We start from the raw sequence: 144,179 nt of genomic DNA, 5'->3' as shown, positions 1-144,179 counted from the left end.
GGAAGTTTGCTTTATACAGATGTTATGCATTCATTATTTAAATGCATCACCATCCACCCTGGGAAGAAAGTGTGTGTGCGTGTGTGTGTGCGTGCGTGTGTAGAGGTTTGCTCTGTGTGTGGACATGGGTGAAGAGGTGCAGATCTTCAACCTTACCACCACCACCACCACCACCTGTATTACTGAGTACTCATTGTGTATAGTCAGTGGGCATTGATCTTGAGTCTGGTGCTGGTCATAAGGGCCAATTATATTTGTCATCTACAGCATAAGACTTTTCAAAGTCTGCAGTGGTGTGTTGGAGCCATCTTGTACTAACTTACAAGATGATGCAACCTGATGTCAGCTTGAAATCAGCCATGGTAGGAATATTTATGCCATAGGAATTGGCAAATGTTGCAAACCAGGCTTCTCCCTGCTCTCCACCTCCACATACAGAGCTGATTGGTAAACATTTACTAGCATATTACTGGGTCTCTGCCATTTAGATGAAGAGGAAATAGTGAAGGGAAACAACTCCCTTCAGAGAAGAGAAGAGCTACTTGCCAACTCTTTATCTGTTCTTCAACATTAACCTTTTGGCCAAGGGCAGCCTGTGTTAATAGCAGAAAGAATATGAGCATTGACATTGAACAAACCTAGAATGGAATCCCCACTCAGCCAAACACTTTGTGTTACTCTCTCAGCTAAACTATTCAACCTCTCTGAGGCTCAGTTTTCTCATCTATAAAATGGGGATATAGTATTCACCTTGCAAGGGTGTTGTCAGATTTACAAACAATATCTGTATAACAAGCAGATGTTAAATGTTTGCAATTTACTTTCACATGCATTAAAGAGATGGCTTGATGTGGCTAGAAGGGTAGACATGTGAAAAATCAAGTCTAGTAAAATGGTAGAATTCAGGTAGTGAGTATATGGCTGTTCACTGTAAAGTCTTTCAACTTTTCTATACTTTTCATGATAAAATGTGGATACCAAAGAAATTTATTGTGTGACAGTACTGACAATAACAACAATAAACAATAATAATAGCAGAGATGACTCATCTTCTCTCATCTTGTCCTTTCCTGACTCTGCTCCAGTAGCCCTGCTGGTTCTGGAACATTCTAGGCTTGGTCCCCTCTGCACCTGTTTCCTCATGCCTAGGCTGACACTTTTCCTCCCTAGCTTGCTCCTCACTCCCTTCGGGTCTTTGTTTACATTTTACCCTCTTGTTTAGCCCTTCACTGCGCACCTATTACATTGCACATCTCAACTGCTGGCATTCCCTCTCACGGTCCTTATCTTTATGTTCCTCCATACCACTCATCATACTCTGCCTTACAGGATATTTTTATTTATTTTGTTTATTATTTCCCACCCCCCAAGAATGTAAACTCCACGAAGACAGAGATTTTTATTTCATCACTGCTGAATGCCCAAAGGTAAGAACAATGCTGGGAACATAATAGGTGCACAATGAATATTCGCTGAAGAAGGAAATAATAATAATAATAAATAATTCATTAGACCTACAGCTAAGCCCCCAATAAAGGCAGCTGTCTTGGTTTGGGTTTCCCCAGAAGAGCAGATCCTAATATAAGGTTTCAAATGCAAATAGGTTACTTGGGAGGTGATCCCAGGAAACACTGGTTATGTATGGAGTGGAGAATTAAGATAGGAAAAGGATGGCAGGTAATAAATAATGCGTTGTCAGGCAAGTTGTCCCTGGAGCTTCAGTGGCCACACTAGGAACCATGTATGACATTGCACCCAGAGTTATCTTACGGAGTGAGGGAGTGGGATATTTATAGATCAGTCCCCAGTAGTTGAGAGTTGTTCCCAGGGGTACATATTTCCTGACTCTTGCCTGTGTGCTTGGACAGAAGAGGCTCAGGAGGCCAAAGAAACTTCTCAGGCAGAGGATGCAGATGCCAGCTTTTAGAAAGCAGGCTGGCGTGTAGGAAGTGGTATGACTTGGAGAGATGTGGGCAGGGCACCCACAGAATCTGCTTTGCTTCCCACATGACGAAGTCTCCAAATTGGTATTGAGAGCTGTGAGGTTAACATTAACGTCACTGATCCTATAAAAATTATTAAAAAAAAAATCAGTGAGGGTTTTTATCTATAAAATATTCTAATTTAATTTTACCACCTAGGTCCTAGATAATTTACATTTTTTTAAGTCAGAACCCATTTAGTTTATGGAAGAGAAGTTATTTCTTCACATATTATACTAAATTTAAGATGGTCTATTCTTTTAGCAATGACCTAACTAAAATTAATCTCACTCATAAAACAGGAGCTTCCAGAACAAAATCATATTCACAGATCCAAAAGCAAATATGCTGACATTAAAAAAATTTCCAAAATACCAGAGTCCCACACTAGATTTAACTATCTCATAAAAAAACCTCATGTTTCACTGATTGCTGTTTATGACTAAAGCTAATAAGTTGGGCAAGAGGGAGACATACAGTTCCTCACAGTGAAAATAAACAAACCAAAACACCATTCCCAGAAGCAAGATGTGATTTGGAACTTAATAATGAAGTCACAAAGCTTAAAGGAAACTTAAAGACTTATGATCTCATCCTTCATTTTACCCAGGGCCACACTTAATTTTTATGTATATAAGTTAAAACACTGCTCAATTTGGTGGCATTAATCTAAATAGTTGGTTTTGTAGAAATCCAAAAAAGAGTGGGGCAAGAGGTTGGGTGAACAGGTAGCTTTTTAACTGGTTGCGCTGCATTAGGAGAAGCAATAATGCAAAGAGGTTAAGATCTCCCTTTAGTAGGCGGACAGACTTGCGTTCAGTCTTCTCCCTCTCCCTCATTCATTCTTCTGCTTATTAGAATGACCTTGGTGACTTATTAACCTTCTGGTTTTCAGTTTTCTTCAGCTATGGAATGGGAATTATAATGACTCACCTCCCCTTCCTGCCCTTCCTGTTTTACCTACCACTGATGGAAGGGATAAATGAGATAATGTAGGTAAAGTACTTAGTTTAGTGCTTATAAGGAGACAATGCTTAGTAAATTACTTTTATTATGTCCATAATCTTATTATGTCATTCATGCATTTGTTCAGCAAATATTTATTGGGCATCTGCTATATACCAGGTACTTGGGATACGTCGGTGAGCAAAAGAAAGATTCCTGCCTGATGTGATGTTTACATTCCAGTGGGGAGGGGGATATAGACAACAAGAAACTGATACAGCAGATAAGCAAATTATGCAGCAGATCAGAAAATAGTAAGTGCCATGAAGAAAGAAAACGGATAGAAAGGAAAATGGGATTAGAAGGGCCAGGGAGATGGCACTTTGCAACTTTATATACAGCGGTCAAAAGAGGCCTTATTAAGAGGTGGCTGGCATTTGAACCAAGATTTGAAGGAGGTGAGGGAGTAAGCATATGAGTATCTAAGGAAGAGTGTTCTAGGCAGAGGGAGTAGCCAGTGCAAAGTCCTCGAGGGTTCTGCGTGATTGAGGAATAGAGAGAAAGTCAGGCTAAACGGAGTGCATGAAGATCAGAGGGGGGGGTGCAGTAGAGGGATGTGAAGACAGAGAGGCAATGAGTGGGTGGGTTAAGTTGAGCAGGTAGGGCCTTGTACACCGATGTGAGGACTTTAGCTTTTATGCTGAATAAAATGGGAAGTCACTATAAGGTGTTGACATCAAGCAGAGACTTGATCTGAAGTACATTAGAAAAGATCACTTTGCAGGGGTATTGAGGAGGGCACCTGTTGGGATGAGCACTGGGTGTTGTATGGAAACCAATTTGACAATAAATTTCATATTAAAAAAATAATAAAAATTAAAAAAAAGAAAGAAAAAAAAAGAAAAGATCGCTTTGGCTGCCGTGTCCACAGCAGACTTTCTGGGGAAAAGACAGAGGCGGGAGACGTGCTAGGAGGCGGTTGCAATCATTCAGGTGAGATATGGTGGTATCTTGAATCAGGGTGGTAGCATGGGAGGTGGTGGTGGTCAGATTCTGGTCATAGTTTGAAAGGAGTCCAAAAAGGTTTCCCGATAGGTCGGGTGTGGAGTATCAACAGTACAGCATGAAGACTTTACAACATCAGAACGTTTGGCAGCTCATTCTGTTTTAGGGGCTGCACCATACACCATTAGGCAGGTATACCAATTCATTTAAGCATTCTTCTTTTAATGGAATTTTAGGTTTTTAAAAATAGTTTTGTACATGGTTGATACTAGGGAAAATGCTGTAATGAAGTCTTTGGTGCCCATGGATAAACATGTTTATAGACTGGGGTGCTAGAAGTAGAATTTTGAGTAGAAAGGGAAGGGCATTTGAAGTCTTGATGGCTTTGGCCTGTTGACACCTTCCATGCTGATACCAATGTACCTACGCGCCAGAGGGTACGGCAGCAAGCACGTCTCCCAGCTGACACAATGTATATTACGGTTCTGTGAGGTTTTGACTCTACCTAATCTCTGTCATATGGTAAATTATAATAGGATTATCTTAAAAATTGCTACTGACAAAGTTGCCTGGTGCTTCTGGGTGTTGTTACCAGATATTAAACATCAGCAAAGTTTGGAAACAGTTTGAAAATGAAGCATTTAGGTATCATTTCTTCTAGAGAGAAGGCTGATGACATTCTAATGACAAAGCGGTGAAGTGTTACAACATTACTTAAAGGTCACCAGATGTGGGATTAAATTGTCACTAATCTATTTTTTATGCCAATGTGAAATTGATAATTCAAGGGAAGCAGGAATCTTTATCAGTTAATGTCACAGTGTTCAATAATTATTGTATTTATTATTTCCCCATCCAAAATTAAAAATCCTGATTGGCGAGGAAGCACTTTATGAGTCTGGGGAGCTCTTCTGACATTTAATATAATCTTCCAATAAGTCAGATGGGTAGTTGTTTTGATGAAAGCTGTGGACAAAGTGCTATTAAACCAAATGCAAGGAAGACATTATTTTGTAAATAACTATGGTGATTAAAGCTTTGTTTCACATCATTAAAAACGTGTTACTTGATCCAGCATTGCCTCTCCCTAACACCGTTCAGCAGGAGATGCTTCAGTTTGAAGAAGCACAGAGAAAGAAAAGATGCCCATTTAGAGAAAGACCTAAATAGAACCAGAAATCTGCTAAACACATTAGAGGAGGCTGAGCTATGGGCCCCTCTCCCTGCAGATCCTTTAGGGGTGCAATTGTGCACTTAGCTATCACCGTGCTTCCGGAACTTTCTCACGGAATCTGCCGTATGGGCTGAAGATTTATGGAAATGCCGTTCCAGCATCACCTCTGTCTTGGGACTCTGTCTTATTGATCAAGTGAAAAGTTTAAAAACTCAGGGCAGTCTCACTTAGGCAACATTCGACTTGTGCCAAACCTCCAGTCCCCTGCAGTGTCAGCTTTATTGCTCATACAATTAGAGATGGCTGCCTGCGAGAGGCTCCCCACCGCTGCCACTCTCCCCAGTCCGTCCGCTTCCCCTTGCCCAGCACGCTGGCTCCTGGCTCATTTCAACTTTCATTAGCCTCTCCGGCTCCTGGGTGTGAAGGTGCAGCTCACCTAATCTCTGCCATCCTGGAGCACAAAATAAAACATCCCAGTGTTTGAATCCCTGCTCTTACCACTCAAGTGTTTAACTAGAGGCTAAAAAACTTTTTATTGTTTTATTTTTTATTTTTTTTTTTTAATGTGCTGGTCAGTCCCATCAAGAGGGAATCATCAAAAACCTGATATTTTCTGAGCTGATGTCTCTCTCTCTCTCTGAAAGGGGACAGGATGTACTCCATCCCACCCTGACATATGTGGGGATGATGAATGAGGAGATATGCAGTAGCCTGTTTGGGGGTCAATCTGGACAGATCACTTGACTGCATGCATGACAGATCTGATTGTGAAGGCAGTGAGCAGTAACTGGTCTGGGCCAAGTTGTTGCATTATTATGGAAGTCACTACTCTCCAATTGATTTGAATCGTTGCTTTAGTGACTATTGTGGATGAGTGTCTCATATATCACGTACTGGCTTTAGTGAAAACAAATTGGTTTACATAATGTTAAGTTCCAACATCTTGTATAAATGGTTCCAGAAGGGCACACAAGTTGTTCAGGAATCTTTCTCCCCCACCTCCAGGTCTACTTTCTGCAGGCAGTGTCTTCCTATGTGAAGACAAAGTAGCTGCTCAGTAATTCCCAGCTTATAGCCATCCTGGGCAGAAAAGTCTCTTCTGTAATTCCAGCTAGTGGCCTGGGTCTGCATTTCATCATTCAGGCTTCAACTGCCTGCCCACAGGGGCTGAGAAAACAAGGCACCATTCTGATGGGCCAGACCTGAAATCCATACCCATTCTCTGAAACCACTGAAGGGTCAGTCCCACCCAGTGCACATGGTCTGTGAGAGGAGGAGAGGTGGTTTCCAAAAGAAAATTGGGGCAGTGTTTCCAGAAACAGGGGTATGGATGCTGAGTAGGAAAAAAGTGGCTGATGTTCATTCCAGTGTGCAACTAACTCAGGCCCTGGGCTCCTGGGAGCACCAGTAACCTGAGTAGCACCGCCATGGATGCCTTTAAATCTGAAGATGATAACATAAAAGCAGTTCACATAGCACATTTTGTAGGAGGGGGATCTGAGTTAATTAGTAGCAGGATAAAATGAAATAAGGTTTGGCACATAGTAAATGCACAACAAACGACTGAGATTTGAGTGGTTTATCATCCTCTACCTACTTTTTCATATATGCATACTTTATCACATGCATTATATGTATGATAAAATTTTGAAAATTTTTAATACATGGTCTTACTCCATAAGCAAATTTCGTGGTTGCGGTTTGGTGCCCAAGAATAGATAAGCTCACTAAAATGGGAAGTGCAAGGGATGGATTGGGTTCCTAATGGCTCCAAGGAAAGACAGCTCTTGAAGTTGAAGGCAGAGGCTAGAATTGAATGAGGGGTTACGGTCAAGGGGAAATAAAGTTTTTTTCCTTCAGAAACGTGTCTGTTGTGCAAGAAATGGTCCTGGGGGACAGAAAATAAAATCCCACAGGAATGTAGACCTGCCTGACTCTACATGGAAATCATTTGAGGGAGCAGGAGGAAGCAGGCTTTGTAAATTAATAAATGGGGAGCTGAGCGCTGAGACCTATATTCTTTCAGTTCCCTGGTTAGCCTTTTACTTAATGGCAGCAGATATTTCTGGCTGGACTTGAGTTTTGCAATTAATTCTCAAGACCAGTAACTCCATGAAGCTTAGAGTAGGAACTCTGGGCAAGAGAGATAAACCTGGAACTGCTGTTTCGATTTTAAGAAATGGGCATTTTTGCATTTATCGTTGGTAAGGTAGATTCCTAAAATCTTTCTTGCCTAAAATCTTCCCTTCCTGTGTGTATCCAGGTCGGCAAAGGAGCATCTGGGGGCCTGAGGATGGGGAGTTTGCACAAGAGAACAGTTGGGGGATCCTTTTCTTCATTTATTTATTCATGTCATCTTGATGAAGCAGCTCTTCTAAGCAAAGCCAGAAGCCAGGTGGCACAAGTGAGGCTCATAGAGCACAAAATTTTAGGAGGTGCTCCCTCTTGGGTTGGTGGAAGTGTAGAGTTGGTGCCCAAGAGCGATCACCACCTTAGGTTTTAGGCAGCAGGACCCTCCTTTGCCTCATGTGTGTTCTGGTCCAGTTCTGCATAAGATGTCAGAGATCCAAAGATAAGTGAGATGAATTTCTGATTCCAGTAAGTTCCTTCCCCAGGAAGTCCATGAAAGGTGATGTTAAGCCTGGGAAGTATTAGGTCTGCCTGAAGCTCATGGGGAAGACAGTGTAAAAAAAAAGAGAAACTTGAAGTTCCTGGACTTTTGAAGCCTCTGGATTGGAACTGGAGTCCACAGAGGGAAGCACAGGCCTGGGGGCTTCTTTCAGATGCTTGCGTTGGAGTTGTGCTGGCCAGTTTTTAAAGTAAAAAATTCGGTGTCATACTCTTATTGTTAGTAGTAGTAGTATTACTATTGTCTGACAGGACAGACCATATCATAATAATGGTAATAATTAACATATAATAATAATAAGACTGAAAATAGAGCTCGTATTTGCTAAATGTATAATAAATGCATTTTTCCATTTAGTCCTCACAACAACCCTTTGAGGTAGGTATTATTTTTATTTTATAGAAGAACAGATTGAAGTTCAGTGATGTCAAATCATTTCTCTAAGTTCAGATAGTGCAAACTGCCAAGGTCAGGATTCAAACCCAGGCTTGTCTGCCATGCTGCCTCAAAGGGTAAATCTAAGCCAGTGGTGGTGGGAGGTGTCATGGATGACTCCTCCAAATTCCTAACCCTGAATGGACTTTAAAACATTGCTTATTTTAAAAAACTAGACTAAGGGCAAACCAAATTTCTTTAAAAAGATTCTCAGCTTTCCGAGGAAGACTGAGCAGGAAAACACAGCCATCTGTGCTCTCAAACCCCTGTCTCCTTCCCACAGCCCACCCCTCACCTTTCACTCTCCTCCACTGCTGCGTAGCAGAACTGACCTGGGAGAGAAAATAGAAAGACAGTGGAAATTGCTGTCACTCTCATACTGCCCTCAGGGAACAGGAGAACACTTATTGCCACACTGGGGCAGCCAGACAGGCCCTGGATTTCTGTTCTTCTATGTTAATTAGAAAGCAGAATCTTAAGAGCCAATTTTGACTAAGAACTCTGAGTCCAATTTTCTCCTGGCCCTGATTGTGAACGGCCTGATCAATATTAAATCTAATTTACAATGATGGCCCCTGTGAAGCTGGCAAATGTTATGTCAACATACCGTAATGACTTCGGCTTCCTAAGCACACTTGTTAGCGTGGCCGCATCTGCTGCTACCACTCTCTTAACCGCTCCCACCTCTAATGCCACATCTGTGATAATGTCTCCCAAGTTCTCTCGCCTTCTTTCCATCAACAGAGGCCCCAGGCCTGTCAATCCTTGTTGCCTCATTTCTATGTGATGAACTCGAGAAAAGAAGGAGAACACAATAAATTTTCCTCCCACAACTGATGAACCAAAGAAAGAAATAATTGCTACTCAGTTTTAATAATGGCAAATTTTATGAAATTTCCATAAAGACAATTCGGAAAGGAGCACAGGGATCATTTCTCCACGGGGGGCCCAACTGGTTTGCATTGTTCATAATGTTTATGTTATTACAATTCCATGTTGTCTGCATTTGCATCCCCGTTGTCTCCAGGGCAAGTTCTTGCAACTCATTTGTGAGGCGCTGAATAAAAGAGCTGTGACAGGAGCAAGGCTCCCATTCCAGAGGTTTCTCGTCTTTCCTCATCTCAGGGGAGACTGGGGTGACTCTGCTGGACAGAGGCGCTGAGGTGCTGGGGATGTTTCTGAAAACCAGTAGGCAGATACCATTCATGTTGCCTTCCTGCCCAAAACACGTCTTGGACTTGCATTGTTTGTTAAAAAAAAAAAAAAAGTACAACTCTTCAGCTCTCACCTCTCAGGGTGCTTCAGACAACACATTCCCATTGTCTGCTCCACCCAGCAGGCCACCCCCAGTCTCTAATATTTGCTATACTTCCTCCCACCACAGGGACTTGGCATTTGCTCTTCCCTGTGCCTGAAGATTGTTCCCACTCCACCTTCCCGAGGAGAGGCTTTCTCACCCTCCAGATAGCAGCCCTCCCTGTATCTTTTTATCACGGCTCCTCCACCAGGTCAAACTTGTCCTTTGTTGGTTCTGATTGCCAACACTCTTTTGTCCCACTTGCAACTTGATATTTGTTGGTGCAATTATGTGATTAATGTCTTCCTCTTCATTCAAATGTAAAGTCCTTGAGGATAGGGGCCTCATCTGTCTTAGCTCACTCATTTACCCTTTTGGAAGAGTATTACCTGGAGGTGGAACATGATGCCATAGTGGGGCATCATCGCATCTCTGTTGAAGGAGAGAATTACCATCTCTGTATTAACTGAGTATTGGTTTGGCCATCATAACAAAGGAGAAGGTAATAGTAAACTTAAAACAGTGGTTTACTTCTGTCTGAGCTTAAGGTGATACAGCCACTCCACAGTGTCAGGGATTTGGACCCCTTCTATCCCTTTCATTCATTCAATGCAGAATTCAATTATGCACCTGCTATATTCCAGGCATTGTTCCAGGCATTGAGGAACCAGTAGTGAACACAACAGAAGGAGTCCCTGTCCTCACAGAGTTTATATTCTAGTGGGATTGACAAGTACATGAGCATGATGAAAAGTAACACGTATAGCATGCTATATAGGACTATAGGGAAAAATAAAGCAAGGGCAGGAGGAAGAGTTGGGGGTGGGGAGTGGATGCTATTGAAATTCTAGACAAGATGGTCAAAGAATTTCTCTCTAGAAAGGTGGTATTTGAGTAAAGACCAAGAGAGAGTGAGGGAGCAAGCCATGAGTATACTTGGGGAGAATGTTCAGCAAATAAAAAGGTTCTGTGGCAAGGGAGTCTCTGGTTTTTTGGGAATAGCAAAGAGGGCAGTGTGGCTACAGGGGAGTGATCAGTGGAGAGCAGTGGGAGCTGAGGCCAGAGAGATTATGCAAGGCTGGATAACACAGGGCCTTGTAGGTCATTGCAGGGACTTTGGCTTGTTGCTGTGTCCTCCTCACTCGGACTTGTATCTTGTAGTCCAGGATGGTTGCATGAGCTCCTGGCATTCTAGCCAGTGGCAAGAGGAGAAGCAGAACAGGTGGATATGACCTTTTCCTTTAATGAACAAGCTGAAAGTTGAACACCTTGTTTCCCTTCACATTTCATTGGACAGAATTAGTCACATGGTCATACCTAGCTATAAGGAATGCTAGGAAGTAAGCCTTGGCTGCCAAGGATCCAGATAAAGCTCAGGGATTCTAGTACTTATGAAAGAAGGGATGAAGTATCTCTGAAGACAGTAACCACTTCTGCCACAAACTCTTTCTTTGAAAATAGAAAATAAGAAATTAGAAATCTGATTATCCCTTTAAAAATGAAATCAGCTTTCCATTAATAGAAAATACAATGTAAATATTTTAACCAAAAAAGTACTTTATTTTTGGGTAATGTGCCAAAAATTCTTTCTTGTTTTGTTTTGGAAGCTCTATTTATGACCTAGTGCACTAAACAAAAGCCTTGTCGGGTTGACCAGTTAACTAAGGAGAAATACCCACATAGGATTAAGTTGAACTATTTTTCTCCTCTATCACAAGTGACAATTTTCTTTTTTATATTTCCTGCTACACAATGTAAAAATATATGAATTCCACTGTTAAGCTGTTTTACTAAAGAATCTGTCTTTACCCAGCTAAGGATGTGTATAGACACCAAGTTTTGTAAAGCACGTCTGACTTTGATAATGATGGAGATTCATAGAACAAAGCTAATATAGAAAATAGTTGTAGTTCATAAATTAAACTTATTGCCAGTCACTGCAGAAATAAATAAATTAACAGTGAACTTGCTAGATTTTAATTTTTTGGCTATCCAGAGAAAAGCTCCTTTGTTCTCTAAAACCATACAAATCATAGTTTAATTTCTGGTGCTTGAGATAGAAACTCTCCCCATGGTTTCTCTCCTACAGTGGTTAAAAGAATGCTTTTGACGTCTCCAAACCAAACTAAAACTTGGAATCATGATATTCTTTGATAGTTAATGTTGAATGAGTGCATGAACCCTAAGAAGCTACTTTGTTTCCTAATCGTTAGCATCTCAGGGTTGGAAAGAAGATTAAAGAACAGGCAGTCAGTTCTAAACTCTATACAACATCTATCCTAGCTTGAATCCCTTCAGTGATAGGGGCCATGTCCTTTTATGCAGTGGTCTGGTTCATTGTCACATAGTACAGATGATTAGACATTTTTATTTCCCTAATTCACTTTATGTTTTTTCCCCAATAGATCCAAGTTTTCCTCAGTGTGACCAATACAAGATAAATTTAATTATTCTTTGCTGTGTTTTGATTTATTCTTTAAAAGATCCCTTAGTTATTGGAACAACTGCTCAAATTTGAATAAAGTATGTAGAAATTTGAATAAAATATGTAGACTGTTAATGTAAGAGAAAGTTCTTGTTTTTAGGAAATATACCTGGGAATATTTAGGGGTAAAAGGGTAGGTATCTCAAATGTTCCAGAAAAAGGTGTGTGTGGATAGAAAAAAAGAGAATGATAAATGTGATAAATGTTAACTTCTTAGGAATTTGGGGGAAGGGTACACAGAGATACTTTGTTCTATTCCTGTTCTAGTCTTGCAACTTTTTTGTAAGATGGAAATGATTGCAAAATAAAAAGGAAAAAAAATTAATTATTCTTTCCCATGACAGTTTTTCTCCCCAGAAAGGGGAGGGAGACCCAGAGTTGGCTCTTCCAAAGTCCCTTTTGTGCACTTTCAGTGATCAGGGAGCTTCAGAACAGAGAACTTCCTACTTTGGATGACATATCTACACCATTAGGTCACCTCTCAGAATAAAACAGGGAAAGTTAGTGGCTCAGAATTTTGTTACCAACTTGTTCTCTGTCTTTGAGCAAGTCATCTAATAATAATAATAGTTAATAACTGCTACTGATTATAGAATACTTCATATGATGGAAACTGTTCAGATATTTATGTATATTTTCTTATTTAATCCTCATATAACAGTAAGGGTAGTTTCTACTACTATCCTCATTTTATGATAAAACTGAAGTTCAGAGATATAAAATACCCTACCCAAGGTCCCTATGACATTACGTTTGTACTTTTTTTTTTTTTTTTTGGTACAGACAACTTCCCAGGCGCCCCTACATCTGTATTTTTAACTTCTCCACTGAACTCCCTCCCTCAGCCTAGTCATGAAACAATAACAAAGGCTGCCCCAGGTAAGATGGCCATTGTGGGTCCTGAAATTCCGACAGACACCCAAGACTGAAGCAAAGGATGGGAAAATGGTCATCAGCAGGAAATAGAAGAAAGCCTGAACCAAGGTCAATGAGGGCTGTTGTGGCCAAGATATAGGTAATAGTGAGTGCTCCAAGAGGCCAGTAGCTTGGGATGCCGCGAAGATCTGGTAATAGGCAAAAGACTTATGTTTGTTAAGAGGACATAAATGCTGAAGAGATTATAAGACCCTCTGTCATATCAATTCAAAATAAAAGTAAGAGAAACATTAAAAATAAATGTAAAAAAGTTCTCTTTTTCCTTCCTGTGCCTGAAGACACCTAATACCTGGTGGATACTCAGTAAAGGTGAGGTACATTTATTGACTTACAGGAACTACAGAACAAGCAGGTGATGGTGGGAGAATGTTGTCAAAGGAAACAAGACAAATAAGAGCTCAGTTACCATAATTGAGTGTAAGTAAGGATGGCTTGTATTTGCTGAGATTTGGGGGAATAAGAGGAATTGGAGTGGCCACAGAGTCCAAAAGTGAGACTGAATTTACAGACTGGTTGAGTGTCTTCATCTAGGGAGCATGGAGGGCTTAAAAATCCTGGGAGACTTTTGGGTGTTGATCCATATCACTCTGAAGTTAACCAGAGGAAGGATTTTAAGATGGCACAGATTGTAAGACACCTGTTGACTTAATGGCAACATTGTAGAAAAGAAAGAAATATGACTATCAATGTACATGGCGGATACGGTGGAGGATTTCGTCTTGGGCATGAAGATTAATGGTCCCAGGTCATCTGAATAAAATCTGAACCAAGTTAGTCTTGATGTGTCAAGTTCAGAGGTCTTATAGAACAGGACAGGCCCACACAATTCTGGGCTTTATTCAGAAGTGAGGTTATCTCCACAGTTCCAGTCAGACAACTGGAGGGTGTAATCACCGTAGGCTCTGGTGGCAAAACTGAGCTAATGCTTGGAGGGTCTCTGGGTTTTTGACCCAGTGTTGTAATGCTTTTCAAAATGCTTGTAGCTTACTGAGTGGGAATTATGGGCATGGATGCTCCATTTCTGAAGGTTCCAGAGGGGAGAGGGAGATGAGAACAGGAGACCAAAATGAGAAAGTAAAACTTTACCAAGAGGGCATGGCAGTTACCACCACTTCCGTTTTATCTCACACCAGAGATAAACATTCCAATCAAAATGCCAAGTATGTCAGTGGAAATACCACTCTGACACTGTCCTGTTGCTAAGGTTACTCCAGAGATAGAAAAGTTTCAGGCAGATTATTGGTATGTGGCCCCAAGGACCTTAAACTACAAACAGAAGACTTAACCATTAGGATAATATTGTATTAGATTTTAATTTCACATGCTTCAGTTTTCTTAATATCAATAATATAAATTTCAATTACCATAAAATTAGTGTCTGAGTGGGCAGGAAACACATCTCTTTGCAAGAAAATGTTAATGCAATAATTGTTAACAGAAAGGGGAGTTTCAAGCTCTTCTGTGTAACTAAAAGTTCCCTTCCCTTCAGTGACATAAATGCAAAGCTGATTTCCTTCTTCTTTAATGAGAGAAATTGAAGCCTTAATTAAAATAGTGAAACTAAACTTGGGCTTGTGTCACGGTTGAGACACTGGGCGTGTATGAGGGCTATCATGGATGGGGGCAGGCTGCTTTTTTACTGTAGAGGAATCAGAGACTTGCTTGGTGACGTTGAGTGTGTTAGTCTATTTTTAGTGTTTTGATAAACATTCTCATCAAAAAGACCTCCAAGTATCTGAGGCAAAGATTACCTCAAAACTAGGCTACCGAGGTAAGACATGGGTTTATGGAGAAGGTACTTTGAGGTCCGGGTATTACAGTCATCACAAAAGAACAAGCAAGCCTTTCAGTAACAAACCAAAAACCTTCTGGAACCTTGAACTTTTTAATTAAGAGAAATAAAGGAGCAAAAGTTTCCGAGGGAAGAAGAGAGAAAGAAGAGGGAATATATGCATGAGTTGAAAACAGTACAGATAAAGCACAGTTATTAGGTTTTCTTACTTTTAAGTTAGGAACAAATCTATAAAACCACAAAATCTCTCTCTTGTTCTTTTTGAAAGTGCAATCAGATGTCTGTTTTTGCTGATTAACATCACAAGCATCTTACATTTCACAAGGTCCCTAAAAGTCTTCCTTAATTCAAGGTAAGATGTGAAAGACACACAAGCTATTCTCGGCAGGGATTCAAAGAACCTGTGCACCCATTCAAAGTACAATGAGCTTAGGCAGAACGCTGTGCTACAATATCAATTATCCTTACTGAATAGCATTTCTGCCCCCTTTTTGTGTGTCTTTTTGGAATAAGAATGTATGTTGCCCTTATTAAACCTACGGAATTACTTTTTTTCCTCCTCCTTAGGAAATCTAGCAAATGCAGACAGTTTCAGCGACTTAACAAAAAAAAATCTAATTTCCACTTGAGCAGCTCTGAGGTTAGGTCAGCAGAAAAAAAACTGCAGTAGCTTGTGTTGATGAATATTTTATAAGCTCTACCATCTAATAAAAGATGTATTTAAAAATGGGCAGGATGCTGGTTAAGAAAATGTCCTATTATTTAATTATCATGAAGATAAAAGTTGAGTTTTGAGTGTGACGAAAGAATGAGCCAGCCCACAGACAAGCTCAATTTTGGGTCTTTAGACTCTTTTCCTTCTGTCCACCATAGATCTTCCATCATGGCTCCAACTGCTGACTTGTATAATCAATGAGGCAACGGGGTGATTGCAGAGCTTGACCCATGTGGCAATTATTTAGTGGCCTCAATGGACAAGAGAAATCTTTAAAAAGCTTCTAATTAGCACACCCAGTCAATGAAACTGCAAACCTCATTATCTGAGTCAGGGCCAGAAAAGTACAGGCTAATATAACCCCCAAATGACATCTTGGCAGTATTTGGATCTTCTTACCCACTCACCATGATCTATAATGATGATGATGATGAAGATGATGATGATGATGATGGTGACAATACCAACAACTCTAAAAATAGCAGCAACCATTTGTTGAGCACTTACTATGTGCCAGACATGATACTAAGTGCTTTACATGCATCATTTCTTCCAATCCTTAAAGTAAAACTCCATGAGAAAGGTCCTATTATCATACTTATTTTATAGATAAAGAAAATGAGGTTTATGGATGCTTAGCTAGCAAGTGATTGAGCTGACTACAAAGCCAGCAGGCTTTGCTAGAATGGATACCCACAATCCTACTCCTTGTATCTTTTCTAGCAAAACCATAGTTTTTTTTTTATGTGTCTAATGGAAAAATGACAAATGCTTATGATAGAAATGCTTATAACACTGGTTTTGATACCAGCTGCATACCTCTTAGGCCTTTAGTAGAAGATCTTAGCCAGGAGAATAAAGGAAGTGTGGTAGAAGAAATAGCAGATTAGACGCCCTGAGTTTTAGCACCAGCTCCATCCATTACAAGCTATGAGACTTGTCAAATCCCTTTACCTCTTGCATTCTTGGTGGCTTATTCTTGAAAGTGATGATTGTAATATTTGCTCTCTCTCATTGCAGGGTTGTGCTGAGAAAACAATGTGATAATGTACCTGAAAGCTCTTGGAAAAGTTTCAAGTGTTATGTAAATGAAAGGTGGTAATTAAAAACCTCCAGAGAAGGGCAGCCTATCTCAGTCATCAATTATCATGTTTTCTTCCTTGTCAGAAAACCTGTATTTTTTCAGCTTCTTGGGGGGTATCAATAGCTCTGTGCAACATTTTTGTTTGAGAAATGTGTGAAGAAAAGGATCATCCTGACAGCTCAGAACCTATTTGTGATAGGAAATAACCGCACATAAATTGATGAAACCAAAGGCAGATGCATTCTCATGTGAAATTGTGAAAATTCATACTTCCATTTATTGGTTTTTATACTTAGTTATAAGAAGATGGAATATTTAACTGTCATAACACACATAAAGCCCAGATCTTTAAATAAGAGAGTGGTATAAGAATTGACTTATTATCTAGAAAAATGGAAAAAGATTTTGGAGGAAAAAACATGAAAAATGTGAATACCAAAAAGCTTAGTGTGTTTCCAAGCTTTGGGAGCCTGGGTGTGGGGATACACCTGAGAAGTTTGAAACCATTTTTTGCACATATTATATATATATATTTTATTTCTTTTAACATTTTTTCATTTTTTGAGAGACAGAGACAGAGCATGAGCAGGGGAGGGGCAGAGAGAGGGAGACACAGACTCTGAAGCAAGCCCCAGGCTCTGAACTGAGCACACAGAGCTCGATGCAGGGCTCGAACCCACAAACCACGAGATCATGACCTGAGCCGAAGTTGGACACTTAACCGACTGAGCCACCAAGGTGCCCTACATATTATATTTTTGATGAAATTCAGTTATATTCCTGAATGAAAGCCAAAACTGGATTAGGAAGAAGCATTACTTCCAAGATGGTGTAATGGCATAAGGGAACGTCTCAGGCTTTAGCTTCAGGAAGACCTGGACAATAATTCTGACTTTGCTGCTTATAAGGTGCTAATTAGCTGCTCTGAGATTCTGTTTCTATACAGCTACTGCATGTAAACCACCCAGTGTCTTAGGCATTATGTTACTAGACAGACCAACAATATAACCTGAGTAATGAAGACCTAGCCAAAGTAACATCCATGTCTAAGTGCCATGGAGGTTCTAAATTCTTCCTTGTCTGACTTTCGTTCAGCATAGATAAATAGGGACATGTACTAATCTGAGCTTTATCTTCTTATGTTTTTCCTTGATTTTTCTTGCCTAAAGTGCTCAAAGAAAGCAAATTTGGACTGATTGGGTTGTTGAGAAGTTGAGATCAGGTAAAGGCGAGACAAACCTGGATAATCAGGGTTTGGCAGGGAAGGAAATCCAAGATTCACCATTTTAAGTGTGTTTAGGCACACTGAATTACAGTCTGAAATGACTGGGAAGCTTATATCTATCATAGATAGCATGGCACTGAAGTTAGAGCATGTGTAGGTCCTTACTCAGCTACAAGGGAACTGTGTGTGCCAGGACGGTGTCAGGGAGTATAACCTTTGATTCACAGTGGTCCAAAATTTATCAAAAACTTGAGTTAAGAAATAGTTTATGAGAATTGGTGGAAAGTCTAAATTCTACAACTTATTCTCAGGTTTAAGTTAGACCTTAACTTAAACATTAAACATTAATGTTCTTAAACATTAGAGAGCCTTAACTTGGACAAGTTGGCCCCCTCATAATGTTTGCTTTTAATGATCTAGGGATAGCGTCTTGCCATAGACCTTTAGTGGGGAATGTTAAAAGACATGGCCCAGGAAGTGCATCACTACCTTTGTGGTAGGGGTCCTGTTCTTCCCAGAGGTCTGCCTGACTATATTCTTGGAATTCTTAAATCTTTCCTCTGTATTATGAATAGAGATATTTTTCTAATAATTAGCTATAATCATGCTATTTCCCTACACAGTAATCTTCACTGGCTCTAGACCAACTGCAGAACCAAATCCAGGTTTCTTTGCAAAGCCTTCATGTCCAGATTCTGGAAGTGGCCTCATGTTACTTACCTCACCTCTTCCCCCTAGTCTCTTGAACCTCTGCTCTGGTAATACTGAATATCCAGACAGTATTCCTTTAGCCTTCCATGTCCTTCCCACAATTGTCTACTGAATTAGTCATTCTTGAAGCCTCATTGCAAATGCTAATCCTCTGAAGATGTTGACTTCACCAGGCTGACTTTAGGGCTTCTTTGCTTGCTTTAGTCCCGATTCAAGCAACACTTTTACTGTTTATAATTGCTTTTTTGTTTTGTTTCATTTTATTGATCTGTCTCCCCTCTAATCTGCAGGCCTCTGGAAGGCAAGATTGGTTTTCCCTTCACATCTGTAGCTCCAGTGCCTGCCATAGTGCCTACTGCCTCTTTTCTGTCTGTTGCATGCAAGCTGCTGCTTTTCCCTCTTTCTTTTTTCTTCTGGTCCTCATCTTAAAAATGGCTTGTTAATAATTTCTGTTGAGTGCCGGGAAGAGTTGGAAAACCAGCTCTGACACATTCTACACTCTTTTTTTTTCGGAAGAGGGTGCAGTCCTCTGATGGAAGTACTGGTCCAAAAACTCACCTCCGTTCTGATTTTGTGTGACATTTCCCATCATGTAGAACATGATTAGCTGTCTTTTTAAGTGCTTCTTTAGGCCAAGTCTATTAATGAGATTTTGTTTAGTCCAGTGTGAGTCAGAGCCAAGCATATTTGCTCACAGATGCGCATTAAAGGAACAGGGTCTGACTGGTAAGTGGCAGCCCAATCTTTGGGGCTGAGGTAATTTTCCAAAGCTGATTTTCTTAGTGTTCAGCAAAGTGGAATGTAATTTTAATTTTCAAGGAGAACTTTGGCTTCCACAAAACATAACTATCAGCTTTTTCTCAAAGCATTTCTCCACAATGATGCCAGCGAGGTCAGAATGGAATAGTAAGAGATACAAACAAATTTAATAAAAAGGAGGCCCCAAACAAATTAAAAAGTATGTCCTGAAATTTTATGTTACAAAAGGGGGAGCAAAAAAGTTCAGCAAGTATTCTTGTTTAATGATGTCCAAATACTCGTTTAGTACAAATGTAAGAGCAAAACAAACATCACAGGAATGTATACCTAAAGATATTACAAAGCCAATTTGAATAAAGTTTTAGCTCACCAAGCAGTCAAAGGCATCAAAGACATTTATTTCCTTGCAGAAGATACTTTATGTGGAGGATTCAAATTGGCAAAACTTTTTAATTGGTTCACTTCTACAGTGCAACGTATAAAAAGTTTATAGAGGCAACAATTCATTAGATGCTGTAGCATCAGACCAGAGCACCAACTATTTATAATTCAGCCCGCCATTCAGACATGCAGCCATATCAGAATGAGATATGAAAGTTCACCAAGTGGGTGGATTTTCATTAACCATTCATTTCCTTTTGTAAAGTTGAGGGCCACACAAATAATTCTTTCACCTCAATCTTCCTACATAGGAATAATATACATAAATAAGTATAGTATTCAGGAACTAGATATAATAGAAAAATGATGGACTCCAATGCAAGTAAATGTATAATATTATAAAATCATAGGTGATGTGATTCTTAATTCCCTGCTCTCTTTCTCTCCTTCCCCCAATCCTATGTTTTCTCTGAAATGTCAGGAGTAAGGCTCACAGGGATAAAAGATGACATATTGCTCTCATTTCTGATTCTTCCCTGGGACATTTATTTGTAAGTACACAGTTGGGAGGAATAGTTTAGGGATATTCAGTCATGTATCCAAAGAGGAGAAAGGGTCATATCTCCCGCTGGTCTATGGAGATGAGGGCTTTACTGACGTTGCAAAAGGCAACAGAACCCAGATCCAGGGAGACATTGTTTTGCGAGAGTAACCTTGGGAGCATGAGCTTGTTGGTTTTTCCTACTATTCTTTTTTTTTAATAGCGGAAACAAAGTAAGTACGACTAAAATATGAAAAAGTAGGCATTGTACAACACCAACAGACATTTGCTAGAACTTAAGAGCCCTATTTATTTTGTTTAACGAATTAAGACTACCTGATGACAGCTACTGTTATGTCTCTTTCACCTTGTAGGAACGACAGTCTAGGGGTTGGGACGAAGATGACTGGTGTAATTCTGTCTGGTGAGACCATTGACTCAAGAGGATCAGAACTTTGCTTGAGGGATAGAGGCAAGAGTAGTTCTCAGTGTTAAAGTTGATAGAAATGAGAGTTAGCATCTCCCTCAAATAACATGGATATCTGAAGTCCACAGACTTGGTGGCATGATTTTTTTTCTTTCAAGTGTGACAAGTTATTCTGGTGAGTTTAGATGAGAAGGTTAGTGAGAACTCATTTCTCTGTTGTACACCCTGTTCTGCAGATGGGATTTCTTAGAGAATTGCTTGCCTCTGTTTGGCATACAATGCCATGAAATGTGTTATGTCCAACAGATGTGCTAAGAAGTGATACAGTGGCACACTAAGACAGTCCTGCAGGTTCCTGTCCTAGTCTACCCAGCGTGGGGGCGAGGTGGAGCATGGGCAGGACCAGCCCACTGTGCAAGGAAGCGCAGCTGTTTGGAAGGTATTTATCATGCTTCATAATTAATAAAGCTTATTATCATCACAATCAAAATAATTAGTGTTTATTGAGCACCTACTGTGTACTGGGTTCTGTGCTGGGAGTTTACATAAAGTATCTCATCATTATACTGAATCCTTTGTATCACCCTGAGACATCAGCATCAGAAACCTCATTTTGTAGAAAAATGAGCCTCAGAAATCTTGAGTAGTGTGTCTACATCAGACTGTGAGTAGAGGGAAGCAGGGATTCAAACCCCTGCAAGACTGCCATTGACCTACTTCAGAGTATGATAACCTTTGCTGGCAGTCCCTGTCCATATTCCCTTGCCTCTCTTGGAGGTCACCAGAAGTTCTTTTACCTACAGGTGGCTTCCTGCATATCTCTGCTCTAGGGTGTTGTCTGGCTACTGAAGTGTGTTTAGTTAGAACACAGGGCAGGCTGGAAGTACTAAGGAGTTAATGCCCTTGGGAGCAGCCCTCAGTTCTCAACCACTGAGGTTTAGAAAGGTTAATATCCTGTCTCTTGCCCTTCAGCAATTCTGAGGTGTTTTCTACACAGTCTCTCAGAGAGTCCCCGATGGGACAGAGTCCCAGTTGCCCACGGAGTTATCCCTCTTTTTTTTTTTTTTTTAAATTTTTTTTTTCAACGTTTTTATTTATTGTTGGGACAGAGAGAGACAGAGCATGAACGGGGGAGGGGCAGAGAGAGAGGGAGACACAGAATCGGAAACAGGCTCCAGGCTCCGAGCCATCAGCCCAGAGCCTGATGCGGGGCTCGAACTCACGGACCGCGAGATCGTGACCTGGCTGAAGTCGGACGCTTAACCGACTGCGCCACCCAGGCGCCCCGAGTTATCCCTCTTTAACTCACCTTTTACTGGTCTTCCTTCCTTCCTTTCCTCTCTTGCTCCCCTCATTTGCTCATAATTTTTTTCTGAGATCACCTCCCAAATACCACCTCTACCCAAGATCTAAGTTAAGACAACTATATGTCCCGTGGGAGGTCTTCCACCTGCTGGTTAATGACAGAATTATGCATTATTTAGAATGGAAAATTAAGACAGATGAGAAAGACTCATTGCATATGTCTAAAGACACCAGGAACTCTGAAACCTAGCTGTCAGTTTTGTGCACAGACAGAACAGGGAGTTTTTAGAACAGCACAGACGTTTCTCCCATTTTGGCACAGTGGTTGTGTGGAAAAAAGTATATTTTCCTAAGTGTTTACATATGTCTCTAAGCTAACAGATTTCAGAATTAGTCCTTCAAGTTCACTAATAATGTGGGAGTAGCTTAGGAGTAATAAAATAAAGTTTAAACAGGACTGTGTACCACATAAATGGTCCCCTAAACCAACAAGACTGAAGTAGAAATGATATAAAGAAAAATGAGCTCACTGTATCTCATTAGGGGTGTACTGCTAGATTTGCATTTTTGTTTAATACTCAAATGCTGCCACGTTATAGCTGACTCATGACTTCAACTTCCTTTAACAAATTAAAATGAGATTGGGTAAACAGACATCTAGAACACCAGGCAAGCATTTACGACAGTCTGAAAATGGTACAGGTGATCAGCTAGTCCTTACCTAGGGAGCAGTGAGTACCCAATTTCCTTCTGATTCTTTGGATTTGTTGTATTTGTTAAATAGAGTAAATTCAAGTGGTATTTCATTAGTTGGGATAAATGGGTATATCTGTTGGGAAGAAAAATTGGTTTAAAAAAAAAAGAAAGACCACAGGTATATAGAAATGACACCAGGGTCCTGCTGATAATGAAAAAAAGAAATAACTTCTTCTGGAATTTCTAGTTTCCTTTCATTATCAGGAAGGGAATATTGCCATATTCCAAATACGACTTATCCTCTACTGATAATAGTTCATTTACACCAAAGATTGTAACATGGTTTAGAATTATCCTTTCCCTTTCAATTTGCTTCCCTCTTCCAATATCCTCAGATTCACAGTTAGTAAAAAAGATTTATGGTTTTAAAACATCATCTTCCTTTTTGCTAATGAGTTGTATAAAATAAGTATGATTTTCCTAATATTCATTTTGAGTGTAAAAATATACAGTTTAGCAAAGAGCATCAAAACACTATTAATGCTGCAATTTAGTGACAGAACACCTCTCAGTTTTCAAGTACCTCTTGCTATATTTCTTCATTTCAAAGGATTTATTGTATTATTTCCTTGGCTGTAATGGTTGGGTCCTAGCGTAATAGGCTTATTTTGATATTTTCTCCACAGTTTAAGTTATTTCAATAATGACTAACTCTACCTTTGAATGATGCTCAGCAAACAGGAAAACAGTGGGTGTTCCATTTTGCCTTTTTCATCTCCACACCTTCAAGGGATCATGTTATCATTGGCAAGTGTGAGCGGCATCTGAATACTGGCTTGGAAGAGAGTCCTTCCTCCCTCCGTTTGAGGAAAACTGTGGCTCCTGGGCCATCCACTCTAGTTTTAAAAAAAATTTTCAAACAACCCCTACCACAAGAGCCTCAGCTCCTAAGCTGTGAATATAAGTAATGACATAGATCAGAAACTAGTTGTAGACAAATTAGCCTACTCCTCTGGCTTGGACAATTAAGCAGAATCCAAGCATGGAGTGCTTGGTTCTAACTACTGGTTAAATCAGAATTTGGCCCGTGAATCTTTTTGGATTTTACTAGTATGTGATAACAACCATAGGCAGAGAGACAATCAACTCTATTCAGCCATTTGTAACTGAAAAATAAATGTAGTGTGTCCATGCAGGAATGTGTTTTCTGGGCTTACGTGAGGACTGGGACAGAGAGATTTAAACTGAAGCGTTAAAGGTGGTTTTTCCTCCCAGCTGGCTATATGGGCATCATGCTAATACCTTAGGGAGTTTCGGTGGTAGACGTGAACTGTGGATGTTTATCTCAAGAAGGTCAACTGTAAATCTCTCAGTCCCTGTTGCAGTTGGCAGGCCTCTAAGGAATATTTATATTTTTATGCATCCCAAATTTAGAGAAATCACAATTCTACAGGCAGAATATTAGGTATTTAAGGACCCCAAAAGTGGATTGTGTATCTGTGGAATTTCTTTTTAATGTAAATATGATGTTAAGGCAATATGAAAAAACAATTTTAACAAAGAAAGAATTTGAATACTGTGATACATGTTCTTTATCCATATTCAATTTTGTTTTGAACTTAGTCATTGGTTGGAAACAATAGTGTTCTCAGAACCGATGGTAATAACTTTGTCTGGCCTGGTGGCTCAGAAACATTCCTCAGGAGAACCAAGCATCATTGGGCTGTAGGCGGAGAGCTTCATCCAAATAATTCACTCTTTGTGGTCCGTGGAAATAGCCTCCTGACTGTCTTGCTCCTATCCTTGACTCCCCTGTCTGTTTTCAAAACAGCAGCCGGAGCGATCCATCTACTAAGGTCAGATCTGTTACTCAAAACCTCCAATGACAGCTTGTTTCATCCGGAGTGAAAGCCAGTAGGCATGTGAGCTGCCTTCCAAGTTACTGCAGGGACAATTTTACCAAATGTTTTGTGGATACACATCACATGATCTCTAGCTTTGCAACCAGAGTTTTTTTTTTTTTCTCTTCTATCCAAAACCCAACTGTAAATCAATAACATACATTTTAGGATTTTGATGATAGCATTCAACTTCTATATTTTATTAGTTAATTTGATATTAGTTGATTTAATTAGTCGATTAGTTTTATTATTAGTTTATTAGTTAATTAGATTAGATTATAGTTTATTAGTTAATTTAATTAGTTAGTTGATTAGTTAGTTATTAGTTGCTAGATGAGATCAATTTGAAATCTCCATGGCTTAAAAAAGTACAAGTTTACCTCTTGCTGCCACAATCCTTTGGGTCTTTTCCTGGTTGGGCAGCCTTCCACATGGCCAATCAGGAACCCAGTCTTCTTTACTCTTTGGGCTCTTCTCTCTTCTGGGTTCTTGAAGGCTCTCCATTTAGCCAGTGAGAAAAGAGGTATGATGGTGCTACAAGACTTTCTGCCATAGTCCACAGGCCAAAACTCAGTCACTTGGTGACACTTGACTACAAAGGTTGCTGAGAAATGCAGTGTGTGTCTGGAAAGAGTAGGAAATGGGCTTGTCAATTAGCTAGTAGTCTCTGCCATATCTATCTGCCATTCCTGCCCTTAGTTAGTAGACCATGTGGCCTATTACATTATTTCTCATTTCTTAGTTGTTTAGTTATTGCCCTAAATAGACATTATGGTTGGATGTTGTGATATATTCTTGGAAGCAAAAGGGAAGGATCAAGTCTCTGGAGTCAGACACTCCTGAGTTTACATCATAATTGGGGCACTTAACTAACTGTGTGCCTTTGGGTAAATTATTTAACGTCTGGTCATTAGCTTCTTCATCTATCTAAACAGGTGTAAAATACCTCCTTCATGAGATGACTGGATAATAAATACATCAGAGAACAGAATAGCAGAGGTTAGGAGCACAGATCCTGGCACCTGCCTGTGTGTTTGAATCCTGTCTGTATCCCTTAGTTGCTAGAGGATCTTGGATAAGCTTCAGTTTCCTCATCTGCAAAATATAAATCACGACACTATCTACCCCACTGAGGTTTGGAGAATTAAATGAGTTAATATATGTAAGACACTTAGAATGGTGGCCTCAAACATAGAGTAAGTAGTATGTGACCGTTAGCTCTAATCTGAGTATCTGGTGCATCTTATAGGCTTTTGATAAGTGGTATTCTCTGCAGGTTGTTGCTGGACATAGCTTATTCTTTTCAGCATCTATCAAAGACTGAAAAAACCCCCAAAGATCCCCCAAAAGCGCTCTTCAAGCATAGGATTTCTGACATACTAATGGCATGTCAAGGAGGTTTGTGTAGAGAGCCCTGCCAAATGACCACCTGCTCTGATTATTGCAGTGTTGGTTCTGGGTCCTGGAGGAAATTGCTCAAGAGAGAATATTTACCCAGGGCTCTTTGGAGTGATTGTTTTTTTAAAAAAATGTGTGATGTGAGGTTAAATAGCACAGAACTCATTATCAGTTTGGGTGCACAATGGAGAGGGGAGGTTATTCAGGGTATCAGGCTCATTTAAGTAGAATATTACGGTCTGAAAAATTGTTTAAAGAGAAATATAATTGGAATAATGGGACAACATAATGGGAAATCAATGCTATTAATGTAACTGCTAATTACTACATTAGAACATTTATCCAAATCTCTTCTCCTTAAAACTAAAAACATGAAATTAAGTCACCACAGTAGACAATTTGTGTAGAGGGACTCAGGGATCTTGGATTACTCTGGAAAATCTGCCCAAAACAATTTGTCATTGTACCAAACATCAAGCTGGATCTTCTCAGCTTCAAGGAGAGAATGTGCTTGGGAGGACTCATATTTTCACTCTATTCATATTGCTAGTTTTGGGTCTCCTGGGTTCTGAGCATTGAGAGCGCTCTAATGTTTAAAATGGACTTTTTGTTTCCTGCCCTTAGGAGTGTTATTTTATTGAATGTGGGTCTTTTTGATAGTGTCATAAAAGCTTGGGTTCTGAATGTTCTGAGTAGCCTCTAAGAAGGTGGAATGGGGTGGAATGAAGAGCTTTATTGGACCAATTTGGGATTGTTTGGGGTAGAATGCACAGTGCAGCCTGCCAGGCAGAGAGAGTGGTGGTCCCACAACAAATGGAAGGGAATGTGACCACCCAAGTTTCTGGGCCCAGGGCTAAAGGCCAGCTGTCCTGATTTGAGATATGGTACAATAAGACCCTGTCTCTTTGATGTTAGTGTAGCTTGAGGTTTGAGACCAGAGAGTTTCCCATTTAGGGGGTTAGGAACAGTCCAGAAGTAAGGTGTAGAGCTAGACACCAGGAGTAGGAGGCTCAGACCCCTCAGGTAAAAGGTATGGATGGGATGGAGTTTGTCTTCTTTTTAATCGTGGGAAAAAAATATCTAACATAAAATTTGCCATTTTAACCATTTTAAGTGTATAATTCAGTGTGATTAATCATATTTACAATGTTATGCAACCATCACCACTATTTCCAAAACTTTTCCATTGCCCTAACCAGAAACTATAACTCCCCATTCTCTCCTCCTTTAGCCCTTGATAACCTCTAATCTGCTTTCTGTCTCTACGGGTTTGCCTATTTTAGGTATTTCATATAGGTGGAATCATACAATATTTGCCTCTTTGTGTCTGGATTATTTTACACAGCATAATGTTTTCAAGGTTCATCCATGTTTATAGCATGTATCAGAATTTCTTTTTTTTTTAACTTAATTTTTGAGAGAGAGAGAGAGAGAGAGAGAGAGAGAGAGAGAACAAGTGGGAGAGGGGCAGAGAGAGAGGGAGACAGAATCCGAAGCAGGCTCCAGGCTCTAAGCTGTCAGCACAGAGCCTGACATGGGGCTTGAACCCACAAACCGTGATATAATGACCTGAGCCAAAGTCAGATGCTTAACCGCCTGAGCCACCCAGGCACCCCAGAATTTCTTTGCTTTTTAAGGCTAAATAATATTCCATTGTATGTTTTTTTGTTTTTGTTTTTGTTTTTTAGGTTTTAAATATCTCTTTGAGGCAGATAATCTTATTTACATTGATATAGAACCATTTCACATTTGTAGATCAGACACTAATAAATGCCTTATTTTAGTAAATTATCAAGAAAAACGGAAAGGAAACTAGTCAGAAGTGTTCTCCATTAGCCTGTCTTACCACAGCAGGAGGATCTGGAACATGGAGCCCGTACAGCTGAGGCTGGGCAAACTGTGTTTTTCTCTGGCTGGACAGTAGGGAACTTCAACTGGTTAGACTATGCTTTCCTTTTCTGAGCAAACATTTATACAAGAAAAAAGGTTGGTTCCTAGCACTGAATAATTCAAACACACTTCTGAAAACAGTGTGAACAGTGTGAGTGGGGAGAACCAAGCCCCTGGCAGGCAGGGTGGACAAGGCTCCAGGTTAACGAGGACCTTAGTCGGCTGCCTGTAGTGTGAGCCCCACTCACACACATGCATATCTATATTTCACACGTGGATCTGTCAATAGACATTTGGGTTGTTTCTACCTTTTGCCTGTTGTGAAGAATGCTGCAAGAACATCAGCATACAAGTGTATGAGTCCCTTCTTTTCACTCTTTTGGGTGTATACCTAGGAGTGCGATTGGTGGGTCCCATGGTAATTTTATGTTTAGTTTTTTTGAGGAACAGCCAAACTGTTTTCCTGGAGTTGTTCTTGAGATCCGTGAAGCTGGTGACAGGTGTGCAGAGGTGGGGGGTGGGGTCTAATACTAGGAAGTGGAGTGAAGGGGAGGAAGATGGACCACAGGAACACAGCAGAAGCCCTAGTGAGTGGCTCGACCATGCACAGAGTTGGCTCTGCTAATATGTTCTCAAGTGTGGTCTGTGGACTGGGGTGGCTTTACCTGGGTGCTGGTCAGAACTGCAGCATCTTAGGGCCTGCCGCAGAAGCACCTGTTTCTGTCTCTCTAACTTCTATGTGCATGGGCACATCGCCTGGGCATCTTGTGTGTGTATTTTGAGTGGAGTGGTCAGAGAATCTGCATTTCCAACATGACCCCATGTGATACTGGGCTTGCTGGTTCCTAGACTACATCTTGAAGAAGGGAGTGTCAGGACCGTTTGCATTTTGGAATTACCTGGTAAGCTTTTCAAGCATCCCAGTGCCTGGGTGCCACCACGGAGGTTCTGACTTAATTGGTTTGGAGTAAACCTGGCTTTCAGTATTTTCATGAAGTTGGCAGGAGATTCTACCACGCAGCCAGGGTTGAAAGTTTCTACTCTGGGTTTGGACACTGTCTTATCTGCCCTCCTTCCTGTTTTCTTTCTAACCCTTCTGCTTAAAACTGAGTCACATTCTCAATGGATTGATGTTTCTTGCATTCATCATTTACACTGCCTGCAGATTAATCTTTCTAAATCAGTGGCGGACAGACCGCTCTCTCGCAAAAACTTTCAGTGGCTCCCTCCTGTCCTCCATGAATCAAAAATACCTTGTGTTTATCTATCTTTTAGGGCCGTCCTTGGGATAGCTCCAATCTTCTTTTCCCCCCATGTCTCCCTCTTGACTGAGCCCTATATACTAATTTCCCTGAATATACAGTGTTCCTATCTCTATGATTTTGCTTTGGTTAACTCCCCATCCGTTTCATCTTTTCTATATTTGTGTCATTCAAAGACCACCCTATTTTTACTTGCCCCCATGAAAACTTTCCCTAATCTTTGCAACTGACGAAATCCTTTTTCCTCTAGCATTTTTATTGGTTTTCTTACGGCATTTACTTTTTTCCCTTATATTTCTGGAATTTGAATTCTTCTCTGACCCTCCTTGCTGGATTATAAACTCTTTGGGGGCCAGAACCTCTTTTTGTTCATGTTCGTATCCCCTGCTGGGCCTACCACAGTGCCTCACACATAGTAGGCATTTCCAAAGATTGGTTAAATTGTATTGAATTGAGTAATTTGTCTCCATGTTATTAATTCTATTTTGGCCTCTCTGCCGTGTATTGATATTTTAACCACACTGTCTGACATTTAGTAAATCTTTAGGGATTTTATTTAAATAAATGCTTTCCCAAAAGCTCCAAATGTTCTTTATGAACACTTGATACAGTTTCCTCACTGTCTTCCAAAGTTTGCAATGTGTTAATTGTTCACTCTTTGTACTCGTTTGTTTGTATTTTGGCTTCCCTGTGTCCTGAGACAGTGTGGGATCTAGTAGGAGGTCAGAGGCTACATTCATTTCACTTTCAAAGACTCATTATATTCCTAAAATCTTTGGGGCGCACTGGTAATGAGCCATGATTCTGGAAAGCCCATTCGGCTCTGATTCCACCTCATGTTCGGGTGGGAACTTCTGGGGTGCTTAAGTGGGTGATGGGACTTGGAAGGTAATGACGTTTCCTGCAATTAAATCATGTCCATAACAAGTCGCTTGCAATCCTGTAGGAACAATTATAAGGAATCCCCTCTCATTTGGCACAATGAGATATGAATATTTTCTAACGGGCTAATTAGTGCAGTTATCATTTTTTTTAGCCAAAAATGTCAATGTGTGGGATTTAATTAGTCTGCCCTAGGATTACGAGATAACTTCTTAGCTTAGTCAGTCTGTCAGCATTTTCAGGATTTGGAAGGATGCCAGGAACTATCACCTACACACTTGCAGAAACTTTTAAGACTTCTAGAGAAATTACTATGAGGAGCAGGTAAAGTTTCCAGAAATAAAATCTAAATTATATGGGTGGAGGCATTGTGACCAAAGGAATATTTAGTTAGTGGAAAGTGTAAAAAACAGGCCTTGACATCCCATTGTTCTTATTTCTATATTGCAGGATGTAGGTGGTTTAGAAGTTGCAGTCTCTGATTTATCTCCTTTGGTTTCTGGTAGTGGAACTTGATTCTACCTGGCTAAGCTACATGGGAATTGACTGGTAGGATATTGGGTAATGCGCAGAATGAAGGAGACTTTGAATAGTTCGGCCATGCAACATGGGGGATTAGGGAAGTTTCTGGGATGTCGGTAGCAGGCACTAGTAGGGGGATCTCTTCAGGATTCTGTTGGTGGGATGAATGTGTTGCAAATAGTTTCGAATCTTTTGACTTTCCAGGGAAAGAGAGTTGTGTTCACTTATCTTATGTTGTGGAATGGGTTCTGTAATATCCCTTCGAAGTTCATATCCATCCAGAACCTCAGAATGTGTGACCTTATTTGGAATAAGGGTCTTTGCAGATGTAACTTAGGTAGGATAGAGATGAGGCCATACTGGATTGAGGTGAGCTATGCATCTAATGAGAGTGTTCTTATATGAGGCAGAAAATGAGGAGACACAGACACACAGAGAGGGAGGTGATGTGCCATGGAGACAGATATGGCAGTGATGTGTCCACAAGCTCAGGAACACCAAGGATTGCCAGCAACCACCATAAGTTGGAAGGGAGGCATGGGACAGTTTCTCTTCCAGAGTCCCCAGAAAGAACCAACCCTGCTGAAAGCTTGATTTTGGACTTAGGTCTGCCTAAACTATGAAAGAATAAGTTTTTCTTTTTTTAGCCACCAAGTTTGTGGTAATTTGTTTCAGTACCTTTAGGAAACTAGCACAGGTTATATGTCCTGTGGTAGGCACCTTGATTGACAACCTCCCTGTAACTGTATGCATTGGGCTTAGAAGGACTTCCCAAAAGGAAATCCAGTAGTTGTCTTCAAGGAAAAGAGCATGGATAAGTGGAAAGAAACCATAGGAATGTCTATTATGTACCATAAACCTGAATTTCTATTTTACCTGGGGAAGCTGGGGAACAAGGATGGGAAATGTGCTGTCTAGCACCTGACTCAAGTAAAATGTGAAGCTCACCCTCAGATTTTGCCAAGTTACAAGTGGCAACTAGTCTTTTGGGGGAGAATTGGTGGTGTTGTGGATGACAAAAAATAAAGGCAATGTTAGGACAAAGGCCTTGTTTATATGGTCAGGGTATGGTATGATATGGGTCTGGAAGATAATCTCTGAAATAAATGAAAATTTACTACTGTATGGATTAAAAGGAACCCACAATAATGATCTTGCCTTATTCCTGGACTGGGACACTGTGATACATGTGAGTTGAGCATAGTCAACAGAATAAATTCTAGCATGTGTGCAGAGAAATCATAATGGGCTACATGGAAATTATTGATCTTGTTTGGGTGATTCTGTATTCCATTCCCTTTATGTTATTAGGTATTTGGTGGCCAGAGAGACATCTTTGTGTTTATTTCCTTTGCAGCTCTGACAACAACAACAACAACAACAACAACAAATATTTATCGAGGGCTTCCTATGAGCCAAGAACTCAATGTGTTACACAGGCATCAATGTTGTTCATATTGTTAGTGGCTCTGACTTTTGGGTGTGGAAACAGATTTAGGGAAGTTATGTACTTGCCTAGGGTCCCATAGCTGGTGAGTGATGGTACCAGGGTTCAAACGCTAGAGTCTTGATCGCAGAGCCTAAATTCTTGAGTAATTGTGTAGCTATTGCATGTACCTTTACTGTGAATATATGTATCATTTCAATAAAGAATTACCATCTTTTGTTTTTTTGGTTGTTGTTATACTATTTCCTTAAAAGCCCATGTGGCATATTGCTCATGTGGCATATTCCTTGGAAACTTTCAAATGTCAGTCAGTGGAATGAACCAGAACTTTCTTTGTGCCGTGAAGTATACTGTCTGCTAAGCTAATCTCTTTCCTACTGGGGAATATGTATAATACGAACTGGTTTAGCTAGACTGAAAATCAATCATCAAGGCCACTGACGATGCTTAAAAAAAAAAAAAATCAAAAGCAGTTAGCATACAAATGAAAGTGATTCCCTATAACTCTATGTGGGACAAATTTCCTGAACCACCATACCAATAAATCAAGGCTGTGGAGGCTCAGTTATAAAGGAAGATAGATTGAACAATTTTCCTGTTATAAGCAAGCTGTTTTGTACTATGTATCTATTAGCTAGTTATTCAGGTCTAATTTAGGAATGTGTAAGTAAACATGGACAATATATTTCACTTGCATTAAAAATTTCCAAATAATGCTCCATATCAACACAACCAGATGATTTCTGGAATCTTCAAAGTGCCTTTTGCAAAACTGTAATTAGAAATTCTTTGCTATAGGGGCGCCTGGGTGGCGCAGTCGGTTAAGCGTCCGACTTCAGCCAGGTCACGATCTCGCGGTCCTTGAGTTTGAGCCCCGCGTCGGGCTCTGGGCTGACGGCTCGGAGCCTGGAGCCTGTTTCCGATTCTGTGTCTCCCTCTCTCTCTGCCCCTCCCCCGTTCATGCTCTGTCTCTCTCTGTCCCAAAAATAAATAAACGTTGAAAAAAAATTTTTTTTAAAGAAATTCTTTGCTATAAAAAAATAGTCTGTGAGGGTCCCCCTCCCTCACTCCTTCCCCCAATCTTTGAAGTGAAATTTTTGTTGTTGTTTGTCCATAGAAGGCTTTTTGAATTCATTGGACCCACTGTTGGAGCATACCTTCTCAGTTCTGTTGAGTGACTTCCCTGCTGGGATTCTAGAGATACAGATAAAGCCAGAACAATAAAGCAACTAACTTCCAGTTTCTCTTATCCGAAAAGGCTGGCTGACTGCAGGGCTTTAGGACTCTATCAAAATTACTGAGGTAATTTGTATCAGGACTTGGGGGCTATAAATCAATAGAGAGGATGCTTCTCTTGACTGGCTGTAGGTTCTTTCTTCTAATCCCCTCAGAGTTGAACCAAAATATGCAAGTGTCATGGGAAGGCCAATAATACGATGCTCTGTGCAGGAAAATTTTTGAGCATAGCATCACACTAGTCATATCAAATAATCATTCAACATTTATTTACAGCTGTGAAAATATTGGAAGTAGAGGGCCACTGGTGGTAGCTCTGAATTTTTCCTCTCCTATTCCAAGACCTGACACAATGTACTTGCCACTCTGCATGGGATGGCACCCTGGGTAAAAGCTAAGAGTATGGACTCTAGAATCTGACTGCCTGGCTTTCGATCTTGGCTTTTTTATGTCCTGGTTTATGACTTCGGACAAGTTACTTAAATTCTATGTATCACAGTTACCTCATCTATAATATACATATAATAATATGTATTTATTTTATGGTTAGTTAGTGTTTAGTTTATAGAATTGTTTTGAAGTTTAAATAGGATCACCCATATAGTACCATTACCATGAGTCCTAGCACATAGGGATCCTGTAAAAAATGTTGTCTATTATTACTAACCAAACAAAGTCCTTCCCTGTAGAATCCCCCTTCCTCCAAATTTATGCCTTGCTTTTCTGTTGGGGAAATCATCTCTTGCCTGAGCTTGGTCCAGGTGGTTTGGTTGGATGATTCTTCTCCCTTATCCCCAAATTCAGAAATGATTTATGATCTGGATTTGACCAACCAGTCTATTCTATTTCCTCATGGCCACAGTGACTAGATCAAGGATGGGCTTGTGATCCAAGTAGACCAATGAGACCCTATCCTGGGACTTTGGCAGAGTGTTAGGAAGGAAAAGGGGATGTTGCTAGAATGTACAATGTAAGTCTGGAGGTGCTAGGGGCCACTGTGAGATAGTAGGTGGAAAGAGAGGTTGAATCCTGAATAAATCACTAGGTTCTGGCATTCTTGAAGCCAGATTTACCACTGGACTTTTCAAACATTGGCACCAATAAATGCCCTTTTGTTTTTGTTTTTGTTTTTGTTTTTTTTAAATTTTTTTTTCAACGTTTATTTTATTTTTGGGACAGAGAGAGACAGAGCATGAACGGGGGAGGGGCAGAGAGAGAGGGAGACACAGAATCGGAAACAGGCTCCAGGCTCCGAGCCATCAGCCCAGAGCCCGACGCGGGGCTCGAACTCACGGACCGTGAGATCGTGACCTGGCTGAAGTCGGACGCTTAACCGACTGCGCCACCCAGGCGCCCCAATAAATGCCCTTTTGATTAAGCCAGTTTGATTTAATTTTCAACATCTAAAACAAGGGTGAGCATATGTCGTTTGGGACAGCCTTAATTTATACCTATTGTCTCAGCATCATTATGAATAGTGTGCTTTCACTCTCAGAAGTATCCTGATTGAGAGGATAAATTATATGGCCATCTTATTTAAACCCAAAAAATCCAGATTAATACAGCAATACTGGAGCAAAGACCCTTGTGGAGTCCCACCTCTCAAGAGGTTCTCAAATTACTCAGCACATACTGTATTCTCACTAGGGAAAGTTCTGGTGGATACACTCATCTTCATCTCTAATGAGGGTGTAGGGCCCCTTTGAGATGGCCACTGCCACAGTGACCTCCTTAGTCTAGCTCTAATCTTTAGGTTATGGCTGCTTAGACCTACTTGGGACTCTTGTCCTTGTACTGACAAGCTGAACTTCTCTAGTTAAGCAATCAGCCTTCCTAGTCAATCTGTCTCTTTCTCCACTTCCTCTCCTTCCTCCTTGACTACTCATACATGTGTGCACACTCACACACATGCACACACACAGCATTGGATTGGGTGAAAACCACCAGCTCCCTTGCCTTACCCCATGACCATGTTTGTTCATTCTCTAGTCAGTTGTGCTAAAGGGGAGAGGTTTGTGCTGGGAGTTTGCGTGGGCAGACGAACAAGATCACTGGGATCATTTTAGGTAGTAGAAAACATACTGGTGAAGATCTGACTTGCATTAAGTGATGTTAGCTTCTTTGAATCTCTTGATTTTCCTTCGATGAAGCGTCTAAAGTGAGATATCAGAGGCAGAGCACTGGTCCTGAGCCAACTGTATAACCTTAGGCAAGTCACTTACTGCCTCTCTGAGCCTCCGTTTACTTCACTATTAAATGGATGTAACAGTGTCTCATCTGCCTGTGGCACAAGGTTGTTTAATGTTGAAACACAATGATATATTCCATTGTGGTTTATAAGCTGCTATGTCAATGCAGGAGAACTGAACACAGTCATCATGCTATGGCAGCTTTCCTCACGTCTCACATGGGGTCTTGTTTGTTATCAGCAGGGTTCAAGAGATAAGTTGGCAAGGTCCTATTGCACTGTCAGGCTTTACAAGTGTGTATGTAGGTATATGTATATATGGGGAGGGAGAGTGGGAAACATTAAGTTATTTATCTGCACAAAAGTTCTTGTTTAGGCAACATGAGTTGATAATAATATCCATTGTTAATATTTAATGTTTACTTTTTTTTTTTTTTTGCCAGGCCTAGGGCTGTGTACTTTATGTGCATTGTACCATTTTATTTAAAAAATATTTTTAGTTATTTATTTTGAGAGAGAAAGAGAGTGGACGCTAGCAGGGGAAAGGCAGAGAGAGAGAGAGAGAGAGAGAGAGAGAGAGAGAGAATCTCAAGCAGGCTCCGCACTATCAGTGCAGAGTGATGCAGGGCTTGAACTTACAAACCGTGAGATCATGACGTGAGCCGAAATCAAGAGTTGGACGAGAGTGGGTGGCCACCCAGGGTCCTCTGCATTATATCATTTTAATCCTCACAGTGATGTGAAAAAGTCTGTATCATTACAGACTTTATGCATTTTTCAAATGTAGAAATTAAAGCAATAATTGGCAGAATCAGGACTCAAACCTACGTCTGTTTGATCTCAAAGCTTTTGCTTCTAGAGGTGGTATTATTCTGTTCATTTTGTGCGTTGGGAAGAACACTTAGCCTGAAGTCAGGAGCTCTGGCTTCCATTTCCCCATCTGCCCTTAATGAGCAGGTGACCTTGGACAAGTCAAGCTACCAAATGGGCCTTTATTGCCCTGTGTGATAAATGAGGGGTAGATTAGATGATTCCTGAGGTCCCTTGAGGTTCAATGATTTCATGACTCTAGGAATTTGGGCTTGGGATCAAGTTCAAGTTTTCTTTAATGTCAGAAGGTCTAAATCTTTCCTTTGGGAGAGCTGCATTTTATCATAAACATCAGTCACCAAAGCCTCCAGCTGCAAATTAAGAATGAAGGAGAAGGGGTGGTTTGTAGGTGCAATGAAGGAGAAGTTCCTCCTGCCAGATATTTAGAAAATGGTGAAATTTCCATTGAAAGTATATTATTAGTAGTAGAAAATAATGATTAATGCCATTTCATGTTCCTTTCACAAGTCATGGTAGATAATGAACAATGATAACACTATGCATGATTGCTGATCCTTGTGACATTCAAAACAGATTCAAAATTCCTCTTCCACATACAGGACTCAGTTAGGACGCTATATTAAATTCAAACTTAGGGATCAGATTTAAAATTCAAATGCATATCCTTTTTGCATATCTATTTTGACACAGCATTACAAATTACTCACTGTAATATGAATTAAAGATGGACTTTTGCACAATGGGGGAAACATTAAAAAATCCTATTTAAATTTAAATCCCCTTTTTCCCTTTTCAGGTTTCCCCCCATATTTATCCCTCAGTATATCTGCTAATTATCAAAAGTATTGCTGTTTAAACAGTAATTTGTTCATTCACATTTTATTATTTTGTGCTGGTAGCGACTGCCAAGAAGCAATGTTGATATCTTGAATCACAATTAGTTCATTGTGATGTTCTTAAATGAGAGAATTTTAAGAGTACTTTGTCCTATCTACATTTTAGTATTTACCTAATGTACATAGTGTAGAAAGAACTGATGTCAAAAAGGACAGAGTGGCAAATGTGCTTTTAAGTATATTATAATAGAGCCAGTGAAATGTGCAAAATGACAAATTAAATTTAATGTTCAGGTGCATTGCCAATTTGTTTGGGGGGTAAAAAGCAGCACCCTTTGCTAACCTGATAAGAATTAATCAGATTTTAATTACTCGATGTGCAACCTGGACTGTTTAGCACATTTATGCCGAGTAATCACTGGGGCATCTCAAGCCAAATGGCTGAAAATTTCCATCTTTTAAATTATGGGTATGGTTCTCTGTTAATCATTTTTGGACCCTCTAATTTTTGTTTTTTGGTTTTTTTTTTTTGCAACTTCATTTCTTCTATGACACTAATAATTTCCTTCGGGTTTTTCTTTTTTAGTGGAGGGGAACAATTTGCTATTTTGTAAAAATGGAAGTGATGCCCATCTCAGTGTTGAGGCCCTAAGGTTGTATTTCCAGTTTTGTGGAAATATCCTCTTTGCTCTCATCTACCAGGGAAACTCCTGGAGGTTAGGGGCGCAGTTTGTCACCACAGAGATGGAGTCTGACATTTTGGCCTCATTAACGCGGTGCTGTAACAAAGCGAGTGAACCTCAAACCTAATTTAGCAAAACAACCAAGCCCATAAAAAAGGGCAGGACAAGAAAATCAGAGGTGCATTCAATAAACTTTTATTATTGAACTTCAAAGTCTTTCTTAAAATTGCCAGAAGCTTCCCAGCTTTGTGCTGGTGCTTAGGAATTGCCACTCACAAATGTTAGCAAAGTTACCACGTCAGGCTCAGTAGATACGATGAAATCCAGAATCACATTCATTTTTGTGTTTCTTCAATTCCTGGAGGTCCTTGTTCAGCCTTCAATAAGATCAGCCCTGGACTAATCAATGAGAAATTGCAGAGAATATGAATCCTGCAAAATCAATAATTCGTATAATAATTACACAAACATATTAGAGAAGCATGGTAGTGCATAGCCAAGCAAATCCCAGGGAACATGCTCTTGACATCTTTTAAAACTCAGCCAGATATGATAAAGTTTTGCCTACCTTTGCTTTTGCTTTAGGATGATCCTAGAGTTTAATAGAAAGAGTATTGCAAGGTTTTCCTCTAATGTATGCAAGTTAAAAAATTAACACATATAAAAGCCAAGTTGTTAGTAGAAAAGTTTAAATGAATTTTAAAAGAGACATGATGGTTCCAGATACAGGTTCTTGTCATATGTCTGAAAAACCAAGTCTACTGTCTCTCCTGACACAGTTCACACAGGGAATCCTAGTAACTGCTCATGGCTGCATTTTCGTGGTCTGCCCCAAGACTTCTTCTTCTACCAGCTCAGGTTACTAATCTCATTGTTTTCCTCACCCCAACACCATAGGGGCATGAAGAGAACTGAATCAGAACCATGAGACTGGAGTTCTGGTTATGACCATGTGGAAAGGCCTACCAATCCCTCTCACCTTCAGTTTCCTTATCTGTAAAATGGACATTACAAGATCGCTGAGTGTATAAGGTGAAGTGTTACTAAAAGTGCTTTCTTTCTTTTATTTTAGAAAGAGAAAGAATGGGGGAGAGGGGAGGAAGTGAGGGGAGAGGGAGAGGGAGAGGGAGAGGGAGAGGGAGAGAGAGAGAGAGAGAGAGAGAGAGAGGATCTTAAGCAGGCTCCACACTCAGTGCAGAGCCTGATGCAGGGCTTGATCCCATGACCCTGCGATCAAGACCTGAGCCGAAATCAAGAGTCAAACCCATAACTGACTGAGCCACCCAAGCACCCTGGTAAAAGAACTCTCTAAATTGTTTACCTCTGTAGTCCCTGCATGGCTTTCTGACCTGGAATAACTTTATCTTTGAGTAGAGGAGTCACAGAGAAGGCCTGTGATGGTTAATTTTGTGTGTCAACTGGACTGGGCAAAAAGATTCCCAGAGAGCAGGTGAAATATAATTTTTTCTGGGCCAAGAGCCTACAATGAATCCTCACTTTTCTTGTGAGCCTCACTTTTTCTGTGTGGATTCCTCTTTCCATTACCTAGCCCTGCCAGTTTCAGTCCCTTTAGCCACCTGGAGCTCCACTCATTGCTTCCTTAGCTCAGGGAGATTGCCCATCTCCATTTGCCCTCACTTTGTGTATTTCCCTCCTCTCAAAGAAGACAGCCCTGTGCTGTTTGCTGTTCGAAGTCTTGAAACAGTTGGGGCACCTGGGTGGGGGTGGTGAAGTGTCCAACTTCAGCTCAGGTCATGATCTCGCGGTGAGTTCAAGCCCTGTGTTAGGCTCTGTGCTGCCCCTCTGTCTGCCCCTCTGTCTGCCCCTCCCCCACTCGTGCTCTGATTCTCTAAAAAATAAACAAACATCAAAAAAGAATTAAAAAAAAAAGTCTTAAAACAATTGCTTTATGTACTTTGTCCAGTGTTAGAATTGTCGTTAGCAGGAAGCAAATCTCTAATAGTTATTCTGCAATAACTGGAAATGAAAGTATTTATCTAGATTATTTTGCTCTAAATCATACATGAATTACTTATTCCTGACAGTTTCAATACATTAAGACTTTGTCTAACATTACTGCTAGGAAAACCAAAAAGTGAATTTGATTTGAAAAATAAATGCTCAGAACAATGAAAGATGCTGATTTCAAATTGTAAGTTTCAACTACTATAGAATGAGGGTGCCCTAATTTAAGAACAAAGAGAAGATAATCAGACAGTGTTTCTACTCAACAGGAGTTTCAGGCATAATTGTGAAATCAACCAACACCTCTAACGTTTTAAATTAAAATCTCTAAATTTAAGCTATGACTTCACACATGTAGCAACATCCTTGTGATTCCATATAATATAAACCATTATGTTGAAAGTAAACATTGACTAAAAGCACTCTCTCCTCTGTGTGTGTGTGTGTGTGTGTGTGTGTGTGTGTGTGTGTATATATATATATATATATAATCTATCTATCTATCTATCATCTTCTATCATCTATCTCTCATCATCACCTACCTCTCTCTCCTTGTCTCTTTCTGTAACATTTATTGAGCAGTTGCTGTATGTTAAGTACATTATATACCACATCATATTTAATCTTCACACACAAAAAAAACCCTATAAGGTTAAGTAAACTTTCCAAGAGTAGTAGTAATCTTGGGTAAGTCAAGGATCAAATCTAGACAGTTGATACTGTTGTTTTAAGTGCTTCAAGTAATAGGGAGGAGGTGGATGCTTTTAGTGAATTCTGAACAAAAGTTTACAGCTTGTACAGTAGATTTTTGATGTTTGTTCTACCTTCTTGACAAGTTGTGTTTTGTGGATCCACTAGTAGGGGTACCCCCAAATAGAATCCACTAGATTTATTCTCACATTGTACAAAAATGACCTAAAATACAGATAAGGAAGGAAATTTTCCATTCACAGTTTATTGTTTGCTTGAGTTTATAACATTCCCCCTCCAAATATGTCTTGCCTCCTAGGAGAATCTTTCATGACATATTATGTCATAAGAACATACTAACTCAAATACAAACATCTGGTCTTAAAATAATGTTTCATTTCTTATTTCTCTTCTTTTTGTATGCTTCTTCATCTTGCCTAGTCCCACGGTTGTATCTTAGTTCAACCTTATAACATACAACATCACTCATGTCCATACAAAACAAACAACATGCATATACTAAAATACATCGTACAATAACTTCTTTTTTCCATTAAAGTATCAATAATGATTGAACAGTATTTAGGGAGTTTTGCACCAGTATTTTTCTAAAAAAAAAAAAAGACCAATTTATGGTTACTGGTGTATACTATAGCAAAAAAAATTGACCATTGCCTATGTCATCTGGCTTAATGGTACTAAAGACTATTGGGCTCATTTTTAAGAAGTCTCCCACATTTTCAGCTTATGTTTTTTTCTGATTTCTCACTTTCTTGATATTCCTAGAATTCAACTGCAGGAAGAAAATAATGTTTGATGATGCCAGTAAAGTAAGCTAAGGAAATAGTATGAAACCAAGTATCACAAAGAAGAATGTAAAGATAGAAGTTGCTCTCATTGCTGTTTTACATCTGCAAAGAAAAGACAATGCCTAGAACTATTTGCTGTTAATTTAGTAAATAATGTACAGTTTATAAAAATATAAATTGTAAACTGTATGATATATCTTTTCTCTTAAAACTCTCTTTGTGCAGAAGGAAGTTGGGGGTTGAGATCATGTCAGCTGTAACATTGTTGTTTTACTAGGTTTGTCTTGATTGGTTCTCTGGAACTCCATTAACCTGCTTTCCATCGAGAGCCAAAGACATTATCTGCTGTTGAACTTAAAAAGAATTTTGCCATTAGAGACAGTAAGAAGTAGAGGGTGTTTTTTTTTTTTTTTCTAATTGAACCTGTTAGAGGACTGGGACCAAGTCTTATATTGCTTTTCTTATTTCCCCACAGTTCTCAGAACTGGCCTCTGTACCCAATTAGTATTTAATAAATACCTGCCTATTGGCTGACTTTCAGATTTGGAAGTGTAGACTACCGTGAGATCAACAGGGGATTATGCACAAGGAAGAAACAGCTCAAAAAAGAGAGTATCTCCTTGTTTTGTTTTTTAGTAAGCTTTTTGTTTCAGAAGAAATTGTTTTAACTTCAATCTGGGGTAATATGTAATTTTAATACATTTATAAGTAGTATAAAAGTATGACTTCACATAGCAAATTGTGTTAGTCATTTCATTTTAAATAACATTTTACTCAAATTGAGGGTTGATGAAGGGAGGTAGGTGGGAGATGGACCAGATGGGTGATGGGTATTAAGGAGGATGCTTGTTGAGATGACCACTGGGTGTTTTATGTAAGTGATGAATCACTGGTATCTACTCCAAAATGAATGTTATGCTGTATGTTAACTAAGTAAAATTTAAATTAAAAAAACAATGTTTTACTTGTCCATGGCCTGGGAAAGTATCTAAATGCATTTAGGTGCTAGCCAAATTCATTTTATCTTGGTAGGTAAGATGCTTATTAGATATGTAGCCTTATAAATACAATAGATATCTCTTATAGTGAGAAGAATTTTTTCTCTATTAAAAACTAAATTCTCAAAGAAGTTTCTGTACATTTTCAATGAGGTTTGAATGTTCATCTCATATATATTCTTAATATTCTTTTGGGGACCTTGATGTAGCACTGCAATGGGAATTTTTTTCTTTCAAGGTACATTGGATTACAGAAAAAAAAATCAGTTGAGGGTAACATCATTAAAAGCCAACATAGTATTATACTCATTAATTCCACAAGGATTGAAAAAGCATAAAAAGTTATATGATCAACTAACACAGAGAAGCTGGGGGAGGAAGGAATAAAGGCTTCCAGTCCCTGTCAGTGTTTTTCACAAATGTCTACCCATAAAACTTCAATAGCAAGATAAAGTGATTGACTGTGGATCCTACTGTCAGCTATCCCAACTTGAACTTTGCATTGTAGACTAAATTATAAAAATAATATTTATCTATTATCACTTAGGTAGTACCTAAGTTTTGGGGTGCCTGGGTGACTCGGTCGGTTAGGTGACCGACTTTGGCTCAGGTCATGATCTTGCAGTTCAGATTGTTGGTTCTAGCCCTGCATCAGGCTCCACACTGACAGTGTAGAGTCTGCTTGGGATTCTCTCTCTCCCTCCCTCTCTCTCTCTGCCCTGACCCCTCTCATGCTTTCTCTCTCTTTCAAAAATAAATAAACTTAAAAAAATATTTAAAAAAATAGTCTCCAAATTTTCAAATACAATTGATGTTGTGGGATGATGAACCATTTTTACACCATGAATTTGGGTATTTTCTGGCATCATTTCTTGTACCCCTGTAGAATAATAATACTCCAGTTTGAAAAACATGGTATTGTGGGACACCTGGGTAAGTCATTCGATTAAGCACCCGACTTTGGCTCAGGTCATGATCTCATGGTTCATGGGTTTGAGCCCCATGTCAAGGTCTGTGCTGACAGCTTGGAGCCTGGAGCCCGCTTCTGATTCTGTGTCTCCCTCTCTCTCTGCCCCTCCTCCACTCATGCTCTGTGTCTCTTTCTCTCAAAAATAAACACACATTAAAAAAATAAAAGAAAAACATGGTATTGTGACACCTTACATAAATATTATTACAATGAACTTTCATTATTTTTTCACATTGTCTCCTCCTACATTTTAAGTTCCCTGAGGTCAGGGACTAGATCTCATTTTTCTCCATATTATCAGAGGCCAGTTTAGTGCATAGCAAACAATAGCATGTAGTATTTGTTTGCCAAATTGAATTAAATTTGTGCATATTTTATACGTGGGCTTGTGAAAGTTTCATTCAGACTGTATCTTTGAAGAAAATGATAAACAATAACAACACTACTAGTTACATGATGTTTACCATTGCCATAAAACTCTAGTCTTACGTATTTACATTTGGATAGAATCTGTTAACTTGGAGACATGGTGCTTTGTTATCAGTGCCTCACTAGTGTGCTGTGATCTGGGATGAGTCACAGCATCTGGTTGCTGCTGTTACATAAATACATAAAAGAATGTTTAAAAAGATTTTGCTTTGATTGGTCATTTTGGAAAATCCCTATATTATTGTCATGTTAAATGTCATTCAGTTCTGCTCTAATTCTTCATTTTCATCTTTCTTTTGTGCAAATGCTAAGGATAGGAAGGTCATGGGGGTTTTTCCTCTGCGAAAGTAGGACCTGGATCAAAAATTCAGAGTACCCTTGTGTTAGAGGGATGGTCCACTATGCCCCTGTTCTTCGGATCCTGATCCAGAATATATTTAAGCACGAAGGACTGCACCATCTTGTACACAAATATTGACAAAGCAAGGAAGACAGAAAAACCAATCTTTTGCTTAATGAGTAACCAATCCTTCTAGGGACAATAAATAGTCAAGGCAGTAAGATGTCTTTTTTAAAATTTTGACTTAGAAAAAAAAAAAGCCCCCAAGGATGCTTTGCTTCTATAGCTGTGGAGATGATCATGGTCTTAGCCAGTCAGGACCAGGCACCATGTAAAGAGGGAGTGGACTCTTTGTGTAGCTCTGGAAAGCAAAGGATTGCCATAGGTGTCTATGATGGTGGGGAGTGCCAGCGTGGGCAGAGCTTCTAAGAGAATTAGAAACCACCGGTACTTATTATAAACGAAAATAGAGAAATAGAATAGATTTTGGTGCTAGAAGCATATAAGCTCTAAACTGTACTTTATTATGGTAAAAAAAATTTCCCCTTCAAAAGCTAATTTTAGTTTTGAAGTATAGAGTGATTCTACATACATTGCCTTATGGAATGACTGTCAAATTCTTGAACGTGAGAAGGTAGACTGTAGATCTAGGGCTACTGTAATGGGTAATATTGCTACCTGTGGCCTGTAAGCAAGCTACAGACTCCTAGGGCTTAGGAGTATCTAAGCCTATCAAACAAAGTATCTAAAGTATCTAAACCTATCAAAGACAATACAGTAATTAATCCCACCCTTTGTTTTTTATTGTATTATCTTTGATCTTTAGAAGGTTTCGTCCACTTAACACAGTTCTCTCAATGCTGGATATTAGCTTTGCTTCTTCTATTTTCAAACTCTAAATGACATTTTTAGAGAAAATATTTATTTCCATGGAACAGAGTTTGCTCACGTACCAAGTAAGATTTAAGTTTTTAGAAATTTGCAGTTGAGGTCACAGTTCCTTAAAAGGGCTATAGAATGCACTTCTTGATGGACAATTTTTGTTCTTTGCGAAAACAAGGGCTGCTTTATCCAGGCTATATTTGAAAATTAAATTTCTAAACCTGAACCTCCCCCTTATCCCCCAAATCACTTTCTTTTGTGTTATAGTTGATCTCATTGTTTATGATTCCTCAAACCCTTCCAAGGATTTTAAGAACACTAGTTCTCTGAATTTAAATACAGTCTACTTGAAATACTTAGAGTGGTTTCCATTTTCTTACATAAATGCCAACTGATATAGAGCATGCGAGCATAATATAGCAGGATACAGAAAGAGGAGGCTAGGCATCTCAGACAGACTAGGGCTACTGTGTTTACCTTCAATCAGATGGGGACAAGTTAAAACTATGTGTGCAAGACATTTGATATGGGCACACATACAGCTAACCAAGAACAACATTCTTAAGTGATTTAAATCTATAGACGTAGATAACATTAGTCTTTCGTTTTTGCCCTGCAGAATAATTGAAATCAAGCTTTGTCCTGGTGGATTCTTTAGCCTTGCATGAGAGACAGGCAACATCCAGTGTTCATAGGCTTTTTTAGTAGTTGTTTCGTTGGAGCTGGGTGGTTTGGAGCATGTGTTTCTTAAAGGGGCAGAGTGCAAGGCTAGTCAAGTTGGTTCACCAAGCTTGAGTAGACAGAATTGGCTGGTGGGATGCCCACTTCTATCATACCATGCTTATTCTTCCAGAAGTTGTTCATTTGGCTAAAGAGGATGACCTTCAATCGTATAAATAGGAACTACTTTTTTAAAGTTTATTTCTTTATTTTGAGAGAGAGAAAGATAGAGCATGGGCAGGGGAGGGGCAGAGAGAGAGGGGAAAGAGAGAATCCGCAGCAGGCTCTATGCTGTCAGTGCAGAGCCCGATGCAGGACTCACTCATGGACCATGAGTCTGAGCTGAAATCAAGAGTCAGACCCTTCACTGACTGAGCCACCCGGGCACCCCAGGAACTTTTTAAAAAAATCAAGAGTGCACTAGTAGCTGTGGCAAAATAAATTATTTTATTTATATATTTACATTTCCATCCCTCACCACACAAATGTAAGCTTCTTGGTAGCAAGGTCCTTAAATGTCTTACTTTATCTTTAGTAAATAATATGCTTTTACCTATTCAAATCATTCAATAACTAAATATTGAATAGGTACAGTGACCAAGACACTAGACTAGGCCCTGGGGTTATAGCAGTGGAAAAACTTGGCTTCAGAGGTTCGTTGGTAGTAATAGGGAAAAAAATATCATTAGCAAGACAACTTTCCTATAGTTGGGCTTTGAAAATTAAAAAAAAAGTCACATCTTTTTATTGTGTACAATGTGTAATAACACTGTTGGAGACTGATAGGGTGCCAGATATGGCTTTTATTTTACCTGTTAAAGCAGATTTATAGAGAGCTCATAGAGGCTCAACAGCTAAACATTTTGATTTTAGTCTAATTGGAAAAGAGAATTTAATTTTACTGACAATTACAGGGGAATAAAGAGTGCACTTAAGTTGAAATTAAAAAGTAAAATAGTAAACTAGTTAAGTTTATTGTAATATTGTTGCTTTCCCCTGATAATTTGCATTGCATGATCATGTTCATGATCTCATAGAATACATTAAATTCTATGGTTTATTATAATAAGAATATTTTACTGTGTAACTTGATAAATAGACAGATGTAAAAGAACACTTTGCGTGTGTGTGTGTGTGTGTGTGTGTGTGTGTGTGTGTGTGTGTGTGAAAAGATTGAGCTCTTTACCTTGGAAAGGATTTTAAAATTGGGTCACCTTATCCATTTTCTTCATATTGATGGAATACAGGTCACTGAAGTCTAGCTTTGTTTAGCTCTTCTTGCTCCATTTTGACAAAGTGATAAAGAACCTAATTACTAAACTACTCAGCTAACAAAGATGGGGGAATCACCTTCTCAAAAATGGAAAAGCACCTTTTCAAGTATATTAAGGGCCCATCCATTTCAGACTTGAAGTTTATCCCACTTAGAGCCTGGATGAGGAGATATGTGTTGAGGGGAGCATAGCTCCTAATTAGCTCCCCAGCCTGGGTGTTGGAGGGTGGAGACCTCTGCACTTGGTTTCCCATTTCTTGGAAAAATGCTCAGTGAGAGCAGGGATAATGTCTCTGAAGCATTGATTATATATTTACTGAATAAATGAAGGAAGCTTGATAGCAGCATGTGAAGTAGTGATCCTGATTGTTCTGAACCTATTATTCTATCTGCCTATACCTGGATTTTTGTGTGTGATCTAGTATAACAGGGTCAACTTACTTCTGTCAGCCTCAATTTCCCCATCTGTAAACTGAAGATTCTAGCATTCTTCTATTGCCAAGAAGAAATAAAAATTCTTAATAAGAACGACCTAACATTTTTGCCTTTGTAAATATGGTTAATTCACTATTACCCAGCTTCCCTTAATAAACAAATGCTGAATACATTTAATTAATACATCTTAATTACTAGAAGAAAATTATTCTATTTTCTGTGCCCCCCCACCTTGTCCCTGGTGACTTTCCGTAGTGGCTTTCTCAGTGGCTCTTCCTTCCCTGGCTCTTTAAAACTTAGTGTTCTTTAGATTTTCCTTCTTTTCTTATGCTATATGCTCTCCTTGGTTGATCTCGTAGACTTTTCTAGGCCTAAGTACTTGACCATGTCCAAATCTACATTTACAGTTCAGTCTCATGCCTCTTACCCTGAATCCTACACTGATATATTCAGCCGCCTACTCTGTTACCACTTAGATGTCTATGGCAGAGACAGGCTAGTTGCTCATCCAACCAGGTTCCTCTTCCTGGCCACACAGTTAGACTACAGTTGCTAACTTCTTCTGCATTTAGTTGGAGATTAAATGAATGAGCACTAGCCCATGGACTGATGTGAGTGAAAATGATATGCACCAATTCCATACATCTCTCTTCTGTCTTCATGGCTGGAAGCAAAGTTCTCCCAGATGGCAGTATTATCATATGGGAGAAGCCTGGATTCCTGAGTCACTCCTTGAAGGAGAGCTTCCCAAGAGAGCTACCCAAACTGCCTTGAGCTGTAATATGAGCCAGGAATAAAAGTTTGTTAAGCCACTGAAATTTGGGGGGGTTATTTGTTGCCATAGTAGAGCTTGACCTTTCTTTATTAATATTGTGTCCCCTAGGCACCACGAGCTCTGCAGGTAGTCTACTTTCCACCTCAGTTGGTGGTATCATCCTCTTTTTAGCCACCCAATTCACAGCCCCCTAGTCCTCAGCCAAATCCAATTACTAACCAACTCCTGTGGATTTTAACTCCCTTATTTTTTTTCTTGGAATTATCTATCTTTTTTTTAAAACCATTATTCTGGTCTAGGCTCTTACTATTTCTTACCTGCTTGTTGATTTGAATGAAGTTAAAACAAACCAGGAGGTATCCTATTAGAATAGTCAGTCATTATTAAAAGGCCTTCCCAGCAGGGAACACGAGAGAATGTGGTGACAACGTAACGATACAGTTGATGTCTGGAAATAAGTAAATCTCCAGATCACTGATGAAGGAAGTGGGGACCTCCCCGGCCTTTGCTCTGTGCTGATGATGCCTGAATACAAAATAAAAAAAGGACCCCCTGCAGTGCACAGATGGACAAGTGAGGCTTAATGCAATTAACCATGGACACCTGGATACTTCCTACCTACTGTCTTCCACTTTATCTTTTCATCCACTCACACATGCTTTTGATAAAGGGTCACAATGCCAGCTGCTTACTGAGTGCAGATCAAAGCTGGAGCGATAGTCTGGCAGGGGTCTTCTTGCTAAGCTTAACCTTACCTGGGAGAGTCAGTTAGCTCAAAACACTTCTAATCACCTGTGATCCCTCCTTACGTCTCCTGCAGAGTGTGGGACTGTAGTTGACAGCTCCCACGCTCCCCTGTCCATTTAGTGATGCTCCCTTTATAAAAGCAGCTCTTGGTTTTATCAACCTATATTCCCTCTACCACGAAAAGGAAGCCCCACTTTGATCACACTCCTCTTGCTTAGAGGCCCCTCCTGTGCCATGGTCCTTCATTTTCTTCATTTCTGTGGCAGCTCTCCCTCCTCCAAACCTCAGCACACATTTCCATTGTATATTTTAAAAAAGAAAATTAAAATAATCCCATGTTTAAAGAAATGGGGTTTGCCTTTAAATAACTTTTCAGCAGCCCATAGCTTTGTTTTTTCATGTAGAATAAAAAGATCCTATTGAAGCTTGAAATGGCTTCAAGGAACATAGAAGTGATTTTGAGGTCCGGATGGACATCTTTATGCTGGGTTTTATAGGAAAGCTTGTGATTATTAGAGGCTTACGCCAAAATGGAGTGCCTAAATTTTCCCTGCCCTCCTCACTCAAATGTCTGGGGGGACACTTCTGCACATAGAACTGATTCCCATATAAATAAGTACAGCGTTGGCCACACTAGTCATTCTTACTACTGATTCTTCTTCTGGACCCTCTTCCTCCCTTCTTGTTTCCTAACTTGAACCTAGACCTTAGCCTGTTTCTGTTTCAGGCCTGCTGTTCTGTTATGTTGTCTTCTTCCTCCCTCTGTAGCTAAACTGGTCACATGCAATGTCATCTATGCTTCCAGGGGAATGATGGCCATTCTGTAGCCCCTTCTAAGAGTATTTGCTTTTATTAAAAAAAAAATTTTTTTAACGCTTATTTTTGAGAGACAGGAAGAGACAGTGTGAGCAGGGGAGGGGCAGAGAAAGAGGGAGACACAGAATCTGAAGCAGGTTCCAGGCTCTCAGCTGTCAGCACACAGCTGGATGTGGGGCTCAAACTCACAAACTGCGAGATCATGACCTGAGCCGAAGCCGGATGCTTAACCGACTAAGCCACCCAGGTGCCCCTAAGAGTATTTGCTTTTAAAGCACTATTACCAACTGTAAAATGAAAGATTGTACTCCCATTAGAGAAATTTAAGGTGAAATGAGTATCGAGGGATTGAGGATATTTTTAAGAAGAATATTTTCCCTGAAATCCTTTCATAACCTGCACCTCTATGCAGGTGGATCTTGTCCATCTAGCGTGTTGCTGGGTCCATTAGCATCTCATTATCTGCCATAGGGAAGTAGATACTGTGCTAGCTTTCATCCTGTCAATAGTCCCTATATGTAAAAAGAACAAAGACTTAAAAAAAAAGGGAGGACAGAAACGATTTCTCTGTTTTCTTCTTTTCTGCCATGCATACCGCCAAGTAACTTCCTACCTCCATCCTTTGTACATGCCATTTCCCGTGTCAGGAATTCGTCTCTTCTTACCTTCCTACTCATCTTTCAAGTGGTACTCCCCCAATGTGGCTCTCCCTGGTTCCTCCAGCTGGAATAACTTTTCTTTGTTTCTATCTTGAGCAAAACACTTAGCCACACTTTGCATTTTTGTAGTCTATAGCACACGGAGGCACAACAAAGGCTTGGCACTTTGCAAAATTCAGTGCTGTGGGCTACTTGTTTCATTTTACAAGCTCTGAGCATTAAAATCTTGATCACTGCTGTTGGGTGGGGTCCACCCAGTTTAAATTTCTGCATATGTGACAATATCTAAAACGGGCTCTTTATCTTAGGACTTTATGAAGGTAATAAAAATGTGCATCAAGTTATTTCTGAAACAATACGGGGGTATAAATAAGTAAATAATAACTGAGCCCATGCTATGCAATGAGAGCTATGTAGAGTTAGCAAGCAAAATTATTTATAAATAAGGAGTTATACATTATATATAGGGAGATTCCGATGTTGGCCAATTTTCTATTCACTAAGGGATTGAAAAACTGCTCAGTAGTGTGGCCAACAGAAAGGTTTCTGTTCCATGCTGAATATTTTTTTTTTCCTTTTTGTATCATCCAAGTTCTATGTGCTCTAGGATTCTTTCTGTGAATTTCTTGTTTTGATCCCTCATCTTCACTAAAATGTTCTTTTCTTCTATCAGAGCCCTTAATGCTATTTGCAGAAAATCTGTAGTCCTTGATTTTTTCATTTGCTCCTATATTCTGCAAAATTACCCTACTTTCCCCTTCCTGTCCTTAGCTTTTCTGCAGAAACGGTAAGTCCCCACTCCACACCCTTGTATTGTTAGACTAGCTTCTTGACTGGGACCTAAGCTGAAATCAGATTCTCTCTTGGGGCACTGACATGGTATCTGAGACACCCCCACTTTTTCTCATCATTCCTCAAGGAGCTACGAGGCGCAGCATCCAGGGGCATTGATGCTTAGGTTCGCCATCCTCTACCTCCTGTGAAGCCATTCTCATGATGGTATTTGTGTCTGTGCCTTATCTTCTCTACTAGACAGTAACCTCTTGAAGACGTCAACAGTATCTTATTCAATTTGTACCCTCCAGGGTTCCTAACAGTCTTGCATAGGGCAGATGCCCATGAAATGTTTAATGGATTGAACTACATTAGCTGTTACTCTAAGTGCACAAAAAGGGGTACTAGAGCTCTGAAGAGCCTTAATTCACCTCATGGGGTTACATGAAGCTCTGTCAGACCTAGTTTATACACCCCAGCTCTCGATGGGTAAAGTCAATGCCAATTAATGAGCTTCTGCATTGGAGAGAAAGCACATTTCCACCTAAAGGCTGATCAGTTTCTTTTCTGCAGTATATCTCAGTGATCATAAAGCAAGAAGACCCCTGGGACTCTATTCTATTTAGGCAAAGGCAGGTGTGCTGGGAAGCTTTATATTTACACACAAACAGAGAAAGCGGGGCTTATTTTTGCAATTACTTGTGAAGCTTGCCCATGTTTTCCAGCATGTAAATTAGGACTTGAAGGAAAACATCTAATTGCATTTCGCTCTAACTAATTGCCAACTCAAAATTTTAGATTAGTGTGCACACCATACTTAATTTTTTTGTTGTTGTTATTAATAACACATTTAGCTTGGTAGGATGAAAAATAACGAGACAGTACTGAAAAGACTTGAGGGCTGGCCCATTAAGGAAATGCTTTGGGTAGGGTGGTAAGGAAACTTTGAGGCAAAGTCATGGCTAAAATTCCAGACAAAGATTGCCTGGGTATTATACTCCTCTGTTGGTTCGCTGGTAAAGGTTAGATGGAGAAGAAAAAACCAGAGGTGGCATTGAGAGTCATTGCATGTGTTTTGCCACAAGGAGGGGCCATGGTTACAACCATGGAAGTGTCCTTGACTTGTATTATATTAGTAGTCTTTCCTGCATGAAAAACAAAACCTACTTAAAAGAGCTTTTTTTAAAAAAAAATATGCTGCACATCCAGAAAGAATGGTACGGTCTTTTGTGAGTAATATAAACATACTGTGATATCCTTACATTATTAAATGAACATTACAAAGCATGACAGAATCACAGCCACACAAAAAAATAAGGACAAGCTAGTGTTGACTGGAAATAAAAAGGGAGAGGCTTTTTCACATGTTGTCATGAAAAGGTAACTGGAGACCTCAGAATTCTCCTGTTTTCTCAGCAAGAGTTATTCTCCAAAGGACACAATGAACTTTTTGTCCTTCTAAACACAGAAGTCAAAAAATGTATCCTTGGAGCTCAATTTAGCAACAGCGGGTTTGTGAATCTATTAACCATCCGGGAAAATTTATTCGGAGGGGGTTAGTTCTGAGTTTCTAAATGAAGGGTCAGAAGTCAGATTGGATGGACCTTGGAAAAACATATGAATTAAATAATGTGATCTCATCATAGCATCCCTCTGCCTTCATCATCTGCCATTCTTTAGTGGATACATGTCTGTGCCAGACAGGGTGCTCCACGCAGCAGCTGTGCCAGAGACAACGCTCAGTAAGATACCTACTGTTGCTTAGTTTCTAGACAGGTGGAGGGCAAATAGTCAAAAATCAGAGACATAAGTAAATATATACTTATAAATTATGTTAACGTACCACGAAGGCAAAGCGCAGGAATTGATTAAGACCACAAACTTTGCATCTCGTTGAAATAGGGAAAGCTTGGCAAAGCCTCTCTGAAGAAATGACATTTAAGCTGAGACCTATATAGGATGAGGAGGATTTAGCCAAAGCAGGGGGAATAGATATTTCCAGACAGATGGAAGGACAGGTGTGAAGGCCCTGCAGGGACTAAAAGACAGCACTTCCTGTTAGAGCTTGGTGACTGAGGGGGAGAGTGGCTTGAAACGCGGCTGGGAAGATTGGCAGAGGCAGAACCACACAGGGCCCTGTAGACCATGGTAGGGAGTTTCTGCAAGCAACAGAAAGCTGCTGAAGGGTAGAAGCGATGAAAATCAATTTATAGAGATCTCCGTGTAGAGAGAGGATGGGAGAAAGGCAAGGATAAATGCCAGGAGACCAGTTGGGAGGGAATTTCCGTGGGGATGGGGAATGCGTTGCTCATTTGCCTATTTGTTCTGAAATCTGTTCTTTATCCTTCCCGTGCAAAACAAAGTATATTTCCGAAACTCTCTGGCCAATTTGCTTTTGGGTGGGCTGAACCAACGTGAGGCAGTGGAGCGAGACTGCAGAGCTGGATGAAAGGAGAAGCCAGGATATTTCCTCTTGTCTCTCCCTGCTTTGTGGGGCATCCCTAGCAATGTTGGTCCTTTTAGGTATCAGCTGCTCCTGGACAGCCCCGTTGGACAGACCCACTGGATGGTCCCATTGTCTCTGGACCTGGATCCTTCAGGGCACTTTTCTCCATGGTTCCTCTTTCTACCTGGCTTCCCAAGTTCTTACACTTCAGCAGTACCATCTCTTCCTCAGTTCCTTCAGTCTTGGCGGTAATAGTGACTCCCTGCTACTGCTAATCTCTGGGTTGTATCACCATTCTCTGGCTTTTTGAGCACCTTTATGACTAGCCCTCTACATTAAAATACCTCGAATCAGAGCTTGGACTTTGTTTTCCTGACTGGTCCTGACTGATGCAATGAGCAACAATGGTAGCTTCGACCCTGGGTCATAGCAGTTGGAGGATGAGTACCTATATGGATTTGAGATAGCTTCTTGAATTCTGGGTGAACTGAGTGAAGACAGGGGAGGAATTCGATAGATCTGCAAGAGTCGAGTTTCCCAGCACCCTGAGAAGGATTAGTTAATCTCTAGCTAAATTTAGCTGGCGTAGACTTGACTGAGGAAAACAAATGACGGTTGGATCACCTCCTACACATTATGGATATGCCCTGAAGCCCTCATTAGTGGTCATGAAGTGGTCAACAATTGGATCCAAGCTAATATCACTCCACCCACAGACTCCCACCTTCACATTCTAATTTCTATAGTTGAGGTCTGGATAACTTTCCTGGGACCACAGAACCATGTCTGACTATAGTCTATGCAAGACTGTTTTCCTTAAAACAAAGAAGGGATAGTTTCATTTTGTTAAGAAATGATTTCCCCCAATTATTTTTCAGCTTTTCTTTCCTTTTTCTTAGAAGATCTATAGCCTTTCTTGTTTCTTTTCCTTTTTCAAAAAAAGCTGTTCTAGCAGCTTCTCTAGACCCTGGCTCTCCCAGTAGCTCTTCTCCAGCACCCCCTGACTGAAGGAGCATTTATCTGTGTTGACGCTCTCCTCTGTATCTCTTTTCCCTCTTGTCCAACTGAACCTCTGCAGGACTCAGGACTCTGTGAAGTCACAGGGTGTGTGAGCAACAAAGTTGGACAGAGCAAAGCATCAGTGGCATTCTTGCCATGGCCTGTGGTGGGCTGTGTGCATTAAGATGGTGAGAAGCCAGGTGCTTCCGTGTGCCTTCCTTTGGATATCTCAGGCTATAAACCATTCAGAAAGATTTGGGGATTTTTTCAAAGATCATATTTCTGTGGCCCCAATAGTCTGGAAATAACTACTGGGAGATTAATGTGCGTGGAATGATACAGGTGTGGGTGTTGGAAGACTTCGGTGGTTTCAAGGCCTGTGAATCTATGAAAGGCTCCCACCTTCATCCTTTCTTGAGTCCCTTCCTGTATCCATTCAATCCAATGAGAATTTTGAACACCTATCATGTGGGTATTAGGGGTGTGTGCCAGGTGCTCTGAAGTACATAGAAGGAGTACAAGGCAGAGACTTGCTCTCAGAGGTTGGGTGAGACACACATCTGAAAAGCGAATTTACTATTAGTAAATAGCAGCATAGGGTCAACATAGGATCAGAAATCAGGAGGTCAGTATTTAATCTTATTGGTGCTTTTGATTAACTCTGGTCTTGGGCAAGTCACATAGCCTCCATAAGTTAATCCATATTGAAAAGATTGAACTAAAAGATCTCTAAGTCATATTATTGTTCTATGATTAATGGGGACATTTATGAGTGATCTAGAGCAGAAGTCCTTGGACATTATGGTTGCAGGTTCCCTTTATACTCTTAAAAATTATTGAGGGGCCCAAAGAGTTTTTGTTTAGGTGGGTTGTACCTATTGATATTTACCATACAAAATTGACATTTAGTACAAAAATGTGACTTTAAAATATGTATTAATTGATTAAAATATAAACGTGTTACATGTAAACATAAAATTATTTTCATGAGAAATAAAATATTAAAAAAATTTTTAATGTTTATTTTTGAGAGAGAGAGAGAGAGAGAGAGAGAGAGAGAGACAGAGCATGATTAGGGGAGGGGCAGAGAGAGAGGGAAACACAGAATCTGAAGCAGGCTTCAGGCTCTGAGCTGTCAGCACAGAGCCCGACGTGGGGCTCAAATTCATGAAGTGTAAGATCATGACCTGAGCTGAAGTCAGACCCTTAACCTACTGAGCCACCCAGGCACCCCAAGAAATAAAATATTTTTTGACCAAATACTCATAATCACCTATTACTTATCCATTGAACTTTGGCTTAACCACATTTTAATCAGATTTCTTTCTTCCCCACGGGCCTTTAAGATCTGGCTTGCCCCCCCCATTTGAGCATGCACTAATACACTGAGGTGAGCACCACCCACCCTTAACAGCTCATTCTGAGACTGGCTAACTCCAAAAAGAAACATTTCTTATTGAAGTGTCCTGATTTTACCACCTTCTCACCCCATCAGCTTACCCTCCTCCCCCCATGAAGTCCCTGGTTACCCCTCCCTACATAAGAGAAGCCTCTTTCAGCGTGATATTGAGACATGTGCAGGTCCTGAGGTGAAACCACTTCCCTCATTACAGTAGTCTTTCTGAATAAAGTCTCTCCTTATCTAAGTCCAGTTTTGTTTTTATTTGACATTTTCAAAACAAAATCTTTAATGGAAATAGTGACATTGTTTTGCATTATTGCAAACCTCCTTAATGTCTGGTTTACTATCTACTTCTGCAGTTCATCTGCTGTGATATGTTGCTTTGGTTGAAGGATATGGAGGAAATCTGGACTCACCAGCTCTGCAGTTGGAAAAGGAGGACCTCACAGACCCCTCTGACAGGGTGTCAGGACCCCAGGGGCACACTTTGAAAACTGCTCTGGAGGAGCAGTTTCCTGCTATGGAGGAAATAGCTGAATGTTGAACTGGATTCTACAGAATTGACTTTGGATTTGTAAAGATGGGACAAAGAGGACAGGGTGAGAAAAGGCAAGAAGGAGAAAGTGAGCAAGCTGTGCTTGGGAAAGAGATGAAAGTGGAGTGTGGAGAGAGAAGGTTTGAATTCACATTAAGTTCAAGTTATAGAGGAGCTTAGGGCCTTGAATTCCTCTTCTATCAAGGACTATGGTCTTGATCCTTTATGTCATAGACATCCAATGGAGGCTTGTAAACAGGGGAGTAACACTATGAACATGATAACTGAAGGCAATAATAATGGTAACTATGTTTGATGGATTGGTACAAGGAGAAACAAAAATTATGTGCTACTGCAATAGTCTAGGCATGAGGAGACAAAAATCTATGGCAGAATAGTCATGTTAGGACAGTAAAAGGATGAGGAGATGAAAGGATGACAAGAGAATTGTGATGATTGATTATACAGGGTGAAGGGGTGTAAGAAGTCAAACTAAATTCTAAATTTTGAGCCAAGTGATAGGTAGAATGGAGGTAAAATCTCCATTCTAGGTTTTGGCAGAGATGGGAAATTTAACAAGAACAGTTTGAGGGCAGATGATGCTTGAAATAATTATGATGTAATTTAGGAACTACAATTCATAATCTTCCTAGGCCTGGAAGATCCGTCTTGATCTGGCCTCTGCCCAGCTCTGTAACTTCCTCACTCCATTCTCTGTCTCATTCACTGTGCTGCAGTCATTATGCTTTTCCTTTACTCCACTGCCAAGTTCACTGAAGCCTCTCTTACCTCTGCCAGGAGTGCTTTTCCTGTGCCCTGTCCCTCTTCCCCTCTCCACCAGCTGTCCCCAAGTTGCTACCTACCAGCATTCAGGTTTTAGTTCACATGTCGTCTCTTCCAAGAGACCCTTTCTCTTCTATTACCATCAACCTTTTCACCTTGTTTCATTTTCCTTCTAGCACTTACTATCATCTAAATTGATTATGCTTTTTTGGTTGTTATTTATTTATCTGTTTATTTTCTGCCTCTCCCCAATGGGTTATAAGTTCCATCAGAGCAGGATTTTTATATATTGTTTACTTTTGTGTTTCCAGTACATAGTAGGTGCTCAGCAAATATCTGGAGAAAATGGAGACATACAGCAGACTGTAGAAATTTCAGGGTTTGCTCTTAGGAGTGACATACAGATGTATGAGTTTGGAGGTCATGTCAGAGAGGGAGGACTTGCAGCATGACTAGGGCTAGAGAGTGGAGGACATCTGCTCTTTCTGACAAGGGAGGTAAGACAGTGTCATGGCCAGGATGCCCAGGGCCTACGGAGTCAATGTTGCCAGGATACCTGGAGATACAAGGAGTCCTGCCAACAAAGACTGTGCACTGGGATGAAATCGTACCTATGAGGTAGAAAGGATGTCTACATGACTACAAGGAGATATCATTCCTGTGATTATGTTATGTTATATGGCAAAAAGCCTTTGGCAGATGCAATCAAGGTCACTAATTAGTTGAGTTAAGCGAAAGGGGGATGATCATGTGGGCCTGACCTAACTTGGTGAGCCTTTAAAAGGAGGGCTGCAGGTGGCTCTTAGGAGATGCAAGTGGCCCCTAATTGGCAACCAGCAAAACAGGAGCTTCCTTCATGGGACCACAGAACTGGATTCTGCCAAAGGCTATGTGAGTTTGAATGAGAATCCTGAGCTCTAGAAAGGAACCCAGTCCAACTAACACCATGGTTTCAGCCTTACGAGATTTTAAGCCAAGGGCCCAGCCGAGCTATGCCTGGACTTCTGATCCACAGAAATGGTAAGATAATAAAGCTGTGTTTTTTTAAGCTGCTAATTTTGTGGAGATTTGTTACACAGCAATAGGAACCCAATACATATTTCAATAAGCATTTGTATGTTTAATTGCCAACCTTAACTGAACCTTGCAGCCTTCCTAGATTTCCCCATGACTATGTATCATAATGATAATAAAAAAAAAGCAGGCTAATGATCAAAACAGTTCTGCTGCATTACCACATGGGGACCCATACAGGTTGTTTCTCTGTTTAAATCACTTACTGGTATTGTTTTAAAACGTCACTGAAAAGTGGATAATCTAAGTTGCCTTCTGCTCTGGTTTTCCTTCTTAATACACCAGATCTTTTTAAAAAAATATTAAGCAAGATTTTTAAAAAAATATCTGGTTAATCAATTCTTTCACCTTTTTGTTCCTACCCACCACGACCACGACCATCACCACCACCTTGGTCATTGTTCTCCCTGTTCAGGATTCCTGGTCCCTGTTTCTTCTCCTTTTCCTAATGAGCCACACACCACATTGTAGTCAAAGTGACCTTTAAAAAGTGAAATTAAATGGTCAGATGATGTTATTTCCCTGCTTTAAACTTGTTATGGACTGAATGTATCTCCTTCAAATTCATATTTTGAAGCCCCCCCCCCCCGTGTGATTTTATTTGGAGACAGGAAGGATCTTTATAGAAATAATTAAGATTAAATGAGATCAGGGGCGCCTGGGTGGCGCAGTCGGTTAAGCGTCCGACTTCAGCCAGGTCACGATCTCGCGGTCCGGAGTTCGAGCCCCGCGTCAGGCTCTGGGCTGATGGCTCAGAGCCTGGAGCCTGTTTCCGATTCTGTGTCTCCCTCTCTCTCTGCCCCTCCCCCGTTCATGTTCTGTCTCTCTCTCTGTCCCAAAAATAAATAAACGTCGAAAAAAAAATTAAAAAAATAAAAAAGATTAAATGAGATCAGAAGGGTGGGTCTCTGATCTGACAGGATTAGTGTCCTTATAAGAAAAGACACCAGAAAGTTTGCTCTCTCTCCAAGCACACACACTGAGGAAAGGCCATGTGAGCACACAGTGAGAAGGTAGCCATCTATGAGCCTGGAAGAAGGCTCTCACAAGAAATCAAACTGGCTTGCACCTTGGATCTTGGACTTTCCAGTCCCAGAACTGTGAGAAATTTCTGTTGCTTAAGCCAGCCAGCGTATGGTATTTTTTTTTAAGGCAGCCTGAGCTGACTAATACAAAGTGGCTTTGCATTCATCCCAAAATGGAATCAGGGCTTTTTATCATGGGTCCTCTCTCCAGCCTCATCATCTCCCTTTCTTACCGGCTTTGCTCACAATGGCCTTATTTTAGGATTTAAAATATGCCACCCTTTCCTACTGCAATGCCTTGGTCTTCACTGTGGCTTCTCTTCAGGAAGTTCAGTCCTTTACATCTTATTGCAAAGGTTAGTTCCTGAAAAACACGGTCCTACCACCCTTTCTTGGTAAAATTCTGCCTCCCCCATTATTCTCATTTGATAGTTCACTTCATTTGACTGTCTGGCTTGCCCACTGGATTTTGAATGCCAAGATGGTGGGGACACATCTCTCTTTTATACACCATTGTATACCAGTGCCTGTCTCAGTGTCTGGTGCATAGTAGGTACTCAATAAATATTTATTGAATGAACAAAGAGCTGACATTTGAGGGATGTTGGTTTTAATGTATTCCACATACACTCTGGAAGCCAGAGCTCCACATCCTGGGCCCAGGTCTTCCCTTCACTTTCTGAGTGCCTGGGGGATATCCTTTACTATTGACACGCATGTGTGTTTGCTATTAGAGGGAAAGCAATATTAATTAACTTCCAGGAAGTTGGTGATGAGTGAAATGTGTGGGTTTTTCGTTTGTTTTCAGAATACAGACTAACTCTCCATTTTAAAGACAATGGATGGCATGCTTGGCTTTCAACTAGTTGCCACTTAACTAGTGATTATGGTATAAAGCCATCTAGATTACAACATTTACAGGGAGCAGTTTCTTATTCCACAGTGATCTCCTTGAAAACAACATTAATAATATGGTACAAAGGGATTGTAACTGAAGGGTTTTCATTCATAATTTCTCTTCAGTTTGCCAAAGACAGTTCTTATGGCCCTGAGTAATGCTACTGTCTTTAAAAAAACCTTCATTTTTATGTTCCCTAATTACTGCTCCTTAGGGCATTTGAACGTCTTCCTAAAAATGCATTTCTTTTGAAAGCATTAAAAAAAAAAATGGGCTGCAAGTATTACATTTCTTCAATAGAAGAAAGTAGGGTGTGGGGTGGAGTCAGGGGAGAAAAAACCCCAAATTGTTACAGGATAAGATTTTCAAATCTGGGTGCATGAGGAATTATTTGATTTGATTTGATTATTATTTTTTTAATTTTTTAAAATGTTTTTATTTATTTTTGAGAGAGAAAGAGAGCGCAAGTGGGGGAGGGGCAGAGAGAGAGGGAGACACAGAATCCGAAGCAGGCTCCAGGCTCTGAGCTGTCGGCAGAGAGCCCAATGTGGGGCTCAGACTCACAAACTGTGAGATCATGACCTGAGCCAAAGTCGGACGTTCAACCTACTGAGCCACTCAGGTGCCCCAGGAATTGTATTTTAAGTATTTCACTTAAGCTCCTTAAAAATTGAATGTGGATGCAGAAAAGAGTGCTTTATTCATAGTGGAAGCCCCACAAGAACAATGAGATACAATAGCCATTATATATACATCATGTGTTCTCTCTCTCTGATGAAGGATAAGGGATACACAGAATTCCCCTTCTAAGCCCTCTCTGCTTTAGGGGAGCATTCACACTCTCTCCTTAATCACAGTTGAGGCCTGCCTCAAAACTCTTTTCTCACTCGAAATTTCTCCACTATGAGGAGGCCTGCTTCAGAGTTTTCAACAAGGTCTAGGTGGTTGATTCAGGGCTTACTCTTTAATCATATCATGCCCACTCCCATAGGTAACAAATATTCTCGCAGAAGTGTAGGAGGAGCACTGTAGAGGGTGCTGTCCCCCTTCAGAGCTCGGTCCAGACCCCACCAATTCCACAGTCATGTCACCTGCTTGTGTGTCCAGCTGGGTGCATCAAACTCCAATGCGCACAGGTACCGGAGAGAAAAAAGAACTTTGTGATTTGAGCAGAAGGGAGACAATAGGGGGTGGTGGGGCCTGTCAACAGAAAGTGTTTGGCTCGCTCAACAATACTATGAGTGCTTCCAAAAATTTGCATTGCTGGCTGTTTATGACCCTCAGTGATGGACAATGATCTCTATCTATAGCACTTTCTAGTCTTAACTAATTTTCTGCTTAGTATGAATTCTGGTGTCTTAAGTTTCTGGGGCCTAGGCCTATAGGTGTTTTCTTCAACTACATTGTAATCACTCTAGGGAAAGGGGTTCTGCATCACACATTTATTGTGCAGACTGGAATTGGCCTGCTCGCCGCCCCAGGGCCCACCATAGCGGCTGCTGCAGACGCTGGCTGAGTTCATGTTTATTGGTTACTTGACTGACATGTTGGCGCACGTGTGAATGCTGGGTGACCCCAGCTTGCTGTGGCGCAATCTCCCCTGAACGTGTTCTGCTTAATGAAGGGCTGCCAGATAAAGAGCTCCATGGTCAAACAATTTGAGAAAAAGCTGAGTTTAGCAAGGTTAAAGTTTAATAGTTTCCTTTACTGCAGGATTTTTTAAAAAGGCTTAAAATGTTAATGAGCACCATACATTTTTAAAAGGGGAATGATAGCATGATTGGCGCTCTCAACCCCCTCCGAAAAGCGACATTTTTCAGACTCCCTTGCAACTAAAGTTCTGGATGAGAATTCAGTTCTGCCAATCACGTGCATGCCTATGAAATTTGGAAAGTGAAAGTGAGATGTAGTTAATTTTCTTGCTATTGATGCTGGTAAGCAAGGTCACAGGGATGTGATTATTTATAGGCAGTTTTGGCTCAGTCATGTGACAGTTGCAGCTTCCAGAAGTCTGTATTCTGGCAACTGTGCATGTGGGCTCTTGAGCTGAGCAGCCTGGGGCAGCCCCTGACTTCTGTTCCTTCAGTCCTTCTGAAAATTTTGTAATCACCGAATTTCTTGTATTAAATTCCTTTTCTGCTTGAAACACTTAGAGTGGTTTTTGTCTCCCACCCTGAACCCTGGCTGATACAAAAGGTATATAATGTGTGTATACCACACACATTACTGTGTATATATATGTCTATGTATATATTTGCTCGGAAACAATTTTGTTTTCACAGCATAACTCTCAAGACCACGGTTCTTGAGTAACAATTTAGGGTAATTGTCTATGGAAAGAACACTGAAATCAATATCAGAAGGTCTACGTTACAGTTAGGACTTCACCATTTACTTGACTAGGGAGGTGATCCCCTTGGAGCCTAGAGTTCTCTTCTTCATTTGAAATATAAGAACAATAATTCCTGCCCTTGAGACCTCACAGGGTTGTCATGAGAATCAAATGAGATGATCAATGAGAAAGTGGTCTGGAAACTGTAAATTGTTATAGAAATGCGAAGCATCATCATTAGTCATGCTGCCATCTATGAAAATGAATGTTAGATTCATAATGCAGGGACATCATTCTCCTAACAATTGTCTGAGTAGTCTGTGGTTCCTTGAAAACATTGGGGGTTTGATAGATTAATCAGCTGGGAGCAGAAATACCACCAGCCTTGTTGAATAGACCACAAACCAAAGGGAACATTCCCTAGCTCCCAAGGTGGCCTCTTTAACAAAGGATGAACACAGACTTCTCTCTCTTCCCCATCTCTTCCAAATTAAAGCCTTTGGGGGAAACATTCCTAACAGAATCCTTTACATCTTCAAAACAGACCAAAGGAAGTGCAGCAAAAATATTTCCTTCATTTGATTTTCTGTTGGTGAGATGGGTCGTTTCATTAGCAGATTGAGTACACACAGCCCCCACAGTCTGCTCCAGTAATTTCCAAAACATGATTTACATAAATTTAACTTTGTAATCTTGTGGTTATATTACTGCATTAAAATGACAAATAATGTGCCACATGATGCAGTTTCAAATGTTGATATGGTAACTGTTTACCAACAGCTGCTCAAATGGAGGTGTCTCTTATCATCCTCTCTTTTCTCAGGATTTGGATATTCATGAAGTATCCCAAATTTGGTCTTTATTTATTTATTTAGTTAGTTAGTTAGTTTATTTTTATTTATTTATTTATTTTATAAATGAGGGAAGTATATCCCTGTGCCCCACAAACAGAAAATTTGAAGTTAGCCAGTGGCTACACTTTACCTGCTTCACTTAGGATTCTTTGAAAAAACTCAATGTTAAGCAGCTCAACACGACAAATGTCTGCTCACAACTAATGTGTGTAGGACTCTGTTAAATAGAGTTGATGACCAAGGTCCAGGATTTTAAGGAAGCAAGCGAGAGATTCTAGAAGTTATTTTGTTTGAAGGCTTCCTTCTGTTTTTGCCACAATCTAAAATCGCCTGTAATAACCCCATCACAGCACCTCACATGCCATAGGTACCTAATGGTGATCTGTTTTGTGGACGAATGGGTTGAATCTTTTTTTAACTTTGCAGTTTTTATCCTAACCATCAATAACATAAGAGGTAATGTCCTTTCTCCTTCCCTTCTGTCCTCTTTCTTTCTTCCTTTCTTTTCTCTCTCTCCCTCCTTTCAGAGAGTCAGTGCCCACTATACGTCAAGCTGTGCTCAAGCCACCGGGAATATACAGGATACAATACTTTCTCCTGGTACTCTTCCCTTTAACTACCACTCGTCACATTTGAAATTATATGTTAAATGTCTGTCTGCTGTTCTGGACTATAAGCTCCTTGAGGGCAGAGAAATGTTCTGCTTTGTTCACTCCTATATCTTCACATCCAGGACAGTGCTCTGTTCACAGTATTTGCTCAATGACTATTAATCAAAAGACTTGGACCCTTCTAGGATTGTGCATTCTCCTTCACTGTCTTATGTGTCTTATGTCTTATTTGGCTCCTGCTGCTCCTTACTCCACCGTCAATTATTCCCACAAGGTCACTGGTGACCATAGAGTCAACTTCAGCCTTTCCCAATGCTTACAAGACCACTCTATCACAGCTGTCCCTAATATAAGGGCCTCACAATCTAAGGAGGGATTCTGCTGATGTTGGACGGTCAAAGCCCTTCGTGGGCTTACAGCTAACTGATTTAGGGAGCGGGAACATCTACGTGAGTGGGTAAATAATTACATTAGTCAGAAAAAATGAAGAACCATATCAATCCTACATAAATGCCATAAAAGGAGTAACTGCTGAGAACTGAGGTGGTTAGGGAAAGCTAAGAGGAAACCGAATCTGAGGTAGGTCTTAAGAGAGAAGAGAAAGAAGTAAGGAAAGGCTTCTAACATCATTTTGAGTAGGACTTGAGGGATGTAATGTGGAAGAGATGAAATCAGACCTTGAGGAGATCGTTTAAGTGCAAAGCTGAGGATTAAATTTTAACCTGTGCACAATAAAGAATTACTGAAGGCACTAGAAGTGAAGGGGGTGAAGCTCACGCAAATCTGTATTCTTGATAGAACACAGCAGTCGTGGGAAGCTTAGCCAGCATTACCACCCTCCCCCCTCTGATTCCTGCGTTTTCAACTTCTAATTCCGTACTGCTTTTACTTCCTTTAGTAAACAGTCTCAGATTTCTCCCAGCTTAAAAACTAACACCTACTCCACCAACAAAATAAACCAACGTTCCCTTACCCCTCATCTCCATTTAGCTATTTCAGCTCCTTCATTCAAGCTCTTAAAAAATGGCTTTATGTTCTCTATATCTGCTTTCTTACTTCTTATTTACTCCCTAACACACCAGAGTCTAGTTTCTGCCCTAACCACAGAAATGTCTCTGTCAAGATCACTAACGAGCTTCTAGCTGTTAATTTGAAGGCATAGTCGTTAGTCCTTATGTTACTCAATCTTGCATTTAATAGTTTCATGCCCTCTTTCCTTCCAAAAGACCTCTCTTGCTTTGGCTGTTGGGACATCTCTCATTCTTGGTTTTCATTATACCTTTCTGAGCTGTCTCAGGTGTTCTTCTTTTCCATTACATCTTTTATATATTGCTATTTCCCAGGGCTTTTTTCCTTGTTCCATTTTGAATAGTCCATTCAAGTGTGGGACAGTTTGGTAGAGATGTCCAGTGGCACTTGGATATAGAGGTCTGTGCTTGAAATAAAGATTTGGGGGCTGTCAGCATATGCGGGCAAGTGAAGACATGAGATTAGGGGAGAACAGGTAGAGTAAGAACAAGCCCAGGGAAGACAGATAAAGGGCAGGTGGAGGGATGGAATCACCCAAAGGAGAGGGGAAATCCGGGGAGACTGATGAGATGGAAATCAAGAGGGAAGGAGAATTTCCAGAAGCAGAGAATGCTACAGACACATTAAATAAGGTAAAGACTGGTAAGGATCTGTTGAGCTTAGAGAACTCTCACTGATAAAGACAGAAACTAGATTTTCATGAGCTTGAATGGGGGCAAGGGCAAGAAAGTAGAAAGAGCTGGGATAGTCTGCTTTTTCTAGAATCTTGGCTATGAAACAAGAGAGGAATTGAGTAGTAGAAAGAGAAAGATGCTGTGCTTAAGATGGGAGAGACTTGCATTGTCAAGTTCTTTAGGCAAAGGGAAAGGTAAAAAGCTATTAATTTTATATATCACAAAGTTCATAACTAGTCAATAGAAACAGACAGGGATGCACAGAGACCCATATTAAGGAAAGCAGAGTATGTGAGATTCCAAATTTTCTTGTGTTGTGGGTTCATTTCTATTCTTTAAGTTTAATATATGTCTGGTGTTTCATTTCATTTCTTCACAGCAGTAGATCATAATTTAATTTTTTTCCTTGATGTAGGTATAAATGGAGATGCTAAAGCATATTTATGCGTACCGGGTCATTTCTAGGTGCATGCACTAAATATTAATATTCCAATCCTCTTCTGAGCTCATGAGCCAAGCAAGAAATGCATTTTTCTTGCTTAGTGATGATTTTTTTTTCTGAAGCACAAGGCTATTTGAGCAGGCTCTCTATCCTCAGAGAAAGCAGTATTATTATTACATTTTTCCAACAAAAGAAACATATAGGAAACATGATTCGTATAGGAACTGGGTTCTATATTCTATTTCTGGTCTATTTGGAGACATGACACACAGTCTAGCAGATCTAGATGAAACAATACTAACTGAACTTCCATACTGGTGGGCTTAGTTTGCTTTTGTGATCTTATATTTTTCCTTCTCGCAGCAGCATTTTGGGTTTTCCCCTGGGACATGACCCTTTTCTCTCTCTCTCTCTCTCTCTCTCTCTCTCTCTCTCTCTGTCTTAGTGTTTGTAGATCAGTTGAGGCTGACTTTTTCCCTGGCTCCCAAAGCAAGGTATATGATCTAAAGCAGGTAAATCAAAGTGCAGAATTGCTTTGTCCATAATGACGGGTTTAGAGTGGCTCCATGACCCTGTCCAGGCCAAGGATGGCCCTATTAAACCTGGAGTTGAATTATGGTAAAAGAGCTCTGTAACTGAGGATTTGAGTCTGGAGCTGCCAGCTGCCATTTTGTTCCCTCAAGGGAAGAGCCAATCTGAGTTTAAAGTTAGCACAAATGAGAGCATGGCCAAGAGATGGAGAAGGCCAGGTTCTTTGTGACATCAGTTGAGTTCTTGCCTCTAGGCATACCTAAAGCACTAGCACTACGTTTTTTTAAATTCATGCAAGCCAATAAATAACCTTTGGAGTTGCATTTCTGTCCCCTGCAGTCGCAAGAGCTCTGACAAAAATGGTCGCTTGATGCCACATTCACACGTGTGACCTTATGCAATTCCACCCCCGCTGGGTAAGGATTATTAACTTCCTTTTATAGATAAAGGTCACAAAACTGCTAAATGACAGAGTCAGGATAAGAAAGTCTTAGGTCCTGTGCTTGATCCATTATACCATAGCTCTTTCCCACAAGGTCTCTCTTTAAGGTTTTTTAGGAAGAATTTATAGTGATTAATGCTATTGCCTTACTTCACCTTCCTGAACTATTAAGGTAATGGCGAACACTCTCTGATTTAAAACTTAATGCTGCCCTTAGTTTTAAATTTAGTTTATTTACACCTCCTGTGTCCTTTATTTCTTCTTCCTTTCCATATATGAATATTTTTTTAGACTCCATTGAAGTAATAGATCCAACAATTATTAATAGGATGTTCTGTTCTTATTTAAAACATGCATTTCTCAGCCTGCCACTGCCTACTGATTTTAATCTAACATATCTTATTTTCATACAAAGTAATGATGACTCCCAGCACCTAGCACATAGTATAGTAGACACTCAATAAGTTGAATTTGTTGAATGATTTGTTGAGTGCCCATGGCACGCACAGTTTACTGATTGGCTTCATGAATGATACTTTTGCCGTTTTGCTTGGGACTCTCTCTCCTCTATCTACCTGGCCTGATATTCATACCTTTAGTTTTTCTTTCTTGAGTCGAACAATGGGAGTGACAATGGGTACAAAAGTCTAGGCAATGTGGTTTCAGAGAAGATGTGTTCTAGATTCCTATTCTGTTACTAAGTAGCTACCTGACATTCACTAAGTTATTCACATTTTCTGAGGGCTAATTTTCTTCAAATAGGTTGTTTTGAGGATTAAAAGAAATAATATGATAAATTTATCACTTTTGTTGGTGCAATGTACACACCAGTGGGAAGGCAAGGAAGAAAGGAAAAGGATTGCTTTCTTCCAGCAACAAATCAAGCCGAGTCAGTACAGCTAAGAAGCACAAAGGAAAACAGAAAGAACAGGGAAAAGTTTTTTTGTTCAGTCCTCTGGCTCTTTCTCATCCCCTTCACCATGTTTTATTTTTCTCTGTAGCACTCAGCACCTTCTAACATACTTAATTTGCATATATGTTATGTTAATGATCTGTTTTGCCCCACTTGAGTTTAAGCTCCATGGGGGCAGGGACTGATTGAGAGGGCACTAAAAGCCATTTGTTCAGTGAATGAAAAATTGGAGGAGTGTAGAGAAAAACAGGTGTGGGAGACTGCAAAATGGGTGGAGAAGTAAGAATCGGGGCATGGGTATTACGGAGAAGGAGCAGAAGGACCATACGAAGAGAATATCTTTGATAATATCCAGGATCTGGAGTAGGGAACATCTTTCCCATATTTATTTTCCAAATGTGTGTGTGTGTGTGTGTGTGTGTGTGTGTGTGTGTGTTGCTTTCAACAAACCTTATTACAAAAGCCACATTAAATAACCTTTACAATTCAACATTCTCCTTACGTGACAATGCATTCTCAGAACAAAAGGATGGTGATATATCACTACAATATTCTGAAAGTTAGGACACCTCAAATCTTGTACCTCTTCTGTTGAGCTCTGTAGTCCCTGAAAGACATTGAGCACATTGTGACACTCCTGTCATGTCATCTCATCTTGTCCTTTTTCTTTTTTCTTCTTTTTAAAATGGTAAGACCTAATAGGGTACATGCTCAGCAATTTAAGTAGCTTTTTGTTGGCAAGTAAACAAATACTTCAAGTTTATAACAGATGCACAAGTCCACTTTGGGAGAAATGCATTATAGGCTCAGGTGCATCCTAAGAGCTCTTATAATCACATTTGTTCATCTGTTCATGTGGTGTGCACCTGTACAAATTTGGCGTGGGCTTGGGTAAAGTGTAGGAGAGTCCCAGGTTCAAAGCAAACTTCCAATCTTTGTTCAGTTCTCTGAATGTTGTAGATTATTTTCCTCTCAACCCATAAAAAGGTAGGATTCTTAGCATATCTAGAAGCTGCCATTGCCCTTTGGTGAAAGTATTAAATACAAATGCAAATAAATCAACCTGGATCAAAGAGCACAGACCTAATTTGTAAGCACTTTAAAGTAAGCAGGAAAAAATGGATAAAGGTTTTCAGAGTTTTGTATTTAAAAAACTCACAGATTTCACAGACCAGCGTATAATCTGAGGGAGTGAATTGTCTTATGTATATTAGTCTCTCTTTAGAAGAATTGTATTAAGATGTTTTTACTTGCATTTGAGGCCTCCCAAAAGTTCAACACTGGATATTTCTATGGCACATACATTAAAATAAAAATCTGGGGATGGGGACGCCTAGGTGGCTCAGTTGGTTAAGTATCATACTCTTGATTTTGGCTCCGGTCTAGATCTCAATCATGAGATGTAGCCTCGCATCAGGCTCCATGCTGACAGCACAGACCCTGTTTGTGATTCTCTCTCCCTTTCCCTCTCCCTCTGCCCTTCCCTTACTCTCTCTTCTCTCTCTTTCTCTCTCTCAAAAAAAAATCTGATAGCCACATGTATGGAAGAAGGAAAGAAAATACTGAAAACCAAAGACTGTTTCCAGGCTAAAGATTATTTCTTGACTTTTCAAAATGTTTAGCAGAAGGTTAATTAGCCCAGAAAATGCTGGAAGACTTGCGTTTTCATTCTTGTTTTTTGGCATATACATTACGCTCTTCTATTACATGTTGGATTGCAAAGTATTGTGCTTTACAGACATCAAATTGTGAACTCAAATGTATGTATGGTTGGACTTCAGTTTTGGCCTCCTCCATAAGAATAAAGAAAGTGGGGACCCCCAGAGCATAGCTCCCTTCCCCTCATGGAAAGACAAGCGGGAATTTTCCAGTGAATGACCTTGCAAGTATATCCTGAGTTGCTTCTCTTCGGTGTGTAAAGGTTTGACTCAGCAGGTTTGGGATGTTCAAACCCTGCACATTCCAGAGAAAGGTCTGGCCCTTGACTGGCTCCTGAGAGATAACCTCTAAGACTTTGGTATATCCTACTTGACAAGAGTGTCTTTGTTTACCTGTGGCCTTGAACTACACCAATATGATTTATGGAGGGGGCCTTGGACCATGTGATGTCAGTTTGAGCTCTGGTGGTCCTGGAGGCTGGGTAATGAGGGTCAGCTTCATACTCCATGACTATGTGACTCCCAGTGAAACCCTAAACTCTAAAGCTTGGTGAACTTCCCTGGTTGGCAATACCCTATGTGTTGTCACATATTGGCTCTGGGAGAATTTGCTGCTGTCTGTGTAACTCCACTGGGAGAGAACAACTAGAAGTTTGTGTTTGGTCTCTCTTGATTTTAATCTGTATCCTTTCACTGTGGTTAACCATACAGTGGGTATAACAGTTTTTCTGAGTTCTGTGAGTCCTTCTAGTGAATCGTTGAAGCTGAGGGTGGCTCTGGGGATGCTTGACAACATCCTCCTTCCAGTGAGAAGGGCTGTCCTTATACTCACCATTGTGGCGTGTGTACCTAATGACTATAAACAGCAGGCACCTACACACAGACTATTTGGCAACCAGGCTTGGACTGTTTTGCTCTGCTCAAAAGGCTATTCTCATGCTCTCCCCTTTAAAAGGGAGAACAACAGAAGCCTACCATCCTCTTTTTTTAGAGCACGGCCTCACAGCAAATGTAATTGAGTTATAGACCTAGCAAGCCTTTCCGAGAGATGCTGGAAGACTGGGAGAGAATCACTGACTTTTATTCTTACACAGTCTTTCCCCGTGGTCCTACTCGCAGCCTCTCGAAGATGGCAGCTTTCAAAAAGTCATTAATCTGCCACAAGGAGGAGAAGCGCATGTCTCTCTTTGTGACCTATGTATCATGTTTTCGTAGGGAGGTGCCAATCATTATCAGATTCATTAAAATCACCCTCAAAATAAATGTTGATTTTCTTCACCATTGTCTCCACAAACTTGCATTAAATTTAGACTCTAATGCCAAGGAATTTAATATATCTGTCCTCTGTCTTTTGGAGAGGGAGGACAGATATATTAAAAACAAATAGCAGGACTGACAAAGCTGCACAGGTGACACTACACATAGCCACCAGTGAGAGCCACACTCCCTACCATAGGTGGATGCCAGCTCCAGTTCTGAAGTATGGTAGGCTGGCAGGATAGCGAGGTGGAGTCATCTCACTGTAGGGAGAGAGAAACTCAGAGAGGAAAGGCACAAGTCTAGAAAGGCTGTAAAGGCCAAGGTCTAATGAGTTTGATCTTCATGTGTAGGTTCAGGGGCTTTCAGTGGCCTTGGGATTCTGCCTTCAACTCAACTCTTCATTCCAATAGCAAATGCTTGCCGGTCATACAGCACATAATAGGCCCTTTCCCTTGCCATCTCTTCTGCATTGTTTTCTCTTTCTTGTCCTCTGCTCCCCTAAACCCACCTCAGATTCAGTCCTGTCCAGGAGTGTGTTTGGCCTGACTAAATGTGGTTATTCTAAAGACTCCTCAGTAATTCTGTGCTCTCTTCACTCCAGAGTTAACCTCAATTTTTTTTGTAATAGATATGCTTAGAAAGGTGGTCTGTGGAGTCAGTTTTGTTATAATGGCTCTCTGCTTTTCTATACACTTTCAACATAAAATCATACATATGTTTCTCTGGAATACTTTTTAGCATCCAAATCCAATCTAATCACATTTACAAACTCAGTAACCTTTTTGAAATCATATTTAAAAGTTATTTGAGTCAAGTTTTTCCTGATGAAATAATAATGCAAAAATAAGTCTTAATATAAATGCAAAACAGCTGAAGTTATTTTTAAAATTACAGTAACTTAAAGGCTTAAAGAAAAAAAAATACAGCAGTCGCTTATCTGAACAGAGCTCATTGATATTAAAAAAATCCCAAATGGTTTCTGAAACCTGTAGGTGAAATGCATGTCCCTCTGAATGCACAGATCTTTTTTATTTCCCCTAGAATTTTGTAGGCATGACTGGTTTTTAAAAATGAACAGGTGATGTAGGCTGAGGGAAGAGGCTGCACTAAAGCAAAGCAAAGGATTCAGAACATATCAGTAAATGAACAATTGGTAACCCCCTGTGTCGCCATTTTCTTCTCTGCTTTATCCTCATATTTTTACACAGTTAATAAGGGGAAGAGCTGGGACCCCAGCAGTTCTAGCTCCATATTCATGGCTCTTTCCAATTTACCACAACTGCCCTAAGCAGTGTTCATTAATCTTTGGAAATTTTCTTCTTTATATGGCAGATTGCTAGATCTCACTATTATAGCAGATACCTCTAAACCAACGTGCCCAAACCAGAACCTGTCCTGTCTCTTTGCACCTAAGCCTGTTCCATTTCATGACCTGTACTATCATTGTCATCAACTCAGGTTCTCAACATACTGTAGCTCATATTTGATTCTTCTCTCTTCCCACTCTGACATCCATTCATTCTTATAGATTCTGCTCTCATGATGCCTCTGAATCCCTCCCCCTCTTGCCTTCCCTGCTGCTGCCACCCTAGCTCGAGTCCTTATTATTATTATTATTATCAATTAATTGTACAACTGCAATAGCTCCTAACTGGTCTCCTAGATCCTGGTTCCGTTCTTTCTTCCAGTCTCTCCTTTATGGTGGAGAGACTGCGCTTCTGTTCTTACTCCTGGAATCTCTTTCCCTGTCCATAATTTGTTAAATTCTATCCATCATATGAAAACCATCGCACATACTCTTTCTTCTTTCTCCACTATGGTAGGGTGATTGCATCAATGACCCAAATTAAATGGCATCCCTGTGTCTATGTCCTTTGTTCTGTTAGTTAATGGTTTCTTCCCAAACCGATACTGGGCTTGTTCATTGTGACGTGCTTTTGCAAATGGGAAAGTAGCAAACTTGATTCAAGCAAAGGTTTACATATAGCATGGGGCAATTTCTGCTTTCTTTACCCCTTGATCCTCTGAATTTTTTCCTGAGGACACATCCACAGAATCCTACTGGAAAAGGAGACTAGTGTGGAATAGAACAAAGTCAGCCCAGGTTGATGCAACCAAGGCTATCCTGGACTAAACATCCAACATCTCACCACAGATATGTAATTGAGCCCAGCTAAGATCAGCAGAATCATTCAGCTGACCCTTAGACATATGAGCAATTATCAATTGTTGGTGTTTTGGGTATAAGTTTGGGGGTGCTTTGTTATGTAGCAGTAGCTAGTTAATACATCCAGTATGTTTTCTTCTGAAATACTTCCATATTGTATGTATTGTTATTTTAGCATTTATTATGTCTGACTTCTGTCGGACTGGGTCCTTTATGTCAGGGGCCACATTTTTAAAAACTGCAGTATCTAGCACCTAACCTAGCACACAGTGGGTACTCAATAAGTATTTATTTATTTTATATAATTTTACAGTAACTCATCCCTCCCCAATCTTTTACAAAACAACTGAGTCAAAATGTTTTTTTTTTTTTTGCCATCCTTTCAGATTTAGCAAGAATATCTGTTTCAGTCAAGTCCTTGCTTAAGCTGTGAAAGAAAAGGCTTACTCTATAAGTGCTTGAAAATTAGTGTTTGTTTTTAAGTTTCTTTCTTTTAAGCCTGACATTTGGATAAGCCTCTTGTTTAAGAGGAGAAGCAGTCCATCAGTTCAGCTCCAGTTCATGTCTTGTGACTTCCAAGGTGGGGGACATGTGCTGGATCTTGGATTTGGGGAGGATGCTTCCAGGGTAGGGAAAGTATAGGGCTTTGGAGAAAAGAAGGGGAATGGGAACCCGTGAGGAACATCTACACAGTCTTCCTTTCCCCGTCACCGTAAACAATGGTAAAGTATGCATGGACTTTCAATTCAGCCATCTTTTCCCTTTTGGCAAACTTGAATCAAATTTCATAGAGAATACTCTACAAGCAACACTGGTGGTTGTTTCCATGCAGAGAGGTGAAAATGACTAGACTTTTGAATTTTTTTCAGCATGTTTGTGCATATTTCTGATAGTCTATGAATCTTCTGTAAAGATGTTAGTATTTTTTTTAGTTTATCTATCTATCTACTTATTTAGAGTGCTCGTGTGAGTGGGGGAGAGGCAAGAGAGATAGATAGAGAGAGGAATAAGAATCCCAAGCAGGCTCCACACTGTCAGCTCAGAGCCAGATGCAAGGCTCGATCTCAGGAACCGTGAGATCATGACCTAAGCTGAAATCAAGACTTGGACAGTTATCTGATTCAGTCATCTAGGTGCCCCTATAAAGAGACTTCAGATAACACAGTGAATTTGTCTTTCCTATTTAAAATTCAAGCTACAGGGGCGCCTGGGTGGCTCAGTTGGTTAGGCATCCAACTTCTGCTCAGGTCATGATGTCATGGCTTGTGAGCCTGCATCGGGCTCTGTGCTGATAGCTCGGAGCCTGAAGCCTGCTTAGGATTCTGTGTTCCCCTCTCTCCCTGATCCTCCCTACTCATGCTCTGTCTCTGTCTCTCTCTCTCAAAAATAAATAAACATTAAAGAAGAATAAAAAAATAAGTAAAATATAAGCTACAAAATATTTAAATTATGCTTGTACGTTAAGTACCAGTTATTGATTTCACAACCAATGGCAAGTATGTCGTATATATATGACATATATATGCTATATATATGTCTACTCATATTCAGTTGACCTTTGAACAACATGGGTTTGAACTATGCAGATCCACTTGTATGTAGATTTTTTTTGGCAAACACAGTATAGTACTATAAATGTATTTTCTCTTCCTTAAGATTTTCTTTTCTCTAGCTTCCTTTATTGTAAGAATACAGTATATGACACATGAAACATACAAATATGTGTTAATCTACTGTTTATGTTATCTGTAAGGCTTCCGATCAACAGTAGGCTATTAGTAATTAAGCTTTGAGGGAGTCAAAAGTTATATGTGGATTTTCAACTGCACAAGGGGTCAACACCCCTAATATCTACATTGTTCATGGGTCAACTGTATACCCTAAATTATTTTTGGGTCCATTCTCTCAATCTCTACACCTTCCCCCAAGCCCATAGCCTGCCTGGTAGAGCATTGTATGCATAGTAGACATTTAGAAAATTTACCATTTCTTAGCCAACCCTACCCTCTGCTCCTTTGAGCTTTCTGAAACATTAGACATTCCTATCTCCAATCTCCTTGGTACTAGAATTGGCACATTTGCTATACATCAACACTTGGACAATGACTAATGGCATCATCTAGGGAAGAACAAGTAGCAGATTCGTGAACTTCATTTCTTTTCAGCCTTTTATGCCAAAGCTAATTGCTTGTTTAAGTAAATGCATCTGACTTGAATAGCAATTGAAGATGTTTGGGGATAGTTTGAGTATTGAATTTCACATGCAGTGACCAAGGCTAAGAAAATACAGGTTAATGTCCTGAAAACTTTTAATCAATACAGAGGCTTTTCCTTACAGAAAGAAATTGGCCTTGGCAATAGACAAAATCAAGGGTCAGAAATTGAAATGCCCATAGAGGTCAGACAGGTGACAGAAATCAGTCAAGTAGGTGGGGATTGTGGTGAATTGGCCAGCTGCTCCTTACTTTGACTATCGTCATGGGGGCAAGGCAGGCCCAGGATGGCCAGATCACCCAATTTTTAAAGCCAATCTGAAAATTCAAGTTTTATTTAAATGTGATATTTGAGTTTTAATTATTGACAGCTAATTCAAGAATATGGATTGCTCTCAAGGCTATCATTTTGTTTCCTCTAAGCTAAACAGAGACGATTTATGGATTTTCCAATTGTTCTATCCTCACTACGGGAATTAACCATTATTCCATTCTGACCTGTGACAGCTGCATCACAGGGTGTGATGGGAAATTACCTAGGGGACACCTGGGGCTGAGTTCTGAGTGAGCATCATCTATTGAGCAGAAAATCTGTTTGTATGAATGTCTCTGAATATATTTGTTTCCTGTTAAAGTAGTGCTTCCTGTAAACATGCTGCATCTTGTGTTGGAAATAGCTGGGAAAACTCCTCCTTTAGTGAGTGAGGGGCTAATTATTTAGTGACCTATCCTCGGCCTCAGTTGAGACACTCCTCACATGGTTGGGTATGGTCCCGGTAAAACAATGCCACAGATCAGAGGTTTCATAGGACCTTGGGGAGCTATAGCATGGGACAGCTAGGAGAATTCACATCTTACCCCAAAGAAAATCCCTACTCATAGGGATTTTGGTAAATTGCATCTACAGGTTATTACATTCAAGGTGAGCTTTGAGGTATAAATTTGTAGGATGTTGTTCTCTACCTTCACACTGATAACAATTGATCAACTGATAAACAACCATGCCCCTATGTCCCCAGAATGCTCCTTTGTTACTGTGGACACCTTGTTTCTTTCCCTGGATTCCTCAGACCTCCTGCAAGATCCAGGCACTACAGTGTTAACGCATTTCCCTGTACAGCAAAGGGCAGGCTCTGTTCTCTTTGCTAGTGCCCAAGCCATACCAGCTTAAAATATCTAACTGTTATCTTGGAACACTTGAACTAGAATGCCAGGACTCCATAAAAAGCAACACAGTTCAGATATTAGAATGTTTTATTCTTACTGCTTTCCTTCTGGTAGCCATGGGCTAGCAGGAAGCCTGAGATGAGTGGGAACAAGCAGCTCAAGGAACAGAACACATATTTCACTAAAAGCCAGAGGTCCTTTGTTCCAGTCCCAATATGTAGTAGATGCCCTGAAGCATAAATTCGTGAGTTTCATCTTGCATTTTTCTATTACTGGAAAATTTCAACTGGCTAATTTTAAAACCTAAATTTCCGCACGCCCCCCCCACCCCCCACAAATATGCAGGCTCCGCACACATACTCTGTGGTAGCTGCGAAACAGTTGGAGAATTCCCCGTGTTCAGTGACCTCAAACTCACACTTCAAGCTGTGCTGTGGTTTCTTGCTAGTACAATAAAACATACATGAGTTGTGACTGGCTGCAGAGTCAGGAGCGGGTGTTTCAGTGTTAAATAATCTGGCTACATTAATTTTGGCGGTTGCTGTCCATGTTTCTATTTTTGTCCCCAGTTAGAACTGTCAAGAAAGGAGTCCACCAGATTTCCGCAAGTGCTTTTGTAAAAATGTCATTTGCCAAATCAAATGTCCGAGGCAGTGATCACACTTTCACAGTTACACACGCCCATCACGTGCTTTTCCATAAATGACTACCCGAGAGCCTGGGCAGAGAGCAGAGATGAGGCGCGGAGTGAGAGAGACAGTAATGAGGAGACAGAGCCTGGCTTTCACAAACAAGCCTTTCCCCTAATTGCTCCCTCCTGTTGCAGCCACCACGGCAGTAGCAGCAGCCTCTGTGGTCTCCCCGGGCGATGAGAAACCCTGCAAGAGCAGAGAGAGGAGCAGGGCCAACACAGGCATGCAGAACATCCCTCATCTGATAACCAATCAAAATCACATGTTGTAGTTTCGAGATTGTCAGGGGTTGAATTGTGCCCCCACCGTATTCATGTTGGAATCCTAACCCTGGTACCTGAGAATGTGACCTTATTAGGAACTAGGGCATTGCAGGTGTAATTAGTTAAGTAAAGAGGAGGTCAAACTGGAGTAGGTGGGCCTTTGATCCAAATGACTGGCGTCCTTATAAAAAGAGGAGATTTGGACACAGACACAGAGAGGCGGCGTGTCATGTGATGATGGTGGTTGAGACTGGAGGCATGCATCTGTAAGTCAAAGAACACCAAGGGTTGCAGGAAACCACCAGAATTTAAGGAAAGACAAGGAAGTGTTCTCCTCTACAAGTTTGAGAGGGAATGTGGCCCTGAAGACACTGTGATTTCAGACTTGCAGCCTCTGGAACTGTGACATAATAGATTTCTGCTGCTTGAAGCCACCCACTTTGTTTTGGACACCATTGGATACTAATACAGAGAACATGCCTCAATTTTTGCGTCAGGAGGCAAAGTTTTAAATTTAAGCGTCTGTTCTATTTAGAGTGCTCCAAATATCTGAATTCAGGTGAATAACGTCTGTTGACATTATCAACTGTGATGTTGATATTTTCCTACCTGTAGAACTCCCATCAGAGGGGCATGAAAGCTCAGAGATTGAGAACGTGGAGCCATGGGGTCATTCACGGGCTCGATCACTTAGGGGCTGTGTGATCCTGAGAATGTTACTCAATCTCTTTACTTTTTAGGTTCATCATCTGTAAAATGAGATAGTGTCTTCCTCACCTGATGTTTCATAAGGATTTAGTGAGGTAAAGCAGTAATCCATGTTCACTTGGCAACTATTTATTGACTCATGGTATGTGCTGCATTTACAGTTAGGGAGGGAAAATAAACAAGAGCATAGACAAATGAGATAATTACAAATTCTGACAGACTTGGGAAGAGATCAACAGGGTCTTGAAAGAAAGTGTAAATGGTGGTGGGGAGGGGACACACTTTATTTTTTATTTTTTAAAGTTTACTTATTTTGAGAGAGAGAGAGAGAGAGAAAGAATATGAGTGGGGGAGGGGCAGAGAGAGAACCCCAAGCAGACTCCAAGCTGTCAGTACAGAGCTCGATGTGGGCCTCGATCTCATGAACCATGAGTTCATGACCTGAGCCAAAAACAAGAGAAAGATGATTAACTGACTGAGCCATTCAGGTGCCTCTGGACCCACTTTGGATAAGAAATCCAAGGACTACTTCTGGGAGAAGGTCAGATTTCAGCCAACACCAAAAGGATGAATAGTGTTAGTAGAGTGGAAAGTTGGGGAAAGAAATCAATGGCAGAGGGAGCAGCTTGTACAAAGGCCCTGAGGTAGAAAGAGCATGGCATGTTCAAAATGTCTCTTTAGGTAAGGGATAGATGGCTACAGTGGTTTTCTATTGCTGTTGTAACAAATCACCACAAATTTAGGAGCCTAAAACAGCATCCGTTCATTATCTCACAGCTTCTGTGGGTCAGAAGTCTGGGCACAGCTGAATTCTCTGCCTAGAGTCTGTCAAGGCTGAAATCGAAATGGCGGTCAAGCTAGTTCTCATCTGAAGCTCAGGGTCCTCACTGGTGCTTGGAACTTCTTTTTCACACTATCCATGTGGCTCTTTATATTTTTAAGCTGGCAACAGCAGATGAAGTCCTCAGATTTTCAATCTGACTGCCTTGCTGGCCTTTGCTTTAAGGGCTCATGCGATTTTATTGGACCCACCCGGGTAATCCATGGTACTCTCCCCATTTTAAAGTCAATTGATTAGGGGCGCCTGGGTGGCGCAGTCGGTTAAGCGTCCGGCTTCAGCCAGGTCACGATCTCGCGGTCCGGGAGTTCGAGCCCCGCGTCGGGCTCTGGGCTGATGGCTCAGAGCCTGGAGCCTGTTTCCGATTCTGTGTCTCCCTCTCTCTCTGCCTCTGCCCCTCCCCCGTTCATGCTCTGTCTCTCTCTGTCCCAAAAATAAATAAACGTTGGAAAAAAAAAAAAAAGTCAATTGATTAGCCCCTTAAACCTATTCACTGGAACATATTCACAGGCGTGACAGATTCACAGTCTTGGGGATTTGGGTGTGGGGTCTTCTCTCCGCCTGTAATTCTGCCTACCACATCATATGACTTGGAGAGGAATCTGATGATGTAGGGCCTTATGGATCATTGTGAAGGTTTTGAAATTTAATAGCAATAATTGTAGTAATTACTATCGTGTAGTTACTATGTATACCATCTATTTATTAGATTCCAAACATTACAAAATATAATCTTATTGGATCCTCCTAATAGCCTTTTGAGAAAAGTACCACTATACTCCATTTACAGATGAGGAAATCGAGGCTCAAGTGATCTACCCAAGATTTCACATTTCCTGGTGACTATTTAAGCCCAGGTATGTCAGTTTCCAAATTCCATCAGCATTTTTTAAATGTTTATTTATTGAGAGAGAGAGAGAGAGAGAGAGAGAGAGAGAGAGAGAGAGAGAGAGAGAGAGAGAGAGAGAGAGATTATGCAAGAAGCCGGGGGGTGGGGGCAGAGAGAGAGGGAGAGAGAAAATCACAAGCAGCTGTCAGTGCTCAGCCTGATATGGGGCTTGATCTCATGAACCTGTGAGACATGATCTGAGCTGAAAATCAAGAGTCTGACACTAACCCACAGAGCCACCCAGGCGCCCCCAAATTCCATTAGCATTTTTATTTTAAATCCCCCTTACTTAGACGTGCATTTAAGATATATTTTTAGAGGTTTCAATAGGGACTTTTCTCTTCTTATGGGTGAAAGCATAATTGATCTAACTAGATGTTTTTCTTTTCGAGTCTCTTAACCATGCCTAGGGGAAGGCTGGTGATTCCAACCATCAGGTTGTAGCCCAGGACTACAGCAGATCTGGCGTCTTATACATTAAAGAGTTTTAAAGAATTTCTGGAGCTCCATGAAGCAAAGCTTATTTAATTTTTGATATACTTTTCTCAAAATTCAGTTTGTGGGCTTTTCATTTCCATGGGCTCAGTATGAGTTTGAATACTATCACCTGCTTTGCCTTTGGAAATACCTTGATTTTTGTTGAGGGCATTGAACTTTGAAATTTTTCAAAGCAGAAGGACACATATGCCAGTAAGGCAGTGCTTAATAATGGGGCCATAGCATCCACATTCTAATCTTCTTCAAGTATCTCATTAATTATCTGTATTTTGATGACAGTTAGAAACCTGGCCATTTCCACAAATTGTTTCATAATAGCTAGGCAGAATCTTGTAGTCCTGGGGATTGTAGAGGAACACATTTTTACACAAGGCTAGAGAATATGCCTTGCTCTTATCCCATGGGCCTCCTTGTTCACCTCTTGGTCCATCCTGCCAAGGAAAAAGTTCTAGAGATCTGACTCCATGCTGGGGACAAGAGGTGATTAGTCACATATTAGTTCCTGTTCCCCATCAGGCGCCTACATATACAATGGCCCCTTGTGTTTAAGGGTCTGGTAGACAGGAAATATCGAGGACTATTAATTGTGGAGTCACCTCTAGGGGGTAGTCAAACCTTTTCCAAGGACCTGGGTGGGGGGCGGGGAGGCGGTGAGGAGATGGACTCTGTTCTTCTCTAGGAAAGCGGGTGGAAATGTTGCAGGAGAGGAGGGAGTTGGGGAAGATATGTCCCACTGATTGGAGCTGTGTCCTGGGAGATTGCCCAGCAGGCATATTTTGCAAAAATGGTCCAGTGCCAGTTCCCAGGTGTCTGCTGACTGGGGGCAATTCATCATTAGTTAATATTTCAGTGCCCATTGAATGCTGCTTCCCTGTGCCCCCTGTAGCTCCAGAAATGCTTGCTTGAGGATATGCTGCTAGAACCCAGGACTCCAGGAGAGAATAAGAAACACACGTGCATTCCCGTTGCCAAAAACCATTGCTTTGCAGCTGCAGTACAAAAACAGGTATCAACACATTTAAGCCATGCAGGAGGGGGAAAGAATTCCACCCAGAAGGAAACTTTGTTTGCCAAGTTTCTTGCCAGTTTTTCCTATACAGGGGGTAGGAAGCATTCCCAGAAAGAGAATGGCAAATGAAGTTACAACAAACTTAAAAAAGGCAATTCGCAAGGGAACAAGATCTTCAACAAACGAAAAAGTGTAAATGGTAATATTCCAGCAAATTAGCTCCTAGAGAAGCCCTTAGGCAGAACTGTAAGCCATTATAATTAAGGATTTGGAAAATATCAGTATTTAATTAGAGCCTCTTTTCTTGGTGAAATGCTGTTGCGTTGCTGTAACTTCAGGTGTAAACAACTAAACATACCCATTTCTAAAACGTGTTTTGTTGCAAGCCTAGAATCAGTGCTGGTGTTAATTTGCTTATCTTGCGTCTTCCTCGCCTGTTTTTTTGTTTTGTTTTATTTGTTCGTTTCTGATCAGAGCTGAATTTTAAGAGCATTTTTATCTTTAGTTCCCAAATACAGCCATCTCCAGTTCCCAGGCTGTTCTAGGTATTTATTCACAAACACTGGGGATCATCCCATAAACATACCAATTCCTCTGTAATCTAATAAACACGGTTCCTCCAATATTTAATGCATATTTGTGGCAGTTGTTTCAGACAAGGAGTTTTCAAATCCATTCCCAACCTAATCAAGTATCTTGACAATAGCAAAATGTTTCAGCTTTATCCCTTAACAGCAGCAAACATTATAGAAATTGGTTTGTGCCGCATGAAATGCTGATTAAAACACACACACACACACACACACACACACACACACACACACACACACACACGGAATACCTGGTGCCTGACTCACATCAGTCTTAGCCCCCACTTTTTGCACCTGCAATATTCCTGACAGCAGATAAACCTTTATTCCTTTGCCTATATAGGGACGCGTGTAACTCAAAATGTTTTCCTGCCGTGATGGAGAAGATGAGGCATTATCAAGACTAACACTACAATTTAACGCTTCAGAGGAGCAGTGTATATCATTACTCCCTCTGTAGCCAAGCACACTAATTAATATTTATTGCACCTGTCAAGCCAGTAGCCACGGCCAATCCATTCCTGTGGCAGTTCAATGGGAGACTGGACACCATATTTCTCCTTGGCAGACACGTTTGGGTCATCAGCAAAGACAGAAGCCCCTTTCCCCAGTGAGACATCGTAAACGCTCTCTTTGCTCTTGCAAAATTAAACCATTAATTCTTTTCGCGTTAATTTTTATCCTTGTTGAGAATTGCTGTAAAAAGCAAGTGGGGGGAGGGTGGAGAAAGGATAAGAAACCACTGCATGTTCAGGATCAGCTGTCTAACATATTTATTAGAAGAAGGGCTTTTGGAACCCATGACCTTTGCTTTGTATCAGACATCCCTTAAAGGTTACAGACATGTGGGGGGAGACATGGTTATAAATCCTCATGAAGTTTAATCAAAAGTGGCAGACCACCCAGCAGTAAACATGTTATTAAAACTCTTTGACTTAAGACTTTGTTCAGCATTGCCAACAGACCCCCATCATCAACAGGTAGCTGGCAGTGGAATTAATTAAGCGAGGGTAAAATAATAGATGAATTCTCATGTTGCACCTACAGCAAGGCATTTGGCACCGAGAGCGGAGAAGTTTCTATCAAGGCTGTGAATCATTCTATAGTGCATCTGAGTAAACCCAGCACGGCTGTGGAACGAAGTTTACTCAAAAATTTAATTAGGAGAACATGTAAACCGTACTGGAGAAAAGTAGGGCACCAAATGCTGCTTTATTTTACTTTCCTTTTTTGCTAATTCTGTCAGGAGCACCTGTGTCATTAGAACCACGTGACCCAAACTGCCAAGCTTTTGATTAACAGGAGGAATACTGTGAACTGATCACTGAAGATTATCAAGGCCATTATACTTTCCCTTTGAAATAATTGCTCTTCCCTTGAGGATGACAACATTAATGCTGATGATAACGAAGCAACAATAGCAATAATAATAAAAGAGCCAGCAGCTTCTGAGCTGGTATGATGCCCCAGGTACTAAGTGCTTTACATACATTATCTCATTTAATTCTTACAAGCCGTGGAGGGAGGAATTATTAGGTCCATGAAACAGATGAGTAATTGAGCTATAGAGAAGGCTTGTAACCCCTGGCACCCACGTATAGTCTGTTATACTCCAGAGCTGTCCTCTAGGATGGAGGCTTCTTTGGAGGGCAGTGGGGGTACCGGGAGAAGAACCCATTTACATAAGAGAGCAGCATCTCTGTAACCTCTCTACTGCTGTCCTGTGGCTCCTGCTTGGGTCGGTGTTTCCCACCAGCAGTGTTATCCATGTCCTGACCTCTGGAGTTAGACTTTCCACACTGGGCTGGCCGGTTAACTCATGCCTCAGACTCAAGTTCCTTATTATAAGTTGGGGATATTTATTCCCCTTTCATAGTGTTGTTATAAAGATGAGATGAGGTGACATATGCAAAACCTTCAGCACAGCGCAAGCACTCATTATTATTAGAAGTTTTGTAGATGGTTTTCAAACGGTGGTTTTCGAAGGGTGGTCCTTAGAGCGGCAGCATCGGCATCACCTGTGAACGTGTGTTAAAATGCAAATTCCTGGGCCTGCCCTAGATTCACCGAATCAGAACTTCTGGGGGGTGGACCCCAGTTATTGCATTTTATTCTTTTATTTTTTTAAGTTTCCTTATTTATTTTGAAAGAGAGAAGGAGAGAGGGCGAGTGAGTGTGAGCGGGGGAAGGGCAGAGAGGGACAGGGAGAGAAAGAATCTCAAGCAGGCTTTGCGCTGTCAGCATGGAGCCCAATGCAGGGCTCAAACTCACTAACGGTGAGACCATGACATGAGCCGAAACCAAGAGTCAGATGCTTAACTGACTGAGCCACCCAGGCGCTCCCCAGTTATTGCATTTTAACAAGCCTTCGTGTGATGGTGATGCTCTAATGTCTGGGGACCACTGGTCTACATACCAATACTTCTTATTGATGAGTTACATTTTGACTGCTGGACATCTGTTTTCTCCTTCCTTCGGATAACAATTTTGGCAGCTTGCTCACCATCTTTCTCCTCTTTAACTCTTGGTGGGTGGGGTAGAGAAATCAGCTGGCTTCCCTATTTAAAGTAAGATTTTGACTGGGAAACTTTGCTCCACTAGTGGCTCACCTGTTTTTCTAATAAATGTCTCCTGCTTTTCTCTGCTGTTCTAGTGAAAACTGTGAGGCCCTCTGGGTAGGAGCTAATTCTATGCTCTGTGGATTGTCTGCCTCACTTTTTAGTCCTAATGATTATTCCTAATAATAATAATTACTGAAAGCTTTTCTTTGACTTGATTACTGCTTCATGCAGAAGAAAAAAATCCCTTCAATTTTTCTTTCCTTTTCTGAGGCCTGACAAATGACTATTACCATGTTAAGTCACTCACCTGTGTAAAGCAGAGATTTTTATTTATGTCTCTGATGTTTGTTCTTTAATATCTGTAGAAAAACATAAAATTTGTGTTAAATTGTAAATGGGGACTTTCATTCTAAAGAAGGGTCGGCGGCTTTTCCCTTTTACTTGCTTGCCGTATTTAATTCAACCTTAGAAGACTGGTACACGCATCATTTCCTCCTCATCTCTGTTTCACTGTTGAGTGAAGTGTTCTGAATTAATTTTGTTAAATTATTAATAGCTCACTATTGGAAAACATTCCAGCACTGGAGTTTATATTTCATCATGCGCTGTGAAGTAATATGGTAGATTTCATGCACACGAATGAATATGCGTCTAGTGGTTAGGTGAAATTTTGGTTCTGGCCTACCCACAATGAATTCTTATGAAGACATAATTTAATAATGAAGTGGATATTTTAGTTTTCATTAGATCAGGACAGTTTCCTGGGAATCAAATGATTAGAATTACAGAGTGGGCTGGGTCATTCATTTATTTCACAGAAATGTGCTAAGCACTCTATTAGGCACTGGCAATACGAGAGGTTAAAAGGAGATATGGCCTTTGCTCCTAAAAACGTTATAGTCTAGTGGGGAAGACATACATTAATCAAAGAAATACCAGAATAAATATAAAATGACAGTCATGATAACTGTTACAAAAGAAGGGTGAAAGGTATGTAAGTGTGAGCATATAAGAGAAATCTACCCGGTTTTCCCTGGGAAGTGGTGTTTGCACTGAGGTGAGGGAGAAGCATGATTTCTTCAGGTGGAATTGTCATGGGAAAGGGTACTTTGGAGAGAAGGAACAATGTATACAAATGTCCTGGGGCAGGAGGGAGCATAATAGCTAAGTGGGGCTGAGAAAAGGTCAATGTGGCTAGGGATCAGGAACAACGGGGACCCATCAAGGAGTTTAAAGCAGAGGAAGATGTAAATAGATTTAGGTTTTGGCAAGATCACTCTGGTTGCAGTGGGGGTATGGGTTGTCAGGAGACCAGAATGAATGTAGGCAGACTAGCCAGTGGGCTATTTCAGAAGAGGTAGCACTGAAGGGCTGGATTGGGGTAGAAGTGGCAGAAATAGAATGAGTGAATGTAAAGATAATGACAGGATGGTGATGGGCAGAGAGGTGATTCTCTGATTCTGGTGTGCATAGGAGTACTGGTAAGCAAGCTAAGAGACCCCTGGAAGAAAACCATGTTTGCTAGAGAAGCTCGTGTCTGCTTTTGGACTGTTGAGTGTGGTGAGCCAAGGGAGTGCTGGATATTTGGGTCTGGAGCTCAGAGGAAATTCTAAAATGTCACATGTACACTTGGATTTATCTGTGTATACATGATGATGCAGCTATAGGCATGGATGAGAAGAGGGGGCGTAGATTCCTATTTTAACGAATAGCAACATTTAATGCTAAGTAGAGGAGAAGACAAAGAAGGAATGGCCAGAGGGAGGGAAGGAGAAGAGAGTGAGGTATCATTGGAGCTGAGGAAAGAAAGTATTTCAAGAGAGTAGGAGTGGCCAACAGAGCCAAAGTATGCCCGAGAAAAGACCAGCAAAAGGTCTATTGGATATGGAGAAGCCCATGGTTTGGTTTGCTTGACACTGAATCTTGGGAAAACCATGAGTGATAATAACATAACAGTGGCCCCTGATAATAATTGAGATATGTGTTGTTGAGGTTATCCATCTCTCCCTGCCTGAACCCATCTGTCTATGGCCCAAGAGGAAGGAGAACAGAGAAGAGGACCCACTGAGGTATGAAAGGTCATGAAGCACATGCAAAAGCAGGCTCTGGAGACAGACATCAAAGTTTAGATTCTGACTCCAAACTACTTAGTTTGGCGGAATTTCTTCATCTTCCTAAGTTTCAGTTTCTTTATCTGTAAGATGAGCATAACTATTTTACAGGTACTTGTGAGGATTAAGGAGAAATGGATCAAAATCTTAGCAAGGTACCTGACCCACAGTAAAGGCTAAAAACAATTGTTTATTTAATAACTGAATGATGAATTTCAGGCAAGGGAATAAGGAAAAGATGTGTTTTAGCAAGATGACTCTATCTATCTATCTATCTATCTATCTATCTATCTATCATGTATCAATCAATCAATCATCTATCTTCTACCTATATAAATGACTTCATAATTGGAAGAATAACAATAAATAAATACAAAGAAAGTTCATTTTTGTTACCTTGGAAGGGAGTTTCTAATAGTGTGCTGTAGTCCTTTTCCCCAGGTGATTTACCTTTTCAGCTAATGCCTTTCATGAGGACATAACAATATTCTTAAGAAATGTACAGATGGTAAAGTGACATGAATATGGAAGTGATAGCAAATATAATTTGTGACAGAATAAAGATTGAAAATAAAACAAAATAAATGGTCTGAATCAAATCAGACAAAAATTTGACAAATCAACTAATAAACGAACTGTACAAATTCAGGACGGTATGATCCATGTGACTTTTCTGGGCAAAGGCAGTTAAGAGCACCAAGCCTTCTCCATAATTTCACTTTTCCCTTGACTTAGGGCCGGATGTAGTGGGGCACTCTGAGGTCCTAGGAATGTGCCAAAGCCTTGGTCCATGAAGGACTGTGTTGAGGAGAGCCCTTCCTCTGCCCTTGCCTCCTGATCTGTGACTTCATGTCACCTGAGAAGTGCTCAACTATTACAAACTATTACAAGTTAAGCCATAGAGATTTGGGGACTATTACCACAATAACCACTGTTATTCTTTGCTAAAAAACCAACAACAAGCAAAAATAGAAACAAAAAAAACCCACTTCAGTCTTCAGTAATATTAATAGAAGTATGGTGTCTAGTTTAATGGGAAATGGTATTCTGGAAGAAATCATCTAGGAAGATACCAAATGACTTGACCACATTTTTTGTATTCTGTTAGTAGAGCTATATACCTGATCTTTAGGTTCTTGGCTTCACACAAGAAGAGATAGACCTGTTGGGAGAGTTCTTGACATACCTGAGGCACTCAATAAGTATCTGTCAAATGAATAAATATTAAAATGTATACATTCAGGGGTGCCTGGGTGGCTCAGTGGGTTGAGTGTCGGACTCTTGATTTCAGCTCAGATCATTTATGGGATTGAGCCCTGCGTCTGGTTCTGTGCTGAGCTTGGAGCCTACTTGAGATTCTCTCTTTCTTCCTCTGCCCCTCTCCCCTGCTTGCAGTTTCTCTCCCTCTAATATTAAAAAAATTAAATAAAGTAAAATAAAATAAAAATGTATACATTCAACGGCATGGTCACAAGGAGAGGTGGTAAACTGAATCCATGTCCTATTAAGGGTGGTTAGAGGAACTGAGATTGTTCAGCTGGGAGAAAATGAGACAGGATAGGTATCACCAACTATAAAAGTACCATGTTATAGAGGAAGGATTAGATTAGTTCTCTGGGAGTCCACCTTGGAAGTGCAATAATAGGTTGAAGTTAGACATTTCTGTTCATTGCATGATGATGGAATTTATGGAGGTCCCTCATCAGTCAGAGATGTTCAAAGGAGAAGTGGCCCCTTACTGCATTTGAAGTGTTTAAGCCAAGAGTGAGTGACAATCAGTTGGGGGGATATTATTGAAGAAAGTCAAGCACTGGATGGAATCCTGCATAAGATGCCCCTTAAGACCTCTTACAACCCTAAAGTTCTATGATTACATGGTTCTAAATTAAACTTCATCTGGAGATAGTCGACAAAAGGCACTGATCCTAGAGAGTCCTGTGGTGGGCCACACATGACTTGTCTATAGTAAGAGTAAATGTCCTTTTCATCTTTTAAATAGTAGTCACTGTTTTGTTCTTTATAGGGCAGAGATTATTAATGGTTTTTCCCAGCTGTCTTCTCCACATTTCTAAAGGTGGCTCTGCCTTATAATTTTTTTTATCATGAAAACAATATTCATAGGAGGGTTTTTCTTATAGGTGGTCTTAAACCACTGTAGAGAAGTTTTAGCTGAAGCTCAGGTGATTTGAAATCTATTGCATATCAAGTTGTGTTGCTCTGAGTGCCCAGCAAATGCCAGGAGCTCTATGGATTATGGGCACCTCCAAGAAGGTTCCATTCTCAGCTGTTAAGGTCAGTTCTGCCACTGAAGTTGATGAAGACCCGGAGTGTAATCCCAGTTTTGTGCACACCGTGACTTGTAGGAAAGCTGTGAATGTCTCCTGAGTGAGTGTTTCCATTCACAAAACAGAGGCACAGCAATCGGTTTTCCTGAGAGGGATATTGTAGAGATAAAAGAGAACAGGTGTGAAATTGCCTTTACTTTTTAGGAGAAATAAGAGAAACTTTGGACAGTAGAGCCCAGGTTTATTTTATTTATTCTTTTAAGAAAGTACTTGGAGTCTAAAGGATGGGTCTCATTCTCTCATAGTCTCCACATTATGCTTACCAGCTACGTCTTCAAATGAAAAGTTAATATGGTACACCTAAAACATCTAAGGTTCCCTTTACTGTCATGCTAGTATGTGAAAATCAATGCTCCTTACTAAGAAACAATTATTTGTCTGAGGGTCAGTTGACTAAATGGTTAATATTTAATAAAACCAATAGGGGTAAAATTAGAAGTTTAGTAGAAATTCCCATCTGGCACAATTGTAAAGAGATATAGAGGAGAATAAGGTACATACCATCTATTTCTCTAAGAAAAGATGTAAATGTAAACCAAGTAGTGTGCCAAAGTTTGACAAGAGTTTTTGGGGAAATATTTAGATTGTTTCCGTGAGGTCACTGATATTCCTTAGGGACTGTTAATTCCCTCTGAAACTTTAAATGCCTTAATATGTTCTGCAGATATTTTCTGAGTAAACACCAGGAATGAATACATTGACTTTTAAAGTGAATTCTTCATTTTATTCGCAGTTGTCATGCATTCTATTTCAAATACTACTCTGGCAGAAAAAGCTCTAATTTGAGAGAAATACCAGATAGTTCTACCTAATATAATGAAATCAGCAGGACTTGAGCCTCTCCACACTCTCATTTGCTCTGCTAACAAAGTCTTTGCCTCCGTTCAGGAAACTCTCACCACTCCCCACCTGCCAACCCCTGAATGTGTCAGGTCCTTCGTTGGGCATGAGAGACAACAAAGGATGTGTGACACAGAGTCCCTGCCTTGGAGGAGCTCACAGTCTAGAGCCACTGTGAAAAGATGTATCTGGTGCTCTAATACTGGGCTTAGAATGAATTTGAGGCTAGATTAGCCACGAACATCCTGTGAACAGTAACTTAGCTTTGATTATTCTTTTCTTGAATCTTTCTCTTTCTTAAAGATAATGTCTTGGGCTGAGAATCCCATAGATTTTCATGTAGCCCTTTCAGGCACAGAAATAAAATACTTCAAGTCCTAAGGATGGGCTTTATTCATGTTGTCCAGTGGGGTGCTTTGCATCTTGGGAATATTGAATTAATTTCCCCCACGCTGGCTGCTCTCACCACACTAGAGCATTTGCAGTTGTTATGGACTTAACTGTGTGCCCTTAAAATTCATATGTTGAAGCCCTAACCCATCATACCTTAGACTGTGACTGTCTTTGGAGATACAGTGTTCAAAAAGGTAATGAAGGTTAAGTGAGGTCATATTTGTAGGCCCTAATCCAATATGACTGATGTCCTTATGGGAAGAGGAAGAAGTATTATGGACGCACACACTCAGAGGAAAGGCCATGTGAGGACACAGTGAAAAGTGGCCATCTGCAGGTGAAGAGAGAAATCTCAGGAGAAACCGAATATGCCAACACCTTGATCTTGGACATCTAGCCTCCCGAACTGGGAGAAAATAAATTTCTGTTGTTCAAGTTACCCAGTCTGTGGTATTTTGCTATGGCAGCCTGAGCTGACTAAGACAGCAACTATTTTTGATACTTCAGTTTTGGTAAAGTTGCCAAATTGAGCAGTTATTCCCAAATTCTCCTCCAGGTTCTGCACATGGCTCCTCTGAGTCCCAACCATTCTTTCATGCCTCTATGATCAAAGTTCCCTTTTTCTCCAGACTTCCCATAAGATTTGAAAATTTTCAAGGCTAAAGAAAAAGAGGAAATCCATCTTTCTATTTGAACTCTGCAAATGTCACCTCAGGAAAGGCTTGACTGTCACCTCGTCCTCTCCCCAGGAGACAGGGATGGAGAACTTGGCTGAGATGTAATGCTGAGTCCCCACAGTGATGTTTAAGTTTCAAAATGTCCCAAAGAAAGTGCATAGTGGGAGTAATGGTCTGGCCCTGCCCATCTGGAGTGGGGCAGTATTGGGTTAACTTCTTAAAATCCCAGGTGTTGGAAATGTACCTGCAGGAGCTTCATAAAGACAGGTATATTCTAAGGCAGAAAAACTAATACGAGTTCAAATTAAAGAAATGACATGAAATTGCATTTCTTAAGGAGGGAAATAACACTCAGGAACATTAAATGATTTAATTATGCTTGAAAGAGCTTTTTGAGCTAAAAATGCAGCAAAAGCAAAGTGTGTTGGGATATAAAGTTTGAGAAAGCAGCCACAAGAAAAATCTTGAAAGCAAAGTATGCAAAGTCTGTAATCACCCATAGCCATATTGAGGGCAAGGAGGACCCTCCATTAACATTCATTTTGCTTCTTCCGGGACAAGGACCTAGAAGAATAGGGCAATACTTTTATGTATTCTTGAGGCTTAATTGTCACCAGTGGAAAGAAATACCGCGAGTCTCAAGATTCTTCAACTTAATAGATCTCAAATATATTAATGTATATTTAACATATAGCATTAAAATTAATCAACATTTATTCTAGTTTCCTTAAGGACACACATATAGAAAATGACCACTATCAGAACCGACTGATTATTGATATAGCAAATACTTTGTCATTAACACCTGATACATTTTATGTGTGTGTGTATAACATAACATAACATAACATAACATAACATAGCATATATATTCCCTATATATATATATATATATATATATATTCTGTATATATATATTCCCTATATATATATATGGACACTCCATACATGCCAATTATTTACTAGATTCTTTGTTTAGAAGAGGGTCATGGGCATATTTACCCCCAAATGTTTTTCTGGTAATGAACTAGCATTCTGAATGGAATCTGTCATTTAAATAGATTCTTTAGCCATCTCTGAATCCTCAGGTTTTAGTTCTAAACTTTAAACAGAATATAAAATGGTCCATGTGGAATGGGACGCAACGTCCCCCTGACTGAACAGTTCCTGGTATGGTGCAAATTTTCTTTTATGGTGCCAATTAGTGTCTGACTTGTCTTTTTGCCATGTGATGAATTAAAAATGCATGATTTGGATGCTGGAAAGCTAACCAGCTTCTGGATAGAATCCCCCGGACACTGCCATTCTTCCAGTTGATCTTTTTGCCCTCCCTGTGTTGGCAAGTACTGCCTCTATCGCCCACTGCTTACATTTTTCCCTAACAGATGGTTCTTTTTACTAGTCAAGATCCAATCTGGTGATTTACTTTAATATGCTTTGGCCTAAAGAATACCCACGACAGACAGCTAGCACAGCCTCCCGAAGCAAAATTTTGCAAAGAAAAAGTTAAGTCGACACATGCTATCTAGACTGCGTTCCATTTTATGCACCCCATAAATCAGAATATTTGTCAACAACAATTAAAATGTAGTTTCCCCGGTAATAAACATTACAGGGGGGAACAAATCAAGTTTCATTTATTCTGTCAGAAACCGAAGGCGAGCGCTTCATATTATTTTGTGGATAATCTCTGAGGAGTAAACTAAGCACAATTACATTCTTGATTTTAATTAAAACTCTGGGTACCTTTCAAGTTCCGTTAGGGAGATGTCCTGGGTCTGCTTAGCTGAGGTCTGCACCGTGAAGTTAATTTGACATATAACATATTTTTCATGAGGTAACTGTCGCAGGAAGCGGTTTGTAAGAGCAGCCTCTCCAGTGCCTGTGGGCCCCACAAAAAGTAATGACTTCTCCTGAAGCAGCAACTTCGCCAGGAAGTACATCTGCATAACGGTCCCCGAAGCCCTCCCAATAATGTCATTAAGGTGGAAAAAATCAAAGGAAAAGGCGCCCAAAAGATGCCGTTAAAAATGTTTCATTACTCACTGTACACAGAACAACAATAGAACTGAGTCATGGAATCATTTCAAATCACAATAAAAGTGAAACCATCCCCAAGTATCGGAAAGGGTGGTGGAGGCAGACACGATGGAAAGTGAGGCTGGACCTGGGACTCTGGAAGGCCACCGGGGAAGGCCCGTGTTCCTGCTTCTGTCTGTGAGGACCCTGTTCTTCAGGACTGGGCCTGAGGCTCCACCAGCCGTTAGTTTTTGTGTTATTTGACCAGGGGTTGGCTTATAATCTACTGATTTTCTCCTTGGCCTATTTTTTCAACTTAGTTCTGCAAAGTAATGAGCAGAAAGCTCAATGAGCATGCTCACTGGTGTGAGCTGAGTTGTGAGGGGCAGGGGACTGGACTGTCAAGGGGCCGCACACATGGAGCCTCTTCCCCATCCTCACCGTAGCCCTCCTCCTCACCCATCCTAACCAGAGTTTCCCTACACTGGAGTCTGAAAAGTAGATGCTCCTCCGGGCGTTTCTTAAAATCCGAGCAAACCTGAGCTGCTATTGGCCTTTGGAGACCGTCTTCTCCAGCTGGTCTGTTAATTCACAGATGGCGAGGCTAAAGCAGGAAAAGAGAAACAACAGCCTTTCTGGGTCTCTCCAGCCACATGTATTCACTGCCACCCTTGACTCTGAAGGGCACCTGATTTATACTTTCATTTTGGAGCTTTTCACTCTAAGCAACGATTGCTGTTGCCGTGATATTTATCACATTATGTAATTATTATATAATATTAATGTCTATATTCATGCTACTGTGCATTAGGTCCGTATGGCTTGTTTACTACTCATTGCATGTTCGTGCCTTTACACACCATCCATCTTGTGCCCCACCTCCATCCCCTGGTGGCTACCATTTTACTTTGTGTTCTACAGCTTTGAATTTTTTAGATTCCACATACAAATGCTGTTGCACTTGTCTTTCTCTGTCTGACTCCTCTCACTTAGGAAAATGTGCTCAAGTTCCATCCCTGTGGTCCCAAATGGCAGGATATCCTCCTTTCTCGTGCCTGAATGATATTCCAGGTAGTGGTATTTGTTACTGTTAATAACTCCAAAGCCTGACTATAATGGATCTGTAAATAAGTGTGCTGCATATACCATTTAGTATATACCTGATTCTGCTTTAAGTTGTTGACATAAACCATCTTTAACTTTCATAAGAGTCTTTGGAAGAAGTGAGTATTATAAACCCTGCTTTTCAGATGAGCAAACAGAAATTGAGTGAGTTTAAGCAAGCTGCATGGAGTAACATAACTACTAAACACTGGCAAAACCAGCACTCCAGCCTGAGGCTTGCCAGAGTCAGTGTTCCATGCTGAACTGCATCATGGAGGAGAGTGAGGGGCTTGATGTGGATGCCTAACACTTAGAGAGAAATAGTGAAATAGTGGGCTTGTGCTGGCTTTTGAACTGGCAGGATAGGACCCTGTGCTGTAACAGTTATGTGGGTAAGAGGATTACCCCCGCTCCCCCACCCCACTCAAGGAGACCCATTCCCCTTTGGCTTCTTATTTATCTTACTTATTCTCAGTGCAATCGTAGCACAGGGTCGCAGAGACTAGGAGCTCAACAATCATCTGTTGAATACAGAAATGACTACAGACTGATGGCCCGGGGCTTATTCCCTCATTGCTAACCTTACCTCTTACTTTGCTGCCAACATTCCAATGAGGACTTTTTTTAGCCATGAATGTGTCTCTCCTTCCTATCTTCCCCGAGTTTCTACAGGCTTATTTATATCACTGTCTTTCCAGGACTTATTTTGAAATTGTGGACTTCTTTCGCAAATATAGAAATCCTCAGTAAAGCTGGTAGTTATTCTCTGAGTTGGTACTGAGCAGGGTAAGGAAAATAAATAAACACACAAGAAACAAAGCCCGGTTAGACCTGATCCAATTCTGGCCACACATTTTATGTATTTCCCTAGGTAACTTCTCTTCACGAGATTTTGATCGTCAGAGAACATAGGGCCGATATCAAGATGGATTGCAAAAAAAAAGAGTAGATCTTAAACGTTATCACCACATACACACAAAATGGTAATTATGTGAGGGGATGGAAGTGTTAACCAACCTTACTGTGGTAATCATTTTGCAATATATTTGTTTATAAAATCATTATGTTGTATACCTTAAACTTACATATGTTATATGACAGTAGTATCTCAGTAAAATCTGGAGAGGAAAAAGTACCATGATGAATATACACTGCCACCTTTTAATGGATATTGAGGCTCTTTCTTAGTATCTAGCTGTTTGTTTTTATTACGATCAGAAAGCAAGGAGCATCCCGTACACATAACTTTGCAAATCGATGTGAATTTATCTACAAAATAAATTCATACAAGTAAAAAGAAATGGGTAGGTGATGCCCCAGCTATTAACACACAAGAATTTCCTTTAACTTGCTGTACTCTTCAAATTAACCGAAGCTTAGTGAGTAGCAGAAGCTGCACGTGGCCAATGGAAGGAATCCCTGCAAAGCTGGGATTCTGGAATATTCAGCAACTACTGCCACTGTTGCAAAGTCCTTTATTCCTTTGGGGGACCCTCCTTTTTTCCTTTAAGCCTACTAACTCCAGGACATAAAATGGCTTGAAAGAGTTAATGCAATTCTTCATCAATCTCTCTCTCTGAAGCATAGCTTTTTCATTTGTAAAAAAGGCTGCTAAGGTCTGAACGTTTGTGTTCCCTCCAAATTCATATGTTGGAATCCTAATGGCAGATGTGATGCTATTGAAAGGAGGGGCTTCTGGAAGGTGCTTAGGTCGTGAGGGTGGAGGCTTCATTAATGGGATTAATGGCCTGGCAGAGCTCCTAGCCACCTCCCTCCAGGAGGCAGATCTTCACCAGACATCAAATCTGCCTGTGCCTTGATCCTGGACTTCCCAACCTCCAGAATTGTGAGAAATAAATTTCTGTAGTTTACAAGCCACCTAGGTTTTGTGGTATTTTGTTATAGCATCCTGAACAGATGAAAACATTAGTTCAACAAAGTCTGCCTTCGATGTTGTAAGAATTAAATGCAACATTCATAATAATAATAGCTCATGTTATTATTCCAAGATATATTTATAGCTATATCAATGTCTACCTATCTATCTAATCATTTGATCCTTATGAAAACCCTGTGAGGTAGAAATCATTTTCTCTCTAACAGATAAGATTAGAGAGATTGCCTGAGATCATGCACTGAGACAAATTTGTGAATTCCCTGAGATTGACTAACTCTGGAGCTCATAAGGCATTTTGGAGCCCGGAACAGTGCTAGGCACAGAGAGGCACCTGTAAATGTTCCTTGACTCTGAATTTGGATGCCGGTATTTTTCTCTGCAAAATTGGAACTGAAAAATGAAGAAGCATAAGAACATGCAGGGGTGCCTGGGTGGCAAGGTCAAGTGTCCGACTCTTGGTTTCAGCTCAGGCCGTGGTCTCTCGGTTTGTGAGTTGGAGCCCCACATTGGGTTCTGTGCTGTGCGGAGCCTGCTTGGGATTCTCTCTCTCTTCTCTCTGCCCCTCCCCCCCTCAAAAATAAATAAATAAACTTAAAAAAAAGAAAAAAAGACAAAGGATATGCAACTAGTAGTGCTATGTTGTGGCTTTATGTTCTCCAGCTTGGCTTATGGGTACCCAGTCACAGTGACAAAAGTGTCTATGGGCAGCATGTCTACCCCTGCTCGGCCTCTGCTGGCATCCCATGGCTTCTTATCTGATGAAATAATGTCCCGTTCTGGCATGTAGATAAGTCCAGTGAGATTTTTAGTGGGCAGAGGGTGTAAAATGGAGAAAAATAGTCAGGGCTGACACGGTGTGCCAGCGACAGCCATTATGGATGAAATCATCGTCCTCAATATGGCACTTGCTTAGGACTTGAAAAACTCCCTAGTTTCCTGCTACATGCAGTTCAGGCTTGCCTTTTAACCTCTGCAATGTTAATGTGTATAGCCACAGAATATCTTCTGTCACAAGAGTACAAATCCCTGGTCTAGAAGGTCAAAAACCACATTGCCATCACTCTAGACCCTTCCTCCAGCATCCCTCCCCCTCACCACTAGCTCCCTGGCCCTCATCACTTCAAATCCCCTGAAGAAATGGAACATGCAGTCATTCAAAAAAATATGTATTGTTGCAAAGGTCAAAGCAGTAAACTCCAATTCAACAGAATCTAAGAAGGATTACAATTCTGATCCCCCTGTCTGGTGATAGACGTCATCTTTGGAGGAGGAAAAGGCAGCGTGCCATCAATCCACTCTAGTAGAGAGGGCAGGTGGAGCCACGAACTTAACTATTTTGATCCCAGGAAGACTCGGGGAAATCTCCCAAGGATGTACTGTGAGCTGATATGGCAGCACCTCTGGCAGAGTGTTTTGGTCCCTGTCCACCATTAGCAAGGAGACTGGCAGTGGCTAATGAGCCTCTTTGAAATGACTTCTTTGCATTGTGGAAAGAAGTTCACTGTGGATGGAATGTCATCTCCATTTCTGAAGAGAAATGAAAAAGTACTGCCACATAATAGTGAGTTGTAAAAGATGGGAGAACAAGAGGTTAAACAGAAATTCTATTGCCCTCAGTAGGTTTGGGTTGAAATTTAAAAATAATGAAACTAACCATTATGGCTCTTCTAATGGAGTGGGTTGATTATTCTTGTGTCCCTCCCCCCCCCCATTTTTTATAAGTAGAAAAGCAAATGCTTTATTTTTTTTTTTTCAACGTTTATTTATTTTTTGGGACAGAGAGAGACAGAGCATGAACGGGGGAGGGGCAGAGAGAGAGAGACACACAGAATCGGAAACAGGCTCCAGGCTCTGAGCCATCAGCCCAGAGCCCGACGCGGGGCTCGAACTCACGGACCGCGAGATCATGACCTGGCTGAAGTCGGACGCTTAACCGACTGCGCCACCCAGGCGCCCCAGAAAAGCAAATGCTTTCAATAATACCTTATATGTATCTGAGAGTACCTATACTTATAAGAAGTGAAGAGAACTTTATTAGGAAAGAAATCATGAAACGAATAAAGTACTAACATCACATTAGGCTCATAGCTCATGCACAATCCGGGTGGGATGGAAAACTCAGAAACAGAAAAAACATGGGGGGTGATGGAAGAGGAAACACTTTGAGTCAGCTAATTTTCACAGTCTGAAATCTGAAAGAAAATTGGGGCATGTGAGGACTACGTGTCAAAAGTTTTAGCAAGAAAGGAGAATGTTCTAAGCAGACTGATGTATAATGCTTTGGGTGTATCAGAACTCATTATTCAGGTTCTTGCTCCTTTGCAGTGGCACCAGGGGGGGAGCTTGTTAGAAATGCAAACTCTCCGACTGGCTCGTTGAATCAGAATCTGAATTTTTAACAAAATCTCCAGGTGACTTGTATGCACATTAAAGTTTGAAAAGTTCTAATATAGTCTAATACTTTGTACTAGTACTTGGAGTTATTATTATTATTTTTTTTTACCTGTTCCACTATTTATTTACCAAATCTACTTACACAGTAAAATTGCAAAGAGAATTAAGGCCCATATTATCTGGCAAATATTTTTCTTCAAAAGACTGAAGATAAAGGCTGAGGCTGTCTAATGAAGCTTTCCTTTGACCCTTCCCCTAAGATTTCACCCTGTGTGTTAGCAAGTCTAGTCATAAATAGAAATTGCATTGTCAAAACACAGAGGCCATGCCAAGGGGCAGCAATAGCATTCGCTGAACTCTGTTAATTGTACAAAAGGCTAGTTAGGCTAGTTGTGACCCGAAGGCCAGCTAACAGCTATGCAGAGAGAACGTTCCTTGGGAGTGTGTATATTTCCAAATGACAAAATATAATTAAAATTTGAACTATTAAATGAACTGTCAAGAACACAATTATTATGACCATGGTCCCTCTCTCATTTCTTTTTAAGGCAAAATTGGACTACATTAAAGGCCAAATTCAGATATTCGATCTATATGGTATTTCTGGCTTGGGGTTTTTCCAATAAAAGGGTTTCTCTAAGTTACTGTCTCCTATAATAAGCAGATTTTCTGAATCTTGAGATTGTTATAAGCATACGGAGAATGTGATATGCCTGTGGTGAACTGCTGAGAGCAAATTTTTGTTAAGCATCTCCAATTTGCTTACAAGCTGATTTTTAAAAAAATGTATTATTCCAAATTCTCTTGCTCAGATGATAGGAAATATGTTGAATAATCCAGATTGGCACTAAGACGGTGTTCATGTAAAGCTCTTTGGGCTTGTGGATTTTCTTGTCTCTAAAATTTGGACACTTAAGGGTATTTATATCTCTGATATAAAAACTGGCTCTGGCTAAAGTTAAGGAGAGAAAAGATGAATAAATGAAAAAAATGAATAGGGAAAGGGGCAAGAAATTGAAAAGAGGGAGGAAAAGGAGGGAACTGATCTTAATACTTGGGATAGCTTAAAAAATTCATGTTTTCATTCATTCATTTTTCAGACCATTATTGAGGACTCTCTTTTCAAAATACTCTGCTGGGCCATGAGGACATGTAAAATAAATATATAACAGAGAAGTCCCCTCCCTCATGGAGGTAATAGACTAGTGAGTGGTGATGGGAATCAATCAGTAAAATATATGTTGTGGCCTCACTCTGTGTTCTGCACCTACTTTGTGCCCAGGTGCTCTGGGAAATGACAGACAAATATGGTCCAGTAAAGCCTCTTAAGAGGCATTTAGATCACCTGGAGCTCGTGTCATTTACTTTATTTCCCTTTTTACTCCTCAGCCTCTGTTTCTGCTCTTTTCTAGTGATAGCACCCCCTTTTATGTTGAGGAGCTGCAATGAACCCGTTAGGTAAAGTATGGAGGGATTGTGAATTGAGGCTCTCTGATTTCCCTTGTAACGACTGTGCACAGGCAAAAGCACAACCAGTTGGATGTTCTATCCTTAGAATTTCAATCCCAAGCCAAACTGCAAAAAGCCTGAATTGCTGATTCATCCTCAGTGGTGGTGGCCTCAAGGGCTAGTTCTCAGGCTGCTGGACCCACATTCACAGGGCTTCCCTGGTTTCTGGCCTTTTTGAACCAAGTCCTTCATCTGGGAGTCCTTCCATGTCCTTTTCAAATAAAATACTTTTCGCTTAAGTTAGCAGATTTGGTTTATGTTTCTTGCAACCAAAGAAACTTACCAAATGAAATTAGTACCAGAAGTGGGGAAAGGGATTCTGGGTAACAAAGAAAAGTACACCACAAGTGTAGTCACAGTCCTCAAGGAGAATACAATTCCTCTGGAGCTTCCCACGTGGGTTCTGAGAGCTTTTGGCTTGCTAGAATTATTTCTACAGGTATCAGTATTAAACCACAGATCTGAACTTCCCTACTTCCACAGGCACTTTCTTATAGGGTTTCAGAGTTAAGTAAACTTGAAGAGAGAAAGATCTTAACAGGATCATTGAAAAAAATAAAGGAGAGAGAGAGAAGGAATAAAAAGGTCAGGAGAGAGATTGGGGTTTGGGGAGAGAGAGACATTATTATGTGTCTTAATTTTTATTTTCTGAAATTTTTTTGTGAAGATTTGTGGGAAAAAAGGCCTCTCTGACACAATACATCTTGTCAAGTGTGAAGAGCATTTTCAGAAGGACGAAAAAGACCCCTTCATACCTCATTCATAGTCTGTAGCTTGTGGACGATGCCTCACCTGTGAGAGACTTAAAAAATAGAATCCGTTTCAAGACTCTTCAGCCAGTAAATAACATTTCATACAGAGGGATTTCAATCACCCAAAGGCATCTGTCTTTATGACTCTATTTGTGGATAGTAAAATTACCAATGTTTATCAGGGGGTAAAATATTGGCAAGTCCATTCTGTACTTTACTCTCTGAAAAAATTCTGTTTTTCAAGCAAAAATGTCTGACAAGCAAATCACATATAATGACATATATCAGAATCTCACTGAACAATCTCTGTTTCTGGACGATTTAAATCAGATTTGAGCAAGGAATACTAGATGCTGATAAGAACATTAGTCAGTGATTTTAAACAATGAACTTGACCTCATCTCTCCAAAGATGTATGGTCTTTGTGGGACAATTAGCCAGGAACATTACCCGATGTCATTATGTTGCTTTGTGTGTGGAGGTCCACCTATACCGCGCCGGTGAAAAGACTCTTCTTAATCTGGGTACCTTCTCTTGATGTACTTCTTTCTCTTTCTCTTGTATTCTATGGAAATAAAACAGTTGCCTCCAAGGCCTGATGTTTCTTTTTATGTGGCTGGATGTCTTACCTGAGGAATATCATGCCCGAGACTCTCTGCCCCTCATTTTTTTACCTACAGATCTAGATAGCCTGCTTCTTTCCTGTTAGTGTTCAGATTATACAAGGACAAGCATCACAGTGTAATTACTAATTTTAGCTTTTCTCAGAAAGATAGCTTTGGGCACTGCCTTAGTCTTTCAGGCTGCTGTAACACAATACTATAGATACTACTACTATACTGGGTGGCTTATAAACAGCAGATATTTATTCTCAGTTCTGGAGGCTAGGAAGTCCAAGATCAAGGTGTTGGCAGTTTGGGGTCTAGTAAGGGCCAACTTCCTCATATGCCTGTCGTTTCTCTGTGTCCTCACATGGCAGAAGGGACAAGAGAGCTCTCTGGGGTCTCTTTATGAGGGCACTTATCCCAGCCATGATGGCTCCACCCTCATGACCTACTTATCTCCCAAGGGTCCCACCTCCTGATACTATCACAGTGGGGGTTAGGATTTCAACATATGAATTTGGAGGGGAGACAAATTCAGTCTATAACACACGTTATAGAAACACTGATAACTTCTCTTGATAGAGTTATGTGGACAAAGTAAACTGAATGATCAGGAAAGAAGGGTGCAAAGAGACTTTGTATTTTGAATGGCAGAAAAGAGGCCTCATCCTCTGAGAAATGTAGGGATGGTTTTAGATGCAGTGATGATTTAGTCCTTATCTCCTTGAGGGGAAGGGGTAGACTTAGGTCTCCTTATGCCAACTTGTGCCCTAGTAAGTGGGAATTATATGAATTAAGAACGATGTCCACTAGAGTTACAATCTCAGAGCACTGAGGGAATGAGACCAGAACCTGCACATGGCATCACCTAGAGTGGACATGAGCCCATGGATTGTGGTACTATGTAAGGATGAGCTTTGACATTGACACATGAGGAGCAGTGGTAGTGGTGACACCTGGAAAGGGAGGAGAAGGGAATTACCTTTGGAAGCTCTCAGGAGTTCTTGAACAATTGGCAGGGGCACCTTGACAGGAGAATATTGAACTTCCTGCTTAAATGGCAGGTGGGAATTTAAGGGATTATTTGTAACAATAAACGATGTGATTTTACTTGTATTGTTATTTTTTTGGAGCATTTCCTTTTGTGGCTGTGATCAACTACATCGATTTTTATTCTCTTATGCTAAAATCAGTTAACATTTTTGTATTCAAACGAGCATGTCATAATTTCTCTTCTTTATTGTCATAGAAAAAAGAGGGTGACTGAATATCATATCCTCCAGCATTTTTTTCCCAGTTTTATTGAGAAATAATTGACATACATCAATTTAAGGAGCACAGCGTGATGGTTTGATTTACATATATTGTGAAATGATTATCACATTAGGTTAAGCTAACATCCATCTCGTCATATAGTTACAATAACAAGAAAGAAAAACAAAAAAAAATTCTCTTTCTGATGAGAACTCCTAGGATTTACTCTCTTAACAACTTTATATATCATACAGCAGTGTTAGCCATAGTCATCATATTGTACATCACATCCCTAGTACTTATTTATTTTATAACTGAAAATTTGTACCCTTATTTTTAGTTTCATGTGTTTTTTTTTATTTTGATTTTTTTTAAAGAGAGAGACAGCACAAGTTGGGAAGAGGGGCAGAGGGAGAGAGAGAGAGAGAGAGAGAGAGAGAATCTTAAGCAGGCTCCATGCTCAGCAGGCTCCCCTCCACCAACCCTCGGTTTGTCCTCTGAGGGCTCCCCTCCACCAACCCTCAGTTTGTTGTTAAGAGTCTGTTTTATGGTTTGCCTCTCTTTTTCCTCCTCATGTTTATTTGTTTTGTTTCTTAAATTATATCTGTGAGTGAAATCATATGGTATTTGACTTTCTCTGACTGATTTTACCTAGTATAATACTCTCTAGCTCCATCCACATCATTATAAATGGCAAGATTTCATTCTTTTTAATGGCTGGGTAATAGTCGATTGTATGTGTGTACACACACACACACACACACACACACACACACACACAAACACACACCAATCTTCTTTATCCATTCATCAGTCAATGGACATTTGGGCTTTCTCCATAGTTTGGCTATTGTTGATAATGCTGATATAAACATTGGAGTGCATGTGCTCCTTCGAATCTGTATTTTCGTATCCTTTGGGTAAATACTGAATAGTGCATTTCTGGGTCACTGTTTTCCAGAGTGGCTGCACCAGTAGAGTTCCCTATTCTCTGCATCCTCACCAACACCTCTTGTTTCCTGAGTTGTTAATTTTAGCCATTCTGACAGGTGTGAGGTGGTATCTCATTGTAGTTTTGATTTGTATTTCCCTGATGATGAGTGATGTGGAGCATCTTTTTATGTGTCTGTTAACCATCTGGATGTCTTTTCTGGATAAGTGTCTACTCATGTCTTCTGCCCATTTTTTCACTGGGCTGTTTGTTTTATGGGTGTTCAGTTTGATAAGTTCTTTATAGATTTTGGATAGTAACCCTTTCTCAGATATGGCATTTTAAAATATTTTCTTCCATTCTGAAGGTTGCCTTTTAGTTTTGCGGATTGTTTCTTTCTCTGTGCAGAAGCTTTTTATCTTGATGAGGTCCCAATAGTTCATTTTTGCTTTTGTTTCCCTTGCTTCCCGTGATGTGTCTAGTAAAAAGTTGCTGTGGCCGAGGTCAAAAAGGTTGCTGCCTGTGTTCTCCTCTAGGATTTTGATGGTTTCCTGCCTCACATTTAGGTCTTTAATCCATTCTGAATTTATTTTTGTGTATGGTGTAAGAACGTGGCCCAGGTTCATTCTTCTGCATGTCACCGTCCAGTTTTCCCAACACCATTTGCTGAAGAGACTGTTTTTCTTTCCATGGGCTGTTCTTTCCTGCTTTGTTGAAAATTAGTTGAACATGTAATTGTGGGTACATTTTGGGGTTTCTGATTCTGTTCCATTGATCTATGTGTATGTTTTTGTGCCAGTATCATACTGTCTTGATCACTATTGCTTTGTAATATACCTTGAAGTCTGGAATTGTGATGCCTCCAGCTTTGCTTTTTTTTTTTTTTTTTTTTTCAAGATTGTTTTGGCTATTCGGGTTTTTTTTTTATGGTTCCATATAAATATTTTGATAGTTTGTTCCAGCTCTGTGAAAAGTGCTGGTGCTATTTTGACAGGGATTGAATTAAATGTGTAGATTGTTTTGCGTAGTATAGACATTTTAACAACGTCTGTTCTTCCAATCCATGAGCATGGAATGTTTTTCTTCCATTTCTTTGTCTCATATTCAACTTTTTTCTTAAGTGTTCTATAGTTTTCAGAGTACAGATCTTTTACCTCCTTGGTTGGTTTTATTCCTAGGTACTTTATGGGTTTTTGTGCAATTGTAAATGGGATCAATTCCTTGATTTCTCTTTCTGCTGCTTCCTTACTGCTGTATAGAAATGCAACAGATTTCTGTACATTGATTTTGTGTCCTGAGACTTTACTGAATTCGTGTATCAGTTCCAGCAATTTTTTTGGTGAAGTCTTTCAGGTTTTCTACATAGAGTATCATGTTGTTTGTGAAGAGTGAAAGTTTACTTCTTCTTTGTTGATTTGGATGCCTTTTATTTCTTTTTGTTGTCTGATTGCAGAGGCTAGGACTTCCACTACTATGTTAAATAACAGTGATGAGAGGGGACATCCCTGTCTTATTCCTGACTATAGAGAAGCTCTCAGTTTTTCACCTTTGAAGATGATATTAGCTGTGGGTCTTTTGTACATGGTTTTTATGATGTTGAGGTATAAGTTCCCTCTATTCCCTATTTGCTAAGGGTTTTTTAAAATCAAGAATAGATACTATACTTTGTCAAATGCTTTTTCTGCCTCTATTGAGAGGATCATATAGTTCTTTTCTTTTATTAGTGTGGTGTATCACATTGATTGATTTGGGAATATTGAACTACCCTTGCAATCCAGGAATAAATCCCACTTGATTGTGGTGAATGATTCTTTTAATGTACTGTTGGATTTGATTTGCTAGTATTTTGTTGAGAATTTTTGCATTTGTGTTCATCAGGGATGTTGGCCTGTAGTTCTTTTTTAGTGGGGTCTTTTTCTGGTTTTAGAATCAAGGTAATGCCTCATTGAATGATTTTGGAAGTTTTCCTTTCATTTCTATTTTTTGGAACAGTTTGAGAAGAATAGGTATTAACTCTTTAAATATCTGGTAGAATTCTCCTGGGAAGCCATATGGCCCTGGACTTTTGTTTGTTGGAAGATTTTTGATTATTAATTCAATTTCTTTGCTGGTTATTGGTCTGTTCAAGTTTTCTACTTCTTCCTTTTTCAGTTTTGGTAGTTGATACGTTTCTAGGAATTTATCTATTTCTTCCAGATTGCCCAATTTGTTCAGATATAATTTTTCATAATATTATCTCATAAGTGTTTGTATTTCTGTGGTGTTGGTTGTGACCTCTCTTCTCTCATTCGTGATTTTATTTGGGTCCTTTCTCTTTTCTTTTTGGTAAGTCTGGGTAGGAATTTATCAATTTTGTTAATTCTTTCAGAGAACAGGCTCCTGGTTTCATTGATCTATTCTACTGTTTTTGTTGTTGTTTCTATATCATTTATTTCTGCTCTAATCTTTATTATTTCCCTTCTTCTGCTGGCTTTAGGCTTCATTTCTTGTTCTTTTCCTAGCTCCTTTAGATGTAAGGTTAGGTTGTGTATTTGAGATTTTCTTGCTTCCTGAGGTGTGCCTGTATTGCTATATACTTTCCTCTCATGACCACTTCTGCTGTGTCCCAAAGGTTTTAGACTGCTGTGTTTTCATATTCATTTGTTTCCATGTATTTTTGGGGGGAAATTTGTAACTTTTGACTACCTACCCCACCCCCACCCTCCCATATGCTTCTGATCTTTTTTTCTATTAGTTTTGTCTTTTTTTTTTTCTTTTTAGGATTCTACATATAAGTGAGATCATACAGTATTTATCTTTTTCTATCTAACTTATTTCACTTAGCATAATTCCTTCAAGGTCCATCCATGTTGTTATAAATGGTAGGATTTCCTTATTTTAAAAGACTGAATAGGGGCATCTGGGTCGCTTAGTCGGTTAACTGTCCAACTTAGGCTCAGGTTATGATCTCATGGTTTGTGAGTTCGAGCCCTGCATTGGGCCCTGTGCTGACAGCTCAGAGCCTGGAGCCTGCTTCGGATTCTGTGTCTCCCTCTCTCTCTGCCCCTCCCCCACTTGCACTCTGTCTGTCTCTCAAAAATGAATAAATGTTAAACATTTTTTTAAATCTTGGGGCGCCTGTGTGGCTTGGTTGGTTAAGCATCCGACTTCGGCTCAGGTCATGATCTCACGATCCGTGAGTTCGAGCTCTGCGTTGGGCTCGTGCTGACAGCTCAGAGCCTGGAGCCTGTTTCAGATTCTGTATCTCCCTCTCTCTCTGCTCCTCCCCTGTTCATGCTCTGTCTCTCTCTGTCTCAAAAATAAATAAATGTTAAAAAAAATTAAAAAAAAAATTTAAAATCTTAACAGGAACACATGGGGGAGCGGAAGGAAAAAAAAAAGAGAGAGGTTAGAGTGGGAGAGAGCCAAAGCATAAGAGACTCTTTTTTTTTTTTTTTTTTTTTTGAAATTTATTTACAAATTGGTTTCCATACAACACCCAGTGCTCATCCCAAAAGGTGCCCTCCTCAATACCCATCACCCACCCTCCCCTCCCTCCCACCCCCCATCAACCCTCAGTTTGTTCTCAGTTTTTAACAGTCTCTTATGCTTTGGCTCTCTCCCACTCTAACCTCTTTTTTTTTTTTCCTTCCCCTCCCCCATGGGTTCCTGTTAAGTTTCTCAGGATCCACATAAGAGTGAAACCATATGGTATCTGTCTTTCTCTGTATGGCTTATTTCACTTAGCATTACACTCTCCAGTTCCATCCACGTTGCTACAAAGGGCCATATTTCATTTTTTCTCATCATAAGAGACTCTTAAAAACTGAGAACAAACTGAGGGCTGATGGGGGGTGGGAGGGAGGGGAGGGTGGGTGATGGGTATTGAAGAAGGCATCTTTTGGGATGAGCACTGGGTGTTGTATGGAAACCAATTTGAAAATAAATTTCATATATTTTTAAAAAAAGTTTTCTCATTAATTAGTTAAAAATTTTTTTAAAAACGACTGAATAATACTTTTGTGTGTGTGTGTGTGTGTGTGTGTGTGTGTGTGTGTGTGTATATATATATAAACATATTACATACATACCACAACTTCTTTATCCATTCATCCATCAGTGGGCACTTAGGTTGTTTCCAAGTCTTGGCTATTGTAAATAATTCTGCTGTAAATATGGAGGTGCAGATATCTTTTCAAGTCAAGTTAGTGTTTTTATTTCTTTTCAATATATTCGCAGAAGAGAAATTGTTGGATCATATGGTAGCTTTATTTTCATTTTTTGAGGATCCTATGTACTATTTTCCATTGTGGCTATACAAATTACATTCCTACCAATAGTGCACAATGGTTCCCTTTTCTCCACATTCATGCCAGCATTTATTATCTCTTGTCTTTTTTTGTAATGGTGATTCTAACAGGCATGAGGTGGTATTTCATTGTGTTTTTAATTTGCATTTCCCTTCTGACTAGTGATGTTGAACATCTTTGTGTGCTTTTCATGTTCCTATTGGCCTTTTGTATATCTTCTTTGGAGAAATATCTATTCAGGTCCTTTGCCCATTTGAAAATTGTATTATTTGGTTTTTCTCTTGACTTGTGTGAGTTGTTTATATATTTTGGAAACCAACTTTTGATCAGATATATGGTTCACAAATTTTTTCCTATCCCATAGGTTGTCTTTTCACTTTATTAATTTTTTTCTGTGCAGAAACCTTTTAGTTATATGTAATCTTACTTGTTTAAGTTTTTATTTTGTTGCTTGTGCTTTAGGTGTGATCTCCAAAAAATCTTTACCAACACCATATGAAGGAGATTTTACTCCTGTATTTTCTTTTAAGAGTTTCAAGGGTTCAGGTCCTACATTTAAGTCTTTAATCCATTTGAGTTAATTTTTGTGACTGGTATAAGATATAGGTTCAGTTTCATTCATTTAGATGTGAACATCCAATTATCCCATAGACATTTCTTTTTCTTAAAAAATTATTTATTTATTTTGATAGAAAGAGAGGATGAGCGGGGGATGGGGAGAGAGAGAGAGGGTGAGAGAGAATCCTAAGCAGGCTCTGCACTACTAGCCCCAAATGTGGAACTCAAACCCATGAATGGAAAAATAGTGACCTGAGCCAAAATCAAGAGACAGACAATTAACCGACGAAGCCACCCAGGTGCCCCTCCCAGTACCATTTCTTAAAGAGACTATCTTTTCTCCATTGAGTATCATTGGCTGCCTTGTCAAAGATTAGTTGACCATATGAGAGTCTATTTGGTCTTGGGTCTATTTGTGGCTCTTGATTTGATTCTTTTGGTTTACTTTTCTGTTTTTATGCCCATACAATATTGTTTATAGCTTTATAGTGTAGCTTGAAGTCAGGAAGTGTGATGCTTCCTACTTTGTTCTTCTTTCTCAGTTGTGTGTGTGTGTGTGTGTGTGTGTGTGTGTGCATGTGTGTGGCTATTTGGAGTATTTTACCATTCTATATAAGTTTTAGGAGTGTTTCTTCTACTTTTGTAAAAACATGTCATTGGAATCTTGATAGAGATTGCATTGAATCTATAGATGGCTTTTGGTAGTATTGACATTTTAACAATATTAATTTTTTTCAATCTATGAACATGGGATACCTTTCCATTTATTTTTATCTTCAGTTTCTTTCACCAGTATTTCATGGTTTTCCCAATAAAGATCTTTCACCTCCTTAGTTAAATTTATTCCTAAATATTTTATCGTATTTGATATTTGGAGCACTTCTTGCCAGTGACATTTGACATTTAGAAATTATATTGCAACTGCTAACTTATATCTTCTTTCAAATAGGTAGAAACTTTTTACATCTTTATAACAATTACACTATAATTCATATATAAGTATTTCATAAAATAATATGTGTTGCCTAATATGTAATGATAAAGCTATGACTATGTAATCACTTTAGAATTAGGTTTGGTTTTTTTCACCAGCCTTCTTGATGATTAACACAATTTTGGCATGGGAAAGAATTCAATCTTCACCAACTTGAGGCCTTTGCAAGCACCATATTCTTAACAACTCTATATAATTAATTGGCTACATCATTTATTCATTGTTGGCTAAACATTTATTGAATACCAAACATATATCAAGCACTGTATAGGATTCTGAAGTTTCATATATAAAGACAATGTGATGTCTTTTTTTTTTAAATTTTTTTTTTAATGTGTGTTTATTTTTGAGAGAGACAGAGACAGAATGTGAGTGGGTTGGGACAAAGAGAGAGGGAGACACAGAATCTGAAACAGGCTCCAGGCTCTGAGCTGTCAGCACAGAGCCCGACACGGGGCTCAATCTCACGAGCTGCGAGATCATGACCTGAGCTGAAGTCGGACACTCAACCGACTGAGCCACCCAGGCGCCCCTGATGTCTTTTCTTAAAGAGTTTACAGATTATTAGTATGGATAGTTACATGAATAGGAAATCATATTCTTGTGGTCATTGCTTTAGCAGAGATATGTTCAGCATGCTAAGGAAGGAAATATACTCAAGAAACTGAGTGTTAGGGGAAGGGCTTCACAAGGCAGATGAAATTTCATCTCAATTTTTCAGGATGAGGAGTCATTTACTAGGTGGGTGAAGAAAAGAGCAGGTCAGACTGAGGGAGAAAATTAATGGGTATAAAATAACTAAAAAAAGCTAGGTCACTATAGCCTATAGAGTGGTTTGATAATACAACTCAGAGATTGTGTGTATGAGGGCAATGGCAGAAAAACGTTCTGAGGCACTGCCCAGTCCAGAAGGGTCTATTGCTACATAATCTGAGTGGGCAACAAAATTTTTAATTTCCAGCAGGCACAGTTTTCAGACTAAGCAGTAAAAGCAAGATGTATTCTCTAAAGTTCCCATATGTGCACTGACATGGCTATGGTTAGTTCAATAAACATTATGTACAGGTGTTATCCAGTAGAGTATCTGAAGCAGAAGAACACAATGAATGATGGCAGTCAAGACTCTGGTGCCATAGTGGACAGATCTGGTAAATGACACACATATTATACATATTACATATGTGTTATATGCATCACATAAAGTCAGAGAGAGATTTGGGACTACTAAAAATTTTAGTGTCTTTGAAGGGTTGGAGGTGAAAGAGATGTATGGAAAATAGTGGGTTGGTTGTATGATATGCATGAAATCTAAACTTTATTTTGTGTTTCATTATTTCCCAAACACTTACAGTGAACCCTGTCTGTAAGATGTTTGTATTGATTACAATTTAATTCACCCAGAAGTAACAGAACATCCAAAGCACAGTAGCCTAAATGATAAAGGAGTTTAATTTTCCTATAGAAAGTCCAGGGTTGCTTCATGGGTCAATGATATTATTTGGGAAACAGGTTTCTCTCGTCTTCCTTCTCTTCCATCCTTAGCAAAGGCATAAGATGGCCACCATTTCTCAGGAAGAGAAAACAGGAAAAGGGATAAAAGGAAATACTTTCCATAACTTCTGTCTATAACATATTGACTAGAATGACACTTAGGCACACCTGGCAGCCAGGAAAGCTAGGGAATATTATAATTTTTCCAACTTCCGTAATAGAGAAATATAGAGAATAAAGGGATTGGCATAGATAAAAAGTAAGCCAACCCACAACATCAGATTTAATTCCCCATGAAAAAAGTCAAATCAAATATGTTGGGAAAGGCTTGCTTCCTCTTGTAGACTCATCATGAGAAGTCCTGCAGCAAACCTGTTTAAATGAGTTTAAGCCATTGTTGCCCCAAATTATTTAAGCATAGGTCACTTTCTCAATGAAACACCTTCTAACAATGTAATTTGGGAGTCACTGAAGATTTTTATGAGAGTGACCTAAAATGTGTGAAAGGTGAAATTGAAGATGGTAAAGAATGTTGATAGGGAGATTATTGGAAGCAACTTCAACAGTTCAAGCAAGAAATAATTAGTTTTGCTAAATCAGTGGCAATGGAGACCAAGGAGAAGATAAAGATTCAAGTGAAGGATTCATGAGGGAGAATTAAAAGGAATTGGTGAGTATTGCAATATAAAAAACAAAAGCAAAAAACAAAACAAGAGCTTGGTGAATTAAGAGGGATGAAGTTTCTAACTTGAGCAACCAGGAAGATTTCAGTGTCATTAAATGATATAAGGAAAACAATAGGAGAAGGAAGTTTCAGAAACAAAATAAAAAGTTTAATTTTGACTCTGTTGAGTTTTGGTAGACTTGTCAAATATAATTGACATTAATATTACTATATAGCAAACAGGTTGGAACTTCTATCATAAAAATAATTTTATTTAAGGACTGAAGGAGTGTTAATTAATCTAATTTGCTTTTCTCTAGGACAGGAATAAATATACTTAACCATTTTGATATTAATTTGTCCTTTCATTTACATCTGCTTAATTGAAGGAGAACTTATTGAGGCTGTGCCATATACTAGGTGCTGTGGTAGGAGATGGACAAAGGGTTTGTAATCCATAAAACATGAGCACAACATAAGGCTTTAAGAGCTCTGAATCAGCAGGATATGAAGGGGAAATAGAGGAGAGAAAGTGGCCAGCTTGGTATTTGAGCTGAATCCTTCATGAAAAGGCAATATTTCAAAAAGTAAGAATGGAGGGGGAAGGGCACTCGGAGGCCTGTTTTCCTAAATTTTTTACTGTCTTACTAAATATTACTATTTAATCTTCTCAAATGTAAGTAGCTAGAACTCTTTCCTAGAATGTTAAGCTCCGGTAGAATGGGAATGTTATCTGTTTTGTTCATTGCTGTATCCTTACCATCTAGAAAAGTGCTTGGAATATAGTAGATACTCCAAAAATTTTTGTTGAAAGAGTGAATAGATTAATGAATGGACAAAATGCTTGCCTTTTGTCTCTTTTTACTACACTTTGTCACATTACTACACATAATGTCCTTTTTGGAAGATATGTATAGACCTTCTTTTTTTTTTTTTTAATGAAGTTGAAAGAATATGAAGAATCACAGAATGTGGACTGGGAATTTTAGTAGTTCTTATCAACCGGATGATTTTAGTTTTGACTCTTCCTTTCCATTTTTACATGAAAGGTAAGGAAGGCACTACGTCTTGTCTGTGGTTTCATCACCAGCACCTAGCAGTGTTTGGACTACAAATAGCTGTTGAATGAATGAATGGGTAAGTGAAAAAATGAGTGAGTGAATAAAATAATAAATCTATAAATACAAAAGGGTTGCTTTTTACCTTTCAGTTCAACAATAGAGAGTGAAGTATTTAAAATCTTCCTTCTGACCAATTCAACACCCTAGTCCCATTTCCCCTAACGATACTAGACTAGCCATGGAAAGTGATTTTTTAATTTCCAAAAGTTGGAAGAACTCATCAGAAACCTGTCAGAAGCACTATCCAGTGACAAATTCAAAATGTGGGAAGCTGCTGTAGAACTCACAAATCCTCAGAGCACATGCTAATGAGTTTGGTTTACTCAAAAGAGAAGAGTTGACTCAAACAACCGGACCAAATGTCTGGCTCATTTTTATTGCTGTATTTTTTTCTTTATAGTTACAGTGTAACCCACACACGTTTTGTACTACTCAAGAAAAAACCACATTACTAAGTTTTACAAGAATCTTATTTTGTGTGGGAAAAATACAATAGAGATTATTATTTCTCCATACGTATCCACATTCTCAAGCTCTCAGGGTTTTTTTGTTGTTCTTTCTTTCTTTCTTTCTTTCTTTCTTTCTTTCTTTCTTTCTTTTCTTTCTTCTCCCTGGAAATTGTACATATTTGTCCTTGGTCTGGGTTGAGGACAAAAACATTGAATGTGCCATGGTTATATGTTCTCTGCCATAAGTATACTCCAGAGAAGGCTGATAGACCATTACTAAACTTGTACAAGTGAGGCTAAATTGTTTTGGTTTTGTTAAAAATTAAAAAAAGTTTTTAAATTAAAAATTTTTTAACATTTATTTATTTTTGAGAGACAGAGCACAAGTGGAGGAGGGGCAGAGAGAGAAAGAGACACAGAATCTGAAGCAGGCTCCAGGCTCCAAGCCATCAGCAGGCCCAGCGTGGGGCTTGAACTCACAAACTGTGAGAACATGACCTAAGCTGAAGTCAGAGGCTTAACCGACTGAACCACCCAGGCGCCCTAGCTTTTAAATTTTTTTAAATATAATTTATTGACAAATTAGTTTCCATACAACACCCAGTGCTCATCCCAACAAGTGCCCTCCTCAATGTCCACCACCCACTTTCTCCTCTCCCCCACCCCTCATCAGCCTTCAGTTTGTTCTCAGTATCCAAGAGTCTCTTATGTTTTGCCTCCCTCCCTCTCTGTAACTTTCCCCCCTCCTCCCCCTCCCCCATGGTCTTCTGTTAAATTTCTCAAGATCCACATATGAGTGAGAACATACAATATCTGTCTTTCTCTGACTGACTTATTTCACTTAGTATAATACCTTCCAGTTCCATCCACATTGCTGCAAATGGCCAGATTTCATTCTTTCTCATTGCCCATAGTATTCCATTGTATATATAAACCACATCTTCTTTATCTGTTCGTCAGTTGATGGACATTTAGGCTCTTTCCATAATTTGGCTATTATTTAAAGCGCTGCTATAAACATTGGGGTACATGTGCCCCTATGCATCAACACTCCTATATCCTTTGGGTAGATTCCTAGTAGTGCTATTGCTGGGTCATAGGGTAGATCTATTTTTAATTTTTTGAGGAAACTCCACACTGTTTTCCAGAGTGGCTGCACCAGTTTGCATTCCCACCAACAGTGCAAGAGGGTTCCCGTTTCTCCACATCCTTTCCAGCATCTATAGTCTCCTGATTTGTTCATTTTAGCCACTCGGACTGGTGTGAGGTAGTATCTCAGTAAATTTTTAATGTTAAATATAATTTATACTTACATTACAAAATATGAGCAGTACAGAAGAGCCAAAGATAGAAAGTCAGTTTGTTTACAACTAATACTCAGGCAAAAAGAGTGTGAGAGTGCCCATTTCCCATGCCTTTGCTCACACTGAGTAGTGTCAAACTTAAATCTTTGCTTGGGTGATAGATTAAATCATTCTTAAAAGCACGAGAAAGCTATTAACTGCAACAATTCTGAAAAGTATAGAATTTGATGGTAATATGGCTTAGCAGTATGGGGTCTACGATTCTTGGGTTTTCTAAAATAGGCTTGACATCTCTCCTATTTGACACATTAGAAATAATAGTAGCTAATATTACTGAGCATTTGTTAGTTACTTCTAAGTGTCTGGGAGACAGTGAACTATTATTATAGTACATGTTTTACAGGTGAGAAACTGAAGCACAGAAAGGTTGAATAATTTCCACAAAGTCACATAGCTGGCAAATACACCTACATTTTTCATTTCAGTGTCCTCCTTTTTATTTAAAAATATGCTTATCACGTTTGTTAGCTAACACCCAGACAGGAGATGGAAAATGTACCTTTTGTGTTTTGGGAAAAGGGGAAATATAAATCTGTAATTATATTGACAAAAGAATAGCCCCAAATCACTGAGAGAGTAATGGAAAATCAGGAGAGGTGATATAGAGCATAAGTGTATAGGTGTATCGTTTTTCTCTTGCTGCTGTGGCAAATTATCACAAGCTTAGGGGGCTGGAAAAAACCCAAATTATTATCTTTGTAGTCATGTTGGTTAAAAGTCTGACGTGTTTTACTGGCAAAATGAAGATTTTGGCAGGGTGCTGTTCCCTTCTGGAGGCTCTAGGGGAGAATCTGTTTCCTTGCCTTTTTCAGTTTCTAGAGGCTGCCTGCTTTCCTTGGCTCTTGGTCCCCTTTCTTCATCTTCAAAGCCAGCAATTCTTTGAAGGTCCTTCTCATATCACATTACTCTGACCTCTCTTTCTGCTTGCTTCTTCTACTTTTATGGACATTTGTGGTTGCTTCAAACCCACCTGAGCAATCCAGAATGAGGTATCTATTTTAAGGTCATTTTATTAGCAACTGTAATTTCATCTCTAATGTGATCACAGGATCCAAGGAATAGGATACAGATATCTTTGATGGACAATAATTCTGTTTATCACAATAGGCTCCACAGTCCATAATCCATCCTTCCTTCCTTCCTTCCTTCCTTCCTTCCTTCCTTCCTTCCTTCCTATTCTCTTTCATTAACTAAACAAATACTTATGCATCCCTCTGTGGTTGAGGCATGGTTCTAGGTTCTGAGAATACAGCAGAGAACTTGACCAACCAAGTTCCTGCTCCCATAGAGCTTACATTCCTAGTGAGGGGAATGACTAATAAATGAATGAATATACCTGTGAAAAAATTGCAGGTAGTAAATAGTCTCCTGAAGAGAGATAAAGTAAGGAGAGGGGATAGAGCGTAGTGAGAGGAAAGGAATATGGGGTGATTTTTGAGAGTGGTAGGGAAAGCTGACTACTGAGAAAAAACCTGCATGAAATGAAAGATCTAGAAGATGAACATTCCAGGCAGAAAGAATAGCATATGTGAGAAAGTGGTATTTTTGAGAAATAGCAATATGGTCAGTGTATCTAAAGTGGAGTGAATGAGGCAGAACTTGGTAAGAGATGAGGACAGTGAGGTGGCAGCAGCCATAGAATTGATTCTGAGAGGTACAGAAGTCTTGATCAAAGGAGTGACTCTGATCTGACTTGCATTTTGAAAAAATCCTTCTTCCCAGTGTTTGGTTCAATGCCTTTGAGAAGGCAAAAATGGAAGCAGCAAGACCAGTCAGATGATGCCTGCAATAACCTAAACAAAAGGTTATGTTGGCTTGGACTATGGTGGTGAGTCACAGATCTGGTAACACGTCCTATTCAAGACAGGACTTGCAGTGGAGTGTAGGGGACTACAGAGGAAAGAGAGGGATCAAGACTGTGTTTTATGTTCTCAGCTTGAGCAATGGGATAAACACTCCTACACTCTGACATAGAGATGGGGAATACTAAGAAGGAACAGATTTTGGGGAGTGGTAAAATCTAGAGATATTTTGGGCATGTTGGATTTGTCTATTTGAGATCCAAGTGGAGATGTTTTGAAGGCTGCAGACTGGAATTTTAGGAAGAGGTCAGGCCTACAGATATAGGAATAATTAGCTTATGGCTGGTTTGTGCATGGAGGCTGGTGTGAGTACTGGACAGCAGGAGAATGAATTGCTTGCTGGGTGGTTTTGAGGAGCCTCTGAGCTTTGTGTTCATTTAAGGTAATAATGTTAGCACAGTTGTGTGTTTTCCTCTAGTCACATACACTTGGGTGGTGAATGAGGAGGCTGAAGGTGGCTGCACCAAGAACCTAGGAGCTCTGGATTTGAATTCCAGTTTTTTGCTTCCATGCTATAGTCTGCAGTTTTTCTTGGCTTCACTCTCCCGACAACGGGGACAATAGCAATGCCCATTTCTGAGGACTGCTGTGAGATGAAGGAGTGTGAAGGGCCTAGTCTAGTAGCTTGACCTGAATAAGAGCTCAGTGGTTGGCAGCTGGGATCACAGATATGGTATCCACTATTCTCATCATCAGGATGAGTAACACTGCATCAGAGTGTCCCAGAGTACTGAACTTATTTTTAAAGAATAACATGTTGGGAATATGTCTTTAAAAATGACAAAAATAATGTGAAGTGAATAATATGCCTTAATATTGATAATAAATCACACAGGACATAATATCTTTTAGACATCCAAATAACTTCACTGTTATTTCTCAGTGCTTTAACCAATTCTTTGTATTTCACATTTAGTTCCAATGAATCCTACTGGTTTCTACCCTCTCTTCATCTTCTCTGCTTATTTCTAGGTGCCATTAGTTACACTTAGTGTCTCTCTCTCCAGATGACTTTAAGATCTCTCATATAACTCTATTTTGAGGTAGGTTTTTTTTTTTTATTCAACTCTCATAGAAGACAACCTCGAGAAATGAGATAATCAAAGTTCAAGTGTTTCCAGAGACTGAATGCTTGTGTCCCTCCAAAATTTATGTGTTAAAACCTAACCTGCAATGTGATAGTATTAGGAGTTGGGGGGCTTTGGAAGGTTATTAGGTCATGAGGGTAGAACCCTCATGAATGCAATTAGTGCCTTTATAAAAATTGTCCCACAGCTACTATAAAAAAAGACAAAGATAGCAAGGGCTGTTGAAGATGTGGAGAAAAGAGAACCCTTGGGTTCCCTTGGTAGGAATGTAAACTGGTATGGTCACTACAGAAAACAGAATGGAAGTTTCTCAGGAAATTAAAAAATAGACTACCATATGATCCAGCAATCTCTATTCTGGCTATATATCCAAAGGAAATGAAATTATTATCTCAAAGAGGTATTTGCACTCCCATGTTCACTGCAGCATTATTGACAATAGTGAAAGTATAGAAACAACCTAAGGGTCAGTCAACAGATAAATGGATTAAGAAAATGTGATACATGCGCACGCACACACACACACACACACACACACACACACAATGGTATACTATTAAGCTTTAAAAAAAAAGAAGGAAACTCTGGGCTGCCTGGGTGGCTCAGTCAGTTAAGCATCTGACTCTTGGTTTTGGCTTAGGTCATGATCTCACAGTTTGTGAATTTGAGCCTCACATTGAGCTCTGCACTGACAGCACGGAACTTACTTGGGATTCTCTCTCTCCCTCTCTCTGCCCCTTCACCACTTGTGTGCTCTCTCTGTCTGTCTGTGTCTCTCTCTCTAAAAAAATAAATAAATAACTTTTTTTAAAAAAAAGGGAAATTCTTCCTTTCATGGATGAACCTGAAGGCCTCATGCTAAGTGAAATAAGCCAGACAGAGAAAGACAAATACTGTACAGTATAGCATCAGTTATATGTGGAATCTTAACAACAGAAAAATTTAACTCATAGAAAAAGACACCAGGAAAGTAGTTGCCAGGGCCTGGGAGTGGGGGAGATATAACATGATGACTACAGCTGATAAAACTGTATTGTGTAATTTCAATTTGTTAAGAGAGTAAAACTTAAATGACCTCACCAAAAAAAAAAAGGGGGGGGGGTTAGATATGTAAGAAACAGATGTGTTAATTAACTCAATGGTGGAACTTTTTTCATAATATATACATATATCAAAGTCATCATGTTATGCACTTTAAAATATAATATTGTCATTAGAGCTAGGAAAAAAAGAGAAATCCTGGAGAAATCCCTCACCCCTTCTTCCATGTGAGGACATAGCAAAAAAGCATCTGCCTATGAAACAGGAAGCAGACACTCACCAGACTGCCCGTGCCCTGATCTTGGACTTCCCAGACACCAGAACTGTGAGCAATAAAAGTTTGCTCTTTTTAAGCCATCCAGTCTATGATGTTTTATTATGGACTAAGACAAGGGGTCATTTGCTAAAGATTTGGGAATTACTCCTGAGTATCAACAAGAAATAGATGACAGAGATTAGCAAATTGGATCAATTTAAGTATTTAAATTTTTTTTTAATGTTTATTTTATTTTTGAGGGGGAGCGAGGGGAAGAGAGAGAGGGAGACACAGAATCTAAAGCAGGCTCCGGGCTCCAAGCTGTCAGTACAGAGCACAATTTGTGGCTCGAACTCACAAACCATGAGCTCATGACCTGAGGTGAAGTTGGATGCTTAACTGACTGAGCCACCCGGGCACCCCTTGAGTGTTTTTTTAAACAAAGGGTTGGGTTGGGTGTGAAAACTAAAAAAAATATAGTGTAGTAACCCAGGGCTACTATCAGTGACTCTGTTAAGACCCCCAAGTTTGAAGAGATCAAGGGAAAGATCAATGATTGGTTTCAGCCCATGAAGACCCTACAGTCAAGGAACCAGGGAAATAAATATCTTGATCACACCCTTCTTGCAACCCTACTCTGTACATCTCCTGTCAGGCCTCCCCACTGCCTGACCTAGCTGGAAGCCAGGGAGTGCAGGAACCCACTGTTTGTGTCCACACTGCCCTGGGATAACAATCTCAAGACAGGGAGCAGGGAAGAGGAGGATTTAGGGTGTGTCTGGGGGACTCAGTAACTCAGTAAAGGTCTCTAGTATGGTGCCTACTGAACACCTGCCCTCAATACAAATGTCTCCTGCAGGAAAAGCCCTTTTCATCTTCTAATTTCCCCACCTGGAACACCTGGACTGCCATTATTGTGTCATACTGGCCTTAAGCCCTCATTTATCTTTTCTCTTCTCACCTCCATCTTTCTTTAAAATGGATTTCTTTAATTAGCACTTTAAATAAGAACGCTTCACTGGTGGTCTCCATACAAGTAGCTAAATGAATAAATAAAAATGTAGGAACTTGGTATACTCACTACTCTCCTTCTTACCTGATGGACTTTATGTTGACAAATACTGCTTACGCATGTTACTCCTGGTCCACGTCTGGTATATCTCTGAGACTATATTCAGGAGTTAGTATTCCATAGAAGGTAATGAGAAACCAATGAATCTTAAATGTATGCCATAAAAAGCCATTTGAAAACACTAGCTGCAAGTACCCTTCTAAAGTCAGTTACTTAAGAAGACAGTGTTTTTAAAGGAACACTGTCAAGTTAGTTCAGTCTAGCATAATTTATAGGCTTTTAAATTGTTCTGGCCCTATAGTTGTTAACATTGTCCCTGGTATAAAAATACATCTAAGAAATTGCCAACATATGCAATGGCCATGGCCTTTTAAAAACCATTTCCAGTCTTCTGTCTCCAGTGCTATGGACACTAAATAAAATGGTGGCAACAATCAACAAAACTAAAAGGCAGCCTACAGAATGGGAGAAGATATTTGCAAATGACATATCTGATAAAGGGTTAGTATCCAGAGTCTATAAGGAATTTATCAAACTCAACACCCGAAAAACAAACAAAGAAGTGAAGAAATGGGCAGAAGACATGAATAGATGCTTTTCTACAGAAGACATCTAGATGGCTAACAGACACATGAAAAGATGCTCAACATCACTCATCATTGAGGGCAATACAAATCAAAACCACAATGTGATACCACCTCATACCTGTCAGAATGGCTAAGTTAACAGCTCAGGAAACAACAGATGTTTGCAAGGATGGGGAGAAAGGGTAACTCTCTTGCACTGCTGGTGGGAATGCAAACTGGTGCAGCCACTCTAGAGAATAGTTTAGAGATTCCTCAAAAAGTTAAAAAGAGAACCACTCTCTGACCCAGCAATTACACTATTAGGTATTTACCCAAAGGATACAAAAACACAAAAGATTTTAAGGGGTACATGCACCCCACTATTTATAGCAGCATTATCAACAACAGCCAAACCATGGAGAAAGCCCAAATATTCATCAACTGATGAATGGATAAAGAAGATGTGAAATATTATGCAGCCATCAAAAAGAATGAATGAAATCTTGCCATTTGCAACAATGTGGATGGAGCTAGAATGTATTATGCTAAGTGAAATAAGTCAGTCAGAGAAAGACATATGCCATATGATTTCACTCATATGTGGCATTTAAGAAACAAAACAGATGAACACATGGGAAAGGGAGGAGAGAAGAGAGGGAAACAAATCACAGGAGACTGTTAACAATAGAGAACAGACTGAAGGTTGATAGAGGGAGGTGGGTGGGAGATGGGCTAGATGGGTGATGGGTACTATGGAGGGCATTTATTTTGATGAACACTGGGTGTTGTATGTAAATGATGAATCACTGAATTCTACTCCTGAAGCCAATATTGCACTGTATGTTAACCAAAATATAAATAAAAAATAAATAAAAATAAAAAATAGAAAAAGGAAACACTGCTAAATTACTGAAAAAAATGTTTGGTAGAATTAAATATAAACAAACAAACAAAATGATGGCATTCTTTTGAGAGGGATCTGCTGAATCCCCAGACTGACAAGAAACAAGCGTTATTTTGGCTGTAAAAGGAAACCAGGAATATTACTGGGGCTTTTCTAGATGGAGACCAAGTGAAAAGAACTTAGTTTTGAGATTTAATTTTGTTTTCAGAGTGTCCCCTTGAACAACTGTAGGAAGAAGAGAAGGGAAACGGCACCTGAGAAACACATTGTGGCAGAAAAAAAAAAAACAAACAGCCATCTTGTGGGCCAGAGTTGGCCTTGTGTTCAGGCAGAAGATGAGACTGAGTATGGCACTCAAGAGGGGAAAGATGCAGTCAACCTCTTTGACTTCCAGCTTCAAAGGTTTGTGTGGGGGAAATGGCCTTGGAAGCAGGTGGGACTGCCATTCTTGATCCTCTTTTCTAATTACGTGAAGTGTAGGGAAAAAGGATATTGGAAACGGAGACCCAGCTGTGCAGAGTGACAGTTCAAACATAATGAGGACAAAGAACACCCAATGCAAGAGGGAAGATGTTTTAGTCTCAGGTGTCTGCACTCTTACAGCATTGTGTAAAAGAGAGAGAGCAGAAATAATGAAGGAGAAATAATAAAATGAATGGGTTCCCCTCTTATAGTGCCTTCTGATACCAAACCTTGAATCAATCACTAAAGAAAAAGCCCACAAAACAAAGTGAGCAAGATCAAGTAGGTAGCTAGCTATAGAATTTAGAGGGTGTATACTAATCAAATGAGAATAACACTTTGTCCTTATATTATGCAACACGGTAGTGCATTTAAAGGGACTGTTTGAGAAAAGGGAGATGTTATCTCATGGGGAGAAATGAAACAGGTATATGCTTATCTCCTTCAGTTCCCGTCTGTCCTTCCCACCCCTTTTCCCCTGTCTCTCTGCTTCTCTCCTTCACATAGTGTTAGAAATAATTCCAGAGCCTGAACAGCTTGGGAGCTGCCCACAAAGTGTTTGAGAAGCTGGAATCTCGGGCATTAAAATAATTCAGACTGTTCTCTTCATGTGTCATAGACACAGCTTGAACGACAGAACAAACTTCCTACAGAAATGCAGATCCATTTTGTCTAGTTACTTTAGTAGCTAAAGTTTGGATGATTACATCATGCACTATTTTTAGGAAGACTTCAGTGTAACCATGGAAACTGCTTTTGCTGAAAACTTACACTATTTCCTTAGAAATTAGCCACAGAGAAAACCTTTGCAGAAAACTATAAGGGATAAATGAGTTAGATTCAAGGGGGAAAAAACAACTTAGTAGGTCACAATAACATTTATATATGTATGTAGACACCTATACCTTTGTTTGAGGCAGAGTTATAATCCATAGGCCTATATTTATATGTGAAAACACTCAAATTTTTGCATTCTCTTTTGACTGGCAACAGCCCGGGCACATGATGTGATATAGTTTATTACAATGGTACAGCACTGCATATAATCTGAAGGGAGCCCTGCTCCTGAAGGAATGGAGCCACAGCTTCTAGCTGTGAGATGTTAGAAAGTTTCACGACAATCCTTTTGTCCCATTGGGAACTTGCTGGGGTGGGTACAGTGGGTGTAAGGAGAACAATTCACTATACCATGCTTGAAAAGACTCAGCTCGTTCCCCCAAACATTGCCACAGGAGGGAAGATGGCTAATCAGATGACAGGTAGCAGAGTTAGTGTAGTTTTGTGGTCCTACCATGTGGTAGGCCAAATGGACACCCCCAGAAGTACCCATGCTCTAATCCCTGGAACCTGAGAATATGTTACGTTACATGCCTAAGGGGACTTTGCAGATGTAATTAAGGAAATGGACCTTAAAATAGGGAGAATACTCTAGATTATTGTGTGGACCCAATCTAATTACATAAGCCCTTAAAAGTAGAGAACTTTCATGGCTGGAGTCAGAGACATGTGGCACAAAGAAAAGTCAGAGACATTCTGAGTGCATGAAGGACTTGACCTGTAGTTGTTGGCTTGAAGATGGAGGGAGTCATGTGGAAACTGAGAAGGAAATGAAATCTGCTCACAACCTAAGGAGCCTGGGAGAAGCCTGGAATTCCCCCCCAGAGCTTCTAGAGAAGAGCCCAGGCCAATTGATACCTGGATTTTCACCTTGTGATACTCTAAACAGAGTACCCAGTCAAGCCCATTGGACTCCTGACCTAGAGAACAGTGAGACAAGGAACGAGTGAAGTTTGTGGGAATATGTTATTACCATAGCAATAGGAGACTAATACATATCCCAAAACTGCTATGTTAGGAATGTGGCTTAGTAGTGAAACTTCTTTCCCATTGGAGCAAAAGGGGCCAAGAGACAGTTCTTTGAGTATCTTTTTAAAATTTGTCATTTATCAGGAACCTTGAAATTAACATTTAGAATGTTATGTATCCCAGAACAATAGTAGAAACTACCTAAAAGGTTGGCAATACAGTTATGGTTAAACAAATTATGGAACATCTGTTTGATAGAATATGCTTCATTAAAGTTATGCTGCATAAAAATATTGATTGATCTGGGAAAATGTTCATGTTGTATATAAGTTAGAAGTGGGGAGAATGATTGAAAAAGATGTATATGCATTAAAAAGATTTGAAACATGTTAAAGTATTTAATGCTCTTCCCCTCTAGGTACTGGGAATGTATGGTTTTCTATTTTTCAATTCTTTCTGTGATAAAATATATAACTTTCATAATGAGAAGAAATACTAATAAATGTCATTAAAATCATAAAAATAAATAGAGAAGCTTGATATTGAGCAGTAAGGGAGCAGTTTGAGGCTATGCATCAAATAGAACTTTCAAAGGCTGACCATATTGCTGCCTTGGAAATGGGACATTATGACTTCAACTCTCTCCCACTTCTTTGTTTTATATTAAATATAATTTATTGTCAAATTGGTTTCCATACAACGCCCAGTGCTCATCCCAACAGATGCCCTCCTCAATGCCCATCACCCACTTTCCCCTCTCCCCCACCCCCATCAACCCTCAGTTTGTTCTTAGTATCTAAGAGTCTCTTATGTTTTGCCTCCCTCCCTCTCTGTAACTTTTTTCCCCCTTTCCCCTCCCCCATGGTCTTCTGTTAAGTTTCTCAGGGTCACACTTCTTAATTATTTTTCATCAAGTGTGGTTTAGGAGTGCACTTGGAGGGGCATCTGAGTGATTTAGTTAGTTAAGCATCTGAATCTTGATTTTGGCTCAGGTCATGATCTCATGGTTCATGAATTCGAGCTCCGTGTTGGGCTCTGTGCTGACAGCATGGAGCCTGCTTGGAATTCTTTCTCTCTTCCTCTCTTTCTCTCTGCCCCTACCCTGCTCATGCTAGCTTTCTGCCTCTGTCTCTGTCTCTGTCTCTCTCTTTCTCTCAAAATAAGTAAATAAACTTAAAAAAAAGGAGTGCACTTGGAGCATCTTTCTTTCATATTAGATAGGATTTGTGCAGTTGCCAGTAACTAAAATCTAATTCAAGGCAGCCCAGTCTCTAGTAATGAAAAGTCTACCTGGCTTCAGGATCCAAGTGTTCCAACAATGTCGTTATGGATCAACATTTCTCTCTGCTACTTGGCCTTTTTCTCTGGCCCAGCAGAAAGAGAGCTCTGACCTAAGTCTCTGGTTAGTCTGGTCATAGGAACCAGGGTGGTCAGACTTAAGGTAGGGTTAGTCTTGACTTAGTCACATGGAATGGCTTTTCTAGAGGAAATAGCATGGGTTTTTTTTTTTATTTTTTGTCTTTGTTTTTGTTTTTGTTTTAGCAGGAGAAGAGAGATGAGACACTGGAAAGGAAAAAACAAGAGCCACCATCAGAAGATCTGTGCAATGTGAGAACCAGAGTCCTCATCTGACAAGGAATATAGTCAGTCTACTTCTTGCATTTCCAGTGGAGGCATCATATCTCCAAGGGATGTTGGCATCTTCTTCCTCTCTAGCCATGCGTGGGCCAGAGCCACCATCTGTTCCATTGCTCCTGCCATTGCCCTGGTGCTTCACTACTTCTGAAACTTGAGGAAAATTATTTCCACATTTGAGGAACACCATGCAATGTCACATTAAAATGCCTCATACTATATATAATAAGGGTTAAATCTTTGGGCTCCTTCCTAACGTATAATGAGTTCCTTGCCTTTATAGCTCAGTGTTTGGCTCATAGTGGGAAGTCAAAAAATATTTGTTGAGTGATTGGAGGTTTCTGACTTCTGCAGTTGGTGTAAATATTTGTTTCCTTTCTTTGGGTATCAACCTTATTGTCACAGGATCTTTACTGCCAACCCTAACATCTTCCTCACAGAGGCTCCCAGGAGGTTGATGGACGCAGCTTCTGCATTTCATAAAACACTGAATTCATAGGTAGTCATTCAGATTATGCTCCCCATTCAAACCTTACAATAACCAACTCAATCATTACTATCAGTAGTCTAATTGGACAACAGAAGCCCATTTTTCCATACATCCTTCTTCTTTATAATCCTCAACTACTAAATATTGCTGGAGAATTATGAATAAAACATTTTAAAACTGTAATAAATTCTTACCAGTCTTTGAGGGCAGAGAGGTCCCTCAAAGAGTCTTTGATAGGCAGAGTCCCTGCGATAGGAAGAGGAGAGATGGAAGGATCTCTCAGATGGCCTTTAGATACCTTGCTTTTGTAACCTTGCTTGTATTTCTTTACAAGTGTCATTATATTTCTAGATATTCTCTGCTATCAGAAAAATTATGCATTATGGACTGTAATATTTAAGGTGGTAAACAAACAAGAGGAAATGAGGAGTGGAGGGTCTGATCTATGGTTTACATATTGGATAATGACCTGCCCTGCTGCAGAGAACAGGGCTGGATGACCTCTGGTCTCTTTCACTTAAAAATTCTTTGTTTTTTGATGCTCTGTGAGGATCTTTGCACAAAACCTCTCATACTGGCAGCAACCGTTTGCACTTCTTGAACACTTTTAAAAAATACTCTTGAGTATATGAAAAGGCCTAGAAATCAGAGGCAGTGTGTACTTTCAGATTATTACCCATTCTTGAGTTCTCTTTGGAGGATACTTGCTAGATAATTACCAGAACAAATCACTGAGTGACTGGAGGACCCGAAGACAAAGGCTGTCCCTAGACAGAATGGCAAAGTAGGCAAAAATTGTCATTTGTGCCTTGGTTTTCCTACCCCATCCCCACTTCCTACCCTATAGTTTGCTCTTGTTTCATGCTACCTCCTTCCCAACACCCTGGCTCTCAAGGACCATCACCTGTGCACTTCAATAAAACATAAGCTGGTCTTGCCTTGAGTTCTTTCCTAGTAAACACAGATTCATGCTATATTCCAGTCCCTCAGGCATCCTTCTTGAGTGATAGCTCTTTCTGAGTGACAATTAGCTCATCTGGCAAAATGTATTTATAGTATGAATTAGTGTTTCCCATATCATTTGCAGGTTAGCAGGGGCTCTCTGGAGATAGTATGTTAACATGCTGAAGCCTGATCAAAGTCGAAAGGACCTTTTCTTCACACTGCTTCACTTCAAGTTACATTTTACACATTACTCTCTCTTACCAAAATAATCTTAAGGGAGTACATTGTACTTGATATGTCTATTTCCTTTCTTACCCCATTATAATTTGTATAACTCCTGCATGCTATTCCATAGCTGACAGACTATCAAAAATCACCAATTGCCAATCAACAAATTCTATGAAGCCTGTTGACCTGTTCATAACACTAGATAGTATCTCCTATTCTGATCTCTAGCCTTCTTTGGTACTCCATTAGCTCTCTTCAGCTCTGATGAAATTCTGGTTTCTATTATTGGCTTCTCTTCCTTTGTTTAAACCCTTAAAACTGGAGCTTCCCCAAGAGTTACTTGGACTTCTCTCTCCTGCTCCCTAACCCATCCAGATAATCACAAAATCCTCGGCCCAGTGTCTGCTAAATCTCAACTCTGTTGCCATTGCTTTCATTTCATCCCATGCTACTTTTGCTTGAACTTTGGCAAGCTTCCTGTCTCCAGTCTCTTCCTCTGCATGTCTCTCTCACCCACAACCTGAATTATCCAGTCTTGATACTCCTACTATGGTCTCAAATGTATTTGTTTTTCTCTATTCCGATTCAAAGAACTTGCCACGTCATTTGTACCTTTCTGTGAAGTCTTATCCTCTTATTATTCTCTTTCCTTTCTTCCCTAAGTCTCTACCTCTCCAGTAAACATCACTCAAGAGAGAGCCCGGTGGGCCCCTCATATCCATTCCTGAAAACATATCTTGTATTGGTTCCCCAGGTCTTCTGTAACAAATCACTACAAACCACATGGCAAAAACAAAACAGCAATTTATTCTCACAAAGTTCTGGAAGCCACAAGTCACCAAAATCAAGCTGTTGGCAGAGCTTCACACCCTCTGAAGGCTCTGCTGAAGAATCCTTCCTTGCTTCCAGCTCCTGGTGTTCCTTAGCTTGTGACAACATTACTCCAAACCCTACCTCTGTCACCACGTGGCCTTTTCCCCTTCATCTCTGTGGGACATCTCCTTTTCTGTCTCTTATACAGATACTTGTCATTGGATTTAGGGCCCATCTTAACCCAGATCCTTACTTCTAGATCCTTAATATATGTAAAGACCCTATTTCTGAAGGTCACATTTGCAGGTACCAGAGGTTAGAACTTGGACATATCTTTTTGAGGGGATCTTTTTGTTCAACTCATTACATCTTCTTTGTGTGAAATGTTCCTTTACAATAAGAACCTTTCCTCTTGGAATGGCCTCCCAGCCCTTTCAACTTGTCTTCTAGTTCAGTTTTGAAACATAACCCAATTCCAATTTTTCCATGGGAATTCATAGAGTCCTCCTATAATTACTGGCATTTTGCAAACTCACAGAGTAACTTGTACCTCTCCAACAGAGCTTCCCATAATATGCCTTAAGACAGAAGTATGTATGAACCTAGCTATCTTTTTATTCTCCATAAGACTCTTGATTTCTGAGGGCAAGACTTCCTCTGTACACCCACCAGAAATTTCCAGTTCCATTAATGCCTTAGCTGAATCAAATGGACTATAAAAGTTGTGTTTCTAGTGTAGGGGACTTAATGTCCATGGGATGGGCAGTGGGGATCTCCATGGACTGACTGAGACTATGTTTTTTTTTTACCCTTTCCAGATAGGCGATTTTGGGAGAGGGTGCAAATTAAACAAAGCAAAGCAGATAAGCAATCACCATTAATCTTGAAGACAAAGGTAAAATTTCAAAAGAAGAATCCGGAAAAATCCTGTTGAAACACCTACATCCAGCATCATAAATTTTTAAATAAAATCAAGCAGTCTTATAGTTAATAGACTGCTAAGTACTATAAAAGCTCAGTGGTCTTACAGTCTAATCATAAAGATGAGTGCATGATTTGCCTAAAGCCAGATAGCTTCCTCCATGACAGAATCAGGAATGCAAAGTCCAGATCTTCTCACTCAAAACCTAAAGAATAGTTATCTTCTATTATTTTTCTGTTGAGATATAGCCAATCTAACCTCCTTCTGTGAACCCCTCTATACTCCAATTATAACAAGGATTACAAAATTTACTTTGTTTTAAGGGAGATTTAAGCATAAAATTCATTTATATTTTTTATTTTTAAGTAGGCTTTGCACCCAGTGCAGAGCCCATCATAGGGCTTGAATTCACAACCCTGAGATCAAGACCTGAGCTGAGTTCAAGAGACAGATGCTTACCTGACTGAATAACCCAGGTGCCCCCCACAAGCTTTGGATTCTTGAATGCCTTTGGCCTAAATATCCTAAACTGGGAAAAAGAACTAAGTACAAGTAATACAGAGATGTATTTCTAATATTTTTAATGTATAAAATAGCCTGTTTATTTTTCATCGCATCTTTTCACATTCTCACTAATAAGCAGAAGTCACTAGATCATGTGTTCATTGGGTCTTGTGGTCATTAGTGTGAAGCAGAAAGGTTGCACTCTAATTGCTTACACCCTGTGTAAAGCACTCTGTTGACCAAGGTGCAAACCAGCTTCCTTAGCGACAAAGCAAATCTCTAGGTCAAAAGCCCTCACGACATTTTCTTTTCTGTAATTTTTAGATGTGTTGTTACCAACATGGAATCATTAGAACCTATTCTATGAATTACATATACTCATTATAACCATTTTCGGAATGAAAAGTCAGGAACCAAAAGACTTCTGCTTGATTTGTAAAATTATGTATTTGGAAACCTTGCAGTGATACAAAAATTAAATTATTTAGCTATGTATTAGCAAATCAAGGTATTTTATGAAAGAAAAATAAAATTGGGTTATCCGGCAAAATCTGGGACGTGTGATCATTGCACTATGCTTTATCAGCTTTACTAAAAGCCATACATAAATACATGTACATATATATTCAAGATATACATACATATGTACATATATATTCCAGAATAAATGAAGGTTAGTCAGAGAATTAAGTAAGATCATGGAATAATTGTGAAAAATAGAGTTGAAAATAATATACAGGAGTACAGAGATTGGATGGTCTCTTACAATCTCTTTTATGATTGAACTGTTGCCAATATTAACAATAATGATAATAATAGCAAATATTTACCGAGTTCTAACTATATGCCTGATTTATGCTATAGCATTAGATGAATCCACTGACTTAAATAGCTTTATATCTGTAAATTTAGTCTCAAAATAAACCTATGACATAGGTAATAATAATAAAGTAGGTACTAATATTATCCACATTGTATGATTTTACAGATGAGGAAATTGAGGCACAGAAAACTTATGTAACATGTTCGATGTCACATAATTGATAAATGGCAAATGGGATGGACTGTGGTATTTAGGGTCCAGAACCTGTTCTCTTGACTTCTATATCATCCAAATTTACTTAAATATCACCACACATCTGACAATATAAAATGTAATAAAATGTAAAGTAGGCTGGGAGGATTGGTTAAAATATCTCTGAAATAGTGCATATGGGGACTAGGATGCATATATTCACTTTCTGGGTAGGGGTTTATTGGGCAAGGTACACGAGGAGGAAAATCCTTTTCTTTCCCCAATCTTTTATTTATTTCCAACCGTCTAAAATGACTGGGTCATTTGACAGCCATGCATGAAAACACAGCATGAGAAGTTTAGGCAGTTACTCAAGACTCTGGCACCATGTGGTTAGAACATACTGATGGCTGAGCTGATCCACTGTGAGGCCAGGTGCTCTGGCACCATGCAGGTGCAGTAAGACAGCGGGCCCTGGGTTCTTGGCTCCACACTAATTGCCATTCTTGCTCCTCCCTCTCGTCTTTCTAATCCCTTCTACTTCCAGCACATGCTGGAATGGCCTCAACACGGAGAGCAGGAGGAAGAGCCCAGTGAGATTAGGGATCAACTGTGAAATAGTGAGGCTTTGGGACTGTTTTCTTCCAGTAAAGAACTCTTCTGCTTTTCTTTCCTCTTCCTCTTCTCACACCTAAGTTTCCACAAAAAAGATTTCTGACACTGCTTATTTATAGATTCCTTTTTTAGTGTAAGGCAGGTTGAGTTTTTCCTTTGGTGATGTGCAAGATCCAGGTGAGCATAGATCTCACCTCATAAAAGGTTATTTTATTGGCAAAGTCATCATTTAGTATTGTCCGGACTGCTGAAGTAAAGCAAATCTATTTGGTAAGTCAAATATATCTCTCACTCCAAGCCTTTTAGAAATCGTTTTTTCTTTTGTTCCTCAAAAAGGGACAGGAGGGTGGGGAGGGGGGTTGCTATTTGTCCTAGGGCTATCATGTGCCATGCGGTCTATGTACCTTGTTTTTTTTTTATTTCTTGTAGCAATTTTGCAAGATAGACATTATTACTCCATTTTACAGATATGGAAATAGAGGTTTTGAGAGGCAAGCTCAAAGACCTAAGGAGTAAAATGGGATTTGACTCCCAGTTGGGCTGAGTCCTAAGGCAGCATCCTTTCCCAAGTGTCATTGCCATGGAGGTTACCTGCCTTTTAACTGAGATAAGGGACTGAGCCTTTTAGTAGAGTTTTGGGCATCGATCTGATGCTTCTTGTGAGGAATCCTTGTCCTGAAATCATAGCACAGAGGTAGTGATTTGGTGTTATTCTGTGGATAATCTGCCCTGGTGGTCCAGTACAACTATTAGTCTGGTGCTACATGAAGGGAGAGGCCTGCCCTGGGAAACACAAGATTGGTGCACTTTCATACAGGTTGTAATTCTAGAGGCAGGAATGACCTCATCAATTAAGGATATCTTTGTCTAGGCAATTGATTGCAATTGACAACAGACAGAAATAGGACTCTTGCTATGAACTTGCTAACAGTTTGCTTCCTGTTGACTCATATTGGTTTAAATTCAGTCATTGGCATTATTGTCTGAATGCTTGGCCATTTGAGTGGTGTGATAGAGGTACTGCTACAAGCAACATACTTGTGTATTTCCCTACCAGGAGTGGCTGTTGACTAGATACCTGCCCCCTGCTCATCAGTCCTCATTCTCTCCCCACCGGAGAGCTCATTTAAATTCCATTGCTTCAATATCCTTTCTATGCAAATAACCCCCAAATTGGCACCATCCCTGCTCCATTTCCACAAATATCCCCCTGCCTACCAGATATTTACAACTGGACATCTCACAATCACTTCAAGGCCAGAATTTCCAAAGCTACTAATTATCTCCCCTCGAAGCAAGGTCTTTCTCCCAAACAGTCCATCTGCTGGTGACTCAACAATGTTAGTCATCTTCACTTTGGGATCCTTTAGAACCCATCTCTCTTCTTTACTTCTTAATTTTCTTCTTGAGTAAAATTCCAGGGACCTGTTTCTTCATCATGATCTCCATGAACACCAGTTTTCCCTGAAATGGTAGACCCCAATTCTCTGCATCTGCAGACTATATTCTAGCTTCAAATTCTGGGACCCATCCCATTTTTAGACAAAGGAAAATTAAAGAATACTGGACTAATTGTTTTCCTCCCCCTCAGGAGAAAGCATCACAGTTTTAATCATGCATTTAAAATTTTTCTAAATTAATTTTTTATTAGCCAAGTAATATGTGAATATTCTCCCTTGTAATAATTAAAACACTACCATTAAAGCTGAGGTCCCTACTGACCCTCTCTGCTTTGCCCCCAGTGATTTCCAGTTGTATCCTTCCGGATCTTTTCCTAAGCATTAACACACATGCATACATGTATCCATAGAAAATACTATTTTTCTCTTTTTTCCAATACAAATGATCACATATAAGAGTATCATACTGAACATATTCTGTGACATGTTTTTTACTAAACTTCCATTTATTCAACAAATATTTATTGGGTAGCTGCTAGATGCCAGGGACTGTTCTGAATTACAAGGGATACACTGGGGAAACCAACAGAAAAAATTAAACCCCTAAGTTCAGAGAGTTCACAGGCAATCTATTTGTGTGGTACAAATAGATACATCTCATGCTTTTCAATGACTATGTAGTAACCCATAGTATGAGCATGTTGGAGTTCATTTAGCCATTCCTGCATTGATGGACATTTAGATTGTTTTCAGTGTTTGGCTGTGACAGTACTACTGTGAACACCCTCAAACGTGCCTCCTTGAGCATACGTCTGTGTCTCTCTAGGGCAAATGCCAAGACGTGGAACCGCTGAACCAAGCACCCTCCAAGAAGATTCCAGCACTTCCAGCAGTGTGTACATGACGATTCATTCTTATACATCCTTGCTAATGCTTGATATCATCTGAATTGTATGCATTCCCCCATCTAACAAATGCAAAATGATATCTTGCTCTTGTTTAAAGTCAATCAAGTTTTCATAAAATTCACATCTATACACTGTTGTGGGTAAAATGTATAGACTGAGTTAAATTAGTACAACCCCTTACTTTTTAAATTTATCACCTCAAACATTGATGGGGACAGATATGAAGTACAATCAAGTAAAAAAAGAACATTAAGTGGACACATACAGTAAATAAGTAGCTGTATTTGGTCTCCATTTTCTCCTTTATGGACAGGTTTCATGACCTTAAGCTCCCATGAAACCCAGAGATTTGCTTCACCTGGTGGCCTTCTCTGATCTTCCTTGGTCCTCTATGTCTGAAACTCAGCTCTGATAATCTGCCCTTGAAAGAATACTTAACAAAGTCAGAGGGAGGTTGGTAAGGGGAAGAAACAGCACATGCAAAGGTCCCACAGGAAACTACTTGCTGGGCACAGAGGAGGTCCCACTCAGGTCTTGGCAGAGAGTAGTAGTGGGGGTGGAGGAGGAGGAAAAAGCAGGAGGCTGATCATGATGTACTAAGGATTTGGCCTTGGCCTTATGGACAATGGGAAGCCCTTCCATGTTTATTAGAACTCATCTATAAAACTGTTGTCTGTTTTATGGGTCTTATTGTTAAAGTAAAAAAAAAGAAAAAAGGAATTCTTCAGAGAAATCTCTTCCTGACATTAAGAGCACTGAATTAAGACTACAGGGTGGTTTCATGAACACAGAATTGGAGCAAAGGGATGGTGATGGCTTTCAGGGAGTATACGACTATATGAACGATGCATTCCTTTGTTCAACGAGTATTTATTGGTGCTTACTATGTGCCAGGTACTGTTTAACTTCTGAAGTTAACTGCACACACACAGAAAAACATTTCTATTCTCATGGAATTTATATTCCAGTAGGGGTGAGGGAGATAGGGGGAAGAGAGTAAACAAATAACCATGTGTTATGACAGGTGGTAGGTGCTGAGAAAAGTTCAGATAAGGAGAAGGAATTGGCAGTGATTGGAAGGAAGATAGAGAGTGAACAATGCAGATGGTAAGGTGAGAATATTGAGGTATAGTGGGTAACAAGTGCAAATGTCCTGAGGCCAGGAGTGCTTGGGATATTCAGGGAATAGACATTTATGGGGTACCTGCCTATACATCATTCTTGAGTGCTAGAATAGAAAAGTAAACAAAGCAGGCAAGATTGCTGCTCTTAATGAAGAACACCTTTTAAAAAATGTTTATTTATTCTGAGAGAGAGAAAGAAATGAGTGGGGGAGAGGCAGACATAGAGGGAGAGAAAATCTCAAGCAGGCTCTATATTGACAGCACAGAGACTGAAGTGGGGCTTGATCTCACAAACTGTGAGATTGTGACCTGAGCCAAACTCAAGAGTCAAACACTTACCTGACTGAGCCACCCAGACACCCCTGAAGAACATTTTCTTGGTATACTATTTTTTTGAAGTCTCTCTCTTAGAGGCTATATTAGTTTTCCAGGGCTGCCATAACAAACTACACAGACTGGTTGGGTTAAACAACAGAAATCTGTTTCCTCACAGATCCAGAGACTAGAAGTCCAAGATCAAGGTGTCAGCTGGGTTGATTGCTTCTGAGGTCTCTCTCTTTGGCTTGTATGTGGCTATCCTATCTCAGTGTCCTCACATTTTTTCATCTGTGTGTGTCTATGTTCTAATCCCCTCCTCCTCTTCTTCTTCTTCTTCTTCTTCTTCTTCTTAAGAGATAGAGACAGCATAAGAGCATGAGCAGGGAAGGGGGATGGGGGGAGGAAGGGAGAGAGAGAGAGAGAGAGAGAGAGAGAGAGAGAATCTCAAGCAGGTCCCATGCCCAGTGCAGAGTCCAACACGAGGCTCAATTCCACAACTGTGAGATCATGACCCTAGCCAAAATCAAGAGTCAGGTACTTAACCGACTGAACTACCCAGGGGCCCTAATCTCTTCTTTTAAGGACACCAGTCATATTGGATTAGGGCCCACCCATATGATTTCATTTTACCTTAATAGTCATTTTAAAGGCCCTATTTTCAAATACAGTCATATTCTGAGGTACTAGGTTTAGAACTTCAACATATGAATTTGGGGGAGACACAATTCAGCCCATGATAGAATTATGTTATTTCTAAGTTAAGAATAATTATTGGGCCATTAGTCCATGGTCTCATTTTCTCTTTTCCAAACTAATACTTTTTTAAGTTTATTTGTTTATTTTTAGAGAGAGAAACTGTGAGTGGCAGAGGGGCAGAGAGAGAGAGTAAAGAGTGAGAATTCCAAGCAGACTCTGCACTGCCAGCACAGAGCCTGATGTGGGACTCGACCTCACCAACTGTGAGATCATGACCTGAACAGAAGTTGTACGCTTAACTGACTGAGCCACCCAGGTCCCCCAAACTAGTATTTGTCTTTTAAGACTCAATCCTCACTTCCAGGAGCCTCTTCTTAGCCCTGATCTGATTTGCTGTCTCAGTCTGTCTATGCTCATGAAATCCATGCCTGGCTGTCATAGTCCTTACTGTATTTTCATATAATACTCTGATTATCCCTCTCTCCAGCCAGTCTGTGAGCTCCTTGCCATGGTGAGGACTACATCTGTGGTGTTTTTTATCTTTACTAACATTTTCTTTTACATCATATTTGCTTCCTATAGACCTTTGCTAAAGGAATGAATATATTTCCTGAATCCATATCACAGTCGTCTCCAGAGGCAGGAAGGACCATCTCACACTGTCCCTCCAAGGAAAGCCCAAGAGAGTGTGGGAGAAGCTGATGGAAGAATGTTGGAATGAGGGCGCTTTCTTGGTGATGGGTCTCTGGTCTTTTCTTCCGACACAAAAGGGAAATAACTGGCCTTTCAAACTACTCTTCCTAACTCTGGACAGAGAAACTAATTCCTCACCAGGAAGATAGGTGTGAGAGGGCCTTGGCTCTCAGCAAGATATCAACTACAAAGGCTTTGATGTGTAACATTTCTCTCCCATCTCCCCACTGTTGGGAGGTATAGCTTTGGATTGGAAGTGCAGACATGGCTGCTGATGAACATGGGTCACATCTTCTCTCCTCTGGTCACAGAAGGTCCCTAAGTATTTCTTCTTCAGGAAGTAGCTACTTGACATCATTGTGAGACCTCAGAGGACCCCTAGTCCTTCAAGTAGTTGATTGTAATTTTAATGGCTTTCCTGGCTGTGCTTATCTGTATCTATGGGCATGGCTGGAAGTTTTATTAGAAAGAAGGAGGGAAGGAAGGAAGGAAGGAAAGAAGGAAAGAAAGAAAGAGAGAGAGAGGCAAAGAAAGGATGGAAGGAAGGAAGAAAAAAAGAAAAGAAAAAAGAAAAGAGAGAGAGGTGGAAGAAGGAAAGAAGCAAGGAATGGTGAGAGAAAGAAAGAAAAAGAGAAAGAATAGAATTGCCTCAACAGATGACTGGATCACCTCCGGGAAGTAATCAGGGTGTGAGGCCTGTGTATATTTGGTTTGTTTTCTTTTAAGATGGGCCATCTCTTGCTTGTGGCAACGATTGCCACTTCTCTGGGCTTATTCTAGAGGGTCTGTGTGGTTGTTTTAGTCCAGTTAACAACTCAGTAATTGGAAGTGTTCAGGGTGAGAGGAACCAGTGACCAGAGGAAGGGATTAGCTATTGAGGGATAACTGGGGATGGGGGCGCAGAAGGAGTGGGGAAGTTATTAAAAATATCATAGAGGACGATGTTTTAAAGAAGTGGCTCCACTTTTTGATGATTCCACAGCAGAATTAAATGGCCATTATAAATCATCTACCTGTCAGCTATAAGATACGTGAGCTTCATTGGGTCTTTTCTTGTGTGTTAACACACCGGTAGGTCTTGATGTCTGCATGTGTCTTTATTACTCTATAGGCAGCCCCTAGTGATGAATGAATTATGCTCTCAAAGTTGGGTCTTATGTTTTTTGGTAAACTTTATAAGCACAGGTTTCTCCACCAAAAAGGCATACCCTACTACTTAAAAAGTACACACTGGAGTCAGATTTCTTGATTTTAAACCTTGCTTCCATCACTTAGCACTTTTGGGTCTTGGAATGAATCTAGCAATTCTTACCTGGTAGGATTTTTGTGGAATGAGAGGGTCCCAGGGAAGTGCATCCTGCCTGGCACTTAGGACAGCCCTTTGTGCCAATCACTGCATCCTTCTGCCCCTATCTTCTCAACTCTCTATTTGAATGGCCACTGCACATGGGACCTTTGCATTCAGAGGAGTCATTTCCACAATGCGTCTTTTCCAGGAGACAACACCTTCGAGAATCTTGCTATAGGTTATAAAACAGTAAGCACCCCAGGTTGGCTTTCAATTTATCAGAACTAGTTAACTTTATCCTTGATAAAATTCCTGTGAGGATACTCATGATCTTGTACCTGACCAGGCATGGGCCTTCAACAGAACCAGATCTGAATGGTTCTGCAGGAGAAGTTGATGGTACTGACACATGAGGTGCTGTCACTCTCAACACTGGATATCTATTTAATCCTCTGTCCCATCTCTTTTCCAGAAATCCCAATGGCATCATAAAGGGGTGTTAACTTACCTCAGGACCAGACCCCTTAGGAAGACAGCTGGGTACACAGACCAAGCTGCAAAATGCATTCACTCATTGGAAAGCGTTTCTTACTGCAGAAAATTGGGCATCTTCTGAGCTGAAAGGAAGATCTAGGATTCATGGTGGAGGGTGTTTCTTCTCTTCTAACCATTTTTTCCCCTAATCTCTCCTACCCAAGCACATTTATTTTCTCCCTCACCTTCTACCTTTTTCCACTGCAAAGAAACAGGCTAACAATGTCTATAGAATTATTGAGCTTTGTTGTTCAAATTCATTTTCAGGAATTATTGACCCAATAGAACTTAATGACGCTTCAGAGTTGAGGCCCTTTGCGTAAATCTTTCATCCTTTGCAGATTAACAACCAGATGGGATCTGAAAGGGCTCCTATGTCCAAACACTAAAATCTATACCAGACTTTCAGCTGAAAGAAAGTTACTGTTCCTGCGTATAGCTTGATTTAAAAACAAAAACAAAAACCTGGAACAACAACAACAACATTCAACTGATGTCCTTTTCCTTTAAAAAAAAATTTTTTTTAAGCCAACAGACTGATCAGCTGGCTCAAAATCAGGAACACAAACTCATAGCTGTCTCTCAAATGTTCTTTGTTCATGGCCTGTAAAATCTGATTTCTAACATCGAATTAATTATGTGCAGATAGCAGATTTTAACTTTAATTCATGAAAGACAGGGAGCAGTGCACTCCTAGGTCCTGTACAAAAAACCATCCCTCTATTGCTACATTGTGTAGTGTAATTTTAGTTGGCACCTTTTAGCAGAGAACCCTCTACCCCTCCGAAAAAGGGGGTATAAGATGCTGAATTTGTTTGCCTTCAGACAGGTTCTAGTGAAAGCATGAGATTACAGTGCCTGACTCCTCTGGAATTAGAAGGTATTGGGATGTGAGGGAAGGAGTGCAGTCCTACTGTGGAGTGCAGTCCTACTGTGGGGGCCCATTCCTCTTTAAAATGAGCCCAGATGCACAGCCTGGGCCCTGTCTGACATGCACAGCTTGGGCTGGCACCGTTATTACCCTATCAAGGCATCTGCCCATTTCTAATCCTTCAACGCAGAAGAGACAATTCCACCATCCCACATAATATGTACCAGCTGAATGGATCCCAATTTATCAGGAAAACTATAAATTGCAGAACACCAGGCTGAAACTAAAGTAATAAACCCTGTGATCTTTGTACCATACATTTTAGGCTGTTATTTAAAGTCTCCAAGGAGATCGGTGCCATAAAAACCATTTCTCAGGAATTCTGCCAGCTATAGGAGCGTGCTGCAACTGTTCGTGCTAATATATTACAACTTGTTTATCGCACTCCCGGAGCAGCCTCAGCATCAGCAGCGTTACCAAGGGAGGGGAAATGATGCGCATACCCTCTCCATAGGCAGCCAGATTTTTGTTTCCTATGTACACATAAAAAAGGATGCTTTTCTTTTTTCATCCTGTTACTACTCTGTACCTGCTCCCCAGAAGTAGCTCTTGAGCTCAAAGGAGATGGAATAGGGCCTCTATTAATCTTCATACCTCCTTGGGAGACTTCACCACTGTCAGTGCAAAGATAACATGCAGCTACGTGGAAACCATTGTGCAAAATTTGGGGAAAACGTATGAGCTCGAGAGCCATGTAGATCTAGATGTTCTTTTCACAAAGCATCCATGTGGCCTTGGGCAGGTTATTTAACTGCTCTGAGGCTCAGTTTCCTTATTTGTGTTTTGTTTGTTTGTTTGTTTGTTTGTTTTTTAAGGAACAGCGATGACTCTTGTGAGGATTAAATGAGACAGCAGATGTAAAGTAGCTGTTTCAGTGCCTGGTGGATAGCAGGGACTTGAAAAATGTTAGTCCTTTTCACCTAATTAGTTGGTGCAATGAACAGAATATAAGATACCAATCTGCTACTTTTATAAAAGAGTTGAATATATTGGGAACAAGATCACAGGACATTATTTCTGACTCTTTGCCTAGTAGAGAAATCTTTAGTGCAGTTTTTAGGGTGCTGATAATGATCGCCTCCTGTATTAGTTTGCTAGGGCTTCTGTGACAAACCGCCACAGGCTGGGTGACTTAAACAACAGACATTTACTTTCTCATAGTTCGGGAGGCTAGAAGTCTGACATCAAGGAGTTGGCAGGTTTGGTTTCCTCTGACATCCCTCTCCTTGGCTTATGGATGCCCATCTTCTGCCGGTGTCTCATATGGTCTTCCTTCTGTGCATGTCTGTATCCTAATTTCCTCTTCTTAAAAGGACACCAATCATATTGGATTAAGACCTACCCTAATGGCCTAATTTGAACTTACTTGTCTCCTTAAAGGCCCCATCTCCAAACACAGTCACATTCTGAGGTACTGGAGGTTAGGACTTCAACATATGAATTTGGAGGGGGGAAGAAATTCAGCTTACGGCAACCTGCCACCTTGTCACCCCCATGTTAGGCAGGGAAGGGGGCTGGAGAGGAGACTTATCACACTTCAGGAGGTGTTATGTGGCTCTAGGTGCCATTATGTGCTCATTATCATCTGTTAAAACATGAAGTGGATTTGGAAACTCAGTTATTATATTGTTTAACACATAACACAAATCTAGAGGATACAGAAGTTTCAATAAAAACATTATTAACTTAAGATGTCCTCTGCTTAATTGGCTACCCAGTGAAGAACTTAAGCAAAAATGTCAAGCCTTCCCAGTAATGGATTAGTAATCTGATGACTGAAACCCTTTAGGTTGCTGAGAAGTTATTTCCCAGTTAATAGAGCTGGTAGTTATCTAGCGTGCTGTCACGGTTGGTTTGGCCCGTGATGGATAATGGCTGGATCACAGAGTTGGACAGATGTGCTGTGAAGAGGCTCTGCACATTAGTATCGGGACTTGCTCCTCTGCTCTAGGGACTAAGGCTTAAGAACCCAGAGTGGCTTCTTATCTCTGTGTGACCAGTGTAGCAAGGCAAGGCAGGGAGGATCCCGGCAGCCAGGCCACGGGGCTCATTCTGGGGAGGTGTATTAGTTTCCTATGGCTGCTGTAACAAATCATTACTAATAGAGCAGCTTCAAACAACACATATTGATTGTCTTCTATTTCTGGAGGTCAGAAGTCCCAGGTCTGTTTCATGGAGCTAAAGTCAAGCTGTTGGCAGGCTGGTTCCTTCCTTCTGGGGGCTCCAGGGGAGAATCTGTTTCCTTGCCTTTCCCAGCTTCTATAGACCACTTGTGTTCCTTGGCTACTGGCTCCTTCCTCCATCTTCAAAGCCAGCGTGAGAGCATCTTCAAATCTCTTTGTGATTCTCTGACCTTGCTTCCATCATTACATCTTCTCTGTCACTCTGAACTTCTTGCTTTCACTTGTAAGTATCCTTGCGGTTACATTGGCTTCACCTGGATAATCTAGGATAATCTTTACATTTCAAGATCCTCAACTTAATCTATCTGCAGAATCCCTTTTGCCAGGTAAGGTGACATATTTACAGGTTTGGGGGACTGGGATATGGACATCTTTCAAGAGACCATTATTCTTCCTATCACAGGGAAGGGGCCTGGCAGATGGGCCCTCAATCCAGGAGGTAGGACGTTGTCAGCAGCTCCAAATTCCAAGCTAAGGGTTCTTGGCTTGGGGGTGGAGAGAGGGATGGTCATGTTATGTGTGGGAGTGGGAGTTAGGGGGAGTCTGTGCGTGTATGTGGGCTGTACAAAGATAGGGTTCAGGAGGCCCATGAACTCTCATTCATTCATTTTTATCAAAGTGTTCCTCTTTTTAGGATCTGAAAAGTATCTTTACCTCTACTAGGTTGACACCTGTGCTTCAAGCCTCAAATAAACAGACAAAAAGAACAGCCAGACCCTACAGATCTCAGAGCTCCCTAGAGCTGCTCTCTCAGTGGGAGCCACTCTCTCTGCTCATCATCGCAAATTCTATTTCTTTCTTCTTTTTTTTTTTTCCTGGTTACCATTTATTTAGTACTTACCATGAGTAGATAGAGGGCTACATGCTTTATCTGTTATTTATCCTGTAATACTTACTGCATTTGTGAGCATGAGGCCTCCTGCCATAACAAATAAACAATGGTTCAACACCAAAGAGGCTTATTTCTTGTCCATATAACCCTCCTTAGCCAGAGCTCTGGTCCCAGGGCAGCGTTCCTCCACACAGTGGTTTGCTACCTAGGCCTTGTCTGTGCTGATCCACATTCTCTAGGCTCCCAGGATCCTCTGAATCCAGTAGCTGGTTGGGGAAAAGCAAATAGAAAAGGCCGATGTGCCCCTTAAAACATCCTGGCCGTAAGAGGCATGTGTTGTTCCTGCTCACATTCTCTTGTACAAAACATGGACTACTTGGCCACGTAGCGTCTAAGAAATGCAGCGCCCGGCCGAGCAGTATCCTCTTAGTAACAACTCAGACTATGCAAATTTGGGGGCAGTGAGAATTTTTGGTGGACAGCCGCCATCTTTTCCATCCTCTGAAAACCCTATCTGGGAAGATGATCTCTATTTTTCAATGAACAAATCAGGACCTAGAAATGTCTAATAATGTGACCTGGCTAAGTAAGTGGCAAAGTCAGAATTCCTGTACAGGTCTGTTGGAATTCTCTGTGATTGTCTTTGTAACTGGTATCTCATTGTAGCACTGTCCCGATGCAATGCTTGTCAACCTCCTTTTCACTTAATGGTCCTGGAAGGGGTCAGTGATCCTCCAGAACCATCGGGTGTCACATCTGCATGGCGTAGTCCCAGAGGCAGCCTACAATCAGCCTCTTGTTGTTCTCCTTTCCTGCCATTTGTACTTCTCCCTCCAAATTCCCAGGCCCCTTATGCTGTCCCCAAGCCCCACGTTCCAGATATTTTCTAATCTTCCACCTCCCTCAGTCACACATAGATTTGTCACAGTTCATTTTCTCAAACCTGTTCCAAAGAGGTTCCCAGACATGTAACCCCAAACATAGGCCGTCTTTAATTCCTCCCTCTCCCCCATCCGTCCGCTGATCCATCTCTGACATTTATCCTGTGTCTACTCTGTGCTACGACCTGTGCAGTCTGCTTGGTAGGAATATGACTCAGGACTTGGGCTTAAGGAGCTCATGTTGTCTATTTCAGAACCAATAATGCCAGCATTGTCCTTCTCTCTGTTCCCACTGTCAAATGTTCCAACTCACACACTTATTCCTTCTTACTTAGAGCATTCAGTAATTTCCTCACCACCTCCTGCCTTATTTGTCTTTTATTTAAATGCTTCCACACATTGTTGCCAGGTTAATCTTCACAAAGCAGATTCTTGATTATATTAATTGCCAGTTCCCTATTGACTGTAGAATAAGGGATAAACTCTTGAGTGTCATATACAGAACCTTCCATGATCTGACTGACCCTTCTTGATCTTTCTAATTTTATATTCCATTTTCCACTTTCACGCATCCCATCCTAAATGGAATTTCTTATGATTCCCTTCATATTCTCCTTCTCTAACCCTCATTTGCATACTTATCCTATACCTACCCTTTTTGTCCTTACATTAAAGCCTTTGGTTTTGCATGGTCTCTCATATGAATGGGTCCATTTGTGCTCAATAAGTATGTGCTGAATGAATGACTAGGTCCTAGCCTCGTCTTTAGCACATCTAAATCCCAAACATAACACTTTATACCTTTGTCATGGCAATAAATTCACTGTACACTGTATGATATTTATTTATGGATGGATTTTTCGCTCCTATTAGATGGTGCTCAGGGCCAATATGATTTACCTTTATGTACCACATGTAAGTTCCTCCACCTGAGCACAGTGTCCTGTGTATAATAGGTTCTCAAAAACTGTGTGTGTGTGTGTGTGTGTGTGTGTATGTTTGTGTGTATGTGGGTGTGTGTGTTGAATGGTTAGACCCTGCTAGAATGTTTTCAGGATTATGGAGTGCATTTAAGGCACCTCGTACAACTCATGGCATACAGTAGGCTGTCATCTGGAAACATGTCACGCAAAGGTGTTAGTGACTGATGACTGTACCAAGCCATTTCTAAAGGGCATTTAATAAGGAATCTAAAGAGGAGTGCCTGGGTGGCTCAGTAGGTTAAATGTCCGACTCTTGATTTTGGCTCAGATCATGATCTCATGGTTTCGTGAGTTTGAGCCCCGCATTGGGCTCTGCGCTGACCACGTGGAGCTTTTCTGGAATTCTCCCTCTTTCTGCCCCTACTCCATTCGCGCTCTCTCTGTCTGTCTCAAAATAAATAAATAAACTTAAAAAAGTAAGGAATCTAAAGAGATGAGAGGCTAATTTTAGGGTTCCTGAACCACATGAGAAGTGTTTGGGGGTAGGGCTCCTCAAATGCTCCCACATGGGCAATGGAACCCTCAGCCCAGGGTAGCCATCTGCCCACACTTGAAACAATTCATGCTTGCTGGAATCAGCAGTGCAGAGTGAGGTGCCCCACTATCCATCCTGGCAGAACCCGGGGTACTAGAGTGGGGGTGACTGTCTCACCCATTATTCCGCACAGAGCTGGGCAGACAGAATATTGGTTAAATGAGTTAAAGGTATCAGAGCTGGAGTGTGAATGAGAACTCTAGTGTAGGGTTCTTTGCAATAGTCACCTCACTGGGTGCTTCTTCTCACAAAAGTGAGGGATTTGGGGTGCCAAAGGAACAAGGAGCTTCGCTGTTTCTTTGTTTGGTCAGTGGGCAGCACTCTAATTGTGCCCTTCTGATAACCACAAGCGCTCCCACCCTTTTTATTTGGTGCCAGTCCTGGGGAGCACAGACACAGGCTGGGGGTTGTGTCTTTATTAGAGACATTAGCCACCAGGGGAGTCTGCTCAGAGTTTCGCATGGTTTTCTGCTGAGCAGGAGGCTAGCAAAGTCACCAGACTC

The sequence above is a fragment of the Lynx canadensis genome, chromosome B4 (assembly GCF_007474595.2).
Source record: "Lynx canadensis isolate LIC74 chromosome B4, mLynCan4.pri.v2, whole genome shotgun sequence".
In the NCBI taxonomy this organism is placed as follows: domain Eukaryota; kingdom Metazoa; phylum Chordata; class Mammalia; order Carnivora; family Felidae; genus Lynx; species Lynx canadensis.
The sequence above is the reverse complement of the archived record's forward strand: the minus strand, read 5'-3'. Positions refer to the sequence as shown.